Genomic DNA, 144,179 nt, shown 5'->3' on the forward strand with positions numbered 1-144,179 from the left:
GTCTCTGCCTACCCGATTTTGACCTCAATTCTCTGGCTGTGAATGCTACTGTCCCCTCAAAACCACAAAATATTTTGGCGGAAGAGTTCTATGGTAGTATTGTTGCTGGTCTCGAAAGGGAGTTTGATTTATCTGCTCACCGAAAGGCAATCATGGGATGCTTGCAGTTGGAACACACAAAATATTTTTTACTTTCAATTCCGATGGAGGGACACTCTCATCATACAACAATGGGGTTTTGAGCTTCCTGACGACACAGTGGAAGTCGAGTACGCTGCAGCTGGTCCCATCTATGCCCACTGTGTCCAGTTATACTGGCGTCCTCCTGCAGGTAGAGAAGCCGAGCAAGTTCACGCTAGTCCAAAACCTAAAGACTACTTTGCTCCAGGCACTACTCGCCAGTTCTCTCAACCGATGGATGGAATTCATTTCCTCCATGAGGGCCAGAGACTTCTCCACGAGAAAGTTCTCGAGCTCAAGCAAACTCAAGAAACCATTCTAGCTGATCAACAAGCCTTCCAACAGGAGCAGAGATTCTTTCAAAACAATGTCACATGGACATTGCATAGGATACATAATGTTGTGACTGGTAGAGATACATAACACAGAAACCGTCGGCAACCAGGAGAAGGATCTTCTCAACATAATGACGAGTCACGTACGGATTATGACTAGGCACATCCTTAGTGTCCGTATAAATAGTTTTATGTTAACTATTTGCACTTTTTATTTGTAATAACTGTTAGCTTTATTATCTTAGTAGTATAAAAGCATGTTTAGAATTTTCTTATGCTGAATTTGGTATATGAGTAGAAGGTAATACAAATACATGTTAGAATATTTGTTACTATATTTAGTATTAGGAAGTATCTTGTGTATTTAGTAAGAGTATTATCTTCTCCTAGATATGTGGATCTAGGAGATCTCTATATTCATGTATATATACTACTAGAAACATCAATAAACATTAATCAGAAATATCCATTAAACATCTTTGACATGGTATCAAGAGCCAACTCCGATTTCCTTTCCACTACCACATTACTATAGGAATTGGAGCCTTTTTTTTTTTTTGGTGTTTGGTTTCTTTTTCTGGTCATATCATACTTTTTATTACCCTCTCTTACTTATTGTTCTTGTCTTTTTTGATCTAGTTCATTATTTGTGTTCTATATCATAATAACAGACTTAACTACCAATAATGATTCCGTTGTTGTGCATTCCAATAACGATTCTATGGTCATGTCTAATCTTTATATGAAAGAGATGTCCTCACTAATTACTCCAGAATGACTTGATGGTACTAATTACATCGAGTGGTCATTAAATGCGCAAAACATGATCAGGGGCAGAAAACGTTGGGGCTTTATTTCTGGTACTAAGGCTACTCCAACAAACATAAATTCTGAGGAATATAAAGCTTGGGAGGACAAGAACTGTCTGGTCAAGTCTTGGCTTCTTGATGCAATGACCAAGGACATCAGGTCAATTTTCCTTCGCTTATCTATGACCAAGGAAATCTGGGATACTGCAAAATAAACTTACTCTATTAGCCAAGATGCATCGAAGGGTTATCAGCTATATTGTGAGGGAATTTCTGTCCACCAAAATAGAGGTTCTGTTATTCTTTATTTTGGAAAACTGAAAAAAATAAAAATATGGCAGGAATTTGACGTTATTGAAGACTGCACTATGAAATATGCCAATGACATTAAGAAATATACCACAAAGATTAATTCTCAGCGTGTATATGTTTTCTTGGCCGATCTTGATTCTCATTTGGATGGGGTTCGTGGTCGTGTTCTTGCTATTAAGCCACTTCCAGACATACAGTCGGTTTATGCCATGGTTTGTGCTGAGGCGAATCGTCAGGATGTCATGCTTGGTGGGACATCTAATGAAGGGACTGCTATGGCGGCTCGAAAATCATTTGCTCGTCCTGATTTAAAGAAATGAGTTCGTAAGTGTACCTATTGTAATGGTGATAACCATGTAGTTGACACCTGCTTTAAGCTACATGGTTATCCAGATTGGCATCCAAAGGGTAAGGCATCTCCCATGTCTTCTAACTCTAAGGCAGAGAGTTCAAGTTCGAAGAGTCACTTAGTCACTGATGCCAGATTTGTTGCCCAGTCAGGTATATCTAACTCTGCTCTTATTGCTTTTACTAGAAATAGTGATTGGATAATTGACACGGGTGTTTCTGATCATATGACTTGCGATCGATATAAATTTAACGATTTCTCCTCTAGTTGTCGCAAATCGGTCATTACTAATGCTAATGGTGTGTATTTCAAAAAGGAATTGACTGGCTTTCTGCATTCAGCTGGTATTCTACATCAAACCTCTTGCCCTTATTCCCCTCAGCAAAATGGGGTTGCAAAACGAAAAAACAGACATCTTTTAGAGATTACTCGGTCTTTATTAATTGGTGGTCATATTGCATCTCACTTATGGGGCAAGGCTTTGAACTCTGCTATTTACTTAATGAATCGTACACCTTCTAGTGTTGTCTAATTTTGTAGACCCTTAGATGTGCTTTCTGATCACTGTACGCTTCCGCCCATTGTTCATTTAGCACCTTATATCTTCGGGTGTGTTGGTGTATATTCACTTACATACACAACAACACACCAAACTTGATCCACGTGCATTGAAGTGTGTCTTTGTTGGGTATGGCTCAACTTAGAAGGGTTATAAGTGTTATCATCCATCGTCTAAAATTTTTTTTGTCTCAATGGATGTCATTTTCCATGAACACGACTTTTTTTATACAAAGATCACTGATTCTTCACTTCAGGGGGAGAATAGAAATGAAATGCGGAATCATGATGATATAATGGTTTTTGATTTATCGGGACCACAATCACCTAGTGATAAAAACTCAATAGAAGAAGTCGATGCAACCTCCACTGAGTGCTCAAATGAAGAATGTGAAGATCAAATCCATGATAGTACATTACCTCCTACAACAGATCCACTAATCCAATCTTCTCCAGAGCAATCTTCTCCAGAAGACCCATTAGAGGTATTGCCTAACTCTATTATTGTTGATTCTAATATTCATGATGTTAACCTACCTAGTCTTAATGTTAACCTACCTAGTCTTATTATTGATTCTAATATTCATGATGTTAACTTACCTAGTCTTAATTCTGAACGAGTTCAATATCATCTTCCACCTCGATCTAACCGTGGCCAACCACCAATTAAATATGGACCTGATCCTAAAGCTAAAGTGAAATATCCCATAAGTTGTCCAAGTCATATGCATCTTATGTACTCCAGTTATCATCTGTCTCTATTCCTAGTAAAATGCAGGAAGCTTTAGCAGATTCTAGATGGACCAAAGCTATGGCAGAAGAAATGGCAACACTGAAAAAGAATGCCACTTGGGAACTTGTAATCTTACCAAAGGGAAAGAAGACAGTAGGGTGCAGATAGGTATTTACAATCAAGATCAAAGCAGATGGGGCTATTGAGAGATACAAAACTCGGCTGGTTGTGAAAGGGTATACACAATCTAATGGTGTAGATTATCAAGAAACTTTTGCACCGGTTGCTAAACTCAATACTGTGAGAGTACTTTTGTCATTAGCAGCTAACAAAGATTGGCCTCTTCTTTAGTTTGATGTAAAAAATGCTTTCCCGCATGGAGATCTTACTGAAGAAGTATATATGGATCCTCCCCCAAGTATACTAGAATACTCAGATATAACAATGGTCTGTAAACTAAAGAAGGCATTGTATTGGTTAAAATAGTCTCCAAGAGCTTGGTTCGGCAGGTTCACCAAATCTATGAAGAAGTTCGGCTACAAACAAAGCAACTCGGATCACACTTTGTTTTTAAAACACAGAAAAGGTAAAATTACTACTTTGATTATCTATGTTGATGATATGGTGGTGACTGGTGATAATCATGAGGAGATTTCTAGTTTACAACAGTATCTGGCTTCTGAGTTTTAAATGAAACAGCTCGGAGACCTTAAATATTTCCTTGGGATTGAGGTAGCCCGATCAAAAAATGGTATTTTCTTATCCCAGCGGAAATATATTCTTGATTTATTATCTGAGACTGGAATGCTCGGATGTAAGCCAGTTGATACTCCCATTGAGCAGAACCACAAGTTGTTTATGTGTTTGAATGCAACTCCTACCGATAAGGGTAGATATCAGAAGCTTGTAGGGAAACTGATCTATTTATCACATACCAGGCCAGATATTGCGTATGCGGTTAGTGTCGTTAGTCAATTCATGTATGACCCACGTAAACCTCATATGGATGATGTAGAGCGCATATTGAGATATTTGAAACCTGCTTCGGGTAAAGGCTTATTGTTCTCGAAACATGATCACCTAAAAGTAGAAGGCTACACTGATGCAGATTGGGCAGGCTGAGCCGACAATAGAAGGTCTACCTCAGGATACTTCACTTTTGTAGGTGGAAACCTTGTGACTTGGAGGAGTAAAAAATAGCCAGTAGTATCGAGATCAAGTGCTGAAGCTGAATATAGAGGTATGGCATATGGGGTATGTGAGTTGTTGTGGTTAAAAAACTTGTTGACGGACTTAGGTGTTAAACCAAAAGTGGAAATGAACATGTATTATGATAATACGTCAGCTATAGAGATAGCTCATAATCCTGTTCAACATGATCGGACGAAGCATGTGGAGATTGATAGACATTTTATCAAAGAGAAACTTGAAGCTGGAATTATTACTTTTCCATTTGTCAAGTTTGAAGACCAACTAGCAGATGTCCGTACTAAAGCAGTAGCTAGCAAGGAGCTTAATGATTCTCTTGTCAAGTTCGGTATGTGCGATATCTTCGCACAAACTTGACAAGATGCTGAAATAAGGTAGAGCGCGGGGTGTTCCCTTGTACAGGCATATCCAAGCGTGGGGCGCGCTTACTTTACTGGAGGTTCGTCAAGACAAGAGCGCGGGGTGCGCCCTTGTCTAGGCATATCCAAGCGTGGGGCGCGCTTACTCTAATGGAGGTTCGTCAAGACAAGAGCGCGGGGCGCTCCCTTGTCCAGGCATATCCAAACTCGTGGCGCGCTTACTCTTTTCAAGTTGGGCATGTGTATATCCACGCACCAACTTGAGAGGGGGGGGGGGGTGTTAGAATATTTGTTACTATATTTAGTATTATGAAGTATCTTGTGTATTTAGTAAGAGTATTATCTTCTCCTAGATATGTGGATCTAGGAGATCTCTGTATTCATGTATATATACTACTAGAAACATCAATAAACATTAATCAGAAATATCCATTAAACATCTTTGACAATACATAATGCCAAAAAAAATTCATATTTCTGCATTATATATGTTTTTCAAAAATAAATACAAAAACCCAAAAATTTCATGGTAGAATAATTACGTAGCTTACTGTTTAGATACACCATGTATTTCTTGTTCTATATCCAGCAACCCACGCTCCAAACTTGTTTGGGGCTGGTATATTTTCATCACAAAGAACAAAGTACTGCTGTACTATTATTTTTGTTCATGTTCCTATTGTAATCTGTTTCCTTATCTCTTCATACTTTGAGGACAAAACATATTTCTGTTTGGAGGAGGTATAGTAACATTTTGCAAAAACTATGCATTTCTTGTATTAGTATATTTCTTTCTTTCTTAAAATATTTTTGAAAAAACCAAAAATATTTTTTAGGGTTAGTTAGACTTACACCCCTCCCATTAATAGTTACAATTATTGTTACCCCCCAATTTTCAAAAATATTAGTGATACCCCCCCTCCCCCCCATTGCAAGATCCAACGGCTACGAGATGATTTTTTTTTTTTCAGATGAAGAAATCTGACCGTTGGACCTTACAAATGGTGGGGTATCACTAATATTTTTGAGAATGGGGGGGGTAAGTCTAACTAACCCTATTTTTTATATTTAGTACTAAAAGTCTTGATTCCTTTTTCTATGATGAATATATGGTCTAGAAGTCTCATTATAGCAATAGCGTAAGGATTCGTTCTTCGGACTTAGACTAATATACATATAATAGTTTCTGCATCTTTTCATGATTGGCATGCATCATCATTTGATTGTATATAGCAGTAAGTTTTTGAGACCAAGGTTAAAGCAGTTAAGTTCCATATCCTGTAAGAATCTAGCCAAAAGCCTCATCTGTATATTTATTGAGTGATGACACAAAGGATGTCCAGATAAAAAGACCACACGCCCACTTGCTTGATCACCACGCCATATCCTAGAAGAGAATTTAGGCCCCTTTTGGATCGATATAGCCAAATAAATGTTAAAAACCCAAAAAGATATTTTCCCTATAATTACCCCTTTTTTAGCCTTCAAAAACTTCTAAAAGCCTTTTTATTCTTCGCCATCAATCCCTAACCCTTTACTACACACGATAAAAAGCTTACCCAGCTGATGAGTTGAGAAATGGATGAACGGTAAAAAGAAAAGAGAAGACCTTGTACAAAAACAAAACAGTTAGTTGCTTCGACAAAAAAAGAAATGAAAGAAAAGAAAATAAAAGATTCAAAAATCGAAATCTGCCAAAAGTTCAAAATCGAATGGAGTCAATTTCAAAAGAAACAAAAGCAAAGTTAGAACTCCCAAAAATCAAAATCATATGGAATCACAAAGCCAAAGGGCTAAAGAATGACAAAGTCAGAAGCAAAGAACAGAACGAGGTTCTTCTATAGTTACAAATATCCTGAAGGCCTGATTTCTCAACTTATCAGAGTTTGTTTTCCCTTCCTTTTTATTCCTAAACCACTACCTTAGCCCCGTAACTCCTAATAAAATACATCTAGCTCAACTAGGAATAGGATGGTGTGATAGTAAGTGGATATTGTGATCAATTGACCCCAGCATTTTTGGACGTCATTCATGTATGTGAGGAATATAAGTGCCCTCTGCACTTCAGAAAACGAAACTTGAGTGAATCTATCAGAGAGTTGTGATTGCAACACACCCCTATGAGAACCCACCTTAAGGACGCTCTCCAAAAGTTTCAGAAACGACTCTACTTTTGCATTTCACTACTCATGTTTTGCACGTTTATCTTTAGATGATTAAATTATTGTGTAATTGTTATTCTGAGTTCCAAGGAGCTTTTCCTTATTCCCCCGCTAATGAGATGTATAGACCTCTGAGAATAATCAAGGAAACAAGACCCTTTGTACTAAATAGAAGAAGTTTGTGAGTACCTTCTATGGAAAACTCTTATGAGGCTTAAGCTCATCCACTAGAGAATTCCTAATTGTTTAAGGCCTTGTTGTATATAGTCAATGTAATCGCACTCCGCGAAACTAGACTAGTATAATAAATCACATATTTGTGATCTTAGTTTTTTCTCTCTCATCTTTGCTTGAGGACAAGCAAAATGCTGTTTGGGGGTAGTTGATCAGTCCCCAAATGTGCATTTAATTACCTTTACAATACTTCTATTATGCCCTTCTTATGCTTAATGAACAGAAACCTTATAGCTTATGATACCTTTTGCAAGATACACGCCATTTAGGACGTATATTCATAATACGTGCATTTTAGCACAAAAAAAATTGCTATAGACGCTGACTTCCAGCTTACGCTTCTTGTTACTGCTAGAGACCTGCAATGATGAAATTGTCCTCTCTAATTTTGCTTCCCTCCTTTTCATCAGCATATCAGTTTCCGTAATAAAATTATCCATCTTCCCATAGAGAATGTCCAACTCCTTCCTTCCTGACGGATTCACATCTTTCTTTAGTCTTTTGATCTTAGTTAGTATGTCTTTCAGTAAGTCAACCAACGAATTTGGGGAAGGAGACGACAGTGATGAATTTGACATTGAGAACGGCTAGAGTCAATAATTTTGGGGTTACAGTATCTTAAAAGCAAACATTTTCAAGGGGCTCATCTGAGCCGTCCAATCTCAAGTTCTTAATGTCCACCGTTCATCGAGTTACATAAAGGATGTCATTAAAACTACACTTCCCGACACTGTACATGAACTTTGTCTTGACTTTCTACCCCAACCTTCGTCTGCACGCCGCAAACATCAGCATTGAAAATCCAATTTGGGCCCATACGACATTGAAGCCACATCACTCAATGCGTATCTCTTTATCATCCAACGGTCCACTACTAAGATTTTCTTTTTTAATTTCCCATGCAGCATGAGCTATCTACACCCTATACCCTATGAAAGAGAAATGGAGATTTTTTGGGAAGAAGAGAAAATCGGAAGTGAAGAGTCAGGTATTCAAGAGAGCAATTATAAACCAAAATGTTGTAGGAACTGAGAGAAAGTATCAAGCGAGATAAAAAAAAAATGGTGAAGGGGAAGAAATCTTTGTTGTCAAGTCCAAAAAAACAGGCGAAAAAAGTGGAAGTGGTAGAGGCGCTGGGAAGAGGGAAGAGGGATTGGATAAAAAGGAGGAATCAAAGATTAACACGGTGGTGTAGAGAGAGAGGATGAAAATTAAAGGCTATGAAGAGAGAGAGGAGGCGAGAAATGGGAAGAGGATGAGGGTCTCATACCAAGATGCAAATGAATCAAAGGCAAACAAAAAGGGTCGAACAGTAGAGGCTGATAGTGATTTGAGTAGTGATATGAGTAGTGGATATGGCTCCGGATCTGATACAAGTGGAAGTGGTGGTGGAAATCTACAGGCTGGAGAGTCTATTGAAGCCTACTCAACTAGTAACCCAAGTGTCTTCTCCTATGGGAATCCTAGCACTAAATCTGAAGAAACTACAAGTGATGCTGGGAACAGCTCTGATGGATCTTCTGAGGAGGTGTCTGATGAAAGTTTCTCAAGCATCACCAAGTTCTTGTTTTAGGAGATAGCAAGTATTTGGTGAATATGGTAACAGGAGATGAATATGGTACTCAGGTAAAGATTCAATTGTTAATAGCTGTGTTTTGTTTAAATCTACTTTTGTTAAATCTGCAAACTCTAAGTTTATTTTTTGCTGAATTATGTAATAGGACCTCTACCTGAGTGCTCCTATGGACTCTGTAATTCCCTTAATGGTTTTATTCTAGTAGGAGGAAGGCAGAATCCACCTTAATTGTACAAAATGTTATTGTTACCTTGAAGCAACAACTCGAGATTAATCATTCATGATTCAAGTGAAAGAATATAGCCTATTCAGGACACTATTTAAGCTGCCCAACAAACATGTTCGTTAAGAGAAAGCATGATATAATAACCAAAATTACAAAATAAATTAAATATCATATTACTACCACTCAGAGTCAGCGTCGTTTGTCGACAACTTCGGGGTTCACAGGACGGTGCTCAGCTCCTTTATCATCAACAAAATTTTTGCATGTATGCCTGTTGTGCCCTTCCATGTTGCACAAAGTGCAACTTCTTCTCTACTTTGGTCCCTTATGCTCTGGTTTTATCCGTATTGTCTCGGTTGGTGGCTTGCCCGGTATGCGCCTCACTTCCGGGGGAATAACACGCTCATCCGTTTCATCAATGTCCCACTGCTCCTTACTAGGAATTCCAACCCACACCTCACAGTATGTCCGTTGCCAGTTAGCAGTAAGGTAGTACGGATTAACATATGTCATATGACTACCTTGCTGGGTGACATTGATTGCCTTACAGGCATGTGCACATGGGATTCCCATGTGTTGGAAATACCCACACGAGCATTGCCTCACAACTAGATTTACACGGTATGCTTGTAAACGGTCAGTCTTAACTATATATTCCCATTTCCCAGCCCGTGACTCTGTAAATTTCATCGACCCCACTCATTCGCCATGTTTCTGTACTTGAAGTAGTGGTCACTAATGTTCTGCCTGATTGCTTCCACCAAAGCAGCAACCGGAAGATACCTGTCGTCCTTAATCATGTTGTTCCAACACTCAACATGGTTGGTGTAAGCAATGTCGTATATCTTAACTACCGATGTGTGGCATGCCCATTGATGGAAAGGAATACCAGTAAGCAAATCATGGGCTGCTGAGCTCATTTTCTCTATATCTCTCATAACATAACGGAAATACCATTCTTTAGTAGTCTTAGCTATGGTCTTAATCTTTGCCATAAGTCTGACTGATGGATTGTGCAGGTTCTTACATATATGGTTCATGCAGAAAACATATTTCGCCCGTGGAAACACCTTGGCCACTTTGATAATCAGACTATACTACACCATAACATGCTATTTGCAACTGCAAAAAAGCGTTGCTAATAATTTTCACAACGCTTTTTAAGCGTTGCAAATATGGCATAGGTAAAGTGTTGAAAATTTTTACAACGGTTAATAAGCGTTGCAAACAGAAATTTCCAACGCTTATTAACCGTTGCAATAATGATTTGTAACATTTTTTAAGCGTTAGTAATTGGTTAAAAATATTATCAATGGTTCTTAACCGTTGCAAAGTTGTTAGTTAATTAAAAATAATAATAATTTAAGTCGTTTGTAACGGTTATAAACAGTTGCTAATTAGTTGCTGATAAAAAAAAATTCTCATATATTTTTAGCGAGACCAGCTAAACCTACGAAAAATGAATGGCATCCACAATTTTGTTTTGTGTCACTGAATACCCATAAAAATAAAAAATTAAATAACCACATGTTAAGAATAGATATGCAAATTCATACAGACAAATTAAGATGTCATATTTAGCAAATAATAAAACCTCTTAACCAATTATCAAACCCTCCAAAGGTTCTCCCATTTATTTCTTCAAAAAGAACTGACCATCAGTACAGAATACCCTTGAATCCCAGAATGGTTCCCCACCCAATCAAGCACTTCCTATTCTCCAAGGATACCCCAAAGAACTGAAATCCACTTCTATTCCCATCTGATGTATGTATTTGTTTTTGTCAACTGGAAAAAAAAACGAAAGGGAGAAAAGAAAAATAATTGGAATCAACTCATAATGTATTTCCACCCACACAAAGTGCTTATAAGAATAAAAGGTATGTTTTAGCCCTTAACCAAAGATTTGCATCTTCTAGATTATCATATCTAAAATGATTCTTAACCTAGGAGCCCTACATATACTATTACATGGCAAATAAAGAGTTCCAACCCATTCATATCCCAAAATTGATTCTTACATGACTGTTCACTGTTGTGTGTAAATTGGAAATAGGCGGCACCACCAAACTACTACAGCAGATACACACTATTTGGTCACAATGGCAAATGATTGGTATACTGACTATGGCTAAATATAGACAACAAATAACAGCCAAAAGAGCCCATTTAAAGTTTGTTAAATAGCAAGGCCTGAATTTTATATATTGAAAAGAAAATCTTATGAACATTTCGGGCTTTGAGCCACCACAAGTCCACGACTTTGTACAAGCAAACGAAAGAAAGGCATACCTTGCCTTAGAAGGACTTTGATTAAATAGTAAGTCCTTCAATAATGACTTGTTGAGATCAATAGCAGTGGGAGGACGATCATTTCCATTTGCATAATCAAATATCTGAGCCTGTCTCATCAGATCATTTGAATCTGCATGTTAAACAAATAGAATACAAAAGTCACTAATAACAATGATATTGTGGTTCCACATCCATAAATACCTTAACATAAAACTATGTTCGGCATATCATAGTAAGTCAAAAACCTCAGAGTTATAAGACATTACCCTTGTAGTCCTGAAAAACATAACTAAATGAATGACCCAAAGACCAAAATTACTGATAACCTCGACATATTAGTATACTACTACAAGCAAATACAAAAAGTGAACAAACATTTAACTATAATCATCCCCTTGGACTTTTAAATAGGATATCAATGCTGTCAATGTGAGTTTTTTCCAAATGGGAACGTAACAAACCAGCATAAATTCAGTGATTAATAGATTCACAAGCATTAGTAAATAAAGCAATGTAACTAAATTTCCAAGGTCTAATATGAAAGTCAAATGAAAAGAAGCATACATATCATCCGAGCTGAGTTGCATCCCACCATCACTAAAGCAATTGGAAAGCCATTCCTCAGAGGACTGATCCAACCCACCATTACTAAAAGAAGATCTATCTCCTAACATAGACCAAATAATTAGGACAAAGCTTAGCAAGTGTTTACATCCCTGCATTTCTTTCTTGCACTATAATGGAAAAGATTTAGGAGAAAAAACAAACCATAACATCCCGAGTCCCATTGTGTATTTTCAGGTGAAACCTCTTCCATGTAGTCCTCTTTGTCTTGCATAAGTAAAACCGGATACATATGAAAATAGTAAGTGAAGATGTTCCATTACAGAGAATGGTACTCTTTTGGGGCTACTAACAACAAGCAATCATTACAAAGTACCGACTGATATATCGAGTAATGGCAATTCATCCCCTGCTCCCCAGAATGACATTCAAATGAACCCTAAACAAAAAAAATTGAAAATTTGTACACATGAATATGCCAAGTCAACTATCCACAACCATTATAGGTGTATATAAGAGAACTGCATATGTTGCACAAACTGCATTATAAGCATTTTATAAATACATACTCATATACATGACAATCAATACACGACAAGAAAACTATCCTCATAATAATGGTGGAATATACAAACCTTTGATTTTTCAAACGCAAATTGGGTGTTTTCATCACAAAGTAGAGAATCTGGTAGATGAGGGTCGAATCAGAGCATTAAGCCTCCGCTTTACTTGAGATGAATATTCTTTATACTCTACCACTTCTTTGTTTGAGTTTTGACGAATAACTAACCTTGAAGTATATGGTATCAGCAGCTGCAAAATAGACAAACAAGAAAAAATAGCACGTCAATCGATATGAGAAAACAAAAGAAGATGGTCGCTAGTCACTGTAAAAAAATGTTTTACAAAATTAATGACTAATATTATTTTACCAAAGAAGTTTAGAATGATCAATTGAGCGTGCTACTTGGATCAGTTTATCCTTCACATTCTGTACAAAAAAAAGAAAACTAAAGATAAATAAGTTTGGAACTTCAAGTCTCTAGAGTTCAACACATGATTGCAGTCAAATACATCTTGATATATTTGAAAGGCTCTACTGCTGAAGGCATTGTGTGCAATAAGAGATAGAATATCAACAAATGAATTTTACTTGTAAGCAGACTGAAGACACATGAGCAAGCCAACTCGTAATGCAAGTCAGCTAAACAAGATTCAGTTATCCGCATCAGCAACTTAGGATCCACTCAAAGTTATCTGTACAACTTAGGATCCACTCAAAGTTATCTGTACAACTTAGGATCCACTCAAAGTTAATTTTGAAAGATTCTGGTGAAGACACTTACAGCTGCTTTAAACTTAATAGATTGCCAAGTTGCCCACCAAGGTATCCACCAATGTCAAGTCCACTAAGTTGACTGGTTTCGGAAGAGATGAGGAGGTATGAGTTCAAATTATCGGCAAAAAGAGATGAAAGGCATACTCGAAAACACAGAGAGGACTTATAAATTACATGTATATAATAGAAGACCCAGAACATGATATTCCTTTCCATGGCTCCTCACAAGGATTACCTCCATCTGATTTCCACCCTATTAGTTGTGAAGAGTAATTCAAAGTCTTGTGCAGATCTTGAACAGCTGCAACTGCAAGAAGTTCACGTGTAGAAATAAATTTTACGGAATTTCAAAAACAGCTCTTGTCATTCTAAGTGTATAACATAATAGTACAATAGTTCCGTAATAGCTAACATTTTAACCGAAACTAAAAAAAAATGCACATTTTCGTCATTTTCATTTAGAAGATAAAATGGTTAATTCCCAATTACATTCCCAGTTCCAGAAATTCAATCCACAAGTCTAACTGTAAATATCAACCTAAAGCTTTGATAGAACTGGTCACATGTTTCTATATGGCTAACAGTTTTCAATACAATGCATAATAAACATATTGACACCTTACCTAGCCAATGCAGCTCTTTGTTCATGAAAATCAAAAGTATAAACATGACCAGTCGGGGAAACAGCTCTAACCAAAGAAGTAGTAAGTGAACCACTACCAGTCCCAGATTCAAGAACTACATAACTAGGAATAATTTCCAAGAAGGAAACCACAAAACTAATATCAGCAATGTACAAAATCTGTGTCCTACGACTTAAAACCAATGTCCACAACTCTAGTGTTGGAGCTAATATATAAATCCACCTGTGTTACTTAACACTTTGGACCCATATGATTTCCTTATCCAGTCACCATGTTTAAATACCCCAAACCTGTTTTGTAACTCTGAACCATCACTTACTTTAATTGCTTTTATTGTATCGTGCAGTTCATATACTATAATTAGATCCCCATTCGCTATCTTCCGTTGGGATGATATCTTTCTCGTGTCGTCTATAGATAACATTATTTACCACGCAAAACAAAAACCCAATCAACTTAAAAATACTAACTTTAATCTAACAATAGGAAGTAAAAAAGATGGGTTACCTGATAAAGATGACAGAGATTGAGGAGAAGTGATGAGTTAGTTAGGTGCTGATCCAAATCGAAGTTGTATCAACCCAACTAAACAATGAAAACGAAAAACAAGTAATTGAGAGAGATGAAAAACAATTAATTTAGAGAAATAAAAAAAAACCGACTTACTCCTAGTTTTTATTGAGCGGCAGCGGCAGTGAGAGGGAGTGGAAGAGAGAAGAGAAGGGAGTGGAAGAGAGAGGGTAGCGGCAGTGAGAGGGATTGGAGAGAAAGAGAGATTATGTTTTATGTTTCTACGAAATAATAAGCGTGATTTTATTTCGTTTCCTATTTCGCCGAAAATTTCAAGTTTCTAACACTTACCCTACGGTTTGCTCTAATTTGAAAGCGTTAGCAATTAATTCTTGAAATTCCTCATAATTAAGGCAACACTTATCAACATTCGCAACGCTTATATAGCGTAGGCAATTTACCAACGCTAAAAAAGTGTTACAAAGCAAAAAATGTGCGTGTTGCAAATAGCCTGTTATGGTGTAGCTAGGATGCCTATCATATATGATAACCAAGGGCGTCTCGTACCCTACTACTTGGTCTCCAAGGCAACGCAGAAACCAATCATAGTTTTCATTGTCCTCACCGCTAACGATACCAAATGCAACTGGGAAAACGTGATTGTCGCCGTCAATGGCAATAGTTGAAAGAAAACATTCGCTTGATCTACCCTTCAAATGTGTTCCATCAATTTCTATGTGCGGCCTACATGTGTTATGGAAACTCCTGACTGTAATCTCATAGCTCCAAAAGTAACACTTGAAGCGATCACTATTTTGCACTCTTCTCAACTTAGTAAACTGAAGGGATCGACCTTCCTCAGTTGTTGACTGTAACTGCTCAATAGCTGGTACGACTGCCCGAAACTTCCTTGAATCTATAGACACGTGTAAAATTAGACTACGTCATAACGTGTCAACTTCAATTACACTATGGGGTAGGTCTATATTAGTTCAAATATTAATCGTTAGTGCAGTCTTTGTACAAAAGTATGGAAAATGCAGGCTTTCTCTTAAACTGACTATCATTTACGGTCATGTAATATCGTGTCGGCCTAAGCTTACATAGTAACTTGCACGGCTTATATTGTTACGTATTATCCGGCTTATATTGCACAGTAATTCTCTTAAACGGATTATCCGTTTACGGACATGTTGTATGGTGTCTTGAACAGCTTATGCAGTGTCTTTCTGACGACCATGTAATAAGCATAAATGAAAAAGTTATTCAAGATACTATATAAGTTGTTAAAGAGACTACAGAAGTTGTCTAAGACACCATCTCCGTTAACGGATAATCCGTTTAAGAGAAGGCCTATTGTGTGTGTGATATATGGTTGGATATATAATCCTAAATTAAATAGTTGTTCACCACACTATATAAGCTGTCCTGTGAAAGCCAGAAATTAACGAACCTCTTCCAGAGCCTTTTCCCTTCCCCGCCACGCAGTTTTGTACTTGATATCTACTGAAGTCCACTCTTTCACCATCGCCAACAGATGACTTGCCTTCAAGGTTTTGTCGTCCTGCAGAATTCGTTTGTAGCACAAGGCGATATAACCACTTGACACCTCACGGTTAAACTCTCCAGCTATTTGGCAGCGACATGTGTGAACATTGTAAACAGTTTTCACAATCCACATATACGAACCATTAATGCTGCAATACACGTGAAATGGACAATTGGACCCCTGACTCCTCAATTCAGACCCCTTGCATCCATACTGTACCCTTTCATGGTCCGTCCTTAATTTTTATAGTTCAAAGTTGTTTTTAATGGCGTAAGTCTTCATGTGAAATGTGAACAACCACCTTTCAGGAAGCACCATCCCCAAAGTGAGTGTATTTATTTCGGGAGCCTCCAATTCTGTTGGAATCGCATCTTCAAGACGCCCATCCTCTACCACAGACTTTTTGTAGTGTTGGGATTTCTCTCTTCTTTCCTTTAAAAGGGAAAGTCGTTCAGTACTACTCCCGTTATCTTGCGTGAATTGGGATCCTACCTTGTCAGCAGCTGCACTTCCGGATGTTGGTGCATCAGGGGCGCAATTTTCAGTATTACGGTCGGTATTATAATGTTGCGCACCACGGAGTGGAGGAAATACTGGAAGAAACGGGCACATTCCAGGACTGGTGTGCGAAGTTCCGAGATCGTGTTTGTATAATATTGTACCGTAATTCGTTGAACATCTTGCCGCCCGATGACCACTATTGTCTGCCCGTCGAGTCATCAGTTACACCGCTGCCATCTCCACCTGCCATTTGAACATTATTATCAATAGACCTATTATTATTAAGGTCAAAACCACCTGCCATTTGAAAATTATTATCAACAGACCTATTATTAAGGGCAAAACCACCTAACTCATCAATTGGGTCATCACTATTACTAAACTCATCATCACTATCTCTTAACTCATCATCACTTGGACCATCATCGCCAACACGCCCGTTCTCGACCGCAGGCTTTTTGCACCGTTGGGAGCTTGCTGACTATGTCCCTTGTTGTCTTCCCTGTCACCACCACCACCACCACTTTCAGATGTTGGTAAAACACCACTTGATTTGTCAGATATGCCATTGTAAGTATTACCTCCACTATTATAATTTTGTCTTGACACTGGACGAATTATTGGACCAAATGGGCACATTCCAGGACCGGTGTGTGGAGTTCTGAGGTCGTGTTGGTATAATATTCCACCGTAATTGTACGAACATCTCGTAGCACCATGACTACTATTTTGTGCACCCACCGTGCCACCAGTAACTCCACTTCTATCTCCACCTGTCATTTGAACATAATTTTCAAGGTCATCCCCACCAGACTCATCAATTGGGTCATACTATCACCCCCAAACAAAGGAGCATTGTCTTCACACATACTAGATGTGTCAATAATATCATCCCAATTTGTATCGTTCCAATTCGATGTACTTCCACACAGATCTCTATCCCTACAACTCTCCACTTCCTCCAAAAGGGAAGTAAAGCTGACACGAGTCGTTCTCCTTTCTCCTAGACCTCCCGACACATGACCTTCCTCTTCAGACTCACTGTCCAGTTCTAAGGGACCACACTAGCTACCGAAAACCAGTTATAGTAACTCTGTTTGTTGGGATATCGGGGATAATTAGCCTCAAACTACTCGGAACTTGGTCAGGTGTGAAGGTCGTTGTATGGCATCGTCTGGGAAGTTCAGATAAGTTTGTTTCAAGCACGTGTTGAGAAGGTTCAACATCTACTCCAGTATAATTGTCAGGCCCGTACTGGGTGGACTCTGCAAGGAACGTTTCGGGCACTCTTGAAACTTTAGTACCATCTGGAAGCATCACAATCAGTGAGTTTAGTGTCGTTTTACACACCTCTTTTACAGTTAAAACAATGTCGCCGTCCTCAATAACTCACTTACCCCCATAAGTATATGCTACACAGGATGCTTCTCCAAACTGAGTTTGAAGCTTCTCATCTCCAACAATGCTAATTGCACAACAATTTATTCATTGCACAAGTTAGTTCCTAAACGTGTTAATAGTGTACTGGAAACTAGTGTTTAATAACTCTTACATAGTGTTGTGTAACGCTTATATTGAACTTCTGACAGAACATGTATACTGATTCAGGAAACCTAAGATACTGTCCTACCATGCTTTAAAGTGCCTCTCTAGTCTCCTCTTCTACAAGTAAAAAAAACTGCCATAAACCAGAATAATGCACTTACCACCATAGCCATAACTTCTCGACGTCGTTGTATGACACCTTCTGGGAAGTTCAGATTTGTTGATTTTGGCCACGTGCGAAGAAGGTTCAACGTCTACTCCAGTACAATTGTCAGCCACGTACTGGGTGGCTTCTGCAAAGAAGGTTTCGGGCACTCTAGAAACTTCGGTAACATCTGGGAGCATCATAGTCAGCGAGTTTATTGCCATTTTACATACTTTTTTACAGTCACAATAACGCACTTACCCCCATATGTATCTGGTACACGGGACGCTTCTCTAAACTGAGTTTGAAGCCTATCATCTCCCTGTAGGAACCGCTATGGTTGCAACGAATGATCTACGAACCGCGAAAACCCACGCGCAGCGAAATAAGGGGTTCTCACGGTTTTGGATAGAAATCATACATTTTAGATCGGCTAAGATAACTCTGAGAATCCAAGCTCTATGAAATTAGCAACCTCTTGATCTTCTGTTGTATTCATATCCTTAGAATGGACGTTGTGTGGGCAACGATCTACCAACCCTTTCTTTCTCTCTTTCCTTGCCTCTCTTTTCTAATCAAATGAATAGTAAATTCGGCTAGGAGAGAAGGGTTTCTATTTATAGGCTACAACAGGGACCATGAGGAGAAATTAGGGTTGGGCCTCCTGATGGGCTTGAGCTTCCCATGTTCGCCCAGAACACACGGCCCAAGTCCATCAACAAATGGCTTATTCCACTAAAGGCCATTGTTGCACTACCGCCCTAATCCCAAATTACGTGTTACGTTTATGGGCTCCATATTATATGTTTGTTGATCTCCCCGTGTTTAAGACATCGAATGGCTGTTAATTAAGTCAAGTTACTGACAACTACATTAATCAACTTCTTATGTCCTTAAGTAGTACCACTCAACCTCATTGTCATGTTGGATTAAATCCATCTACAGGGTCTACATGACAATCCTTATGAGCTCCTTAATGGGACATCATCAGCCCGACTTCCTATGGGTCACGCATTCCTTTTATAATCAACAGCACACCTTACATACAATGTCATTACCCAATCCATCGAGTTTGTTGATTCATAAATGAATCTCACTCATTGATGATTTAAAGCAATGTACAATGTACAGAAGTGCCCATTATTATATCTAAATTAAGAGGACAAGCATCCATAATAACAGAGGTGTTTGTTCTCTTATATAGTCAGTATAAAGAGAAACAACCTCACTTGGTCCTGCTCAATACACACAAAGTATACTAGTGTAATCATGTAGTCAAGATAGACTAACACCAGATTATACTACAACCGTACCAATGGTTTGTCCAAATCCATCTAGATTGTGAACGTTTACTTATACTTTATAAGGTACTGATGATATGATATTCTGTGTGTCACCACACACCATATCATCTACAACATAAAGTATTAGATGCATGCATATAACTAATAACATATATAATATGCATAACATTTGCCCATATGATTCTCATTCAAAATATAAAAAATTAGAGTTAATACAAAAGTAATGCTTTTAGTATATAACTCTATCACTCCCACAATGCTAACTACACAACAACTTAGTCATTGCACAAGTTAGTTTCCTAAACGTGTCAATAGTATATTGTAAACTATTTAGTGTCTTGACGGACTTGTTAATTCTCTTAAACGGATTATCCGTTTACGGACTTGTTATATAGTGTCATGATGCAGCTATATACTGTTGTGTATAACGTATTTAGTGTCTTTCCCATGACCATGTACTAAGCGTAAATAAACAAATTGTTCAAAACACTATATAAGCTGTTACCGACACTAAATAAGTTGTCAACGACACCATGTTTGTTAACGGATAATCCGTTTAAGAGAAGGCCTGGGAGCTCATTAAGATATGCTTCAGTGTCAATAACAACCAAAGCTCACTTACCATCAACTTCTTTCATAACGGGTAAGCGGGATGATTCACTTAAATCAGTGTCTGACACTTAAGATGGTTCGCCTAATTGGGCTTCAGGCAGTTCAGATGGTTCGAGAATATTTGCAAAGTGATTTACTCAATCGACATATTAGTTTGGTAATTATCCGTTCAATAAGGTGCAATGAAATTGCAAGCTTACATTCTTTTAACCGATTATCGTAAACAGGTGAATAAGCATGATAGTGGGACATCCTCCTCCATCAAATCTTCATTTTCCTTTCTGAAAATCAAGACATTACCTTCTCCACAGGTTTTCATTCTATGTGCATCTATCATCTTCTTGTAAACTTCCTCCTCATCAATTGTGCAAACGTGTCCAGAGAGTAGGTAGCTAAATCGTAGTGGCTTTATCTTTGTTACTTTTTCCAGAAAGCCAATGAATTCTCCAAAACTTGACTTCATACAACAACTCCTAAGTTTCATTGGTCCACCTACGTAAGTCAAGACCCCACTTTCAAGAGTTTTGACTTTAGCCCCAAACTTACATATGAAAATCCCTTTCTCGTCTGCTCCCATTTTAGTCACTACTAAAGCCAATCAAACATGATTTATCTTATTGTTCAACACAGAGATAATGTTTCTCGAAGTCTAGTATAGTGGTGTCTAACTGTTATATAGAGACGAGTCCCAATAGTAGGTCCGAGTAGAACTGCAAAAATCAACGGAGATGTGTGGAATGGCATGGACATAAACCATCTACTTAGGTATACATTAAGATGGTTGTATCCAAACTGAATGTGCCTTCCTACCTAATCTCAATCCCTAGTAGCAGATGCTACTGTTTGTTACAACGTCAGAACTAAAATAGATATTTAGAAAATCCACAATATTAGTTCACTACCATTGCTGATTGAGTGCAATACTCATGACGAGCACAACATTAGGAGAAATGCTGAGCCCTAGAGCATCATTTGTACAGAACTAGAGCATCAGTGTCTTCGGAGGGTTATATAGAGTTGATGTAAACTTTTAAAGTTAAAACAACTCCAACGTGGAAACTTGAGTTAAAGTTTGGATCTTTACTTCTAAAACACTCAAAAAATTAAATAAGCAATATGTTACTCTCTGAAGAGGAACCACTCAAGTGTCTTCAGAGTATAAGTTCGTGCCATGAATGACTAACATAGTTTGTGCCATGAATGACTAACACAAGCTTATAATGCTAGAGAGAGAATGAGTAAAGTGGAGGACAGGTAGTTATAACTTGAGATTAATGAGCCACATTAATGACCCAATACCTCATTAATGGGGTATGAATCACAAAGAATATAAAGAATAATAGAATTAGAATTTCGGAATTTAAAGCACACCTTGTGAACAAGCTTCAAATCCAAAAGATCTGGTTGGAGGAAAACTTTGTGAACTTTTGAGGAAGAAGATAAGTTGCCCTTGGGACGCGTGCAAATAGTAATTGAGAAGAACTAGAGAAGAACAAACCAGATACTATGTTAAGTCAGAATTAGATAATCTCTCCCATGCATTTAATGCATAGAAGTGAGGTGTCATGTAGGGGTACAATGGGAATTTTAATTCCTATAGGTTAAATGGGTGATTTCACTTTAATTTTGAATATTATTTAGTTTTTAATTTAAGGGACTACCTAGACAATTTACATAATCACTAAAGGTTAAATATGAGAATCTATGTAAGCCGTAGGCCCTAAAAGTGGGTCTGACGTCTGATTGTGGAATAACTGTGGTTCCAATTTTTTAAGTTGCCCAAGAAAAAAAGGTGACGTCTACCAGCTAAGAAACGTGTTCCACGGAAAAACAAAACAAAGTCTCAAATGATCATGCACAGCACTACCTTCTTCATCTTCTCTTCCTTCAATCTTCTAAATCTATCTCCCCCTTCAGACAAACCCATGGCCCCACCACCTCTCACTTTCTTAATCCTCATCCTCACACTCCTCTCCCACTTCTCCATTCCGTCCAGTAGCCTCACACAAAACGACAACGCCTTCATCTCTCTCCTCATTTCTCAAACCGGTCTCGACTTCACCAAGGACATTTTAGTCAACCAAGCTATATCTTCCTTAACTCCACTTCAAATCCCGACAGTAAAAAAATCAGTTAAAATACCAATCATTGGAACTGTTAGTGTTGTACTATCTAATATCACTATAAATGATATAAATGTTTCTTCCTCTTTAATTAAGCCTGGTGGTACTGGTATTACTATTGTTGCTTCGGGTGGTACTGGTAATTTGACTATGGATTGGGCTTATTCTTATTCTACTTGGGTTTTTTTTGTTCCTGTTAAGATTTCGGATCATGGGTCTGCTTCTATTCAGGTCAGTTATGATGCTTAAATTTTTTTTGTTTAATATGTATTGTGATTTATTGTTAGTGTTGACTTGACTTTTATTTGTAATTAAGTTTTTGGAAATAATTGATTGCAATAGAATAAAGAAAAATTAGAAAATTGGATTTGTATATATGTTGTTTTGAGGTTGTTCATGGGTTGAGGGTTAATATGGAAAAGTTTGATTGTAAGACAGGGAATTTCCCTTCTAGATTAGTAGATAACTAGGCTTTTGTTTAGGTGAAGCCATTTGGGAGCCGAGAGATTTAGGAGGATGCTTGGTAGGTGGAAAGAGTGTCTGAGATTCTCCTTTCCAAAAGTTTCTGAGCATCGTTTCTAGTCTTCATGTGTTCTTCTTTCATATGCTCATATGTGTTTGTCTTAGATTAGAGGCATTCCCTGGAATGATAAATAGGAGAGGTATAGGTACCACTTTGCTGGTTGGGATAGCGTGAGAGTGTCTACATAGGCAAGTGGTTTGGGACACAAGTGATCGCAGGAGAGTTTAATCAAGCTTTACTAGGTGTGGAGCCACGGTAATCAGTTCCCAGTATTTGATTTAAAAAGAGGGAAGCTTTCTGGAGCTATGTTTGTTTCGAGTTGGTATTGGTGAGGGGGTTCGTTTTTGGGAGGATGTTTAGGTTGATTATGAAGTATGAACCTCTTTCTCAAAGATTCCTTAGGTTACATGTTTTTTTGAGTTTAAAAATCGCTTTGATTGTTTGTTCATGCGTGAACATAATTGTATTTTCACTTGGGACCTTGAGTTTCAGTACTCTCTAAGACATTGATATTGTGAGCGTGGCACACAAAAAGCTGGGTTCTACTATTAGGTGAGATAGGACAGTGATAATTGTCTTGATAAGAATTTTGCACTTTCTTACTAAGAACTCCACTTATTACTCCATACCTAAGCCTAATTTTCCTTGTACCTCAGTTGGGCCTCCAAGGTTCCAGCTAAGTTCAATTTTTAGTGTGGTATGCATTGTTAAGCTGGGCGTTAACCATTGATGACCTTAAGAAAAGAATTTCATGGATTTTATTACTAATTACGGCCCTTTGTTGGAACTGGCAGTGAGTATGTGAATCATACTATCATATCATCCTTTGTTATCCTTTCTCTTCGCGGGTTTGGAGTTTTCTACTTTGTTTCTCTGAGATATATCTTGTTTGTCCTGGTTTGATGAAGAGTTTACTAGCCTCATGGAGCTTTAGGTGCATTCGAACAGAGGATTACGTATGTATGATGGTTTGGTGTATAATTCCTTTTGCTCTTGTGTGTGGTGTGATGGAGAGAAAAGGAAAACATTTTATAGGTGAGGTGGTGTCTTTGGAGGTGGTCATTATGTCTGTTAAAGGGCTTTTATTCTTTTGGTCTATGGTGCACAACAAGATGTGGACTACCTATTTTGGGCATTTCGAGTGGAGTTGGGAAACCTTTTTGTATGGACCACTTGTGTTTTCGTTGTGTTATTATGGTGCGCTCTTTGTCTTTATCTTTTAAGTTTTATTTTATTTACTTTTTGTTATCCTTCCAGTGTTTTGATAGTCCTTGTATTGTTAGAATGTCACCTCATTTCTTCTTTTGAGTGGATATCAATATGCTGTATTTATCTCAGTAAGTATTTTCTTTAACTTAAGGTGGAAATTACACTTTAAATCCTATGCTCATTGAACTTATGTTTATGAGAGTAGATATCATAGGGTTTCATTCAGAGGGACTCCAAATTTGGTCTCACCTTGACACAACGGCACCATCATTTTGTGCCTAGGCTTACTCATCATTAGATGCAACTAGAAGAATACTTGCAATCATCAGAGCTTTTTTTGTTCACAATTTTATATTGATTAGATGTGCTCTCCTGTTATGCATTCTATGCCAGCCTTTTAAGACATTTCACATGCTGTCAAATATAGTTAGACCTTGCTAGTGGAAGAGCGTGATAGGTTGTGGAGGCGAGGGGTCAAATTTAGATCTGGTGAGACTAACGTAGGATGCTACGTTGGTCATAGTTCAGGTTCTTACGGGGGTTGGATGTTAGGGTATCCAGAGCGGTCTTGAGGGGTTTTAGAGAGAGATCAGGTATGGTCTAGGAGACCAAGTTGGAATCAGATTTTGGGACAATAACTCGATAGCAGAGAGACCGTTGTTCTTGGACTTTCCAAGATCTATGCCATCTCAAATTTTGAAAAAGTGCCATATTTGTGAATTCATGCGGTTAAATAATGGTAATCTTAGTTGGGACTTGGGCATTTAGGTTGCCATGACAAATAGTGACACTATGAGCTCTATCGTCCTCATATTGGGGTTGGAGGCAATTTCAACTGTACAGACCGGGAAGAGATTTTCGGATTTGGGCTATAGGCAAGAATAGGAGATTCCCGGCCAAATCCTTTTATATCTCCTTAGCTTCTCTGATAGATCTTGTTGGCGGACACTTCAACAATGACAAACACTAATAATGGTTAACAAAAACAAATACCTAAACAAACACCTTTTGGTCATTTTCACTCAAGTGGTAGTAGACTATGAAGCATAGACACCGACACACGACATGGATGCGACACTAACATGCCGACACGGCATTTCTCAAAAATATAGGACACAGATGTGTCATGGACACATTAAATATATATAATTTGATATTGAGCATTCTCCACCAAATTCAAATTAAAATGCCAACTCTAGTTCATAACATATAACATGGCCAATTCTAACACATTAAATAGCAACTTACTTTTCTAACAACCCAATAATTTTTGGAAGTTAAGTACACAATAAGAGGTGGAATAAGCAATGGAAAATTCATAAGAAGTTCAAAAGAAATAGAAGAAAAAGTAATTAGGGCTTAGTGATGAGACAAAAGTTCAAGAGAGAGGGTAATGAGAGACTACGGAGAAAGGAGAGAGATGAGCAAAGACCAACCTGATGCAGACAAAGAACTAGGAGAGGTGATGGTGATGGAGATGAACCAGATGAAGGAGAATAACAAGGAGAGGTGTTGGTGCAATCATGCCTCCTTTCTCTTAATCACGCGAGTGAAGTAAAACCCCTACTAAGTCATGTTTCTTTTTAAAGTTCTTATTCCCAAAAAAAAAACCTTCATAAGTGTCCCCAACGTGTCGGAAATTCCAAAAATTAATTATTAAATCCGACACTCCAAATCGCGTGTCGCTGTCGGATACATGTCGGACACCAATACTCTGTCTCTAGAGGGAGTGTCAGTGCATCACTAGTAGATCTATCTGCATGTGGGGCTGATATATTATTTTACGCCCATATCTACTTGGTTCTTGGATAGATCTACTTGTTTCTGGGAATAAATTACCAGTTCCTGTTTTTGTGGTTGTCGGTTTGTGCCAATATAATATTTGTGGGGTAACCATGAAGATCAACTGTAACAGGTAAGAGTTTGAGCTACGTTGGTGTGGGATTGCAGGTTAGAGTGCAATTTCAGTAACAGAGCAGGGAAACAGTGTTTAGAAAGGGTTTCTTATCCATTGAAGGGTAGAAATGGATGGTTAGAAGGATTGAGGAGAGTGCAGAGAAGTGTGGGTGTCCATAGTGAAGAAAAGCAATGGTGGAGAGATTCTTTGTCCTTGGTAGATTTATCTCTTGTATAGAATCATCAAGGCAGGTATCTTAGACTAAATATTACTCCAGGATAGTAGAGGATAATAGGGCTGAGACTATTTGTTTATTGTAAGAAGAAGGGAGGAAGATCTTTTCCCTAAGTCTTAGAGATTTTACTGACTTGAGTTGTAGGGGTGGCAGGGTTAGAGGTAGGAGCAAGTGTAGGGACGAAAGTGAAGGCAGAAGCACAAATTGTAGTTAGCTGATCAATGAAAGACCCTTCAGTGGGATGGGAGAGTCTCTTTAGCTCACCCACCAGGCCTGACCCAATACCTGACTGACAATAGCTCAGTGACCCAGTACCACAAGAAGGTGGTGGTCCTTCCAACATTAGAACTTCTTCTGTACCCTTATTTGCCATGTCATTGCCTTTTAGGTTCTCCCCTCTCACCACTGAAGCAGTGCTGACTGGTTCAGAATTCCCTATGTCCAATGGCTTAATCTCCGCCAGCATATTAAACTTGAATTCTTTCCCTTCCGCTTTAACTGTTATTGGCTCAAAATGTGTGACAGGTCTATCGAAGTCGATTAACACTTTCACAGTTTCCAAGCTCTCAAATAACCAAGTGGAGGGGTGGATTTTTATCACCGTTCCAAGCTTTTCCTCCATATCTGAAATGGCTTGTACCCCAAAAGATAAATGGCATCCCCAAAACATACACCCATCTTTTTTTACACTCGTACCACTCTTCTGGAATGATGTTACATCCAATCATCCGTGGAAGAAACTGAACTGAGAAACCTTCAAAGACTAGCTCCTTGATCTCCAGCAAAGTTGTCCCTCACTTGGAGCTCATTTACAAACAAGATTGCTTGGTTCAGAGCGCAAGGTCTCATTTTTGGTTCCACAAGGAACACAAAGATCTTACTCAAGACTTCATTCACCCATGGCGGCTTGTGTTTCTGATGAAACCCTTATCACCACCCCTGTTGCCCAAAGGGTTGCTGACACTGGAACCGACACCGTGACCCGCACTTCTTTCCTCCCCCCTTGCTCCTTCCGTAGTTCAATCTATATACATTACACCCATTTCCCTTTGTTTTCTCCAAGTCGTGCTCGCAAGTCTGATTTATAAGTTTGGATGTGGGTAAAAAATCCATGGATGAAAGTGTGGCCAGATCCGCAGTGAGTGGGAACATGCTCAATGATGGTGGTGAAATGGGTCAGGGGTTTATATCTGATGGGCCGAGCAAGAATGTTCAAGATGCAGGCCTTGGTGGGCCTGAAAACAGAATCGAATGGACCGATGAAGAGGAGGACAGGGGTAGGGAGACCCAAGGACTAGGCATTGAAAAACTTGTTGGTCAGATTGCTAGACCAAGCCCATCAAAAGGTGAGGTCAGCCTGGCAGCCAACTTAAGCCCAAATTCATTGAAGTACAGTAAAGAGAAAAGCAGGTAGAAAAGTTTATCAAAAGCAAGACTATGTTCTTGATTGTAGCAAACTTTGAGAGGCTACTGGAGGAACCTAAGGAAGAGGAGCACAAGGAAAATGGGAAGTCACTCGAGCTTTAACAGCAGAAGAAGGGATGCTGAGTTTAATAGATTCCAGAGGAACTTATGGATGCTGTTACAAAGGATAGCAACTTTCATGATAAAGTTAAAAGGGGATGTGGAGTCTTTAAAGAAGCTGATAGTGGCAGCACATGAAGGGGGACGCGGTAGGACGGAGACGCTGGTACAGAACAAGGGCAGGAGCAGCATGATAGAGGAGGGTACAAAGGCAGTAAAGAAGCCAATGAACATGAAAGAGAACCTGATTCAGTTTGGGTAGCAGTGGGGTGCTAAGGTGAACACGAGCAAGAAAAAACTTCTCAAGCTTATTGAGGAGAAGAGATGTATTGAAGAGAACAGGGCGGTTGAGCCGATAGAGGAAAGTGGCAGCGAATACTTCGACAACATCAGTGATAGAAGATGAGCATATCGACGTAAGTTGCTCAGAGGAGGCGGGGGTGGAATTGGAAGAGGAATAGGGAGGTGGTCTGTCCTGTGGGTAGCCTGGTCAGTTGGAAAAGGTTCAGGTTTAGGTCTTTGGGTTTTTTAGGTGTTTCTCTTTTGTATTTTATTTTGGATAAGCTGATATGTTGATTTTATTTTGTTCTTTTGTTACTGGTATGACCCAACTACAAGTAACCCTGGTTACTTGGGTTGGGTATTGATGTAATAGAGGTGCTGTTTATCAATATAATGTTAATTGATTTTTACTTGTCAAAAAAAAACACACACCTAAATCTAGCTTTTAATCTCCAAGAAGAACAATTCTCAGATAATAATGTTCAATAAACAACCCCAAAACAGTAAAGGCTAACATGCCTTTAAATGAAAAAACTCAACTACTAAATCTAACTGGAATCCAATTAGGAAACCACCTGAATAGTCTATTACTTATACTAAAAATAGAATAGAATAGTAATTACTAATCATGATACTATAACTAAAGAACACGATTAGAAGGGCCATGGTTCATTGATGTTGCATTAAGGATGACATCAGCATAATGTCATAATGCTACTGCATCGTTCTCATCTTTGTATAACTGTCGAGGTAGCACTATTCCTGATTTTAAGTCTTTATATTCAGTCAGAAAAAATACTTCGCTACTTTTTTATGTGGTGCACAACTCGTAATTGTTAAGTTCTACCCTTTGTGTATTGTTGATGGCGAGTCAGTTAGTCACACTCTCATCCATTGTCCCTTCTCATCATAAAGAGATTTGGAGTCACTTTGTGAGTCAATCTGGTGTATATTGGGTTTTCCTCGGTTAGTGAAAAATTTGTTGGTCTATTCGGTACTAAGGTCAATTCTCCTTTTTGTGTTGTCTGTGGAGCATTCTACCCTTTGCTAATAGTACAAATATTAATGGTTGTGTGGCTTCTATGGCTAAGGTTATTATAATGACCAAAGGGTTCAATTTCCTTTGGTTAAAAGTTTGGGAGTGTAAAGACACTCTGTTTGGGGACTTTTATTCATATGGGATCCCTTGCGCGGCCAAATATGATCAAAGTTTCTAATTCTTTGTTTTTATTTGTATTCTCCTTGTACTTCTCATCTTCATACTTCTTCTTGTTGTATTATTGTGGGGTACCTCATCCTACAGTATTGGTATTTGGACTATGTATATATGTAGGCACATTTTACCCAGTAGGAAAAAAAAAGGTTTGAAAAAGTCTGGTTTATGATGACAATGGTGGAATCAGTTTTGTAGAGTGACAATCACTTTGTACTATGAGAAACATATGGGATTGATGCTTCCGCCTGAGCAGAATTCTTCATTGCTGATATTTGTACTTTATTAGATGAACTTTGCATTTCAAGATATACTTGCTGATACCACCTCCAGCATTGCAGACTGTCTATAATTCTTTTTTGTTACACATGTTTATGCGTTCTTCATCTTTGTCTCTCTTTCAACAAAAGAAATTGATGACTGCTGCTTCTAGGTAAGGTTGATGGCATGGAAGTGGGGCTTACGCTAGGCTTGGAGAATCAAGAAGGAACTCTGAAGTTGTCACTCATGGAATGCGGTTGCATTGTGAAAAGTATATCTATCAATTTAGACGGTGGAGCATCTTGGTTTTATCAAGGGTACAATATTCTTTTTTTAAATCTTGATTTGGTTTTAAGATGCATTGTCCAATCTTATGTGCTTTTGTCATGTTTGTATGCATATGATGTAATTCTCTTCCTACATGGCTTTGTCACATGATATCAGACGCATACATCCATATTTCATCAATGTACTAAACAGTGCATGAGCTGGCACGGGAAGGGGAACTGAAAAAACTTGTGCAGGATTTTCTGCCCGCCAAGAAAGTCTTAAACCCCAAACCGTTTTCGCATTAAACAATACGAATGTGCCCCAAACAAAACCATATTTGAACCTCGAACCACTTTGACCAATAGTTTGCACAGGTACTTCAAAATTGAAGCTGTACCCGTGTCAGGTATTTTAACTGAAAATGCCGTATCTCCAGAGTGTCCCTGCCGTGTCTAAGCCATACCCGTGCAACACAGTTGAATTAATGGAAGTCACACAAACCAAAATTTTTTTGCAAAATAATACTCTCAAGAAATTTTCTCTTTACTGTTAGAGGGGCATCTCTAAAGGAATTCATTGTTGGTCCATTTTAAACCAACACCTACAAAGCTTTTCAATGCCTGTAGGTGAATTTCACTTTTCCCTAGCAAAGAGATTGATGACAGAGTTGGGAGACAACTAAAGTCTTGCGAGTTGAGTCTCAGTGGAAGCGTGCCTATCTTTTTGTTCTTCTCTTAGAGTTGTTATAGAAATTGTGATTTGTGAATACTCATTGATTACTGTACTAAAATAGTAGCCGCCACAAGTTCAATAATTATCTTGATCTTCTCTTTTGTTATTTTTCTTTGGAACTTTTGTTTTTGGGGTTGTAGATGGTCAGATTGTTTGTAGATACTCAAATGAATGACTAATTGCATGACAACCGTTAATGTACTTATCATTGGTAGGAACATTGGAGAATTTTAATGTTATGCATTCTTTCTTTTGCTCCTTTTTTCTTGTTACCTTTTGTGTTTTTTTCCTCTATGTCGCTGTTGTGTTGAAAAATAGGACAACCTTTTGTGTTCTTTATGTAACTAGTCCTTTATCTTATCTCTAGGTTGGTGGATGCATTTGAAGGAAAAATAATATCTGCAGTGGAGAGTTCAATTAACAAGAAAATTAAAGAAGGCATCTTAAAGCTTGATTCCTTGTTACAAAACCTTCCAGAAGAAGTGCCTGTGGATGACATTGCTTCTTTGAATGTTACATTTGTGAGCAATCCTTTTCTCGGTGATTCTTCAATTGGGTTCGCAATTAATGGGCTGTTTACAGCCACAGATCAACCTCCGGTTCTAAACTATGGTCTGAAGAATTCGCCACCTGTAGTTACCTGCAAGGACCCATCAAAGATGCTTGGGATATCATTAGATGAAGCTGTGTTTCACTCCGGATCAGTCGTATATTACAATGTAGGTTTATATCTCTAAACCTTGTATGTTTGCTTTGCTACCAAAAAAATAGGGATGGGGACAGTTGGGAATTTCTCTCAGGAATTTCTAATTTAAGTTTGGAATCCTATTACGCATATAAATTGTCAGATTAGCCAAAAGTATGAACACAAATTTTGTTGCTCTTGGCAACTGTATCACAAATTTGCGAGGAGCAGGATCTGATTCAATCAGAACCCAGTTCCATATAAATAAGTGAAAATGTGTGTAAGTACACATGGTAGACAATGAAAAATCAGTAAAATGTCATACCCTCAGATGTTATGGGATCAAGAAAGTTGACCAAAGTAGGATCCAACAAGGCTTGCAGTTCTGCCGGCACCGTAGTCTTGAAGCTGCAGGTACCACTACCATCTCCAACCCTAGTGCGGCCTACTTGGCCATCTACCAAGCCAGCTTTCACTTCAGGCCTCTTTTCTTTGCTATGTTAGTTGTTTGTCTCCTCTATATTTAATTCTTTTTCGTAGCATCACTTTTCTTTTATTACCCATCACAACGTCTGTTTCGCGTTTTCCTTTATTTTTCTTCGTGATCTCCCTTCCCAATCTCTGTCTGCGAAGTTTTTTTTCTCACTTTGTTTAGATTTTGTTAGTGTATCTTTCACTTCAGAGAAACAAATAGAGCTGCTGATTACTTGGTGTCTCTATCTCGTAATAACTTATGTATGTACTTTGTACTTCCTCAGAGACAAAAGTTAGATGCAGGACAACAAGCGAGGAGAATTTTATTAGAAGTTAATATCAGTAGGGTCCGACTAACCCTAAGACTGATTAAGGAAAAATTAAGGTTCTGAGATTCTTGTGTGAGAATTGTCTTCTACATCAAAGAACAAGGTAGTTTTTGGATAAGTAGAAGAAAAAGGTCGTGAGACCCGAACTTCAACATGAATGAGCACAGGACGACATGAATTGTCGTATTAATAAAGTTTGTCTGTATGTTCCCACGGCGACAAGCTTAGAACTTAATTGAGCACTGTGATTTTCATTCAAGGCAACAGAAAACTCGAGGACTTTTTGTACATTTCACGTGTGGGACGGTCCTATTTTAAAAGCCAAGATTGAAGGTCTTAACCCTCAAATATAGTTTCCTTGAATGTAAATACAAATCAAAATTGAAAAGCTTGTAGACACAATGGTCAGTACATTCAAGTCTAGGGTAAGATACATGCAAGGGGACTTCCATTTCGAGTTAATGTATTGATAACTTATTCTTTTTGTGGTCAGTCAGGACTTATGCAATGGACTGTGGAGAAGGTGCCAGAGCAGTCTCTTCTAAACACTGCTGGGTGGAAATACGTTGTGCCCCAACTGTACCGGAAGTACCCAAATGATGATATGAAGCTTAATATTTCTGTATCTTCTCCTCCAGTCATTAGGATTTCTTCGGATAAGATTGATGCTACTGTTTACTCAGACATGACAATCAATGTTTTGGATGCCAATGAAATAATACCAGTTGCATGCATCTCAGTGGTATGCTTCTTTTGCAATATGCACTGTCTCTTCGTCTATATCCAGTATTTTTGTGTTTCACCTTCAGTGTCTTTGTTATATATTGCTCCTTAATTTTTTTTACTATTGTCCTCTTATAAGTACGCTTATATACTATCAGGTTCATATTTTAAATTCCAAGAATTATTTTCACATTTCTACACATATGGTTTTTTCCTTGTTTTGTTTCATTTATCTTCTACATATATTTTCACATTTCTGCATCATCTCCCCCATAAAGTTGATATTGTAGTAATGCCCTTATTTTTCACTTTTTGGTCTTACCTTCTTGACCATATAGAATTACCTAAACACACCTTTACAGAGCAAGTATGATATTTCCCAAATTCCCATAAACCAATGTTTGATTTTAGAAACTTAAGTGCAACATGTCAATATCCTGTGACACTTATCCACAGGAATAGCCACAACTCTACTGAGATGTATGTTAGAGATATGATTTTTCTGTTATATTTATTTACATGTTCTTTATGTGTATGGTGAAACTATCATTGATGTGGGTGTATTTAACATTATTGTTTCTATAATATAAAAGGGCCCACGGTCTGGAAAGAAACATAGATGTGAGATTTTTCTCTCTTTTCTTCACAAACCCTATGACTAAAACTTTACATGGTATCAGAGCCTTAGGGTTGATCCTCTCTCTCTCATCTACTCAGCCACATCTATGTTTACGAATTTTTTTTAGGTTATGAAAAATACCTATATGGTGTTTGATGTTTTATCTGGTTGCTATTCGATGTGTGTGCTGCTGATATTTGGTGTTGGTTGTTGTCTCGTCTGCTCGTGAATCAGTTCTGGTGGTAATTTTGTTTTATCAGACTTTCTTTGTGATTGGCTGTTTGTGATTATTATTCATGACGGAGGAAAAACAACCACCACAAGCGGTAAAGGATGATGATTTTTTGCCCAAATCCATTACTGCTAAAAAACTAATGACATCAATTATCTAGCATGGGCTCATGCAGTATGGGTTTATTTACGGGGGAAGAAGAAACTAAAATACTTAACTGATAATCTTCCTGCAAGTACTGACATGAAGCATGAAGATTGGATGTGTGAAGACTATTGTGATGGGTTGGTTATGGCATAGTATGGAGCCCCACATTGCCACCACAGTTGCGTTCTACGATTCTTCAAAGAAAATTTGGAACTCCTTAAGTGAGTCGTTTTCTCATCAAAGCAATGTGTCTCGGGTGTATGACCTGTATGAGCAAATTTTTGCTACAAAAAAGTCTGGAAGAACCTTTTCAGAGTACTATGGTACTCTTAAAAATTTATGGGAGCAACTACTACAACATAGACCCTTTACAGCTGATTTGGAACAACAAAAGCGTCACTGGGAGGAGTTCACAATTGCTACTCTATTACGTGGGCTAGATCAAGAGTTGAAGGGTTTTAAAGATAAGATTCTCGCCATTGAATCTTTACCTACCACTGCTAATGCGTATTCACGACTTTTAAGATCTTCACTAGGCCAAAGTTCCAATCCTAGTCTTAATCTTACAGAGTCATCAGCCTTTGTCTCTAGCAATGCAGGTCGAGGTGGTTTTCGTGGAGGTCGTAGTGTACGTGGTGGACTATTGGTGGAGGAGGTGACCGAAAGTGTGATCATTGTGGTGGAACCAATCATATAGAACCCTACTGTTGGATTAAGTGGGGTAAGCCAGAATATGTGCATCAAGTTTCTGACGCCCAGCAGCCAACACAACGACCCATTTCATCTAGGCATGTGCCTTCTAATTCTGCTACTTGTGATGCACTTACCACTCAATTGAGCGAGCTAGTTCAAACATTGAAAAACGTGGCTCCCCATTCATCGACCTCTACTACTATCTTGGTTAATTCAGGTAATGTTGCATGTGTGACCCATTCTTCTCCCTCATGGGTCATTGATTCAGGAGCTAGCTCTCACTTATCTGGTACTGCATCCTTCTTTTCTGATTTGACTCCTATAAACCACCAGATTGTATTAGCTGATGGGTATTCCCGTCCGGTACAAGGGATAGGTGATTTGCACCCTAGTTCTTCTTTGTCTTTACCATCTAGTCTCTATGTACCCAAGTTTCCATTTAATCTGCTTTCTGTAAGCCAGCTGACCAAAACTTTGAATTGCTCGGTAACCTTTTCTCTATCTTCTTGTGTATTTCAGGACCTCTTGACAAAGAAGACAATTGGTTCGGGGCATGAGAAAGATGGACTATATTTTCTAAATTTTGGTGAAATCCCTACTTCTTCATCTGCATTGAGTGCTGTTGTTTCACCTCTTCAATGGCATTTCCACTTAGGTCACCCATCGTTAGCAAAGTTGCGGCTAGCTATCCCTCAATTGGGTCATGTGTCGAGTCTAGAGTGTGAGGCTTGCCAGTTAGGCAAACATCATCGTAGTTCCTTTCCTAGTACTAGTCATAGTCTTCAGTCAGAGTCTTTTAATGTAGTTCACACGGACATATGGGGTCCTTCTCGAACCAAAAGTATGAATGGATATTTTTATTTTGTTATATTTGTTGATGATTTTTCTCGAATGACTCGATTATTTATGATGAAAGAGCGGTCTGAGTTGCCTCGCATTTTTTCTGCATACTATAACAAGATTTTTACTCAATTTGGTAAGCGAATTAAAGTTATCCGATCTGACAATACCTTGGAATACACTCAATCTATTATGGACTCCTTTTGTGTTGATCGAGGTATCATTCACCAGACTAGTTGTGCTCATACCTCCCAACAAAATGGGATTGCAGAACGAAAGCTTCGCCATTTGTTAGATGTTGCGCGTACCTTGAGGTTTAATATGCACGTACCCAAATATTTTTGGGCTGATGCCGTCCTTACTACTTGTCACCTTATTAATTGTATGCCACCTCTAGTTTTGGGTAATCAAACTCCTTTCTCTCTTTTATATTCCGATAGTTCTCCCTGTCAGCTAACCCCACGTGTTTTTTGTGGTTGTGTTGCCTTTGTACATATCTTGGATCCTGGTCATGACAAGTTATCTCCCTGTGCTCACAAGTGTGTGTTTCTTGGGTACTCTCGCACTCAGAAAGGGTACTGTTGTTACAGTCCTGATGCACGACGTTATTTTGTGAGTGATGACGTTACTTTTTTTGAGTCCACTCCTTTTTTTTCATCACCTGGTCGAAGTTTATTTATGGATCTTATATCATCTCGTGCTGGGTAGCATTCCTTGCCTTCACCTACTCTTCCAATGCCGATAGCATTGCCCAGTGATCCTCCTCCACCTACTCTTCCAATGCCGATAGCACTGCCCAGTGATCCTCCTCCCTTATAGGTTTACCAACACTGCAAATATCGACGAGGTGTTTCTAATGCTCCGAAACCCGCTACTTCTCAGTCAAAGGCTCCTATTGCTTCCTCCTTTGATTCAGCTAATGAACCTATTGCAAAAAGGAAAGGTACATGTTCTTGCACTCTACATCCCATTAGCAATTTTGTGTCCTATCATCGTCTTTCCTCTTCATTGCAGTCATTTGCTTTCACTCTTTCTTTTGTTTCTATTCCTTCCTCTTATGAACAGGCATTGTCTTCACCTGGTTGGAAACGTGCTATGGATGAAGAAATGAGTGCTCTTTACAAAAATCTTACATGGGAGCTTACTCCTCTCCCTGGTGGGAACATACAGTAGGATGTCGTTGGGTCTTCACTATTAAATACCTTCCCGATGGTTCTATTGAGTGCCATAAGGCGAGGTTGGTGGCTAAAGGATACACACAGAGATATGGAGTTGATTACTTAGAGACTTTCTCTCCTGTGCTAATCGTTCTTGGTCGTTATATCAGCTTGATATAAAAAATGCTTTCCTTCACGGTGACTTACAAGAAGTCTACATGGAGCAACCTCCTGGTTATGTGGTTTTGGGCAGCGAGCACCTTGTTTGTAAACTGCATAAGGCTCTTTATGGCCTTAAGCAGTCTTCTCGTGCATGGTTTGATCATTTTAGTGCTGTTGTAATTGGCTTGGGCTTCTAGCGTTCCAACTCTGATCACTCTGTCTTTGTGCGCCATTCCTCAGGTGGTACCATTGTTCTTATTGTATATGTTGACGATATTATTATTTCTGGAGATGATTCTGAAGGAATTACATCGCTGAAAATGTATTTTGGCCAAAAATTCCATACAAAAGATTTGGGTGCTCTTCGGTATTTTCTTGGGATTGAAGTTGCTCGCTCTCGTCAGGGTATCTCTTTATCTCAAAGGAAGTATATTCTAGATTTGCTTTCTGAGACGGGTTTTTTGGGTGCTCGTCCTATTGATACTCCTATGGATTCTACTGTCAAATTGGATGGCGAGCAGGGGGAGTTGTTTGATGATGTGGGCAGATACATATGCCTAGTTGGGAAGCTCATTTATCTTACAGTTACTCGTCCAGATATTACTTATGCGGGTGTGTCGTGAGTCGCTTTATGCATGCTCCACATCAACCACATTTTGATGATATTTGTCTCATTTTGTGATATTTGAAAGGTAACCCAGGGAAGGGTTTGTTGTACCAGCCAATGTCTTCTTTGTGCGTGACGGGATATAGTGATGCTGATTGGGCTGGTAGCCATTCTGATAGACGGTCTACATCTGGCTATTGCACCTTCGTTGGGGGTAACCTTGTGACTTGGCGTAGTAAAAAGCAAAATGTAGTTACTCGTTCTAGTGCAGAAGCAGAGTATCATGTGATGGCTCACACTGCTTCTGAAATGTTGTGGGTTCATTCTCCCTTGAGGGACATGGGTATTGATGTTCCTACTCCAATGCAAATGCATTGTGACAATCAGGCAGCTATCTATATTGCTAGCAATCCTGTCTTTCATGAACGCACAAAGCATATAGAAGTCGATTGCCACTTCATTCGTGACCTACTATTGAAGAAACAGATTACTACTCCCTATATTCGATCCAATGACCAGCTAGGTGATATATTCACGAAGCCATTAGTTCGCCATGTGTTTCAAACTCTTTGTTTCAAGCTGGGCATGTTTGATGTGTATGCTCCAGCTTGAGGGGGAGTGTTTGAGATATGATTTTTCTGTTTTATTTATTTACTTGTTCTTTATGTGTATGGTGAAATTATCATTGATGTGGGTGTATTTAACATTATTGTTTCTATAATATAAAAGGGTCCATGGTCTGGAAAGAAACACAGACATGAGATTTTTTTCTCTTTTCTTCACAAACCCTATGACTAAAACTTTACAATGTATTTACTGATATGTCACTCAAAATCAATATCACAAAAGCTGTTAATTGAAAGGCCACTCTCATTTCTAGAGTTTCTTAACAGAATTTTTGCAGTTTTGAGATGGAGGATTGATTCTAATTTAATGTTCTCTGTTTATCTTAAAGCATTTAACCCAAGGAACAAATGCATCGAAAACAAATTTCACCTATAGTTTTCTATCAACTTCAACTTTGGGTTTTAGCACATGGGTTCTTTTAGTGATCTGTGTGGATTTAGAATGAGATTTAAAAGGAAAGGAGAAGGAAGATATGTAGCTTATTGTGGCAATGGTGGCATTGAGGCACCGGTGGGATGGCAGGAAAATGAAGTTTTTAGTGGAGTGTGGGTATGAAGAAGATGAATCTTATTCCTTGGATTGACCTAGACAAGAGTGGGGGTGATTTCACAAGAGAGAATCCTAGCCTCTGGAGGAGTGTGTTACGATTTTGACTTGTGGCACTTGAGATTTACACATAAACTTGGGCAAAGGGGGGTTTATTGGTAATTTCAAACATGTATGGGTAACTTTATCAATTCCTTACTCTTGATCAATTGGTTAATAGTCGGCCAGTGTTGACTGGAAGGACTCATAGTCTCTACTTTCGATAGATATTTGGGGGCATATCTAATTCCACCATTCTTGTGGGGAGCATGTCTAAAAAGCTCTTTCCCTTTTAAGTGAAACTAAACCAAGGTTGTTTATGCTTTTCTTTGGAGATGTATATCTTGTCAATGGTGGCCCATGGCTCCACCCTAGCCAAGATATGTCGTTTTAATTTCCAAGTAACATGGACACTTAGGGTGTGTTTGTTAAATTTTAGCTCATGGAAAGGAAAGGAAATAAAATTGGTAGTCCACTATGGAATGGAATGGAAATGAAATAATTCTAAATGGTATGTGTTTGGTAAACTGGAGAAAGGAAAGTAAAAACTGGGAAAATGAATAATCGTATTTGTTTGCAAAAGCTATGGAAAGGAATAATTGTATTGTTGGGTGTGCTAGTAGTAAGTCCCTAGCTATCTATTTCTTTTCATTTCCACAAAATTTTCAGGGGTTCCATTTCCATGATTTTGTTTCCCTATGGAAAAACTCATTTCCTTTCCATGGGTAAATAAACACCTTAAAAACTATGGAAAAGGTGGACCACTCTTATTTTCCTTTCCTTTCCATAGTGTTTCCATCATAACAAACACACTCTTCTTAATATTCTTCAAAAAATCTGTGTCGGGCACACAGACTCGTGTCAGCACACGGGACAACACATGCATAAAATTTAAAACTACAGTTTCTTCAATATCCTAAAAGACTAGGAAAATAATATACTAATATAGTTAAAAGTCTATGATATGCCACTTTCATAGTTATTTATTTGTAAAGAGGCGCTTTGTACGGTCTTCAGCCCGAGAATTAGTTGTGGTAGTTTTCTTTTTAATCAGATGTGTCTCATGTCCTACTTCATTCATATAGGTCTCCGTATTGGACACTTGTATCCATGTCGGACACCGACACTCGTGGCTATGTTACCTAGTAATTGATTTTAGTTTCCTGAGAAGAGTTTTAGGGTCTAAGGGAGCTGTTTAGTAGAGATTAGGCCTGGTAATCGGGACAGTTTAAGTGTTAATTGGTTGCTAAACGGTTAAGGAGTGCATAGCAATTAGGCCTAGTAATCGGAATAGATCAGGAATTAATCGGGAACTAATCGGGTGTAATCCCGAGTAAGTTTTTCTCTCCCCCTAGGTAACAGATAACACATGCCACAAATAACTAATAGCTTAAAAAGAATGCATGTTGAAATTAAATGGAAACGAGAAACGTATCAAACAATCACCAAAGTGCAAGCATAGCCTTGTTGCAATATAGTCTTCTGTCTACATAAGTCATATCAAAAACAAAAAGAATATCAAAAACACAAAGGCGTCCATGACTCTACCAAAATGCTATCATGGGGGGAGTTAGTTAAGTTGGGTTTTCTCTATCACGGGGTTTTGGTCTATAGCTTTATTTATACATATCAAGTTTTGAGAAGAACAAAAATCCCCAGACCTGTTAAGCTCCGCTTTTTCGACAGCTATTTGTGCTAAATCACCCGATTAATCAATCGGCACAAATCGGGCTATTTATTGGTCCTGCTTAGACCTGGGTAGTGCATTGTGCCTATGGCAAAAGAAGGTTTCTTTGCGCGTTTAAACTTGCATGGTAAAAGAAGGTGTCTTTGCTAGCTAGGATCCCATTCTATTATTTACTTGAAGAATCAACATTTTGACAAAACTCATGATCATCTCAAGGATAGAAAAGAATCTCGTTGCTCATCCATCTCTTGTTGGAAGTTAAAACAACTGAAAACTTCATCTGCTCATCCATCTCTTGTTGGAAGTTAAAACAACTGAAAACTTCATCCCCAAGGCTCTTCTGTATTTTACACAAATCTATCAAAACAAATTTTATAGTGTGAAGGTATCCATACTTTGGATTTTTGCGCAGCTCAAGGTTTACAATGCTCACACATTCACATTTACATATCTACAAAGCTCACTAGTCACACACACAACATTTATGTAAATTTATGACGGTTACCAATGCCCAAACGGAAAATATGGCTCGGGTTTGGGCCTATAAGTTTCTTGTCTGGCCAGACCAATTTGTACATACATAGTTTTTTTATTTTTTTGGGTCTGAACATCTGTAGATCCTGCAGGCCAGACGGTACAGGCAAACACTAGTCAGAATCCAATCTGTGAAGAGGGGCTCAGGAGAGTAATTTGGGATAAGGTGTGCTAAGGATGTTTATATTAAAGATAACTATTTGAGGCAATAGTCTATGGTGTAACTTACATCTCTTAATACTCCTACTCTTCTACATATTAAACAACCCGCTTGATTTGTAGGAAATAAATTAAAAGTTTAACATAGTTGGTAGAAGTTTCATCTTAGTGTTGACTCTTACTGTTTTGCATCTGCTAAGGTTCTGAGTGCTAATTTGTTCCATTTTGAATAGTTGTGGGCTTTTCTTGCTGCAGGTGATTAGTGCCTCGGGTTCAGTAGAAATCTCAAGAAACATGCTAGTTGGAAGTGTTGGATTGGATGATTTCACCCTGTCATTAAAATGGAGCAACATTGGTAAATTTCACATGTCTCTCATACAGGTATGTTCAAGAAGCGTGTGGATCTGACTTACTGGTACATGTTTTATTCATCAAAATTTGCATTTACTCTAGGTGTTGAATTTCCTGTGTCATTCCCTTCTTAGTTACTAAAGACTAGATTATTCAAAATAAGATTAATCTATATCTCTGTTGGGCTACACTTTTGTGGAGTCCTGAAGGATGACGGCTCATTGAAATCAGTTCATGCTTAATCTGATAACCAATACCATTGGCCATACCTATATAATGTAGCTTTCTTGGCTAGGGACCTTTCACCGCGGTTCACCAAATTATTGTTGTACTTAGGGGTTCATAACTCATAAGGGCTCGTTGTTATGGAGAAATAATGCAGGTGATTGGTTAAACAATTTATAATTTAATATACCAATAGCCATTGACCTAAGAAATTTAGCAGCCATCTTTTCTAGTTCAGTGAATTTTCACCTGAGGGCAGTAGCGTTTGACGTCGGTCTTTTCCTGCTTTCACTGTATTCAGTTTATTGTTTTTTCCATTTTTGCAGTCGGTGGTGTGGACATTCCTCAAAACTGTAGCCACTCCTTATGTAAACTCTCGCCTAAAAAAAGGATTTCCTCTGCCCATTGTTCGTGGTTTCACCCTGCAAGGTGCAGACATAGCATACGACAATTCATTGATTACAATTTGTAGTGATGTGGTGTTTAAAGACTCGTACAGTTTACTTGAGCAGATTTAAATGTACAATATTAGATGTCACTATATTAGATATGTTAGCGACTTCTCTGTCTGTATTGCATTTTTAGTGCCGAAAAGAGGAGTCAAGTTTACCTTTCCTCATGTACAGTTCCCCAATGAATCTCATTTGTATTCCAAATGAAGTGCTGTGATGCAGTTCTACTGCTAGTTCAATGTTTTATAGAATATTAAACTCGAGACTAATTACTTTGGCTGCATGGAAAGTCTGTTGGACATATGATTTGTTCACTGACATGATTCTAACCACCACGTGACTCGAAATCTTTAACTATTTAGTTGGCTTAGTCCTTCGATTTGTAGTAATTCCTAAATAATAGGACGAGTCCAGCTCTATTTATTTTGATGGTCATGTATGATCTTAACCATAATATTTTATTAAATTGCCTGGACCATTTGTGCTTTACCCTCGGCATTTTCTTTTCAGAATCAGCTTCATTGGTTAGTAAACTTAGTATATTCTATCTCAGGATTTCTTGAACATCATTCGGATCCGTAGAATGTCCAAATATAGATGATATAATGACCGCTGCGCTGTCGAAGATACCTGTTAGGCCAAAGATACAGGATGGTAATTGAGATATTTTAGATAGATGAAATTGTGATTTCTTCCTTGTTAACTTGATATTAATTGTATGAAGTGGAGAAGGATAGTTGCAGAGTAAGCTTGGGTAGATCATTTTAATGGAAAGTTGGGGCTGCGCCAATGCTGATTTCAGTGGCTGCCTACATATTGGTCGCATGGATCACCTCGGTTGCAACCCTTTGTCAAACTGCTTATCTAGGACCCAAGTGCCGTCCTAGCGAAGTAACGAGACGATGGAACGTGGTCAACAAGCGTAGAATCAATTTAAGTGGCTCTGGGCAAACCTGGGTCGATGAAGGTTGTGTGACTCACAGATTCCAGTCACTTTATCCGGCAGATGTCTTGGGCCTCCAGGCACTTGTCAGATTATTGCTCTAGCCTGTGTTTGGTCACGTGCCCATAAGAGTACCACGAGAAGGATTTTAAGCTGGTGGAACACACACACTGATATTTCAGAAAATTGTCAGTCTCAGACGATTCTCCTAACTGTTATTCAAAAGTATCTACTCTATAGAATGTGTAGTTTTTGCGAAATAACAGTTTGGAAGTAGTTAACTAGTAATTAGCTTCCTGTTTGAGAGATTCTGTCCAGACTCACACCTAGGTGGCTTCTAGGTACAATTCATCTTGCACTGGAGCTGGTAGTAATTAGGAACAAGGTACTGTAGTTACTCGCCTAATGTCACCTTAAATTGGGAATACCCTAATAGTCCCGACAATAACAACAATTTGTCCCACATGTTCTAAACTATTTCTTGCTTCATAATTTTTACTTATTTCTTCGGTTACTAGAGCGAATAGAGTTAGTTCCTCTACAAGGGAAGAAAAGTCCCTGGGTGGTAACAATATTAGTTTTACGTGTATGGATGTTTACTTTTCTTAGACAATTATACATCAATACTAGCTTGTAGGCCCGTGCATATGCACCGGTTCTTTTGAAAACATTTAGATTGTTTTTAGAAAATTGAGACTACCGTTTTAGTCGCTAATCCGTTTTAATTTTCTAACAAATTGTTTTAAATAAAGTTTTAATTAAGTTTTTTCAATTTGGAGAGAGATCAATAAGATAATAATTTCCATTTTAATTAGATATGTTAGATTTTTCCTTTTCAATAGGGGAGAAATTTTCATTTTAATAGGAGAATGATTCCTGTTTTAATTAGAAGTGCTAAAATTTGTTTTAATAAGAAAGGAATTCCCATTGTAAAAAAAGATTCTCGTTTTTCAAATAGAAAAGAAATTCCTATTTTAATAGGAGATAACGTGAAATTTTAATAGAATTCGAAAAATACCCTTTGTAGGAGCTTTAATATTAAGATATATATGTATGAATCCTTTGTTCACATCTAAAATAAGCATCGGAATAGCTAGAACGCTGAAAAGATGGAACGGAAAATAGAATTTTCTCCGCCAATGTTTTTTTTTTCGATATTCTTTTCTCCGCCAATATCGGGGAGAATGTCATTTTGTCTTTCTGATCATGTCTTATTTTGAAAGCCAAATCTTAGGGCTTATCCAATTTTGTCTAGGAAAATTCTTTATATAAAAAAAGCGACCAAAATCTAAACCGAGAACGCTCACGGTGAGGTGTAAAACGGGCCTTCCCCTGTTTTAGTTTCTTCTTATTTTTGCAACGTCCTCCTGAGTAGTATTTTTTCTTTGTTGCTAGTGTTGTAGTGTAGAGCAGCATATATGTACTGTTGGCTCTTGTTTGACTTGTCTTTATATCTCTTTGTCTATAATATGATCCTATCTTACCGACAAAAAAAATAAAGAGCAACCAAAGGGCGAGCGGTGGGATCTTAAGCCAAAAATACCCACAGAGCTGAACAGCTAGTTCAGAATGTTCTTTTTTCTCTTCACAGAGATTTTTCAGTCTGTCTAAAGTCTAAACCAATTGTCAGGATGGTTGGTTGGTTGTTACAACCAGTGACTTGGGTATGAGGGGTCTCTCTATTTGCCAATAAGCAAGCTTAAGTACATACCAAGAGACCATAGGCTATTACCAAAAAAAAGAGAGACCATAGGCTAGAATTCCACAGCCTAAAAAGCAGGTATTCATCCTCTGCCATGTTACTTGCAGAAAACACATGAGCTTTTGTTAGCAGGGTCCCATATGTATCACTTAAAGTAATCTTATCTTTTAAGCTACTTTTAGAACTTTTGCATGATTAGCACCAATAGAGAGAAAAAACAAAAAAAAAACTCTAGGCAACGGTTAGCAGTTAGAGACTAGCACAGGATGATTAAGTTGAATTTTAAAAGAAACTCTCTATCCAATTTCTTGACTAATGCAGGTTATCTTGACAAAAAGAAATTTGTATTATAAGTTGAAATACTTTATCCGACATAGAATACAAATCATCTCATTGATGTTCTCAATAAATTTGATTTCAATAGTGCAAAACCCTAAAATCCATGCAAATGTTGTTGCATTCCCAATACCTTCAGCTTTATATTCTTTTAGGATTGATTCTTTATTCTGCTTCATTAATTAGGTTTTATATATACTGTTTTTCGAGTATTACGTCGAATGTAGGATTGTAGGAATATCATGTTGCCCTTCATTTTCAATTTCTTTTTCTCATTTTTTTTTTCTTTTTATATTTATTTATTTTGTCTTACACATACTCAAAGTGAACGATCAATGAACTTGCCAAAAATATCCCACAGCATTTTAATTTATTAATTAACTCAACCTGCCGAAGAGACAAAATTTTATAATAGGCTGAAGGGTCAATGAACTTGAAATGTCATACAACGTAAGAGTCTACATCAAATTCGACAATTTGTTGCTAAATAATCAACCATGGTTGAATTTAGAATACATAATAGGTATTCGCAACTGTTAATAATCGATCAAACCATATTAAAGCTCGCTCTAGTGACTATACTTCTATGTAGACTTCTTCTTGCCGTGCAATTCTATAATCACTTATCCTTTTTGTCTGATAAATACAAGACCTAACCTTTTCATTGTCTGCTTATAAGTACAAAAAATCTAACCATAACAATGTTTGATTAAGAAAAAGCTAACTGTCCCTTTTGATTGTTACAAAACATATGATGTATTGGTAAGTATCCAATAGAAATGCGTGATTAAAATTCCGTTTAGCTTTACCAACCCCGGGGAAACTCCAAACACAAAAATTATGAACTATATCATCCAATATTATGATTTATTTTTGAGTCACGGACTCACGGGTCATGAGAGTATATCCATCCACATCCAGTAAACGAGAAACAACTTTGAGATGCAGTGGCAGAAATCAGTAAAATATAGCAATATTGTTTGGTTTTACCATTACCAACTGTCTCGATTTGCTGATATACACGAGTTCTAAATCAATCATGTGATCCGTGATGTAAACTGTGCAGAAGTTTAAGACAAAAAAAAATTTGATCGACCAGAAATTACTAATATGAGGCATCCAAATCAGTAAGAGCTAGAAGCCACCAATTCATTTGGTATCCTAGATTTTCTGAACCATGCCAGTTTAATCATAAAATAAATTGGCCCGAAGGCCTAATTTCGGGGAAAAGGAAGTCTATATAACACCAATTTTAGTAAGAGCATCTTTAGGAGAGCTACTAAAAAAACACTAAAATTTTAAACCAAAAAAACACCAAACAACTTCAGGAGTAACATCAAATTTTCGACATCAAACTATTATCCAAGCCCACGCGGCTTTCTCAAAACCGAGCCAATAAAGCCCATCTTAAAAGTCCAAGCCCACGCGGTTTTTCAAAAACCGTGCAATGTATTGTACATCAACTTTCTTTTTTATTTTCTTTCCCAATCTCTCGCGCGGTTTTCACAAAATCGCGTGATTGAAGCCCACTTAGAAGCCCAAGCCCATGCGGTGTTAGAAACACTGCGGGTTTTCAAAACCGTTTGATACAGCACCAAACCTGGAACCAAATATTGGCCAATTTGGTGTTTAGTTTGGTGTTTTTGATGTTTTCATCAACATGTGACTCCTGAAGTTAAAAAAACACCAAATTGTTGTTTGATGTTAGGTTTGTATGAACATTTGGTGTTTGATGCTAGGTTTGTATCACTCCTAAAGATGCTCTAACTCACAACACCAAATTCTAGCAATTAGTAACCCACAAACCCATGATTTCAAATTTAGTAACCCTCAAGGACAAAATAAGTTGGCATGGTCCTTTTACTTTTTTTAAATGCCAGTTATATCCTTCCGTGAAATTGAACATTTTTAAAAAATACCAGTTTAACCCCTCCATGTTATATTTAAAACAGAGAAATTTTCAAACTCAGAAACTATTTTACACTGCGCGCTGCGTTTTTAGTGGAGAGCGAAGATCGAGTTATTTCTTCAAATCTATCGCGACACCAGGTTTCAATCAATTTCATCTAATTTTTTTTTTCAATTGGTATGTATGAACTATGTTCATAGTCCTTGGGTATGAACATTGATTGGTCAATGTTCATACCCTAATGACCAATCAATGTTCATACCCAAGGACTATGACATTCATATCTAGTGTACTATAATCATTCAATGTTCATACCCAAGGACTATGAACATCGAATGTTCATACCCAATCAATGTTCATACTCAAGGACTATGAACATCAAATGTTCATACCCAATCAATGTTCATACTCAAGGACTATGAACATCAAATGTTCATACCCAATCAATGTTCATACTCAAGGACTATGAACATCAAATGTTCATACCCAAGGACTATGAACATTCAATGTTCATACCTACCAATTGAAAAAAAATTGATGTAATTATGTATTTTCACATGTATGTGCAAGTATGAACAATCAATGTTCATAGCTCATGAACAATGTTGAGGTATGAACAATGATTGTTCATACTATATTTGAAATCAAAGTATTCATGAACAATGATTGTTCATGTTTGATGTATGAACACTGTTGATGTATGAACAGTGATTTTTCATACTTTCAAATAGGTATGAACAATCCATGTTCATAACTGGATCAATGTTCATACCTATTGGATTATTGTTCATAGCTCCAATAGGTATGAACATTAATTGTTCATAGCTAATGTTCGTAATTGGGGGTTCATACCTGCTTAAAGGTATGAACAATGATTGTTCATACTAAATACACCGGGTCATTTCGTCTGGGCCGGGCTGTTAATTATTTCACGTCAGGAGTATACTTGACATTTCATCTACCCGATCCGTTTTTTATTTCGCGTCAAAGTATTCATGAACAATGATTGTTCATGTTTGATGTATGAACACTGTTGATGTATGAACAATCCATGTTCATAACTGGATCAATGTTCATACATATTGGATTATTGTTCATAGCTCCAATAGGTATGAACACTCATTGTTCATAGCTAATGTTCGTAATTGGGGGTTCATACCTGCTTAAAGGTATGAACAATGATTGTTCATACTAAATACACCGGGTTGTTTCGTCTGGGCCGGGCTGTTAATTATTTCACGTCAGGAGTATACTTGACATTTCATCTACCCGATCCGTTTTTTATTTCGCGTCAAGAGTATACTTGACTTTTCATCTATCCAGTCCTTGTGAGTTACAAACAAACTTTCAAGGATATATATATATATATATATATCAAACAAAATTTCAAGGATATATATATATATATATATATATATATATATATATATATATATATATATATATATATATATATAGGGAGGGGATCTAGGGACATATAAAAATGACACACAAAGTCACTCAAGATCTGGGCCACTGGATCATTATAGATCTAACGGTTAGGAAAGAAACTGAGAGAGCAAGTTTTTAAACCGGTTTTTTGAGTTAAACCCGGTTCAACAATGAATTAAACCCGGGTTGGAATTCTTTTATTTTCTTCTGAAAAACATAATACAAACAAAATACGAGAGTTGGGGAGAAAGAGAGAGAAGAAGCCTAAATACTTTTCTTTCCCCAAAAACATTTCCATCAATTATAAACCGGCCTCCTACTCATCTCTCTCTCTCCATCAAAATATCTTTTCTCTCTTCTTCCTTTTCCAATTTTTGTTGCTACATCAGCTCTTCATGGAGAAATCAACTCTTCATGGAGAAGAGATCTTCCCTCTCCTTTTCCATTTTGTTGAGATGAACCGAACACGAGGAAAAACGTACTTCTGCCAAATTGATTTTTTTTTTCCAGAAATTGAATTTAAAAGCAATTTCTACTGATCAATATGTTTGGGATTTTTACTAATCAATCAGTAAAATTAATATGTTTGGGATTTGCCACAACAAGTAAAATTAATATGTTTGGGATTTGTACTAATCAATCAGTTGTTTGGGTAGTCTTTAGCTTGTCTGAATGGTGCAGAAGTATTGATGGACAACACCTTGCAAAAAATTGATGCGTCAAGTGGCAAACAATATGTGGAAGTGTAGAAGCAAAAGAGCAACTACTATTAACAAATGAACGAACTTGTCTAAGTAATTCTATTTCACACTGACCAGTTGTTTATGTTGTGCATGTCCCAAGTGTGTATTTTACGAACTGAAACTCTTGAAGATGCTTGCTAATGCTTAAGAATCAGACATGCACTAAAACCGTCGAACTCAAAGTTGATCCAATATCGTAAGGGGGCATGTTCAACTTCAAACTAGAAATTCCCATTCTGAGAGTGCATCCTTTTTTTTTCGATAAACCTGAGAGTGCATCCTCTTGAGTCTTGTCTAGCAATTAAAAATGGCAAAGAGTCAGATTTCAAATGTATACACCGTTGATTTATCACACCATAGGTCATTCATTCAGATGCATTCAGAGTCCACTGGATTTGTCTTTCTTTCTGGATTAGTAGTCCATTGGATTTGTCACCATTGGTCACTCATTCAGAGTCAATTTTGAACTATTGAGCATTGGCAACATCCATTAAGAAAGTTCCACAACTAACTTCATAAAATATAAGAAACAGAGTATAGGTTTGATGTTATATTTATATGCTATGCGTTTCTAGATCCAACTGCTGCAACACCTACTATATATATCAAGGCACTGAAACAAATCAACAACATTAGAAAAACTTAACTATCAGAAGAAAAGAAAGATTCTTGACCTGAACCAAATCCACGAAGATCACGATACCATGAAGATCACGATACCAGTGAACAAAATCTTCAAAACACAAAGATGCCATCACTTACTATTCATATACAAAAGAATGTATACCCCTACATATTTAATCCACCAAAAAGAATATGATTCCTACATATTTTGTCCATCAAAAAGAATCGGAATTCTAGATATTTAATCCACCAAAAAAAATGGCAGTATTTTTTTGTCTTCGATCGTTCCTTTTCAACCTCAAAAGTGCGTTTTTCCTCCTTGATCATTCCCTTTTCAACCTCAAAAGTGTTTTTATCTGTTGCAAACATGAACATGTAACATAGTTTTAGTACACAATAAATTGAGTTAGAAACTTACCTGTAACAGTCAAGAGAAAATAATTACCTTAAAATCACATCTTCTCATTGTTGTTTAGAATGTCAGTATGGTCATGTCCCAAGTTTTCAGTAGTCTCGTCAGTAGGGGCTGCATACAAAAACGGTTAAAATTAGTACAAATCTATGAAAAAAATAGTGTGGAATGCCCACAAAGTACTTACAAGGCATAGATAAGTTTGCTTGTAGCTTTGGATTTTTTGGACATCTTCGTCTATCATGCTCTGTGCTTTTACATAAGACACACTTCCTTTTCTTTTTATTCGAAGCTATCTCAATAGCGGGCTTCCACCTCTCATTGCTATTAGCTTTCTCCTTCCTTGTGCCACCCTTCGGTCTTCCTTTCGTTTCGGAGATAACTGGATCTAATATTGGCATTTGTTGTGATCCCTTAAACACAAGTCCTTCTTGATGGTTCTGGGCACTTGAAGTCTCGACATTTTTTGCAATCTTAGCAATTTCATCACGCTCATTTAAAATATTGAGAAAGAGTCCTTCAATTCCCACTAATGCCATCTTATACAATTTTTCATCTTCGGAAGCAACACACCACATTTGGGTAGATCTACGACATAGATGACTTAGCCTAAATGCTTTAGAACAACCATGAACACCATGTAATGCTTGTTCATCTATTCCTCTAAATAAGTTAGCTCCTTTGGTCCATCTCTTCAAAATGTACGGCGATGGAATTTTATCCACATCATGATGAACAAATATTTTCAAAACATGTCTACATAGTATGCCTGTAAACTCGAAGTGACCGCATTTACAAGACACCGTTTCTTTCTCTTTGTTCCACTTCACGACATATTGATGACCAGAAATAGCAAGCACAGAAGTAACCATGTAAGTGTCACAAACTCCATCCCATATTGGTTCACTAGCTTTAAGTTTATCCACCAATTCCAATTGGATACGAAACTTGTCAAACATATTTCGAGTATAGACACTTGCTGCATGTTTTAATAGCAAGTTGTGTTCACTGACGATTCGATCCTTATGTTCTGAAACAAAATCCTCGTCACATTCATTCCGAACTATTCTTTTTAAAGCTTCAACATATCTATTAACGAAATCACCCATACTAGTTCTATAGTTTAGAAACTCATTGAAGAAGGCATTGACCCCCTCACTACGACCTGTCGTATTCATACCAGCAAAAAATGTACGACGATGATATACAAGTGCCCAACATTCTCTTATATCAAACAAACCCTCAAGCCAAGGGTTCTTAGTCAACTTAAATTCTTCCATCAAGCTTTTCCATATCCTTTCAAAGTCTTCAACCTTGTATGTAAAGTGAATGCATTTCTCCAATCCATTCTTGAACTTTGAGTTTTCGAAATAAACATGTCCCAACTTTTCACCAAATTTCTTTTTATTATGCCAAATGCATAGGCGATGTTTCGTATTAGGGAAAACCTTTTTCACAGCACCACACATGGCAGCATCTTGATCAGTGATGATGGAGGTTGGATGTCGACCACCCATTGCTTCAACCCATATCTTGAACAACCAATAAAAAGTAGCCTCTGTTTCATCGTGAAGAAGTGCACATCCAAATTGTATAGATTGGTAATGATGATTGACACCAGTAAAAGGAGCAAATGACATTTTGAATTTGTTTGTCCTGTATGTGGTATCAAATGTTACAAAATCACCAAATTGTTCATACGCCATACGAGATCTTGGATCAACCCAAAAAAAGTTTGTTGCTCTTCCTTTTTTATTAACTTGCACGTCATAAAAATATTGATGATTTTCTCGATACTTCTTTTGAAAATAGTTAATAACTGATTGAGCATCACCTTCCCCTAGTCTTTTTCTAATTTCCCTTGTTGTCCGCAAGTGATTCCAGCAATCTCTGTCGCCATACCCAAATTGGTCACCTCCAAAAATCCAAGGAACCTTAGACACTCGCATATTCTCCCTATCAAATCTCTCAGTCAAATCCTTAGCAGCAGTAGGCATATTCCTATTAGACGCCAAATGGTGTCTTTTAATCGGTGTAACAAAATTATGGTTATGTCCCTTTTCATAGACAGAAACTTTCCACTTCTTAATTTCCTTCATGTACAATATTCGCATGCTTGCCAAACAAGCTTTTTTGATAGTGGAACAACTACGAGCTTTTCCCTTGTGATTGACGTTGTGTTCTTTCTTATGAGTTCCCTCACGTGAACATACAAACAAGACATTTGTCACTTCATCCACGCGAGATTGAGTTTTCTGTGATGATCTTATTCTAATGGTAAATCCCTCTTGTCGACCATATTCTTGATAATATTCCTTCGCTTCATCAATGGAATAAAAAAACATGCCCACTTGTGGCTCTTTTTGGTTTTCAACCACTGTAGGACTCGAAATATTTCTGTCACCATTTTGTGGCAAGTCATTTCTCTGACTTTGATTTTCATGTCTGTCAACTTCTACCAAATTCAAACCTTCGCACCTTATTCCATTTGAAACTTCAGAACTAACATGCTCCACCATTTGACCACTTCTGATAGAATCTGAAACAATTTTAGTTGGTAAAGTCAATGAAATGCGTTTAAAGTCTACAAAAAAGCTGAAATTTCAAAACTTTGGGTTGAGAAATTTCTATACTAAAAATGTAGAACAACATGCTGGAAAAAGAAAAATAGAAGAAGCAAGTAGCATAGGAAGAAACAAAATATTTCATAATATAATTAAGAGAATGAGAAAAACTTGTAAAAATTACCTTATCCCTCTTAAAACTCTGTGTCTGATTCCTCTTTGAGCAAATAGAGAAGAAATGGGGGACAAACTTGTCTTCGTTGAAGTGTTGCTATAGGGTGAATTATGAAAACCAAAACATAGAAGGGATTTTTTGACGGAAATGTTTTTGGCGAAAGAAAAGTATTTAGACGGGTGAAGAAGAGGATTAGAGCTTTTTCTCTCTCTTTCTCCCCAACTCTCGTATTCTGTTTTTCATAAGAAAATAAAAGAATTTCAACTCGGGTTTAATTCATTGTTGAACCGGGTTTAACTCAAAAAACCGGTTTAAAAACTTGCTCTCTCAGTTCTTTCCTAACCATTAGATCTGTAATGATCCAGTGGCCCAGATCTTGAGTGACTTTGTATGTCATTTTTATATGTCCCTAGATCCCCTCCCATATATATAATATATATATATATATATAGTAAGAAGGGCCTGTTAATACGAAAAACAGAATACTGGAATAACTTAATAAAGTAGTGCTAAACAAAAAAGTGGAAAATGGTCCGGCCTTGTATCATGTGCACCTGCGACTATCACGCCATGTAGAGAAACTATTTAGACTTGTAAAGGGCGTCACCGAGAGCAAGAAAGAACAATATCCCGGGTCTCTAGATTCAAGGAAAAAAAGAAGTCTCGCTAATGATTCTTGACTACCAACACTTCCTAGTTCCTACTTTTATTCGATTCAAATTGCGACCTTGATTTTGGGTTGATGTTTTTCAAAGAATAACTCAATCATCATTTGGCTTTTAAGTTCACCTTACTAGTCTATTCCAAATCCTGATTACCAGCTTTACCGACGAATTTTATGTGCAAATGAATTATCAAAACATGATTAACACAATACGTAATTTTTGGCTCAAAAGTGGATTGAAATCATACAAACAAATTAATTTGGAAAACTCTAGTCGGATAATGATTACTGTAAGATATAGAGGATTCAGGATTGTCTTCGTTATCTGACTAGTTTGTTAATCATCAGTTCGTTGCACTTTCAGAATATATTAAAACAAATTCGTCCAAACCAAGCTTAGTCATCAGTTCATCACCCAGGCCATCACAATTAAGGATATATATATTGTTCATCGAGAAAAAATTCGCTCCGAAGTGCTTATAGCAAAATGTTTTCTAAGCGCATCTCGGCCATCTCCACCACACATTAGAGCCAGTACATTTTGAAAAAGAACTAATGATCACAGCCATCAAATAGAACATTTTGACATCATCATCATCATTATATTAAGAGTTTTCAAACTTATATGACGCATTAGCAATAGTTAGTGGTTGGTAAATCCCGATATTTTACTTGTTTTGATATTGATTGTTGATTGGACGTAATATCAGATGAAAATTGTGTAATTAAAGAAAAAAATAATGAGAAGAGTCGTAAATAATCCGGCACGGAAGTTGCATGAAATTGTCAACTTACCAATTTTCAGTTTTGAGTAAAAAGCCGGCAAGATAATTTAGCTCCTTACTGGGCAATGTAAAGGTTGAGAAGAGATGGAAACATATAATCCGGCGTCAATCGTGGGCCTACTTTGCCAGTCCATGTGAAGCCCATTTTGGATATTTAAAGATTCACCTCAGACAATTTTTCTCCGATTTTCTCAACGGCAGTTCTTTTAAGGGACTGGATCTTTTCCGCCCGGGTGTAAATCCCAACCCAACCCCCCACAAGAAAGTTGTATGAACCCATTTCATACTTTTTATTTTTATAGGTCTCGACTCTTCGGTTTGATTTTGAAGACGAGAAATACTCATGATTTGAATTCATCAACTGAACCCATTTGGGTTGCCTACGTACTCTCTTACCGGGGGATCATGCTGCGCCGTAGTTCTCCCCTCTCTCATCTCTTTTGTCTCTCTCCTGGAGTCGCCTCCTCTCTCTCTCCTCTCTGAACGTCGTCTCCTCACTCTCTTCTGGTCGTCTCCTCATTCCTACTCCTCTTCTCTAGATCTCTTCTCCTCTTATTTTCCTCTATGGACGTCGTCTCCCTACTTCTCTTATCTAGATCTCTCTCCTCTTCCTTCTCCTTTCTGAATGTCGTCTCTTTACTCATCTACTCTAGATCTCTCCTCATCTTCATCCTCCTCTCTAGACGTCGTCTCCATACTCTTCTACTCTAGATCTCTCCTCATCTTCTTCCTCCTCTCTGGACGCCATCTCCTCCCTCCTACTCTGGTTGTCTCCTCACTCCTCCTCTCTCTCTCTCTCTTGTGCCTCCATTCTCTCTTTTTCTCTCTCCCCCCTTTTCCACTCCTTTTTCTCCCCCTCACTCTTTAGGTTTACTACCCACTTATATCCTATGGTCTTGGGCCTATCTCTTGGCCCAATACATACCCATATATGAAAATGGTTACTACAAATGCCCCCTCTCGAGTGTGCGAATTTCAATAAATCCGCAGAGCCGAGAAGTCCTCGACCTTCTTTATCTGCCAAATCCTCATGCTATCAAATGTCTGTATCTCGTATTCCACGGCCTCTGCTCTTATTCAACTTATAATCGGCGCTTTGCATCTCATATCCGAATTCCACAGACTCAATGCTCCTTCTACATAGTTAATTTGCCACTATATTATTCTCGAGTGTGCTAATCTCCTTCATGATTTGGAATATGCTTTCTATGGCTGCCCCTTGTACTTTTGTGGACGAATCTCGATCGGCGTATCCTTATTCGCCTCAATCCTTTTGCTCACATATCCGCAAATAGTTTCTTCTCTTCACTCTCACTATTCAAACTCCATCATCATGCCCACGAAGTGTCTCAACCCAGCCAGCAGCTCTCTTTCACAGAACTCATTACCATGTCTGCGGAGTGTCTCACCTCAGCCACCATCTCTCGTTCATAGAACTCATTACCATGTCCGCGATGTGTCTCCACTCAGTCGCCAACTCTCCTTCACGTAACTCACTACCATGTCCGCAGAGTATCTCACCTCAGCCACTATCTCTCCTTCATAGACCTCACTACTATGTCAGCAGAGTGTCTCACCCCAGCCACCATCTCTCTTTCATAGAACTCACTTCTGTGTCCGCGGAGTATCTCACCTCAACCACCATCTCTCTTTCATAGACCTCACTACCATGTCCGCAAAGTGTCTCACCCCAGCAACCATCTCTCTTTCATAGAACTCACTACCATGTCTGCGGAGTGTCTCACCCCAGCCACTATCTCTCTTTCATAGAACTCATTACTATATTCGTGGAGTGTCTCACCGCAGCCACCATCTCTCCGTCATATAACTCACTACCATGTCCATGGAGTGTCTCACCCCAGCCACCATCTTTCTTTCATAGAACTCACTTTTATATCCGCAGAGTGTCTCACCCCAGCCACCATCTCTCTTTCATAGAACTCACTTCCATGTCCACAGAGTGTCTCACCTCAGCCACCATCTCTATTTTATAGACCTCACTACTATGTCCACAGAGTGTCTCACCCCAGACACCATCTCTCTTTCATAGAACTCACTTTCGTGTCCGCGGAGGGTCTCACCCCAGTCACTATCTCTCTTTCATATACCTCACTACCATGTCCGCGGAGTGTCTCACCACCAGTCACCATCTCTCCTTCATAGAACTCACTACCATGTCCGCAGAGTGTCTCACCCCTTCGTTTCTCTTTCGTAGAACTCAGCATTGTATCCGCGAAGGGTCTCATCCCCCCAGCACTCATTCGAATATCGTGAAGCATATCCAAGGATAGCTCATCCTGCCCCCAAGTTTGATTCGGACACGAGGGTCCGTGGAGGGATCATGCCCCCCACATTCATTCGAATAGTGCGAAGCATATCCAGGGACAGCTCCGCCTGCCCCCAAGTTCTATTCGGACACGAGGGTCCACGGAGGGCTCATCCTCCCGCACTCATTTGGATAGCGCGAGGCATATCTAGGGACAGCTCGTCTTGTCCCCACAAACGGCGCCAAATGTATGAACCCATTTCATACTTTTTATTCTTATAGATCTCGACTCCTCGGTTTGATGCTGAAGACGATAAATACTCATGATTTGAATTCATCAGCTGAACCCATTTGGGTTGCCTACGTACCCCCTTACCGTAGGATCAAGCTGCGCCGTAGTTCTCCCCTGGACTTGCCTCATCTCTCTCTCCTCTTTGGACGTCGTCTCCTCTGGTCGTCTCCTCATTCATACTCCTCTTCTCTAGATCTCTCCTCCTCTCTGGACGTCGTCTCCCTACTCCTCTTCTCTAGATCTTTCCTCCTCTTCCTCCTCCTCTCTGGACGTCGTCTCTCTACTCCTTTTCTCTAGATCTCTCCCTCCTCTTTCTCCTCCTCTCTAGACGTCGTCTCCTCCCTACTCCTCTTCTCTAGATCTCTCCTCCTCCTCTCTGGACGTTGTCTCCCTACTCCTCTACTCTAGATCTCTCCTCCTCTTTCTCTTCCTCTCTAGACGTCGTCTCCCTACTCCTCTACGTACTCTAGATCTCTCCTCCTCTTCCTCCTCCTCTCTGGACGTCGTCTCCTTACTCCTCTACTCTAGATCTATCCTCTTATTCTTCTTTTTCTCTGAATGTCGTCTCCTCCCCCCTCCTCTGGTTGTCTCCTCACTCCTCCTCTCTCTAGACCTCTCTTTTTCCTCTCTCTCTTGTGCCTCCATTCTGCCTTTTTCTCTCCCCCCCTTTTTCCCTTCCTTTTTCTCCCCCTCACTCTTTAGGTTTACTGCCCACTTATATCTTATGGTCTTGGTCCTATCTCTTGGCCCAATACATACCCATCTATGAATATGGCTACTACAAAATTAAAGTAATGAAAGTTTCTCTTCGTTCTCTCCCCTAATAATCCGACTTTCTCTCTCTAAAATCTCCTCTTCGTTTTCTAGTTTATACTGAAATAATAGATTTCAATCTTGAACAAGGCATTGTAAAAAACTCATTTAATGGGCAGCAGTATGCCCTACCTCCCATTGAAGTTAAACACAAAAATCATATAGCTAATTTACTTAATCGTAGTCCAAAAAAACTACAAGTTGTCTCATTCAAGGTAATTAGTCTACTACATACGATCTTGGTTTGTCGCACAAGTTTGCTGTAAAGTCTAAAAAGACTTCATGATTATTTCAATTAAAAGGGAAATCCCAATCAAATTTCGATGAGAGAAAATAAAGCATGAATGAAGATAAAACCCTACATGAACTCTGAGATTCCTTCTTCTTCGACGCCATTAGAAGAGAGATAGTGGGATTGGTCGCTGGAGAAAAAACTGAGAGCATTCCCAATGCAAGCAACTTTTTTTCACCTCCACGTAGGACTATTTCCCCTCTTTGCTACTTTGTGGTGAAAAACAAGAAAATGTTGCCCAATGCAGAGATGAGTTTAAACCTCGGACGGAATATTTGATTCTGTCTGAATATAAAAATTGAAAAAACGACCCAGACAGAATGAAACATCCCGTCCGATGTTAAAAAAAAATAAAAAAAAACACGCGAAACGGAATGAAATATTTTGTCCGAAAAAAAAATCAAAAAAATAAAAAACATACGAGACGGAATAAAACATTCCATCTGAAACTCACAACTCAATTGAAAATCTCGATAGCAAGTGCTATTCTCATTGTGACTTAGTTAGAAGTCACCGACTTTGTCACCCTTGCATTGGGCAAGGGTTTTTGCTCCAAAGGGGTGAACACTCTCAATTTCCCATCATACTCACTTGCATTGGGAATGCTCTGATAGATTAAAAGCACGGACATTATTCTTGGGTTTCCTTTTCTATTTGGTTTTCTTTCCCTTTCTGTCTTGTTTTTGCCCGAAGGAAAACTTACTACTTTTTCCCTTTTTTCCGTTGAGTTCCTACTTTTAGGGCTGTTAATTATGTGTCCACATGTCATGTTTTCTTTGTGAGGTGTAGGGGGAGGGATTTACACCCGGGTGCAGAAGATATGGCCTCTTTTTTTTAATGAAATATAGTGAAATTGCTTAACTGAACTTCTACTCATTTACTAGGTCTATTATCGAAAAAAAAAAATAGTGGGTCAATTTATTGATTCCGAAATTACTGTTAACTTAATTAAACTTGAAAAAATCAATGTTCTTCCTCTTCTCTGATTAGGAGCAATATTTTATAGAAAATTGATCTATGGAACGAATTTCATGATTCTACAAACTTTGGACAAACCAAGCTAGGCTCATGATTATTCTATTAAAAATTTTAAATTCTGGAAATTTTCCCATACACGTAAAACATCTATAAATTTTTTGCATGAGTACTAATTTTGTATTACCAATTTTATTTTATTTTGGAAAACCTGTAAACAAAGATATATAGATTTCGACTTTATTATTCGTAGATTTAGTAAAAAAAATGTTTCTATTAGAAAGCCATGGATTAAGTAAGAATGCGTCAACGAAAAAAAACTTCGAAACTCTATATATATGGCAAGTCTCTTGGTCTCCTCTCCACCTAAAACCACTCCCAAAACCATCACCATTCACCACTCCCACTCCCAACATCATCACCACTGCACCTGGCCAACACAATATTCAAATATGTCTGTCCAAGGTGATAATGTTGTAGTTTCTGTAATTAAACTTGAGAGAATGCTTAGCATGAAAGGAGGCAAAGGAGAAGCTAGCTATGCTAATAACTCACAAGCTCAGGTGCTTATATGGTTACCCTAATAACCTATTTTAATTAATAACTTTCATTATGTGTTCCTTTGGTCTATAATTAAGTTCTAAATTATTTTTGGCCATTATTTTTAGCTTGCATGATTTTTCGATTTAAGTCGGTATAAGTGCCGTATTAGTCAACAAATGTTAACTTAATTGTTATAAGTTTTTGATCGTTTTATCTGCTACTATATATAAGCACGTACGTAAACTTCCTTGACCTGACATTAACTAATGTAGTTGTTGTTCTTGTTGTATGAATGGAATTATAGGCTCGACATGCGCGGTCCATGCTTCATCTTCTTGAAGCAACGCTAGATAGGGTGCAACTTGAACCTCCAGAGGTTCCGTTTGCGGTTGCAGACTTGGGATGTTCATGTGGAGGAAACACCATCTACATAGTTGACGTTATTATTAAACATATCACCAAGAGGTATGAGGAATTAGGATATGAAACACCGGAGTTCTCCGCCTTTTTCTCTGATCTACCATCAAACGACTTCAACACACTCTTTCAGCTACTCCCACCATTGTCAACTAATATTAATGGTGGTAGCATGGAGGAGTGCCTTGCGTCCAATGGAGACCGCTCTTACTTCGCTGCAGGTGTCCCTGGCTCATTTTATAGGCGACTTTTTCCCACAAGATCAATCAATGTTTTTCATTCCGCATTCTCCTTGCACTGGCTCTCTCAGGTGGTTGCTCTGTGCTCTCTTTTTGTTTGCAATAGATGCACATGCATTCTGCACATTATTGTTTACATACCAAATAGAGTTTTAGACATATCCTAATAGTCTAACAAATCTGATTTACATGGTCTAATCATAGTTCGGAATTTTGGAATTTTGGAAATCTAGAACCAAAATTCACAGTATTTCAACCCAGGGTCATATTTTGATTTCTACTAATTTAAGAATCATCAATATTTCGACCATATGTTTTTCCATTTTTTTTGAAAATCAAAATATCAAATGGAATTCCGACATTCCGTTTGGAGTCGTGAACACTAGGTCTAATAACTATATTTATTCATGCACATATATTTCTTCGTAATTATTATTACCTATATGATTAATTGTCAGGCTAAGTAGCGCCCAAAGTGCATTATATCTGTTGCTAATGATCAAGGAAATATATCTAGACAAAGCTACATGAATTAATTAAGCCTATGTTTCGGTTCAACCTCTGTAACTACTGAAACTTTAGTTACTCAGTATTAGTACACTAATACTCTTTTAACGTTAATGTAAATATAATAAGCTAATAGGTCACCTGATGACCTAGATCTCAATTGGATTTTTATGCCACATTTGGTATTTTCTTCTTTTGCTTTGCTTTTGGACTGTTGTATATTGGTCAAAAGCGAGCAAGCAGAGAAAGTCTTAAAATGATGAATACTGTTCACATCAAAACGTCAAATGAAGAAAGAAGTCCGAATAGTTGAAAATTTTAATTTGTTGACCCCATTCATGGATACTCAGGTGCCAGAGAGCGTGATGGATAAGAGATCAACGGCTTATAATAGGGGAAGGGTTTTCATCCACGGTGCAAATGAGAGTACTACTATGGCCTACAAAAAGCAATTTCAAACGGACTTAGCGGGATTCCTCAGGAGTAGGTCACGTGAGTTGAAGAAAGGTGGGTCCATGTTCTTAGTCTGCTTGGGTAGAACCTCAGTGGACCCTACAGACCAAGGTGGGGCCGGTCTTCTTTTTGGGACCCACTTTCAGGACGCCTGGAACGATCTTGTCGAAGAGGTAACTTTGACGCGAACCTCTTTCTATTTGTTTACTTTGATCCATATTTGTGTGACTTACTTGGTGGTGAGAAGATGTATGTAATTGGGCAATGGTGCCATGGTGGCTTGGTTTTTCTTTTTTAGTACATGAGGAATATATGTAGTCAGTCTCACGGCCAAAAATGACCAGCTAGATTGGAAGAAAAAACCACAGCAGTTGTACTTAGTTCATTAGTGTGTAGTGCGCATTGATGATATTTGACTGCTTTCCTACTACCAAAAAGAATGCCGACTTTGAAAAATGAGTCGACAAAAGTGAGAATGATAAGATGTCGGTTCCAGAACTAAATATCTAGTTATCATTTTCTTTCATTCGTGTAGCCGCTCTCATTTAAATTAAGCGAATGCATAACCCCAAATCAGGCCGAACAGAGGCTGGTACCAGTGTACCATGCATATTTCCCTGCCTCGGAATTGGACGTTTTTATATGGTAATTGAAAATTTTGGTGCATTAATTTGTTTACATTTTCTGTGACACTACTATGCTTTCGTATGGTATCAGGGACTAGTGGAAAGTGAGAAGCGCGACAGTTTCAACATCCCAGTGTATGCACCAAGCTTACAAGACTTCAAAGAAATTGTCGAAGCAGATGCCTCATTTGCGATCAACAACCTCGAAGTGTTTCGAGGAGGGAGCCCACTTGTGGTTAACCAACCAGATGATGCAGCTGAGGTGGGTCGAGCCCTAGCCAATAGTTGTAGGAGTGTATGTGGGGTCTTAGTTGATGCCTACATAGGAGACCGGCTAAGTGACGTCCTCTTCAATCGGCTTGAGCGTCGTGCTACAAACCATGCTAAAGAATTGCTTGAGCAGCTACAATTCTTTCACATAGTTGCCTCACTTTCCTCTGCATGAAATGTGGAGAAGCAGAGATAATAAAGGGAGAAAAAGGCGAAGAAAAAGTTTGTACAGTGAATGATCTTTATCGATTTTTCATTGAAGCGTGATTTCTATTTTCTCTTTTTTGCTTCACTTTTGTGTATGTTTTTTTTTTCATTACTGACTTAGTTACCTTTACACTTGATGGGTGGTGTGTCTCCTTGTTTCCTTGTCTCCAAACTAGTGAAAATAAAAGCTAACTTTTCTTTCCTTTTCAATGTTGTTACTTTGAAATGTGATTATATTGTGCATATGGTTTATAGTTATTTCAGTTATTAACTTTTTAGGGGCTTTATTTTAGGGTTATTTAGTTTTTGGCCCCACTTTATATATGGATATTAGTGTTTGGCTCTCCTAAGTTGCTAAATTTGTTTTTGGCTCCAGTTCTGTTAGTTGAATCAGTCAATTTTAACTCCACTGTGAGTTGATTTTCTCATATTTTCGTAATGACTCAAATACCCCTTAACAATATTTACCAATATACCATTATGAAAATGGTCCACTAACTAAAGTGTAACCGACACGTGTCTTAATCAAAACGGTCCAGATCATAACAATCGAACGAATACAATTTAATCTAAGGAAATACACTTGATTTCATCTGGACCGTCCTTCTAACCCAATCTAACCACTCCTTCTCTCCCTTAATTGATCACTATTCATCTTCATCCTCCAAGTAATACAGGCTATACATTTCTCAACAGTTTAGAATTACAACCTCACCAAAATGAATACTTGACACAAAATGATCAACACTCTTGAACTATGCACATAGTAGTTGATGTTACAAAATAAGTGTCGATTGCATTGCAATACATGGAATCCCAAATCCGAGACCCCATTCAAGTTATCCCGGATGTATTTCAAGACAAAGATTGTAACGGCCGTATTCACCACATAAACCAAAATACCATCGGTTGAAAAATGAGCACTTGGACTTGCTCTCAACTAAGTGTCGTCTCAAAATTGATCACTCCAAAAGCCTCAGACACATGGTTTATGCCCCGACCGCAATTGCTACAAGATACAAAGATGAAAAGAAAAAGAAGACTTGGAAAGAATAAGGGGGATGCACGAGGAGGTGTTGTCGCCGCCACCGCCCAAGCAAATGTGAGCTTTGTTTGGGAAGAATAGGCGATAGTGTTAACAATGCAAGACCACATCACTCATGCAAGGTTTAAAACAATTGAGTAAAATTATACGGTTACCTACTTACTTTAAGCCTTTAGTAGATATAGATGCAACCTACAATGCAAGTTAACTCTACAAGTAAGAAAACCAACTAAATTTTACATATTATTCTTTTTTCATTGCCTATTATTTGCTTAGCATGTTGCTATAACCCAAAATCTTAAGTGATAAAATTGAACCCAACACACAAAACCACCCACTTATAGGTGTTGCCTATTACTAGTAATCAACCCAGGCGGTGGTGGACTTCACAGTAGTAGACTAGTAATCAACCAAGTTGATGTTATCCATTTCGGATGGGTAGTAGACTTGACACAGTAGTAGACAAGAAGAAGATGAATAGTAACCATAGAAATAATAGAATTTCGAAATCGAAATGTAATGGAATTTCAAATCAAAATGAAACAATAGAATATTTTGTTACAATTTCACGTGCAAGTCACAAGAAGGGTAAAGTTGTCATTTTGAAAAATACATACGGTGGAGTTAAAGTTGACTGATTTAACTAACAGAACTGGGGCCAAAAACGAATTTAGGAACTTAGGAGAGCCAAACGCTAATATCCATATATAAAGTGGGGCCAAAAGCTAAATAACCCTGTAACGCCCGTATTTTTAAATACGTTTTTATCTATTTAATTAATTAATTTAATTATTTATTTTAAAAATTAAATTCGGATTGATTTGGGATCACGCTGGCCCCATTTGGGCCCGAAGTTCGTGTTGGGCTTGGGTTTCAGACCCAAGTATATAAACACATTTTTCTAGAGAATAGGGTTTTTAAGATAATAAAAATATTAAAAATGGAGGCAGAGCTAGAAACTCGTTTGTTGGAGGGTGGAGCGCGATGATTCGGACTAGGAAGATTCGTCAAGCTGTTCATAAAGGTGAGTAGTTACGTTTTTATTTTTATATCGAAACTAGAGTTTTACGCGTGAACAAAAACCTTTACTGCCGATTTCGATAAGTTTTCTACTTATGTGTTTTCTGTCGATACCTTTTAGTTTTATTGAAAACTGTGGGAATCCGTTATTTAACTGTGGAGGCTTATCGGGTTGTTACTGGCGGCTAAAGCCCCACAGTAATGAGTCCTCCTCTGTCCGGTATGCATTACTGTGATACTGTGGGTATGGATATATTGTTATGAACTGTTTGGTTGGTTGTCGGGGTAGAATCGCGGGCTATTGATGGTGGGTGGAAGGTGGCTGCCGATTAGGTTGTGTGTTGTGGTTGGACGAAAATACGGTGGTCGGGCTATCGGTTTGAGTAATCGATTGACGAGGGCCAGAAGAGCTTGGAGGCGCGAATGGCCGTGGTTGGAAGCTGCTGTTTTGGTTTAATTGGGTGTGTTGTTTTGCTTTGTTGGGTTGAGGTTAAGTTGTTATGTCGGATTTAAATGTTGGAGAGTTGGGTGGGCTGTCGAGTGGAGCTTGAAGCACTATTAATGGTGGCCGAAATTTGTAGATCTAGTTTTGGGGGAAGTTTGGATTGTAGGATTTGAGGCTTTAGCTTTTGTTAAAGTGGTGGGGGTTTGTACCCTCTCCATTTTCGGTTTGTTGAAATTGGGGGTTGTGTGGAAGTTTGTGGTGGTCGATTTTGGGTGGTGTTGGAGGACAGAGTTTGGAGAAGATGAACAGTGATTCGATTTGGGCTTTGGGCCTAATTAGTTGGGCCCGATTATGTTCTAAAGTGTTGGGCCAGTTCATTTCTATTTTGTTTAGGCCCTTTTCCTATTTGTTGTTAACTTGTTATGGGCCAGTTCTAATTTTTGTAATTGTGGGCTAGTTTTCTCTTATTTTGTGGACCTGTTTAGTTTAAAGTTTTGGGCCGAATCCAAATTATGTTTTAGGCCAGTTCAGTATAAGTTTTTGGGCCAGTTTCTAATATTGCTTGGGCCCAGTCCATATAACTTAAAATAGATCTAATTGGGTCTGTTAAATGTTTAAACTTTCGGGTTCTAAGGTTTGGGCTTGGCCAGTTGGGTCCGAACCATTACCTTAGTCATGAGCCCACGAGCCATGCACTTTGACTTTAGCCATGAACCATGGCTATGACCCTGAACCTGTCGAACATGGAAACGACAGTTTGACTTTGACAATGACAGTTTGACTTCGACCATGATGTGTTGATTTTGACTTGGACCATGATGTGTTGACTTTGACCATGATGGGTTGACTTTGACTTTGACCATGATGTGTTGACTTTGACTTTGACCGTTGACCATTGACTTTGACCGTTGACCATTGACTGGTGACTTTTTCCAGTTTTTCTCATATTTGATTTTATGGACTATTATAATAATAAAATGTTGTCGAACAGTATATAACGTGGTTTGTCATTATCTAATTATGATTTGACGTGAGTAGTATGTAAAAACATATATATATATATATATATATATATATATATATATATATATATATATATATATATATATATATATATATATAGGGCTTTGATTGGACCGGAATCTGCCTAATTGTGCTATGTTTTATGTTGTATATTGTATGAACAAATTCAATGCTAAAATCTTTGTGGAAGCTTGTATAAATTGGTTAGTCCTTATCTAAGAAAGATTTGACATTGATGTTGTGTATTTTTTTTTTACGTCTTTGAGATAGAAACTGTAGGAGATATATTATTCCTAAAAACGCTATAAAATATATGTGATAATGTTTGAAGCAATTGTGATATCATATGATATATTGGGAGGTATATATTAAAATGCAATAGTTTTGGAGAAATAAATGTATCAATCGCTCCATTATTATATATGTGAGATGCTACTATGAAGTAGTATAGTATTGATGAATATTTGCCCCTGAGTGTGGTGTATCGCAATAATATATTGGCTCGTGAAAGAATGAAATTGGTTATGAGATAGAATTAAGATATTTCTAAATATTGTGGCTTAGTGCAATAAGGTAATTGACCCGCATTATATAGTGGAATGATTGTGAGTCATTAATATATGACACCCAATAAATTACGTAACGAAAATCCTAGAACCCGACTACCACAACTCATGTGATCCGCCCTGTATTGGGCGATTTGATATATAAGATGTTGTATATATATGAGATGTTGATTGACCCATGTGTTGGGCAATGCGTGAGCGAATAGTGGCTTGATATATAAGATGTTGATATATAAGATGTTGTATATATATGAGATGTTGATTGCCCCATGTGTTGGGCAATCATAGCCGAATAGTGGCTTGATATATAAGATGTTGATATATAAGATGTTGTATATATATGAGATGTTGATTGACCCCATGTGTTGGGCAATCGTAGCCGAATAGTGGCTTGATATATAAGATGTTGTATATATATGAGATGTTGATTGACCCATGTGTTGGGCAATTGTAGCCGAATAGTGGCTTGATTATTCCGTTCGCAAAATAGAACAAGATGCGCAATATTTTATGCCGAATAGTGGCATTACTTACATAATTGCTTCCGTGTGAGGATTTACCTGGTGTGCGGCATCCCGCTCAGGGTGGTTACGCACGGAGTGGTTCATTATGTAAGGGGAGGCATGTGGATGTACATGTTCGGCGTTGGGTAGCGATTGTGGTAGCCAGGGAAACTAGGTAAGACATAGATACGACGTGAATTTTAGGGACACGCAAGGAAAGCCTTAAATAATCTAATTATGGTAATATGTTTGGTTGGTTATTTGTTTAGTTAGAACCTAAGGCGCCTCGATGGAGGAACTACATGCCACTACACCAAAACAGGATATTAGTAACGCTCCAGTTTTTTGCTTAGTAACGGTTTTAAAGTGTAACTAGGTTCCTAACGTTTTATAAGTGTTACAATTATATATAAAGTGTTACTTTAATTTTGCCAAATATGAGAATTAATTTGTTACGTTTTAAAATTGTTTGTTTGGACCAAAAAGCGTAAATAAATCGTGAATATTAAATATAACATTAAAAATAATAACTAAATTAGAATTTAAAATTTCTAAATTAAAATTTTCGGTGAGGAAAGAAATTTCGGTGAGAGGGAAAGGCCAAAATTCTCGCGCTCTTTCCCCCTATTTAAGATTACTAATGAACAGCCCTATTTTCATCCTTCTCTCGTTCAACTTTCATCCTTCTCTCGTTCAACTTTCATCCTTCTCTCGTTCAACAAGTTCATCCTTCAACAAGTTTTGGGAGTCAGCACCGGACGCCGCTGCTGCCGCTATTAGGTAACGTACTTTACGCGCTTTCTTCTTCTCTGATTTTGTATGTTTCATCATCTCATATCTCTTTTTCAATTTTTCACACTACTACTAGGTGATATCACAACTGAAATTAACTTGGGTGTTGGTTGGCTCTGATTATAACCAAAGGTGCGATTTTTATTACTTGTTTTATTCATTAAAAATTCGATTTTTGTGGTTTGATTTTGCTCTTCTATATGTAATTAGTAATTACTTATTTTAGTTATGTTATGATTTATATTTTTCCTGGTTTGTGGATTGTTAGATTAATATTCATGCTAGCAAACACACACACGGTCTCAGATAATGAATACACAAATCCCGTTGATGACAAACCCAAACCCAAACTCAACTTCATACGGTTTAAATATCGGACCCAAGAAAGATATAATGGTGTGGACAAAAAGGCAACTAATAATAATGTTGCTCTTGAGTTGAAATTGTTGGAGAAATTTTGTGAAGATATAAAAAGTTTCCGGATGATAAAGGGTTGGAAGAGTTTATAGGTGTTCGGTTAATGGGTATGGGAAAGCGGTACTTGCCGGGTATGGGTGGTATAGGGAGAGGGATTGGGAAGAATGCGAACGAGATGTTAAGGTTGTTCAAGATAGAGGAGTGTTTGAAGGTAAAAGCTGGTATAGGTTTTGTTCTTCAAACTAACTAATTAAGGTACAAGTTTACCAAAGAGTTTTATTATAACGCTTATGAGTGCCAAAGAATGAACCCGAAAGTAACTCCTCTCGACTTAAACCCTAGTTTTGGTTTCTTCCCTCGCCTCAAACAACGCCGCGACAAATGAAGCTCGTCCGGTTTTTGATGAAGTTGAACAACGAGACGTGTCGATCGAGCTTAAGAACGGCACTATTGTTCATGGCACCATCAATCGGGTAGATATCGTATTCATACTCATTTGAAGACGGTTAAACCGACGCTAAAAAGGAAAGAATCCAAAGTGACTCTTGATCATCCGACCGCGAGGGCAGCAGTATTTCGCTATTACATTCTCCCCGACAAAGATAAACCTTGAGACTTTATCTTGGTTGAGGAGACACCTAGGGTCAAGCCAAAGAAACCAACAACAAATTGGGAGGCCTATGGGGCGGGTCGCGTCGTGGCCATGGGCGAGGACGCGGGACGGGCGGTGGTCGCTAGAAATGTTGGACTTCTCGCAAATTTTTGCAGGATTTGCTTATGTACAAGAGTGGGCATATGGAGAGATTTGGTGGATGTTAAGGATAGCCAGATTTTTTCGTTTACCATTCTTACTTTGTTGAAATGTTTTTAGCTTAAGCCTACTTGGATGGATGCTTAGTAGAATTGTAGAATTGTTTGAACTCATTTCATGTGAATGCATAGTACAATTTGGTTCAAGATCTTGTTTATCTTTTGGCATTTGAGGATTATAACAATTAGAATTGATAGATTGGTGATAACCCACATTTCTCTTTTGGAGGGAAGGTTCATAGAATGGCCACCTTCTTTGTTTAATGACATTAAAATTCAGATTTGAAGAAAATAGGTGGCCATGGAGTTTCATTTTTCAAAAAAAAAATGAACCTGAGTAAGTTGTTATACTTTACTATATTGACCAAATGTCATCTGTTAGTGTCCTCCCCTTCACCGGTTGAATGATTCTAACACTGGGTTAATATCTCAGCTCTGTCTTGAGTGATTAACAAGGTATGCTCGAACCGAAATGATGCACTCCCATCTGATGTAACAACCGGCCCAGCTTATCGCCTCACATAACAGATTAAAGCTACCCATTGTCGAAATTGGTTTGTGGATTGTTAGATTGTTAGCAAAGGTGGAGCTAGGGGGCGAGTGCATACGCTCACCCTGGATTTTAGCAGAAAAATTAGTGTTATTTTTAGAGAGTACTAACTTTACTTATTTACTTTGTTTGGAGTACTACTTTCCATATATTCAGCCCCGAAAAAGCAGTGATTTGAAAAACAAACCCAGTTTCACCCCTCCATAACTTCCCTCACTTATAGATAAGATAATTTTCATTTTCAGCAAATAATTTAATGGCGTATATTGTGTTTGAGGGAGTAATTTGGTAGTGAATTAAAAATGAACTCAAATGCTTCTCTAATCTAATCTAATTCCATTTCTTTAATTCAAACTCCCTAAACTCAATCAAACCTTACATTGAAATCCGGAAAAACCAAGAGGGCATGTTTTAGAAATATTTTTTTCAATCAATCTCTCTTTTTCTATGGAGTGACAACCTAATAAAAGAAAGAAAAAGATTGGACTTGTGGAAATATTAATGAGAGGGGAGAATCAACAAACAAAGTGGTGGGTTATATAAGTATTTTCGTTTTATTTTGGTGGAACTCTCATTAACATCTCTCAGATTTATTATTTCAATCTTATTCATCTCTCTTAAATTTTTGAAATAATGGCGATAACTTGATTAAAAAGAGGTTGCCTTCAAATTGAGAAATGTGACCTTTGGATCTTTGGAAATTGAGAAATTTAACTAATGGTTGGATCTTTTGTGGTCATAGACACACCTTTAATTTCGGGTTAATTGAGTTTATCATAAGAAGAGATCAAAATGCAAAATTAGAAAGAACTTTAAAAAAAAAAATAATTTCTTTGAAAAACAGAAAACAAAGATAATGACGGAGAGACAAGAGAACGACGAGCTCTCTAATTTTTGGCATTTTTTCATATTATTTTTGTATTCTTGTTCGCCTAATAGATGTGGTCTCTAATGAGATCGAACTAGCTAATCGTGATGCACACCATCCGACTCTAAACCGAGATAACTAGTAGCTGTGTGTCTATGAATTGTGTTTCTACTTTCCTACAAGTTATCCTGTCTCACGAAGTTGTAGCATTCATTGGCTCACCCCGAACAAAATCCTGGCTCCGCCAATCCGATTGTTAGTAGTATCTAACTCCTTTTTTTTTTTTTAAGTTTGATAGCGTGGATAGGGTTTTCTAGAGTTCATCTTTGGAATGGGTTGAATATTTAAACAAAGAATAACCCATGTCTTTTTTTCGTAACTGTGGGTTTTAAAAGATAAAATCTAAACTAGTACACAAAGTATCTCTTTTTGAAATTCAGACTCATATTTGAAGCAAGTTCAAAATTTTCAAACTTGTATCGAAGTGATTTGACAATCCATCCTATTGGTGAGCCTTTGGAATAAAATCTACAATGAACTACATGAGTTTGTATATATGTGCAAACCGATAGCATATATTTATATTTTTTTAAGACTGAATTTCGTGCAATTATCTTGAGTAGAGTGTAATGCATGTTGGGGAATGAGAAGTCTTTTATTTTGTCTTGCATTTTGTGCTTATATGTTATAATGCCTTCAATGTTAAAATGTAGGCACCGTTTAGCTTGTTTTTACCGAGATAGTTCAATATTTATAGAACGTTATGCATCAAATTTTCATAAAACGATAGTGCTAAAAGCCGGGCTAGTAGGAAATGACATTGACCCTATCACTTGTTCCTTGTGTTTACTTGATGTGCTACTTGCGTAATGTCTCAACCGATTCTAAAAAGATTGGATGAATGAAAATGACAGACTTGGGAGTGTGTATATAGGCAGGGGGTTTCGATTTTATTCTATTAAGCTAGTGGCAAAGACGAAACGTCGACCACGTGTCCTTGCCCATGTAACAAATGTCGAAATAGGAAAAGGTTTGCATATGATATAGTTAGAAAACATTTGATTCATAACGGTATAGAATCAACATATCGTGGTATGGGTTTTACATGGTGAAAACCCATATAAGGATCGAATGGTAAACCGAGTTGAAGAAGAAAATAGTGAGAAAGGACTAGGGATAGGGAATTTTGTTGATGTTGCTTATGGCATGCATGAAGAATTAGTGGGTGATTTGAGTGGAGGCGATGGAAGTCAAGTGAAGATGTTGAACCACCTATTGTTCTAGAACCTGATTTGGGTAAGAGGTACAATGAATATAAGAAAAAGCGAAGAAAAAAAATTATACCCCTCATGTGAGGCTCTGTCACAACCCTTTCAAAGAAATTGTGGACCTCCATAACTTGAAGAAGCAAAGATAATTGGTCGGAAATAGTGTGACCGCCGCTTTTGTCTTTGTTGAAAACGTGGTTGCCGGATGGAAACACTTTGCCTTCTAAGTATCCCGCAATGAAGGCAATGTTGAAAGATCCGGGAATGAAAGCCGAAGTGCATAGATGCATGTGAAAATAATTGTATGCTATATTATAAGACCAAAGCCGATTTGACAATTAAGTGTCCTCAATGTGAAACGCCCTAGGTACAAAGTAAAGGAGGGGAAATCTGGAAAGAAAAAACAAAACAAAAGGCAAAAAGTATTGAGACATTTCCCTTTGATTCCTAGACTTAAAAGGTTGTACACTATATCATGGATAGCACGTGAAATGACGTGCAATGATGAAGCGACACCTTCTTGAATTATATGAGGCATCCAATCGACTTCGCCCGATGGAAGACATGTAAAGATGATTGGCCAGATTTTTGCTAAGGAAGGCGTAATGTTTGGCTTGGAATTGCAACCGATGGATTCAATCCACGTGGTGTTCAATCCATCGGTTATAGTTGTTGGCCTTGTTTTGTGGTGCCTTATAATCTGCCACCGCCTTTGTGCATGAAATCTGAGTTCCATATGATGTCGTTGTTAATACGGGCGAAGGCACCGAAGTCAAAACATCGATGTATTCCTTAGACCACTAGTTGATGAGTTACAACAGTTATGGAAAGAAGGGGTGGCGACTTATGACATGCACAAACAGGAGCATTTTACTTTGAGGGCTATGTTGATGTGGGGCATTCATGATTTACCAACAGATATGGCAATTTATCGGTACATGTAACACATGGTTACAAAGCCTGTCCTATTTGTGGTGATGAAACTCCGTCTATGCATCTTCGAAACGCAAGGAAGATCGTTTATACAAATTACCGGATGTTTCTTAAATCTGATCACCCATTTAGGCAAGGCAAGTACTTAGGAGTTAAGACAAAAGAGTTAAACCCTCCTCCGCCAAGGTTAAAGGGAGAAGTAATTGAGAAAATGTTAAGTCGTGGTCCATTATGTACACGGAAAGTATTAAAAGGTACCAAACGGAGTATAGATGATGTGGATGTGGTTGCTATTGGAGATGATGAAGATGATGAAGATTATGAAGTTACTGAAGCATGGTATAAGAGGTCTATTCTCTTTGAACTGGAATATTGGCCGAAGCATAAAATTCGACATGTTATTGACGTGATGCACGATGAGAAGAACGTGGGCGTAACACATAATAAATGCGATTCTTGACAAGAAAGACAAAACAAAGGATACTGATTCGTGCACGAGAGGATTTGAAGAAAATGGGGATTCATAGTGGTCAATGGATGCAAACAGACCCAATCACAGGGAGATCTGTTAAACCAAAAGCCCCATTTGTTTTGAATAAAGATGAGAAGCTTGAGTTCTGCACAATTTTGAAGAATTTGAAGCTTCCTACAGGTTTTTCATCGAACTTAAAAAACATTGTCACTTTGAGTCCTCCTGGTTTGCTTATAATGAAATCACATGACTATCACGTGATTATGTGTTACTTGCTTCCAGTTTTGCTTCAGCACGCTTTTCCAAAACACCGCGATTTGCGTAGAGCTATTCATCAGATTAGCTTATTTTTTAATCTTCTATGTTCGAAAAGTCTTAATCCGAAAGGAAATCCAAGATGCCAAATACATGGTTGCAGGCATTGTTGTGTGTATTGGAAAAGTATTTTCCAACCGCTTTTTTGATATCGGCATCCACCTCTTGGTGCATTTGGTGATGAAGGGCTGATTTGTGGACCTCGTATCCTAGGTGGATGTATCCATTTGAACGGTATGTAAAATGCCTTTACTTTTATTTTTATTTAGTGGCAATTATTATCGTTTAAACTACAAAGTACAATTTTGGTTTTGTTTATTTTAATAGGGCAATGAAGGAGTGTAAAAATATTCCGAGCAATAAACGTTATGTTGAAGGCTCCATTCTGAGTCCTATATTGTTTCGAAGTCATTAGGTATGCTATGGAGTACATGCCAAATTCTCGGGATGGAAATCACAAAGCTACTCGTGAGGCATTTCTAGATGAAGATGGAGAGTATAGTGATGAGGGGCCTATACTTGAGGGTAAAACTGTGATCCTAGGCAAGGAACAATGGATATAAATCCGTAGGTGGGTTATTTTTCGACTCGACATCGAAAAGCTTGATGAACATTACAGGTTTGATTGTTTTTGATAGATTTGACTCAAACATTTACTAGTCTAAAAAGTCGTAATAAATAGTCGTGTCAAACTGTATAAACAAATTGTAGTGAATATCGTGCCTTGCAAGCAACTGCACGTGCCAGAAGAAAAGGGGTAGCAAAGACAGAAGTGGAGATACAGACTGAGTTTATTGTGTGGTTATATGACAAGGTATTGTTTTATATATAATTTAGTTTAGTAGGATATTACAATTAGTATTTTAATTTTATCTTTCTAATTGTCATTTTTTTTACTTCACAGTTGTTGGTTGCAAAAGACACAGATTGTGACTTATGGCGATTTGTCCAAGGACCATTGTTCAAAGCTAAAACATATAAAAAGTACCGTGTTAATGGTTTTGTGTTCTCTACTAGGTCGCATGACGAAACAGTTTCCACACAAGATAGTGGTGTTTGCATGAAAGCAATCACTACGTTTACGCCGTCAGTAGGAAAGACAAAAATCCTATTGATTCATCGACTAAGTGGTATGGGGTTATCGAACGATAATAGAGTTGGACTATCGACTTTCCAAAGATTGTCTTTTACAGAATTGGGTGAGGGTGGAGGACAAGACCAATGGTTGTAAACTTTGTCCGCATTCTAATTTAGTGATGGTTAATCTCAATAGGCTAAAGAGTGTTGATCAATACTTTGATGAGCGGTGATTCTTGCTTCCGAGGCTAGTCAAGTGTTTTTTACTCGGAGGATTTGAGAAATCCTAACTGGTGGGTAGTCATAAATTAAGCTAGGCGATTGACAAGTCGAGTTGATGAACTAGATGCACCAACCGACTTCCAATCTATTCTTGAGGACCAACCTAATTTGCAGTACCGTTGATGGAAAGTCTAACCTGATTGTAATAGTTGCACTCTCATATTGTGAGATTTTTAGTTGCATCACGAACTTCTCATTTTCTAGTTTTAAATATATAAACTCTTTCTATTTTGAAGTTTGTCCGCGCAGTTGGGTGAAAGGTGTGTTTGAGTTGTTTTTTTTTTTTTTAATCAAGAATAGTCTCTATAAATGTATACTTTTGAACTTTGTCATTTTTTGTGGTATCCTAATTTTACCTATTTGTTCTAACATTTTTTGTCATATAGTAGGCTATTTAATAATGGCACTAGGTCAATCTCAATCTATTGCTTCCCAGCCATCGAAGTTTAGTCCCACTTCCATCTCATAATTCAACTTCGGACTCTCACACATCTCAAATTTCTTCGAAACTCACCAACGATTACCAAGTTACCTATAGAGTTCGATGAGGATGGCGTCGCTGTGGGTCCTAACCATGCCAAATGGAATACCCAGGTTGGTATTTATGTTCGATCTCAGATTCCAATTCATTACAAGGATTGGAGGAAAATAGATGGAAGCTTCAAGGATAATGTCTGGAATAAATTAATGGTAAGATTTACATGTACTTTAATTTCGATGATAGCATCCATTATTCTTGAATATTAGTATGTTTTTCAAGTTCTATATCTACATGTTGTCCAGCCCTATGTATGGAAATTTACTTAATATGAAATAAACAAAAGTCACTTTGTTCATGTAGGAAGAATTTGAGCCTAATGTTCCCCAAGCAATGGCACGAGAAAGTTGAAAAGGACTTTCCCCAAAAGTTCGATCAACAAAGTATGCCCCGCGGAAAGAAATTTTTAGCGTAAGTCTTGGAGCGGGAAGAAGCTATTGCAGCATGCCCAGATGGTAAGGACCCAAATCATTGGGCTGTGTTTGTTAGAAATGAGAGTACCGCTGAAGTGAGAGCTAGAAACGCAAAGAATGCAGAGAATGCCAAAAAGAATATATATCGACATACTAATGGGCGGGACACATATGCCCATAAACTGGATAAAATGGTAGGTGTCTATTCTTGCACTAACGATTTCTTATCACGTTATGCTAACAACTATTAAGGATTTTTTTTGTAGGATAAAGAAGATCCTAGCAGAAAACATGGACGGGTAGATAGTTGGAAAAAAGGACATGAGCGTCGTGATGGAACTATATTAGCGAGTGCTCGGACCCATTATGTAAGTTTTAATAACATTGAAGCTTGAACTTACCTGTGTGTTGGTATTGTATATAGACTATGTTGCATATTGTATTACTCATATCGGTGGTTAATATTGTAGGAACAAGTGGAGGCTTCTCATAAAAGAAGAAAAAAGCAGCAAGCCGGTGGTGAGGGCGAGTAATGGAAGTAGACTTCGATAATGATGAGTTGTCCAAGTCTTTGGGCCCGACAAAGGGAGTAGAACTCGTGGAATCAGCTCCAACAAGTCTAAGAAGCAATTGCAACGCATGTATTGCCAAGGCATTATTGCAAAAAGCAAACTCTTCATCTAATTCGAGTTGAAGGGGGAAATGAATGAGATGAAGTCTTCCTTAGTTAATGTCATGGGCGTGTTAAAGGTGAGTTTGCAGTTTGCACTTGTGCTTTATTGCATACAATATCATTATGTATAACTAATTGTTACTATAAATTGTGTCGATGTACTTAAGGTCATCCAAAAGCAATGGAACACCGATTGCTCAACCACCGTCGCGACCAAAACAACACCGTAAACTGAAGTCGGTTCCAGTTCTATTCGCCACTTTCGACTCAACAAAACTTGATGAATATGTTTGCAAATTTGAATCCTCCTTCTGGGACGCTTGGTTCTTCACCAAATGTATCTTTATTAGATAGGGATGGTGTAGTGGTTGCTAAGGGGTATGTCATGACAGAGACAGCTGGAGATTGCAATGGCAGAAAAGTTCTCGCAGGTGAAAAAAAAGTCTACATAGAGGAAGTCTTGGTTGGTGATGCTCTTGTTTACGATGGGCCCCAAGATGGAGTTAGATTTTTGGATGGCTTTAGTGCAGGAGGTCCTTTAATTTGGCTCTAGTCAAGGATGCAAACTTTCTGAACTTGGAATTTTTCAGTATGGTTTGGTTACTTTATGTTTTGAATGTCGTTTGTTTTTTATTTAATATGGATGTCATAGTGACTTGACAAACTTATGGTCTTTTTTTGGTATGGATGAGTATTGACTTTAATATGTTAAATACTATATCTATTTATTAAATTTGATTGCAGTATATGTATGCTTGTTTGCTTAGCGTTGTTGAAGAAAGTACTAACCCATTTTAACTCCTCCACCAAAATCAATATAATTGGTTTGCACTGCCGGTCCCAAGCCCGGATAAAGGAGGAGGGAGGATGGTGGAGCCTTGGACTGTTTCCTGCAAACGCTATAAAGAGAAGAAGGAAGAAGTGGAGCCAGAGGGCAGAGGCTGATCCAGAACGAGATCAAAGGATCAGATTTATGTGATCGCACCGGGTTTAGCCACATTTTAGCATTTTGTCAGGTTTGGGGTGCAAATGACAAGTATAAAGCGGTTACCGAAGGCTCTTTACAGCTCCCTTCGTTCGAATGTTGTTATGTTTGACTTGACAAGGGTCGTTGAAGAATTGGTATATAATAGCATAGATGCAGCTTCAACCAAGGTATAAAATAAACCCAAGAATTGGTACATAATAGCATATTATCGTAATCATAGTTCATTATACTTATTATGTTACGACTTTATTATTATTATTATTTATACAACACATTATTTTTATAATATTTATTGTTATACTTGATTATTTGCTAGTAAGCTTTATCGAGTCCAGATCTTTAATCTCAATGCATTAAAACATTCCAAGGTACTTCTAAAGAAAGTTTAGTGGTAGTATTAGGGCTTCATTTTTTGTGTTTTGAGTTCTAATTTGCGAGAGGTTTCTATTATTTTCCTCCTATAAGATCAAGTGGCATATGTTGTTTCGTAAATGTCGCTATTAGTGTTCTGGCAGGTTATGTTAAAGTAGAGGATGATGGTGAGCATTCATTTTTTCTTTCTTGTTTAGATCACTCATGCATATGTTAAACTATAATAATGTTGCATTCATTGTGCATTCGATGCGGGATGTGGAATTACTCGTGATGGGTGGGTGTCTGTTAGGAGAAAGATACTGGTAACTATGTTTAGATATTTATTTCAATACATTCTTCACTTATTACTGGCACTCTTTAGGCCAAGTATCAATGAGAATAGGGATAATCCCGTATATAGCTCATTTGGGTTTGTCTTTCGATAGTGTCTAAAACTTTAAATATCCGCGAATAGTCGGCTTGAATTGGCTTGATCTATACTCCACATGAAGCAAACTGGCTTAAATTTAAACTTTATCATGCTTAGTGATATGTTGGAATGTCTTGATAGTTACCGAATTCAGCTTAGGAAGGAATGATCGGGTTCTCTAATCCTTGTCAAACAACAACCTCGCGAAAGCAACGCGATAGGAATCTGTGATTTTGATAATGCGGGGCATGCCAATAGGATTTATGATGCCTATTCCGGGTGATACCTGAATTTCATGTCAAAACTTGTTGAGTCACCCTCTAGATTGGAGATGCTACTTTAGTTTTTGCAAGTCTTCTTGGAAAAGTAATCAAGTTATTCAATGCAACATGAGTTACACAAATACGTGGTTTTAAAAGGAAATGCCTTGGGCCGGGTGATGATACTCCAAGGAATAGTGAAGAGATCTACAATTCAAAATAAAAAAATATACAAAAATCTCTGACTTAATCCAATATCCCCTCATATAATCCAATTACAAGTGTAGTTCTTCTCGCTAAGACGGGAAGCAATCGAGCTTGGGTCTCAAAGGTTCTAATATGAGAAGAAAAGGGTTTCTTTGAGAATGAAAGGAAGTGTGGTGGTAATGTACCAAATTCCTCCTCTTCCCCCTTCTAACTGATCCTCTACTCCGTGTTTAAGACCTGCTCCACCCCCAAACACACACACACACACCGACACCCACCCACAAGTTGGAGCCGTTTTTACATTTCAATTTCTCTTTTTGAATGGTACTGCAATGATTAGTCCAATGTGGTTAGTTTTTCGTTTGCTATTCCTTGTTGTAATGAGTTTTGTGTTGGATGTGAACAAGAACATCAAAATTTCACTACTTGGCTGAACCGATGTGCCTTCCAAAAACTTTGGTTTTCGAGGTGAAGCAATAAGTTCTCTTTCTGACATCTCCTTGTTAGAGGTCACAACAAAAGCTCATGGGAGACCTAATGGATATCGCAAGATCATAAAGGCATGCATTCTTCTCCTCTGTAGAGTTGATCTATGATCATTTTCTTGACCACTTTGGTTGGCCTCCTTTCTCGATGTAAATTTGTGGTGTCATCTCTATCCTACAGTTGTAAGTGTTTTTATATCTCGAATTGATGACAATAGGCAAGAGATGGGTACCACAGGTAACATCTTATGAATCATCTGTATAACGGTTAATATGTATAGGATAGGAGTGATAGGCACTCTCAAAATTTCGCTTGATTTGCTCTCGTTTACTTTATTTGAAAGTATCTGAAGAGTTTATTTTCCGGAGATAAAGGGATTCATATTGCAGCCATATTTTTAGATTTGATTGTTTTTGTTAATTGAACTGTTATTAATAAGAAATCACCATTAGCGATGAAGAATGTAAACAAGGAATACAATGCTTAATATGATAAAAGAGGGCTTTATCTGCTTATATTAAGGCTAGGATATCTTCATTTTGTGTTAGTCACAAATACTTTGAACCTAGGAACTTGGGCCAGTGTGATATTCCTTTAGCATGTGTCGTGGGTATACCCAACTTTTTGCCAAACTCACGAGTCAATCCGTGTGGAAACGTATTCACCATTCAGAAAGAGTGTTGATGTTTTGATCTAATTGAAGATGGACAAGAGAGATAGCGCAAGAGAGGAGAGCAAGATATATGGAGAGAGAGAGAGAGAGAGAGGGGGAGTTACAGTGTAAAATGGTACAAGGGTATAGCCATGTCCCATTTTACACCCACAACAGTAAAATGGTGGAAGGGTAGAGCCATGTCCCAGTTTACACCGTAACAGACGGATAGAGATAGTGAAAATAGAGAGGCATTACTTATATTCTAATATGGATTTAGGGTTTGAAGGTAGAAGAAAATCAGATCTATCAGGTTTTACTCTTTTGTAGAAAAATTATGATGCAATGTGACTTGAGTGTACATAATTATTATTAGGGCATAATTTATAAATTTCTAATCGGAATTTTAAATATGGCTCCATCATTGGGTTCTTTGGAAATTGTTCTAATCTGAATTTATAGATGCTCTATCATTGGCCTTGTTCAGAAATTGTTGCAAACATAAAGTGTACTTGTATAAAGAGTGTTAAACTGGGAATTGTTACAAAAAAGGAGAAATCTTTAGGGTAACAGGCTTTGTTCGATGCATGAGCCTTAAGGTCAAACTAGAATTATCAATATAGTTAAATTACGCATAAATATTTTATTTTTAACTTTTAGTTGTGACCCTGCTTGCTATAATACATAACATTTGCAAAGAGAAACTTTGATAATGCATGTGATATTCAGTGTATGATTTCTTTGGCAGATTTCTTTGAAGGCAGATGAAAAAGACGTGTATGTTTATCCACTAGAATTCTTAGCAAGAACAGATTGACTGGTTACATTCCGGCAGAGTTTGGAAATCTGAGAAGTGTTATGGAGATGTAAGGAACCTCCAGTTTTTCCTATTTTATTACATTAACATACATGTGTAATGTTTCTGAACCAATCTAACCATGCTATTATATTGTAGAGACCTGTCAGAAAATCAACTCTATGGTCAAATTCCTCAGGGAACTCGGTCGATTCTCTGAGAATTTGTTTTCACTGTGAGTTATACTTCTGATGTTTAATATTAGAGAATGAATCCCGAATTCAACAGGGCACTATTTGTGTTTTTTTGTTCGTTTTTTGAATTTTTTTCACTGAGAATAGGGGTTCACTCGTTTAAAACAAAAAGTAGGCCGAATTGGACCCAACCGAAGTTATCTTTGCTTATTGCTTAATCTGTTAAAATTGGACATGCTTTGAACTAGACGATTAGATTGAATCTGATGGAGAATGTTAATTTTCAATTGTGTAAATATATTCTTTAACTGTTTACGTGTCCTTCATGTGTCCGTATCCTACCGTTTGAAAAGTGTCATATTCGCACTGCGGTCGGGGCTTATCCATGTCCCGTTTTGATTAATGCGTGTTTCATAGTGTCTCATCGTCAATTTTATTCGCATACATGTTAGGTACTTAAACCAAAGTTCTTATACATGGGCCTTTGATACTTCAACAATCAAAGAGAGTCGAACACGGAGACAACCAAATTTTATCTCATCTAAGTAATCACCTATATTTTGGGGAACGAAAAAGGCGAGATGGATCTCGATCCTCTTTGATACCATGTCTAGAAAAATAGGAGACAGTTCTTGAGATTATCGACATTATACATTTAGTGAGATGACTTAATTGTCTAGAGACTAAGAAATTCACTTCAAGAGTGTCTACAAGGCACCGTGCGCTTTGCAAGACAAGGTGATATAGATTAGTTTGGAAAAATTGGTTATCCCTAGATACTCTTTTACATGTTGGCAGGTCTTCTTAAATAGTCTATCATTTCCCAATTTAGATTGTTGCAAAAGAAATACTAGTTCAGGTCTCTTTGTCAGTCCAAAGAAGAGAGAACTCCGAAGACCTTTTTTCTTAGCTCACTTGAGAGAAGTCTTTTTATGGAAGGAAGCACTTTATAGTTATAACCACCGACACAAGGAATGCCAATAGGAGATGTCCTCTGCACTAAGGCTTTATAGAAAAACCGAAAGTGCTTTAAAATCGGCAAGCCCTTCAGATGTGCAATCTGTAGATTTTCTATGTACGGAGAGGATTGCGAGAACCTTCGTGTGATGTTTTAAGCCACTTATGCCCCGGAAAACAAACCGCTCGTGTGTTATGGACTTGTGGTGGCCTATACTTAAAAGCCAAATAACTGAAGTCACTGACGTGTATGGTGACTAGAAGATCTATTTAGAAATCGTGGTTGCAATTACAGATCAAGAACAAGGAACCAAACTACTGCAAGTCCACCTGAATTGGAGCATATTAAACTTAATACGATGGAGTAACGAATCCAGTCTTTGGACATGGTGCAATAATTAGAGATGAATTTGAGAGGGTCCTAGTGGTGGGGCTACAGCACTTTTCAAATATTTGAAAGTGATTTAGGTAAGACGAGAACAAATGTGTGGACCTACAACTGCACATACTCGATTTCTCTAAGGGAAGTTCAAGTTTTGAACAAGACTGAGGAGTCCCGGTCATACTGTTTAAACCTGTTTAAGTTCTTCCTTAGTGTTTGTGTTTTTCTTACATGTATACGGAGAGACGAATGGAGTGGCTGAATTCGTGGATCTCACTTTCCAACTAACTAATGTTAGGCAATAAACATAAGCAATTTGCCAATCCAACTAAGGATCAGAAGTGTTGGATGTAACATCTAAAGGACGGCTTCTATCGTCCGTGTATAGATCGGAAAATTGTGTCATTTGTTTACTACAATATGCACAAAAACAGTCAATAGGAAGGAGTCATAGTCAATTCCACCAACATGCCTAACTAATAGTTGAGAGTCTGCAGGTGCCAACTAGCAAAGTTGGTAAAACCTTAGTGATGATACAAGAGGTTTGGGATCGAACCCACCCCACCAACATCATTTTACTGGTTTCATTTAAAACAGGCTTGCCAATCAAAATAAAAAATAAAATAAAATAGTAGAGTCCTCAACAGTTTCAACCAATATGTCGGTGTCTTTAATTGATTCAAGATTGAAGTTGGATCTTTTGGTCCTAAAATGAAGTATCGCGACAATATACATTTGAAGATTGAGTTTTAGAGGTTTTTGTCCCGAAATTAAGATTAGCAATTAAGTTTTGGGTTTTCATTCTAAAAATCTAAAAATTAAGACTACACAATCAAGTTATTATGCGTTTTCTTTTTCCTGAATTTAGGATTATGCAATTGAGTTATGGACTGTTTGGCCTAAAATTAAGTTTATACAAGATACTACAAGTAATGTATTTTAAGTTAAGGATGACACAATTTCTGCCTTCCAATATACTCGAGAAAATCTGCAATGTGTTTCTTTCTAGTGTACATAGCACAACTATAACCGTGTACATAGCAGTATAGCACAAGTTTTTTTTGCATGGGGGATAGCGTGTGCATTGGGTCGTGATTTTGTGGTTTAGAATTTTGCACCCCATATAGCATATGCATTCGTAGTACTCTTACTTCAGCCCCACATTCAACTATCCTCAACCTCTTTAAAAGATACTTCATCAAGTTGATGAGTCAACCCAGGCTAAAGTTGAAGTTTCCAATCATTAAATAGAAGGTGCAAGCCAAGTCCCAAGAGAGTTCTCCATTCTTTGTAACTTCGGCATTTCTTAGTGGCATCTTGTAGATGACTTTGAACTCAATGTTGACTCTTGACAAGTTGCCCACCAAATGTGTCCATCCAAAATGGTACTTCATTTCTTTATCTCCAAGCTGGAAGTGGATGTTCTTGGCAAAAGAGTTTCCTTTGTGATCGATGATGCCTAGTGCATCCATAGAAGGAACCGACGGGTTTTGGTGTACCAAAGACAAATTTTCCACTCTATATAAGCTTTTGATAACTTCCCTTCATAGTTTAACCATCTTTGAAACCTTGATTATGTCCAAGCCACTTATGTTTTCTTTATCATACCATTTCCACTTCATTAATTTTTGTGAACTTTATCAACTCTTTTTTAATATTTTGAAACAAACTATCTCTTACGCTTTTTAGATTTTAAAGACACGCATCCGGTTTTGTTTTTGATTACATAACATTGTATTATAACAACTTGCACTTTAATTTACTTCCTCGGTTCTTTTCTCGCTTCATTCTTGTGACCTAACCTTGTACTCTATGTTTGAAACGCCTCATGTTAGCCTTGCACCTTGTTTTGTGCTTGGTTGTTGTAAAAGATTCCTAGCACTTCAAGATCGATAATATCCCTTTTTACATCTTAGTTAGGGTAGTTAGAGCAGCATTACTACTAGATTCTTTAGGCTTAATATTTTTCCCCGAGGCATCAATAATATTTTACATAATGCTATCTCCAAGATTTTTTGTTTAACTGTTTCAAACATCTTGGTTAGCTACATAGCTTCAGTAGCTTTAACTGCTTAGTAGTTTTGCTAAATAAGATTTCTTGAGCAGTTTATGTGTTAGACATCGTCCGTCACCACGACCACCTCGCTACTCATAGGTTTGTTGGTTAGGATTTTTGCCCATTTCTAGAGTGTTTTCGGGAGCATCAATTTCAACTTTTACACCCCAAAATTGTCCAATCACACACCATGAAGTTTGATGTAGAATAAAATCATAGTTGTTCCATTGTTGCTTTCTAAAATTTTCACAGATATACATGTTTATTTCTTGTACATTGCCATATTTGGCTTGTAGTGTTTTATGAACAATAAAGAGTAAAGTAATTTAATTCTCTCACGAAACTTAGTCTCCTTCTACATACTTGGTAACAAGTAATATAACATAACAGATATTTTGGGTAGTTTAGGTGTATATAAATTCATCATAATTGTTGTTATTAATATTATTCTAATTGACATTGACACGCATTATCTGAGTGTCCGAAATGACAACTTGTGTGAACTAAGACACGTAAAAACTAATGGAAAAAAAACCATTGCAATTCTTTGGTTACACAACTAATTCTTGGGCTCAAGACCTTATGAAGACACCTCCTTACAAATAAATAACTATGAAAGTGGCATATGTGGAGTTGTAACTATGTTAATAGATTATTGTCTTAGTCTTTTAGGGTACATAAGAAACCCTAATTTGAAATAGTAAGTACAAAGTGTCCATGTGGCGGACCACGAGTGTGGAGGTCCATGTGTGCGTGACTCGTGGTCCGACATGGATTTTGAATAATAGGGTCCTTGAGACGAGTTTGGCACAAGAAGCCAAGAACAATAGGATTCCTAATAATAATATTTACTATGGCTATTACTATTATTATTGTTGTTAATGGTATTGTTAATGTTATTATTCCTCTCGGGAAGAACCTCGGGTTTTAGACTTTTAGGACATTGGCTCTGTGACAAATGTGTGTTGATTGCACCTTTTGACAGATCCCTAGCTGATGCAATCGCGACCGGTCATCCTTCTCATGATCTTAGTGGCAAAGATGCGGACCGCACAATCCACCTCCATTTTCTCAAGGAGCTCGACAAACCAGGTCGTCCCCCACCCATATCTACTCGAATAGTTGTTGTGGCAGGAATTGTTGTTTGGCAGGTGCAATATTTGTTGTCCCCCATAGGAATTGTTGTTGTTGTGGCGGAATAGTTGTTGTGGCGGTGTGCAATATTTCAAATTTTGAAAGCGTGAAATTCTATCTTAAAGTCTTTTGATGAAAGATTCTTTCTGGGGTAGTAATTATTTGTTTCCTTTTGTCTAACATTTTATTTTTTGGTGGTTTGTTTGTGGAAGCTTTTGGTTGTTAGACCCACAATACTTCAAGTGGATTCTCTAGTTTTCACCAAATAATAGCGGCCATACAATTAGAATTCACAAAGACATTTTATTTTATTACTTTTCATTAGGGACTAGGTTATGTAAATTGGAACTTGAAATCTCAAGTATGCTTGTGCATGTTTGATGGGCATTTTAGCCAATTTTGGTAGAACCAACTTCATAGTTTCTGTAACACTTAAGGATTAAGAACAATTGCAGAATTTTTGTAAATTTGTTAAAAACTAGTGCATTAGTTCCATTGAAATTGATCAAAAGTGGTAGGAATTGTTATATTAGTTCCATAGTGCTATATAGCCTTTGAAAGGTTGCACTATAAAAAAAAACCTGTAATTTTTATACTTGCGAAGATCTTGTTGGTAATCATTCTATTTTTCTTATTTTCTAGTTTCCCATTCTTTTTATTTCGTGGGATATCTCATCCTACATTTTTGATATTATAGTTATATATAGATATACACCCTATATACGATAAAAAAAAAAAAAGATACTTGATCCGCTATTTTTTGCTATTGGTTTGTTGATTGGTGTGTCCGTGGGTCATCTCGCGTGGGGTACCGCCTTTTACTTGATTCGCTTTACCATATATAGAAGAAGATATGTTTGCATTACTTGGAAAATAATTGCACCGGGCGTTCTGATTTTTCGCTCTCTTATAGGGTGTGGGAAAAGGACAGGTTGTAAGATATGTTGCTTTCGCCCGCTTGGTCCTTGCGTAGTTGAGTATAGCTGTTATGATATAATGGGATCCTCCTCGAGAAAAAGGTTTACGTGGCTAGCTAGCACATGCTTTCAAAGCAAAATTGAGAGGTATTTGAAGCAAGTGAGCTTTGTTTATGACCGACATGGCTTGTTTTTCGGTTCCCGATGTTGTAACTAATACATGACATTTTTCAGCTACTCTCCAACAATACTTCTTCTCCGCCATTTTGAGGTTTTCGTGAAAGTTTCTTCTCATGAGGGATCATCCGATCAAGTTGGTCTTACCTTGCTATCGGGGAGTTGACTCGGCCGCTTTTGATGATCAAGTATCTTGCTCGAGGATAGGTGGTGGCTCTACTTCTCTACTTCCTATAGGCATCCGTTAAAAACTTGTATAACTTTGTTATTGTCCCGTCCACAAAATGTCCTATAGTGGTTAAGCATTTACACTTAAGTTACATTGACAAGGATTGTGTCCCTATCCAAAGACGGATACAAAGTGTCCGACATGGCTAAATACCAAAAATTGAGGTATATGAGTATATCACATAGAATATGTTTTGCATGTCGGTGTCCGACACATACGTGCACACACGTAGCCGACCACGGATTATTTTAGAATATGGCTTGTCCTTGTAACATAGGTTTATAATATCAAGAGAATTGGCCCGGCAAGAAATGGCCTTCTTGTATCTTTCATAAATACACAAGACTATCTCTTACACTTCTCTTGATGAATATTGTACTTTAAATGGATCTATTATGGTTCTTGACAAACTTCATAAAAATAAGATTACCGGGTGATCATGATTATTATTGTCAAGAATCGATGTTTTAATCTTATCTTGCCAAATCAGCATATGAAGGATGCTTTGAGGATACTTGGACATAGAGGTAATCGTTAGTTGCGATTCTTGCCGACGACAGTTCGGAAGGTCTTCCAAATCCTATTAGACGCTTTCTTGACCATGAGATAAACATCGTTAAGTTAAGTGAAGACCGAGAGCGATATGCTTTCACGATTCTTTGACCGCACCGAGTCTCAAGTGATGTGAGTGAATTTTGTTGAGTTTTTTATAGTGGTATGGTATGAAAAGCCCATTAATGCAGTCCTTTGCCGGATATTGATAATAATCTAGCTAGCTAGCTTGGCTTATTTTTAAGCCATTTTGTAGGTGCAAATGGTAGGTGATATTGATCCGATTTAGTTAGGTTTGATGGGAATTATAAGATTTAGGACGTGCTTTGTGCTTTATTAAGTTCACATACATTTTATTTCCTTGTACATTGTGCTCTGAGGAGATTGAATGGTTTTATTCATTTCCATGTTAATAAATGGATTTTATAAAATTGAAATGAAAATAAATTCCTGTGTTACTTGGATCCGTCTATAAACTTTTAAAGCGAGCGACATCATAGGCTGCCTATGGACCCATTATCTGCAATTACATTAATCACTTTCCTTCTAACACTCAAACAAAAATCTAATTCAATTGTTGGCTTACAGATCATGAGAAAGAAAGAGGAGAGTAATTTGCTTTCATCCTTAGAAATGATATAAATATATTCATCATTTGTTTTTGTGCTCTTTCCTGTTTGACCGATTTCATCATTATATATATATACTCAGAAACTAAATTGTACATGAACTTTTGACATCCATAGTGTTCGTGTTTTTGTCCTTTGTCACCGATTAGTACAGTGGAACTCAATATTCTCAAGAGACTTTGCCAATGCTTTGCTCTTAGTTTAATAATCGAAATGGCCATTCCTTGTGAAGAATGGGCATTGAAGAGTCAAACTAGCAGCTCTTATTCTTGAGGTAATTTTGCTTATAGTTTATATATTTTAATCATTACAGGACTCATTTCTATAGTCCGCGATATAGTCGAAAGGAAGGGGGTAAATCTCGGCAAGAACTCCTACCATCTCAAGTTTCCTTATCTAATAATCGGGTCCTATTCGGTACTCTTCATCCGTTATTGTCTTTATTACTCAATATTCGGTATTGATGATTCTCGATTTCTTTTAGGGTTTGCTGGTTTCCATGTTACCGAGATGGCTTCCCTCAAGACATTCTGAGTTCATAATGAAGACCTTGAAGGTTTATTATAGCAAATAAATGAGTATAGTTTAACCTTTAAATTATCACCTTTTTTAATTGTTCACCTTCTTTTTATTATATTATTTATTTATTTATTTATTCTTTGAGAATATCCTTATGGACAAGGGTAGAATTCTTGAGTTAAATAACAATCATAACCTTGGCTCCACCAAATATTATTCCTTAATTATCTGCATTAGGGCATTATGAGTGTGAGACCATCGTCCCCATTTGGAGATAAGCTCTAGTGCCCAAGTTGATGAATAATCTGCTAATGTTCAAGGCACCTTCCAGCTTTGGTAGCCTTATTTTCGGTGTTGTTAAAATTGGATCTCAAACTTGAAGAATCAGTTTTATATGTAAATTAGTTTCACTTTGTTCGCCTAGTCATTTGTGACGTCAGAAATTCAAGTGTCCATTCATCCTGTCTTTTCATTTATATCTTGAAGAACACTTGCGGAAAAGTTGAATATGACTTATGACGAGGCTGAAAGATGGATAGTGAATCTTGTGCGAAATTCAAAGCTTGACGCAAAGATTGATTCCAAGTCGGGAATTGTTGTCATGGAACCCAATCATGTGAATGTGTAAGTGTTCAACTAGTGTTCAATTTCTCCTGTATGTCTCCATTGACCTTGTTCTTTTACTTTTTTTAAGTAGAATAATTTATATGGAAATTTATGTACGCCTATGCTTGACTTAATTAAATGTTCTGTGATAGCTTTTTTTGGACTCTATGAGCTTCTTTAGTAATAATCAATAGAACTGTTCTCTTACTCTTCCCATGGAATTAATAGAGTCTGTAGGGTTGTATATGAGACGAGAGAACACCTCCTTGCGTCAAATATTTTTCTGGAAGGCACAAAACAGTGTCAAAAGTAGGATCTTTGAAGACTGCTCAAGTGGAACAGTTTATTAGAGTTTGAATTGCTCATATTGTTAGGAGTATGAGACCCTGTTGCCACATTTTTGTGAGTTTGGTTGTTGGACCAAAGAAAATAAATACTTGAACTTTCCGATGTCTTGGAAGGGACAAAACATACTGCTACTTAAGAATTATGCTATCATACTCTGTTTTATGAATTCCATAGTTTGAGTATAAGGAGCTACTACTTAAGAATAGGATATAAGTATATATCTATATATACATATTTGTTTTCTACTTGCTTTCGACTCTTTTTTTATTTATTTCTATTGGTGTATAGGATGAAAGGGACTTTTCGATGATACCATCCCAAAGTCATCCCCGATGCTTACAACTCTTGAAGGTGCTAGTTTTGTACAAATGATGTGAGAGCTTGAGTTTAAGGACAAGTCCCATTGATTTGGAAAACAGTGTGTATTTCATTCGTGGCAAGTCTTATTTATGAAAGACGTTTTGGTGATGTTATTTTAATAAAAGATTATGTGATTGGATGTACTTGTGAGATTTCTTGTTTATATTATGGACGATTGTAAAATACCCAATAAGTGGGGGCATCTTTATGCGGGTTAAGTAGTCTCCCAAAAAGGGAGGGGGGGGGGTTTTGGGAGATTTTTGTTTTTTTTACATATGAAATAGTTTTGTAACGGTTCTTCACCGTTACTAAGCTTTGCAATAAGTAACACAAAAGAGCGTTACTAACTTTATAAAAGCATTACTAATGTTAGAAAAGAGTAACACAAAAAAGCGTTACTAACTTTATAAAAGCGTTACTAATGTTAGAAAAGAGTAACACAAAAAAGCGTTATTAACTTTATAAAACCGTTACTAATGTTAGAAAAGAGTAACACAAAAAAACGTTACTATTTTTATAAAACCGTTACTGATGTTAAAAAAGAGTAACACAAAAAAAACGTTACTAATGTTATAAAACCGTTACTGATGTTAAAAAAGAGTAACATCAAAAAGCGTTACTAATTTTATAAAATCGTTGCTAAAGAGTAATACAGTTGAGCAAAGAAAACCGTTAGTAAATATTTTAGTAACGGTTAGAAACCGTTACAATAAATAATTACGTAACCGTTACGAATATTAATAACGAATTAGCAACGCCCAAACTGTGACGCATAAAAACCGTTACAAATATTTTCAGTAACGGTTTCTGACTATTAGGGATGTCCTGTTTTGGTATAGTGTGCCTTATTTATTATGAGTATAGTTTTGTTTTGTGGTTAGTGGGTAGTTAAGGCGCCTCAGTGGAGGAACTACCTGCCTTGATTATTATACTTAAGGATGTTATATTAGTCGTTGAAAGTTAAGGCGCCTCGGTGGAGGAACTAACTGCCGTAAAGATTGTGTATATATTTGGTATAATTATATATTGCATTTTAGAGCTACTCACACCAGCATTTTTATAATGCTGACCCGATTTGCATGTTTGCTTATCGGGTGTGTTCATTAAATGAACACAGTTGATAAGTCTTGACAGGTTTAGTGTTGAAGAAGATTGGTTGCTGTTTGAGATTTGGGTTAGCGTTGCATCTCAGGATATGTTTTGTTTTCCCTCGAGGTGATATAGAGTTTCAGTCGAGACAAAGTTATTTGTATTTTCATTTGTAAATTTTTGTAATGAAGAGGACTTTTGTTTAAGTTAAAATTTTTATTGGTTTTATTTATCCATATTTAAACTGTTTATGGGTTTTTGAGAGTTGAGAGTGCGTCACACCTCGGAGATCGAAGAGTCGGGAACAAATAATGTTTTTCCGAATTCTGTCGAAATTCGGGGTGTGACAAACCCTTTATTTTACTTGATATTAATTTAAGATGGTTCACATTGTTTGTTGGCCAATTGACTAGATTTTGAATCATAATTGCTTTAAAAGAACAAAAAGAAGAATACTAAAAGGAAATTGCAACATAAAGGATACAATCTTCTGCAACATAGTTCACATATATATATATATATATATATATATATATATATATATATATAGTTATAGTCCTTCTCTAAAAAATAGTTACTTAAGTTAACTTTAAAATAAGTACGTACATAAAATTTTACCTACAAAATGAATTCAAACCTAATTTTTTGTGGTTATGAAGTACTCACCATAATGATTATCCTCCCAAAATTTCAGCTAATTTGGAAATCTCTAACATAGATAAAAATTGTTATCATCTTTAAAAAGAAATCTAACGGTCTAGAAATGTTGAATTTTTGTAATCGTTTTTTGCCAATGTTAAAGGTTTCCAAATAAGCTAAAATTTTGTAGAGATGCTCTTAATATTGAGTATATCATATCCACAAAAAAAATAGATTTAAATTCATTTTGTAGGTGAAGTTTTACTTATATACTTATTTTAAAGTTAACTTAAGTAGCTACTTTTTAGAGAATGACTATATATATATATATATATATATATATATATATATATATATTTTAAAGAAATATTTAGAGGGTTAAGACATATTCACACCGGTTACATTGAAGGATCTGTCTCCCACCTTGTCTATGAAGACTTGTTTTCGCTTCTCGGTCCACCCATCATGTTTCTTGCCCGAAGGCTCACTTGGCCCAAAGTCTCATCACATAATTACACAATAAAGAAATCCAACCAATACTTGGTAGGATTCGAACTTACAGCCTCTCCTATAAAGAAGAGGGATACATAACCATTTGAGCTAGAAGCTCTTGTTAGCAGTTCACATTCTTGCTAAAGCGCTTAATGAGTTAAGTGGAACTTCTGTAGTCACATTCTTGCTAAGAAATCACCACATGCTTAAAGAATTTGCAGTAATATTTTCATATCTATGTACTCCTTTAAAATGGTATGCGCGAGCTAGCCGAAGAAGCTGTATGTCGGTTCTAACCATAGCTAATTTCCTGACACGTGTACACAGTGTTTTTTGTGTGTCTGTGTTTTATTTTTTTTGTTTTTTGTTTTTAATTAAAATCAAAGAACAGAGAGAGACCGTACCTACGTGGGAGCCACGTGCCCAAGACTAGTGATATATATACTAGATAGGGCGACAGGGCAGCCCAAGTGCCCAACAATGGGGTATCGGACAAATAGTTCCAGTGCATGTGTTGTAGAAGGACCTAAATAATTCACATACACTCCACTCCCTCTTGGAGCCATACCATGCTTCAACCTACGAATTGATAATAAAATTAAGGGTAACTTCCTAAATCGGACATTGACTTAAAGATTAGTACAGAGCAACCCGTTGAATGGTAGAGAAGATTTATTCCACTTCCAGACGTGGCCCCCACTTGATGATAGTATGGAATACCCCTAATATCCTTCCACAACATTTATATATGAAGATATAATATCTCACTTGTACGACATTATGTGGTGCTGTTAAATTCGTATTTGGATAACATGAAAATACACGCTTAATACGGTTTTCATCCCTATTGTTACTACTGCTTCAGGTCTCTTTCTAATAATTCAGTACTCATCAAATGTTCCCATATCTACATGACTTTTCCACTAAAAGTTGGCTTTCATTTTCGAATAATTCCTCTCTTTAGTCTCTTCAGAATCACCATCCTGATATAATTTAGACGGATTTTGATATGTTTTATTGACCATGGCTGAAACAATAATCCAAAAGAAATTTATATAAGTTCACTTTATAAATCAACATTTTAACTTAACTGAATATATATGATCATAGTAAGACATTATATCTCACATGTACGAGACATTATGTGGTGCTGTTAAATGACCCCTCATATGTACGACATTATGTAGTGTTGTAACATTCATATTTGGATAACCTAAAAATACACGTTTAACTAAACTAAATATGATCATAATAAGACATTGTATCTCATGTACGACATTATGTGGTACTGTTAAATGACCCCTCATATATACGACATTATGTACTGTTGTAACATTTGTATTTGGATAACCTAAAAATACACGTTTAACTTAACTAAATATGATCATAATAAGACATTGTATCTTACATGTATGACATTATGTGGTGCTGTTAAATGGGGTGGAAATCAAGGTAGATTCCCACCATAATTTCATATTAAGACAATGTATAATGATATTATGACATTTTACTGATGTTATTATTTTTTTTTGAAAAAAATCAAGGTGAAATGGGGTGGAAATTAAGGTAATGGTAGATGTCGTTTAATATAGATCCATATCCACCCCTCCTATAGTTACGATTTTTTAATTGGCATAATACATCTTGCCTGAAATAACTAAAAAATGAGAAGCTGATATCTTGAATTCTACTCTGCAGGCTACAATCTCCTATTAGTTCAAACTATTAATTGTATAGTGGTCACCACCATCACCTTAGTGATGGAAATAAGTAGTTTATTTTTGGAAGAGGATACCAATGTTTTCCTATGACAACATTGTAGTAGGCAAATATTGTGCCTTTAGATATTTTATATGATATTTCAAAACTCGAGATATTGACATAAGGGTCAATATCTCAGTATATTTCATGGATTATTTCAAACATTTGCAGGTATTGAGCGGGAAAAGAAGGAGGAAGAAAATGGACACTTGTCAGGAGTTGATTGGGTCAAAGCTAATTGAAGACACTATATAAAGACTGGATGAGTAGAAAAAAAATTCATTCGAACATTCCCACAAAAATTGTTAGAAAACAGGAGAGAGAAACAGAGAAACAGAGTGATTATAAAACAGCTTTTGTTGCTTAAATAAAAAGCTTTAGCTTACTTCGTATTGATTCTTCAACTCAATTCAACCTCATTCAAACTATATTTCCATCACTCATCTTCAATTACGAACAATAATTCATGTGATCTTAGATCAATCATCCAAAGATTGTTCTTAGACATCACATTGGCGCCGTCTATACATCGAGAACAAGAAAATTTGAAGTTTTCTTCTTCTTCGATTTCAAATCCATAGTTGTTCTGAGTTTGAGTGAAAGAAGAGTGAGTAGTGAATTGAGAATTGAATCATAATGGCTCCAAAGAAAAGAGCAAATAGCAAGCGAGTGGATAATGATAATCAATCATAAACAAGGAATACAAGAGCTTCAGTAAGTAAGCGATATCAGGAGGAAAACAATGAAGTAGAAGTTTCACTTCAAGAAGTCTTGAAGCGGTTAAGGGAAGTGGGAAAACAGGACGCTATATTACTTAAAGAGAATCAAGAGATGAAGAATGCAAGTCCAAGTCAGGTTTTAAAAGATCTCCATATGGAAGAGGAGGATGCTTGTAGTTCAAAGTCAGTTAGTCACTATACAGAAAAGGCATCGACAATTTTTCTGTGAAGGTTGATTTTCTGATTTCAGATAAGATTTAGTCGATTTCCTCTAATCGGATTTGCTATAGTTTTTTTCCTTGGTAGACTTACTTGATTCCGACACCTGCAACACTGGTTGAACCGATGATGCTAGAATACCTTCTTCAACTTGCACATATTTCTCAGTTTTGTCATACAACTCTATCAAAGTTTTAATATATATCCTTACGAAGCATATACTTGTGCATATCGAAACCTGGAATAAGCCTTATTTGAAATGCCATCACCGCTGTCATTTATGATTCATCTAAATGCTCTATGAGCTGCGCCTCTGCCTTGAAATGCGACAATAAGGTTTTAAGAGATTCCTTCTTTCCTTGCTTGCGTTGGAACAAAATTGACACTTGCTTTGGTTTTACTTGCTGATGACCATAATTGGTCAAAAACTTTTCCTCTATTCTCCCTAAAGAATGATATTTGTAGGGGAGTTTCCGAGTATCCCCTGATCTTCCTCTGTGCCTTGTGATCTAGAAGTTGTTACTTGTTAGAGAAGGGATGAGATGATTTTGAGTTTAGGGTTGAACCGCCTGGCGGGGCAGCCTATGTATCTCCTTGTTTATTTAGGAGAATTAAACCCTATTTTGTGTAGTTCCTAAGAGCGAATTCATATGGTTTATATAGGAAGAGCTTTGAGAGTCCTAGGGTTAGGGCTAACCTCACCGCTTGTGAGTTCCCTACCATATACCATATTTGGACTCTGCCTTCCTATTAGGAATCCTCTTCTTATGGAAGTCTGAATCTAGACCATATCTTGTTAGAGGCATATTTCCTTGTTTGATCATAATGTCCCATCGTATATGAGAAGATTATATCTAATAGGTAACTCTTAAGATATGTCATTATGATTCCTTTCTTATCATCAAAGATCGCCCTCTTCAGTTTTCTTTAGTTCAGGAACTGTCCATATCAGTTCCTAACGACTTGGAGGATTGTTATGCTTAGAGGCAGTCAGTCACGTGCTTGGCACATGCCTACTAAACACTCGTGCTAAACACGAGATCACTTATTCCCAGAACTGATCTAATGGTCCTCATCTCATTTTGGACATCTATAGTCCTGGGTTATTTCCCTTACACGTGCCATCTATCTAATGACGGGAAATCCCCCTTACAGATGCCCCCTTTCATGTCATCTAGCACGTGGGCGCTTAAAGTGACACTGCTTTTGGCACGAGAATCTTTTTGCTAAATAGTTATTGGGACTAATTACGTACTCAACTAATTAAGGCTCTGAAAAGATAGCTCGAACAGACACGTCGTTTCCCAAAAAAGGTAATGATGGCAGTTCCATCCCGAAAAAACGCAATGCTTGGGCTAATCGTAACCGTCCATCCTATCTGTATATAAAGGATCTGGTGAGAGAACCCTCATTATCTATTCCGCTACCTTTTCCCAGTATACTGAACCCCTTGATATCCCGTTTAGGGTTTAACCAAAACTTGAAACTTTCTCTCTTTTCTGATCATGAATCCCAACTGGTCACTTATAAACTTCAGAGATCTTTCCTCCCTGGAACTGATCCGAGAGAAATTCCACATCCTTGATGATATTGGCCTGGAGTAGGGAAGATTGTCTGATGAGTTGGCATACAAGGAAGTAGCGCTCATCACTATTGGTCAACTTAGGGTCGGACTCACCCTTCCTCTCCACCCACTGTTAAGAGAATGTCTGATTCATTTCAATCTTGCTCTTGGTCAAGCAACACCCCTATTCTACAAAACTGTCATGTTCTCTGCCATACTGGCCAAGAGGCATGAATTCGTTCTGAATCGTTGGGTGTTTGGGTACTTTTGCGAGGTCTGGCGTATTTGATACCTATCTTACTACTACCTCATGACCAGAGACAAGAACTCTCCAATTGTCTTTTTTGAGGGGAAGCAGAGTGACGAGGGTTAGGCTGATCACCACCTTCGTGTGTTGGGTGATGCGTGGGACGTTTGTCCTTCTGATGCTGATGGTAAGCTTGTGGGAATTCCTATTCCCAGAAAACACACTCATGTTCCAACCAGTAAGTCTTTCTTCTCTTGAATTTTCTAATCATTATGAGATTCTTTCGACTGAGTTTCTTTGCTATTATTCCTTAGATGACTCTTCCCCCTGGAATCAACTAACTGCAACTGATGCTTCTACGGTGGACTTCATCAAGAAGATCCCCAAGGAACAAAGGATGCCTTGGGTAATAGTTCCTGATCCCACCCATCTTTTTGAATATTTCAACATGCCTGTTGAAGAATTGCTGCAACTTGCCCCTGACTTTTCCCCTTTTGGGATAAACACTGTAAACTCTGGGGTAATAGTATTCCCTCATCCTGTGGATCAGGATGTTGGACTTTTTTCCTCTAGTTCAGGATGAATCCTCTTTGAACATTAGAAGAAGAGGAAACCGCAAGGAGAAGAGTTATGCGGCAACCTCCGGTGATGCTGTGCGATGTCGGGCTCATTTCAGGAGCCTGCTGTCAGTGATGATTGTGTGATCACTGGCGGGAGAGGCCATGAACTGCCTTATGAACTGCTGGCGGCTAGTAATTTTAAAAGGGAAGTATGTGTGTCCAACCGTTCAAGACTGAAGAGAGCTGATCCTGCTTCTGATGTTGCCCCATTTGGTAAGAAAATGAAATTTTGCCCTCTGACTGTAAATGAAGAAACACTTTTCAAGGTTCCTGTGAGTATCCCCCCCCTCTAGAAAGTCTTTTGAGAAAGTAGTTGTACCCCCCCACCAGTTCAAGATCCTCTTATAGGTTCTGAACAGGGTGGTGACTATGGCCCTTCTCTCCCTGATAATAGAAAGGGGAAGGGCATTGCCAAGACAAATGCTGTAACTGTTGCTCTCCCTCCTCCTTGATTTGGTGATAGGAGGAGGGTGAGTGATGACATTCCCTTCTCGCCACAATCTCCAGATTCTCCCGAATGGGAGATGATTGTGGAGATGAGGTGTTGGGGACGAACTGATGAACTTCCTGTTACCAACAAACACTCTGTTAATGATGTTAATATCGCGCTTGGAGTTCTGGAAGCTGCGCGACTTCCTGTTGACAAAGCTGAAGCCAATATGGCTGGGAGCCTGGATCTGTCCTTTCACCGATTTGCTGTTCATCTTGCCAATGTAAGACTTTCTTCTCTGTTCAATGTTTTGTTTCTCTCATTGTGTTACTTACACATTCTATATTCTTTTCCAGTTAGTGAATAACGTTTTGGCCATGAAAGAACCCATCTTTGCGGCCTCAACAGATATAGCATTGATGACATGGCTACTGGTGATCTGATCTGGGCGAATGAGGCTGCTAAGAAAAGAGCTGAGGAGCTGCAGATCCAGGTGCACCAGCTTTTGGCAAAAGAGAAGAAATCCGATACTGGCTTCAAGAACATGAGAGATACTATCTCTAACCTCCGCAACTCTCTGGACAAAGGCCAAAAAGGAGCTGCTGATGCCGCCTCCTGGAAAGTGAAGTTCTTGGAATTGCGCTCCCACTTCACCACCTTGCAAGCAAAGCATGACCAAGTTCAAGGAGAACTTCACCGTAGGAATACCGAGATGAGGACCCTTGGCCAAGCCATTATCCATGCAAATGAAGTCAAGTCAGGTTATGAGAGGGCTCTCAAAGAGAAGCGCCTACGTTATGAGAAGAAGGCTGGTGATCTCTTGGCGGAGACCTCTGAGTTCTACTCTAAAGTGGTGGAGGAGGTGAAGAAGAGGTCAGCTGAAAATGCCATTCGTTTTGCTTTTAGAGTACTTGATGTTTATGAAGAGTCCTTCAATGCAGCTAAACAAGTTAAGTTTGAGGAGGCTATTGAGGCTACTGGGTATGTTTCTCAGTTGGATGATCAGGGGCGGTGACTAACCCTTTCATCTTATTTCCTTATCTAAACACCAGTGTCTTTGTGATTCAGAATGAACTTATGCCTGATGCCTCCTCCTCTTCTGAAGAAGACACCGATGATGACATTCCTCCCGTTCAGCTTTCTTTTTTGCTAGTGCTAGTTTCAGGTGAGTGTTCTGTTCAGCCCTCAACCATTCTAGCCAGTCCTACCACACAGTCAGTTCTTGAGAGTGGTCCAGGAATTGTTGATGATGGTGCAGCAGCAAGTACTGATGCTGAATCGAAGTTTGATTCTACCCATGCTCATCAGGCTAAGTAAAGACTTAGCTATTCAGTTTATGATTTAGAAAACAATTATTTTGAAACAATTATTCTATGGGTCTATAATATTGAGCTATGTAGGTCACATACTATTTACTTACTGAGCTCTACAACTCTTCTATTTTATGCATGCACTTAAAGCATTTTATGTTATATAGCATATAATGACATGTACCACTATGCATATTCTACCCCTGATGCCCCCAAAGTTCATTTGGAACAATAATAGGTGACCTTAACAGGCTAAACAGGTTCATATGAGGTATAACCAAAATCAAATCAGGATATCATGGTAGCCGTTCAAGTTAACTATAACTGAAAGTTCGATCGTAATAGAGACATAGTGCCTAGAGGAGCCATATGTCTTTGCGAAAGTAACTTGGTGCCTTGAGCACATCACTATGTTTAGTAATGATAGCTCCTATTTATTTAAAAAATAAATAGGTTATCACCATAACAACAGTGGGGGAGTCTTCCTTAGCGCTATCATGGCGATATAATTTCAGGCCAATGATTGCGTGCTAGGATCTGGATCCAACCCACATCTTCCCAGCAACCTCCATGTTTGATGTTATGAGAGCTCCAGGAACTAGCATACAATTCAGGCTTTCAAGAACACTATCTCTTGTTCCATGTCAAACTAGCATACAATTTACTGAACAATTAGTATGGTTAGATTCCCTAAAGGCTTAACCCATCAAGGATAATCGCAGTCTGAAAGAACTGGCATACAATTTAGGTTGTATAGGGATGAGAAAGGAACGGACATATAATTCAAATTCCCCAAACTCAATATCACTGGTTCTAAAGCAAATTGGCATACAATATTCTTGAACAGATAGTGAGAAGATAATTCCCTAAAGGCTTAGTTAGTTGTGGATAATAAATAAAGAACTAGCACAAGGAATAAATTTGATTGCAAGGTGAGGAACTTTACTGATGACTGGAGAGAGTAAACAATGTATAAAGAGGCATGAAATAACAATTTACTAATAGTACTTGCGAAGGTGCTGCGTGATAAAAACGTTCAATGTTCACGTTTATTGGTTTTCTTGATTAATTAAGTCCGAGGTCCACAGTCCGAAGTCCGAAGTCCAAAGACCAAAGTCCGAAGTCCAAGAGTCCATATAGTCATACGTTTTAGTCAAGTTACCTTACTCACGTGGGTTTGGTAGGATAGGTCGAGTAAGGGATCGTCCAAACCTTAGGGCTCGGAAAAGGTTCACAACTGGAATGACCACTTTTGGTGAGTAGGATTTTAGGTTTTTTAATTGATTTTAATTAAATTAACGGTAATGCAATTAATGTAAATTACTACGGTGATTTTGATGTAGATAACCAAAGATAAAGAACAGGGAGAGAGTTAATCCTACTCATACAAGAATCATTTTTTCAACAGTTTATATTACCACATCACTACATCTCTAATTCGTCTCGTGTTTGGAGACGACGTCGAGTATTGATCCCCAGCGCATGCCCACATCTCTGAGTCGCATCGCACTAGCATAAGGAGTTGAACTAATATTTCATCTTTGGAATATCATTTCAGCTCCTGGCTCGATTCCACATCAGCTGGACAAATTGGAGAGTCATCGACACCATAAATTCGCTAGAACATTTTTAGGTTCGCGCCGAGGCTGATTCACGAGCATCGGCACTCCAAATTTGTGCAGTCTCGATCATTTTGGGACCGGATGTCTAATCTATGCCTAATTCCTAAGTAGTGATTCTAGAATATTAAAGAGTCAATCCGATTCTCACACGAAGCGACATAACCCTCCCCGGGATTAGCTCATGGTCATTGAAGGAATAATAAAACTTGCTGTATATATTAAGTAAATAAATGCAGGACAGGAATTACACTAGAAAAGAAATGACTGTTATTAAGGATAAAATGACTTACGATTTAAGCCTTTGGAATGAAAATAACAGAGTTTAAGTCTTTGCAATGAAACTACTGAGGCGTTAAAGTAAAACTAATGTATCGCTAAAGCATGAAAATGCTGAAGGAAAAATAATGAAGGCTACCCCCTCATATATATAGGCGGGAGACTGGAGACGGATTAATTGGGTTTTGGCCTTATGCTAATTGAAACGTTCAAAACTTTGAGAATCAAAGTTTTGTTTTTATCCGCTTTTTAAATTTTGTCTTTTACCTTATTAAGGTTTAGATCCTTTAGCTAATTTCAATTCAAACCACCTGGTTTGAATTGGTATGTAATCTTCTATATTGCGAGGTGGCACCAAATTAAAACCATCACTTGCCACCTTTATGCCGACTTCGTCATGCCTTTTTTGGCCCTTGAGTGGAGTGGGCCCACTTAGTATGTCCATGCGGCGGCCGATTTTGACATTTTACAACTTTCTGTCTTTTTGCGTAGAGTTTGTCGCCTGCAATTAAGCTCTGGCAGTTCACTAGCCAACGCGTCGGCACCCGATTTATCAGATTTGAGCTTCGAAGTTTCTTTGCTTCTTTATATGTGGACCCGCTTACGCGATTTTGTTCTTTTGGAAACTTTGGCTCTAGTCGGGGCTCTGTTGGCTTCACCGGGGTTGAGTGGAAAACTTCAAATATTCCAAGTATTCCCGTGCTTCGATGCATGTTTTATCATTATATTCATTTTAAATGCGAAACCTGCAAAAGTAATGAAAAATATAATTATTACATGATTATTAAACACATAATCGACCAAAATGCTATCTCTCTCGGGGTTTAATATTACAGTTTTGGGTGCTTATCACACCACCCTTAAACAGCATATTGCTTGTCCTCAAGCAAAGAAGAGACATTAAAATGATAAGTGGTCAAAAAATGTGTTGTCCTAAGCTAAATCTCATTTCGCAGAGTGCGATTGCATTGACCGTATGCAACAAGGCCTTGAACCACTAGGAATTCCCTAGTGGATGAGTTATAGCCTCGTGAGAGTTTTCCAGAGAAGATACTCACAAACTTCGTTTATACTACAATGACTTAGTAACAAAGGCTTGTTTCCTTAATTAATCTCAGGTATCTATACATCTCACTAGCGGGGGAAACAAGGATTTAATTCTTTCGAATTTCAAGTTAATATACATACAATAATCAAAATATCTATGTATGAGCATGCATGCAGTGATCTTATAATGAAATGTACGAGCAGGGCCGTTTCTAGATCCTTTGGATAGCGTTCTTAAATAGGTTCTCACAGGTATGTGTCGAAGCACAATTTCTCCCTTATTTTTCCACTCAAGTTCTGCTATCTCCAGTGTTCAGTGGGCACACGTTTCCTCACATACTCAATGACAGTCAGAGGAGCCGAGGTCGAGAAGTCACAACTACTACTTATTATCACACTATCCTACTCCTAATTGAGTTAGAGGTCTTTATTAGGTGTTATGGGGCTTAGGAGGTAGTGTAGAAGAAACTGGAATGGAAAATTCAAAAATGATAAGTATGAGAGAATAAGGTCTTCGAGATATTTATACTAGAGAATCCTTATTTTTTTTCCTACTTCTAACATGGGTTTCCATTCTTGGATTTTTCAAGCTTTTGTATTCCCTTTTGATTTGATTTTTTGGGGGGGAATTCTAACCTTGATATTTCTTTTGATTTTTGGAAACATATTTATATTTTTTTCTTTTTCTTTTCTTCTGAAACAGGTAACTGATTTTGATTTGTGACAAGGTTTTTCTCTTCATTTTTCTGCACTTCATCCTATTTCTCATACTCATCATCTAGGTAAGCTTATTTATTTGTGGTTAATAGATGGGTAATGATTTTTTGGTGAAGTAGAAAGGATTAATGAAAGGTTCAGTGGGGCAACTAGTGGTAATTTTTTTTTTTTTTTTTTTTTTTTTTTTTTTTTGTGAATTTTTTGGCTATATCGCTCCAAAGAAAGACCAAATTTTCGCCTAGGATTTGGGTAGTGATCAAGTAAGTAGATGTGTGAAATTCTCTATTCGGAAGAACTACTCCTCTGTGTCATTACTCATATATCACACATTTTGAGGCTTTTGGTTAGATTCTTACAGGATATGGAAACTAAGTTGTCTAACCGTGGGTCCTAGAAACTTACTGTTGTGTACATTTAATGATAGTCAGTGCATGAATGCTCATGAAAAGATGTAAAAACTATTGCATACGTATTAAATTAAGTTTCTAAGAACTAGTCCTAATTATGATGCTAGGGTGAGATTTCTAAATATTTTTCATCATAGAAAGGGAAACGAGAATTTGTCACTAAATACATTTATTTAGACATCAAGTAAAATATATACAACTATGCATGCCTAATTTTTGCAAAAGGTTCTCACCACCTGCAAACAGTCAGACACTGTGTCCTCAAAGTGTTAAGAGGAAGAAAGAGTATACCTGAGAGGCTTTGAGCAAAAATATAGCTGACATCTTCCAGAGAAATTTATTGTAACACACTATATATTATACATCATAAAAGTAGAAGCACACTATTAGAGTAGCACAATGTTAGGTTATTTATTTATTTCACATCAAAACGTAAAATAAATATGTACATGCATCAACTCACATTGCTCCAACCTTGAACTGGGGGATAGTCCATCCTTGCCTCGTCCCTGTAGAAATGCCATTCCTTTGCATCCCGCCAATCTATCATAGCTTTCCAGACTTCACTCCACTTCCTCTTTTTTGCATTGTCTAGATGAGCTATCATTTTATCATCATTAGGGAAATAACGAACTTTCTTTAGATACCTTGCAGGGCGTCGCCATGTCCGAAATCGCAAAGAACGAATTATCTTGTTTGTTGGACACATAGAGTTAGACATTTACCCAAATCCGAAAAGGTGGTCGCAAACTATATAGAAGTATGCGTACTCACTATCCTGCATGCTATAACTGGCAGGGTGATATAGTGCTGCCGAAAAGACCGAGCCTTCTTAAGATTCTCAATTACTAGGTCTGTAATGTCAAAGGCGGTATGTTGCTGGGCCAATGCATGGAATGTCTTACATGCTGACTTTGATGCAGTGGAAAAATGCCAATCCCCCATGATGTTTAGAAGAATAAATAACATGGCAGTTCCAACATTCATGGTCATATTGGCTAGTGGAATAGTGAAGTCTGGCCATCGGCCATCTTCAGCACGTTCACTGACATGGGCAATGCCATCGTCATACCGGGCAGCAAAATCTTCCCTAGAATAGTCATTAAAGTCATTCTCTATCATGTATTGAATGGGGAGGTCTGGCTGAAGAGGAGGAAGGTCTAGGGCCATAGCAACAGTTGGCTCTTAAAAAGAGTGTCGGGTGTTACCAATACGGAGTGTAAATCCATTCAAAGGGAAACCCTGGATAGCTGGTAGATCTTCCATGTGATCATAAAAATAAGTTGCCAAACCTGGGGAGTATGTCTGCTCCGGGTGTAGAATAAGAGAGTTATAACCAACTTGAGTGATGTAGTCTTTGAAAAGATGTCCATATGCAGGAGAATTCAGCAACGAATGGAAATATTGTTCTGGAATCATCTTTGGAGCTTCCATTGTAGAAGAAGTGTGAAAAAAATGTGACCTATTTAGACAAGGATAAACAAATATTATAGTATGATGAGAATAATTAAGTAAAAACAAATTACCATAGGAAAATTTCACTATAATTAAAAACTAAAAAGAAAATGACAAATAATATAAAATTTCAAAATTTAAATGGTTTCATGGGCCCAAGTAACGGCGAGGATCCTTTTGTGGGAGGGATCCATTTATAAGATTTTCTATGCTATCAATCCGTGCAACAGCCTGTTGCAACATTTTGCTTTATGTCTGGTAAATCTCGGCGTGGTTCTCCATTATGAGAGTGTGATTTTCCAAGAACTGGTTGTGGCTGTGCAAGAATTGTGCTTGTTCCTCTTCGTTTATTGTCCGTAGGTCCTGGAATTCAAGAAGACTGGTGATGATAATGTTCTGACGTTTGAATTATGTCATCAGTCCTTGTTGAATTAAACAAAGACCTTCCATGGGATTAAATACGTTGCATAATGCATTTTCAGTGAAGATGTTGTCGGTGAACAATTTTTAAATTCGGTTTTCGACCGACATGGTTCTTTTTGCAACGTCGGGTTCCGAATCCGTTCCTACATATTGAGTGAATGGTAAGAATGTTAGCTGTTCAAGAGGTGTATGAGGAGAAGTACTAGAAAAACCCCAACGTATCATGATAAGTGTCACAATGGTTGGTAAAGGAGTCGCCTTTTTCCCGCACGTCTTTCGCTGCGTTCTAGAGAAATTTAATAATGCAAAAATCATTGCAGTTACTCTGTAAGACCCAGAGTAGATGGAGGAGGGGTTTGGTTATTTCAGAAGTCTTAGACGTGCCGAGCACCTTATGAGCTACCCTTTGGATCACAGATAATTTGTTATTTTGCAAAGATCGCTGATAAGCAATACAGTTTTTCCGGTTGTATTCGCTGTGAAGGATAGTTGCAAACATCAGATGCCTGATATTGTCGAAAGGTGAATCCTGAAGGTGTACTCCTTGGTTTGTAATAGGAATTTGAAGTACCTCAGAGATGATTTCCATAGTCAATTCACGCTCGCTTCCGTTTGCACGGACAAAGAATTGCCCATTTTGGAAATAACCGCTTTTATAGAACAACAAGACCAATTCTCTGGAATAAAATGCCTGCTTATGATGTAAAAGAGGGTACCATCCTCGACGTAATATTTCTGTGTCAAAAAAAGGATGAAAAAGACCATTTTGGAAATTTTCCATAAAATTTTGCTCGGGCACGAAACTTCGAGTGAGGGCCATTAGAGATGGAGTGGTGAAGAAAAATATTTTTGGAAAAAGGGAAGTTAGATTTTTGAGGTGTCTATCCTTGTTATAAATAGGCACCAATCCGAAAATGTAAAAGATACGGATCAAGGTGTCACAAAGTAGTTAGACCACATGTATCTTCTAAGATATGTGCAAAAGTGGATGTAGTGTGGATGAGAAGAATGGGGAATGTGACAAGGAGTGCCCCCTCCTTTTTTTTATTTTTATTTTTTTTATTTATAGCGTAAGTAGAAGGACAAGGAAAATGTAGATATACTATCACAATAAGATGTAAGAACGTACAACGGTATGGAAACACAACATAATAATACGGGGAATGAAATACAAACCTAAATATTAGATAGAACTATATGCCACATTAACAACATTACTATAATGAAACAAACAAGCATGAAGACTTGATTAGCATATTCAATTTGCCGCTGCTCAAACTTTTCTAATGCATCCATGAAGCTTGAAATTTGGAGCGGACTAAAAACAACTTTTTTGAATAAGAAGTGTAGAGGGAAGAATATGAAATGAGTGAATGTGGAGGAAGTGTTGAACTTATTTATAGAAAGAAAATTGCCATTTTCTGACCGTTTTTTTTTTTTTTTTTTTTTTCATTTAAGTGGAAATTTTATTGATAATGAATGATAATGAATTTTACAATTAATTATGACAAGCGTGCAACAAGCTGCGCCGCAAGTCCTTTCTGAATAGCAAATCCTATCCTTCTAAAAACAAACTCGTTAGAACCAGCTGTCATAACGTTACAGTCCATAACTTTCTGAAGTCTCTTGAGTAGCTCAACAGACTGTTGTTCCAAGAACCCAAAAGTGTCGAAACTGAACGGAATAAAACAATGCTGATTAGCCCTACAAGCTTCCTCATGCTTCTCCATCTTTCCCGTTCTTTGCCTCTTTAGCGACTTCTCCTACCTCAAAGTCACCATTCCCTAACCCTACCAACGGAGAGACTCCAGTTACATCAACACATGCATGCTTTCCCTCGGACCAACTGTAAATCAAGACATCCGCAGGCCGAAGTGTCGATCTGCCCTCATTCGGATCAGTGAGAAAGTTAACAGGAGCCTCTTTCTTCACTTGTACCCCAGCCCTCCAAAATGCATCACACAAAATGTCTCTAACATGATCATGTCGGTATTTAAAACCAGGGAAATGTCTACAATGTACTGCATGGTCCCCAAAAGCATCTAATCTACTTTTTTTGCATACAGGGCAAAGACCCCCGTCAGAGTACAGAGGAATCATAAGACGGTACCTGAGAATGGCACGATACTCCACCTGTGACATACGTTGTCCAAGTCCCTCCATCGGAATAGCAAGTAGAAAATCTTTTGCATGTTCCGACTGCAAGCATCCCATGACTGCTTTCTGACGAGTAGAGAACTCAAACTCCCTCTCAAGACTAGCAACAATCTTACCGTAGAAAGCTTCCGCCAAAACTTTTTGTGGTTTTGAGGGGACGGTAGCATTCACAGCTAGAGAATCAAGGTCAAAATCAGAAAGACAGAGACGCAATGCACTAGTAGCATCAGTAAGGATCTCACCCATAGGCACTGGACCACAACTCCTAAGAATGTGGTTCTGAAGCTCTAAAGTCTGAAAACGGGAGGCCACAAAAGCAAAAGCAGAGACATCAGAGGCACAATAGATACCTAACCCACCAAGGCGCAATGGAAGCGTCGCTAAACGCCACTGCAAATCACCGAAGCCAGGACCATCAGAAACTATAATGCCCTGCAGAACCATGCGAATGTGCTGATCAAAGGTCTTAGCTGCCTCTCTAAAAAAAAGTGGTGGACAAGTACGAACTGCAAAAACCAACTTGGAGAGCCCAGCACAAGCTCGTAAAAGTGCTAACTCACACTGTGGATCCTCCAATGCAGCTAAACGGTCCATCGAAGTCATAGCCTTTTCAACACGCTTACGAGCAAGACTCATGACAAAAGAAGAATCAGTGCTAACTGCCCCTCCAAGTAACCTGACCCCCTGCTGAGGACAAGATAAATCCGGGGAAACAGACCAGAGTGGAACGACGGATCCAATGATGGCCAAAATATCTCGGTCTTTGGCCACATTAAGAACCAACCCATAAGAAGGCCCTTCTTCCTGAATGATACGCAGAGCTGCCGCCACTTGTTCTGTATCCCCAACTAGAGCTGCCCCGCCACTTGGAGCAATAATTGACAACTTGATCGATCTCAGAATCGAGGGGGTGCAACACTAGTGCAAAGAGAAGGGGACCCAAAAGGATCACCTTGTTGAACCCCGTATGCACCATATGTAATCATTCCCCAAGTATAATCTTGCGGTGACAATACAAATACTTTCGACCCAAGGGGAAATAAGCGGGCAGCGAATCGCGAACCTCTCTCACATAGTAGTCCGATCAACCATATTAAAGGCATTCTGAAAATCTACTAGCAACATAGAAAGAGATGTACTGTCACCGTTAGCATATACCATGCGATTAACAGCATGCAAAATCGCCTCTGCTCCTCCAGGGACACCGACCCCATACTGGAAATACTGCAAGTACCCTACCACCTCTTTGGAAACCCCTTTCATTGCAATTTTGGAAACAAGACGTCGCTAAACCATACCTACAGCTATCGGACGAATGCTATTATCCGGCTTAAGAAGTGGAGTGAGCGGAGCACTCGCTATGAATTCTGCTAACGGTCCGGACACATTGTCCCCTGTAACCACAAAATTCACCACCGGGCCAAGGCATCTAAAAAGTCGACGATATAGTCTGCTGCAAAGACCACTCATAGCATCTAACAAGTGCTGAGCATGGAGACCATCACGACCACAAGAAGTACCTTTCGGAAATGACTTAATACATGACAATAAGGTGTCTCTCTCTACTAATAAAGGGGGCACAACAAAAGGAACAGTTGGTCTCACCGGAGGTTGTCGCATCGGGTGTTTCTCCTTTAATGCATGTACAGTCTCTACATTATTGGAGGCAACCCCTGATGATGATAACACTTGTACCGCTGCAGCAAAATGTCCATCAGCAACTTTCTGTAAGCATCGACGCACATTCTGAGTAGGGACGGATTTCCTGGTTGACTGGATTGAAGGAGGCTCTATTACAGACTCTAAGAGGCGAAACATCCCACCAGGCTCATTCCATGTCGTCAAAGCATGGAGAATCTGTTTCTGCTGAAGATTTTTTCGAGTACCAGAACGACGTTCGACGATTACTCGTGGTTGAAAAACTTGCGAGTACTGGCGCGGGCGCGAAGGAGACGAACCCAAGACATAACCGAACCGGGATCAACCGTAATATCCCGGAGAGCGATTTAAGTGCACCGAAAAAGCCAAACGACAAGTCGTGGTATACTTTTCACGCATCTGAAAAGGTATACGAATGCACTATCAAGTAATGTCTCATCAAGATCGCGAAAAAACACCAAGCAGATTAGGAGTATCACCGTCACCCCTGTGTGCCGTGGGTGTAAGATTCGTAGTGTTGGGCTTAAAGGGTGGCTGCGGTATGCCCACAATAACACATGTGAGTTCTCCACTCTCCATCAAAACAGGTGGTTCTATGGTATCATCTGGGTGACGACACGGTATACCAAGTGCGTGAATGCAAAGACAAATGCCACAAACCCATTTGTCAACTGACTTTAAGAAGTTCTCTAATGACAAATACAAGTCACGATCATCCTTAATATCATCTCGTACCCTTTCGATACTCAACTGGCAATCCAAGTGTTGCTTATATATATATATATATATATATATATTTTTTTTTTGCGTTTTCATGACCGTTTTCTGACCGTTTTTTGTGCGTTTTCATGACCGTTTTTTGTGCGTTTTCAAGACCGTTTTCTGACCGTTGAATAAAACGTTAGTTTATGGTAAAATTTGCTGTTAAGTGTGACATCTAATATATATATATATAAATTATTATTACTAATATTATTATATATGTTCCTACCTATATAATATAATATTAGACATAACTAATATATCCAGGCAGAAATTTTTAGGACATATCCTACTATTAAGCTGGAAATGCAAACACGTAAATCAAATATTTGACATAAATATTATACAAGACTGGAAAAATAAACTAGCTACTAATGATCCTCGAGGCGCAGGAAGAATCCTCGGGGACTCTCTGAAGAAGAACCGGGGAGTCCCGCGACGTCATTACATTCTGAGCTCCGTGGAGGCTAACTGCTCCTGGATATCACCCAGAGTATCCATCACCTGAGCCTAAAACTGATGATGGCTCACCATGAACATTCGCTGGAACTGGTTCTGGCGAGTAAGCATATGGTCCTGAAATGCAGTCATGGAAGCTCTCATTTCCTGGGAATTAAAAATCTTTATCATCATCGACTCGTGGCAAGTGGTCATATCTGTCCTTAACTCGCCCAAGGTACGTCTCATCGATACCTGGCGAGTGTACATGTCTCTCAAACCACTGTTCATAGCACGTAAGGCGTCTATGGGGTGGGTGATCTTACTCATGGCAGTCTCATCAAAGTAGGGTGGGTGAGATGAGCCTACGCTAGCGTGCTCAGCAGCCCTTGGTGCTGTGGGTTCCCAAGGGTCTAGTATGCATTTCTTGAAGACAAGCATATTCTCATATTGTGGTATAGGGAGTAACGGGGTGGCGGACAGAAAACCCAAGGTAATCATAACTTGTGTTACCAGAACAGCAAGAGGGGCTGATCTAAGAGTGGCATGTGTAATAATATCAAAAAGAAAGGTAACGATGCAGAAGTTACCCTTTCACTCTTGGAGGATCCAGAGAAGGTGGAGGAAGGTCTTGTTGATGTCTAAGGGCTTCGAGGTGCCAATGACGTTCAGTCCTAGCCATTGAGTCACAGCCAGCTGGTTCTGTCGCACCGAGCGCTGATATGCACATTTTCCGTCTATGTTGTACTCTCCCTCGATTAGCATGTCGACCATTAGGTCGTAAGTCCGTGGGTACACGGACTACTGCTGAGTCAGTACGTGGTCGACCACAGGAATGCCCGTGATCCCGGAGAGCAAAACAGGTGTGACTTCGTGGCGCACACCCTCGACGGTAACCCAAAAATGGTCGCCATTAAAGCTCCCATTGTCGTAGAATTTCGTCACCAAATCCTTTGAATAAAGTCCTCCATTAGCATATAACAAGTACTCCCATCCTCTAGAGTGGATTTCATTATCAAAGAATGGAGCAAACATCCCGTTTCCAAATAAATTTCCAAAATTTTTCTCCACACAAATACGCCTGTTATCGGCCATCACTGGTCTTAGGGATAGGTTGGATATTGATTAATGATGAAGGGAAGCAATGGAACTTGCTGACGGAAGGGAATTGTGGTCGGAATTGTAATAGTCTCGCGCGAGACCTGGATTTAGTGTGGGCCTATCTCGTGCGAGACTTAAAGGAGAGGGGGCAAGATCCTGTTTTTTGGGAAGAAGAAAGATGTAAGGATGACGCGTGTTTTCGGGTTTTTCGTGTTTAAATGGACCGAGAATTCGATATTTTGGTTGGGCCAAAAAATTTTCCCAAGCCCAAATCAAGCCTAAAGCCCGATTTAAGCCTAAAAAATCCAAATGCTTACCCACAACTTGTTTGGACTCCGAATTGGACGAATGAGATATTGAAATGATCGGCACGAAAAATGCTATCCAATTTTATGAGTCATCCTCAAAGGTCATAAGAGTTTTTGAAAAGAAGGAGAGTGTTTTATTTATAAACAAAGGTTTTATTTATATACAAGGGAGATATACGTGAAAAACACTAGATGTCCAGAAGAGTCACCATCTTAAATCATAGACAACTGTCATGTCGGCTTTGGAGCGAACCCAATCCAGCCAGACTGTGGCTTTACCTCTATGTATTATGGGGTTAGGGGCAGGACGGTACCATCCTGGACCATGCGCGTTACGGTCTAATAAAATTTCCCTTATTACATACGGCTATCCTCAAACCGCCCCAAAGGAACTCAAAGTAACCAATTCTAGGGTTGGTCTGGTGGAATCCATTACCCGTTTGTGTTCCAAGTATGCGACATCCGAGGTTGACATGAATCTCATGTGCAAAACTTAATGCAAAGGGAAAAGACAACAATATAAACATATCTACAAGGTGAGTCTTTTAACGTCAGATCCTCAAGACGAGTCGAGTCTTTTAACGTCAGATTCTCAAGACGAATCCCAACCTGTGGGAGAAATGGCGCAGCGACGAAGATTATCCCTTGGTGGTGGTGTCGACAAAAGTATACCTTAAACCGGCTAGTATCGATAGGAAGTCGGGCCTGGAAGATGTAAGGGTGTTTGATAATGCATACACCAGCCCATCCTTCGTGCACGTCATTTACGAGCAAAAGTATTACGACCATTCCCTATTCGTGATGAGTGAGACTTACACCAAATGATTAGCTGAAGTTCGCGAGGTAGAGAGTAGAAAAGGGAAGAGAAGGAAGGAGGTGAAATTTTAGGTACCCATCGTTTATCGAAAAACACGTTTGCTCGTGTTGCAGAAGACATTTATACTCAGTTATGAAATAGAGTTTTTGTGGACTAAGGTTCCGGCGCTTGCAACCACACACTTCAAAGAACTATGGAGATCATAAGATAGAAGATAGCCCGGCTACCAAAATGGCGTACCCTCTATAGAAACAAGATTGAGTATGCCAAACGAAACATCTAGTCTGTGTAGACCGGATCCTGAAGAAGAGTCTGTTCAACATCTGGTGAGCGTAATTCGTGGTAATGTTTTAGGCGTTGTCCATTGACTTGAAATTCGCTGTTATCTTGTGGATTAAGCAAAGAGATTGCCCCATAATGTTTCATAGCTGACACAATGAAAGGACCAGACCATCGTGTTTTCAATTTACAAGGAAAAATGTGTAATCTGGAGTTATATAGTAAAACTTTTTGGCCAATTTTAAAATCTTTACGCAAAATGTGCTTGTCGTGCACTCTTTTCATGTTAGCTTTGTAGGATTTCGAGAGATCATAAGCATCTCTCCGAATCTCCTCAAGCTCATTTAATTGCAGATTTCGCTTCTCGCCTGCCTCGATGATATTGTAATTGAGGCTTTTGATGGCCTAAAGGGCACGATGCTCAAGTTCAACTGGCAGATGATAAGGTTTTCCAAAAACAATGCGGTAAGGAGACATCCCTACAGGTGTCTTAAATGCTGTTTGGTATGCCCACAAGGCATCCGATAAGCGGAGAGACCAGTCCTTTCTTGATGGGTTGACAGTTTTCTCCAGAATAGACTTTATCTCTCTGTTGGAGACTTCCACTTGGGCACTCGTTTGTGGGTGATATGGAGTAGCAACCTTGTGAGTAACTCCATATTTCTTCATTAAAAACCCAAAAATTTTATTACAAAAATATGTACCCCCATCACTGTTGATAGCTTTGGGGACACCAAAACGAGAGAAGATGTTTTCTTTAACAAATTTCAGGACAGTCTTATGGTCATTTGAGCTACATTCGAGTGCCTTAATCCATTTGGACACATAGTCTACAATGACTAAAATGTATAGAAAATCTTGAGAAATAGGGAAAGCTCCCATAAAATCAATGCCCCAAACATAAAAAATTTCCACAATCAAGATAGGATTTAGGGGTATCATATTTCGTTTGGTAATTCGACCTAGGTGCTGACAACGAATGCAAGCTATGCAATGTTCGTGGTGCATCGCTAAAAAAGGGTAGGCCAAGAAAACCACATTGTAATACCTTGGCCGCAGTTTTCTTTCCACTAAAATGACCTCCGCAAGATTGTTCATGGCAAAAGGATAATACGTCGGTGTGCTCCCATTCGGGAATGCAACGACGAATGAGTTGGTCGAAACAATACTCAAAGAGGTAGGGGTCATCCCAAAAATAATATTTTACAGTGGATAAGAACTTTTTATGATCAGGACGTGACCAAGAGGAAGGAACTTCCTCAGTAACTAGGTAGTTAACGATATCTGCGTACCATGGAGATGAGAAAATAGAGTACAAATATTCGTCTGGGAAGGAATCACAGATGGCTTCAGAATCACTATCAATGTCACCAACTAGCCTTGATAAATGGTCGGCCACGACATTTTCGGTTCCTTTCTTGTCTTTGATTTCCAGAGTGAATTCTTGCAAGAGAAGGATCCAGCGGAACAATCGTTGTTTTACGTCCTTTTTCATGAGTAAATACCGAAGTGCGGCATGGTCAGTATATACAATAGTGGATGTTCCAACTAGGTAAGGGCGAAACTTATCCAAGGCATAGACAATAGCTAGGAACTCTTTCTTAGTTGTTGTGTAATTACGTTGAGCGTCATTAAGAGTTTTACTAGCGTAGTAAATGACAATGGGTTTGTTATCACGTCGTTGGCCCAGTACGGCGCCAATAGCAAAGTCGCTAGCGTCACACATTAGTTCGAATGGTTGAGACCAATCAGGGGGTTGAATGATAGGAGTGGTAGTCAGAGTGGTTTTTAGAGTATCAAAAGCTTGTTTGCAATTGAAATTGAAGTCGAATACTGCATCCTTAAGCAGGAGATTGGTTAAAGGTTGAGCAACTTTAGAAAAATCCTGAATGAATCTCCTGTAAAACCCAGCGTGGCCTAAAAAGGCACGGATATCACGAACTGTACGTGGGAAAGGTAGCGAAGGAATTTTAACAATTTTAGCTTTATCAACCTCTATGTTGTCTTTCGAAACAATATGACCTAGAACAAGTCCTTTGGTAACCATGAAATGACACTTTTCCCAATTGAGTACCAGATTTTTCTCTTCGCAACGCGTTAATACTTTAGAAAGGTTAGATAGGCAGTTGTCAAAGGAATTTCCGTAAATGGAAAAATCGTCTATGAAGACTTCCATATAACGTTCCACCATATCACTGAAAATGTGAAGCATGCAGCGTTGGAAGGTGCCTGGGGCATTACAAAGACCAAAAGGCATTTGTCTGTATGCAAAGGTTCCAAAGGGACACGTGAAAGCTGCCTTTTCTTGATCGGCGGGATCGATGACAATTTGGAAGTATCCGGAATAGCCATCAAGAAAACAGTAGTAAGCATGACCGCCTAAACTTTCTAGCATCTGGTCAATGAATGGGAGAGGGAAGTGATCTTTACGTGTTCTGGCATTAAGTTTGCGATAGTCAATGCAAATTCTCTATTTTAATGGAATGCGAGTGGAGATGCACTCACCATTTTCATTTTGTACAACTTGAATGCCGGACTTTTTGGGAACAACGTTGACAGGACTAACCCAATCACTATCAGAGATAGGGTATATGATACCCGCATCAAGTAAACGTAAAACTTCTCTCTCACCACTTCCTTCATGGCGGGATTAAAGCGGCGTTGTGGTTCTTGCAATGTCTTTGTGCCGTCATCGAGATGTATGCGATGCGTGCATATGTTAGGGTCTATTCCCTTGATATCATCTAAGGACCATCCGATAGCGGAGCAGTGTTCACGAATGTGATGAATCAAACGTTCCTCTTCATCGGTAGTCAAATGAGCAGAAATTATTATAGGGTGACTACCATCAAGATCGAGATGCACGTACTTCAAATCAGAGGGTAGAGGTTTTAAATCCGGAGTTCGAGGATTGGGGATCAAGGATTCGTGAGGGATCATCTCTTCAATGGAAAAGAGCGAATCCCGTTCTTCTGAATCAGTTTGCAATGCAGTAGTAGGATCAAATAGTGGTACCGACTCTAATAATGTGTGGACATCCTTTATGTACGAGTCATCATCAAACTCAGGATTATCAAAAGAAAGAAATTGGTGTATCTCGCCTAGGGGAAAAGAGTTTGTAAAATAATCATGTTCCATCTATCAACCAAACTAATCTAATCCCTCCCATTATAGGATCGGAAATTGTTTCATTAATTTGAATACGTTGAGTTCGACAGAAAGGTTCCCGAAAGACAATGTTATTGAACCGTCTCGACAATTGATGAGAGCGTTAGCAGTTGCAAGAAAAGGACGTCCCAAGATGATAGGAATGGAGTCACAGGCCACTTCAATATCTAAAATGACAAAATCAACTGGGTAGTAAAAATCTTGGACCTTGACTATGACGTTCTCTACTATGCCCTTTAGGTACTTGATGGAGCGATCCGCGAGTTGCAGAGTCATATTGGTAGGTTTTAATTCATGAAGACCTAACCGCTTAAATAAGTAGTAGGAAGTAGGTTAACACCGGCTCCTAGGTCTAAAAAGTCGCGGTAGCGGTATATACTTGTCGCTAACGTGCATGGTATGCAGTTAATCGACACAGGTCCTTGTACTTTACCACACCATTGGTAGTGGTAATCGAGGGAAATTGCTCAGTGAGGAACGCTTGTTGAGGAACATTCGTACGTCGTTTGGTGGTGCACATGTCCTTCAAAAACTTGGCATGCTTGGGTAAATGCTTAAGCGCATCTAGGAAAGATAAGTTTATGGTCAAATTTTTGAAGGGTTCACGGATCTCATCGAAATTTTCATCATGTTTGTTCTTTACCAAACGGGCAGGGAATGGAGCTTTTGGGCGGAATCGCGCATAAGGATCAGTGGCGTCTTTCCCTAGGGACTTGGGTGTAGAATTGGAAGGCACAACTTCGTCCGTTATAGGTTGCGAGGTAGGAGTTGGAAGGACGTCAGCCGTGGTTTCCGTCGATTCCTCGTCTGGCATACGTATTTTATTGTCGATGGTTCGGCCAGAACGAAGAGTGGTAATGGCATTTACCTCACCCTGGCTTGGATTACTAGATCCTGGTGCATTGTTGAGTTCAAAGGCAGTGTTTGTAGGCTTAGGGTTTGGAACTGCTTGGCTAGGGAACACGCCCTTTTGACTTTTATCCTGAGCTAACAGCTGAAGAGACTATTGGATAGAAGCTAGGATTTGATTCTATTGATTCATGTATGTCAGAAAAGTTTCAGCTGTTTTATCGGCTGTGGATTGTACCAGCGGAGCAGCAGGAACTAGTTCACGGTTATTATTTACGGGTTGATTTTGGTAGCCATATCCTTGATTAGCGGGAACAAGGTTGCGTTGTTTTGGTACCCTATATTTGCATTGTTAGGAAAATTACTTTGCCCTTGCTGGAATTGCGGAGGATTTCCTTGACGATAGGAATTGTAGTTCGCGGGTGGTCGTAGAGGAACGCTGTTAACACCCGGAGGAGCTTGTTGTTTGGCAGGGGGTGTCTAAGCTAAATTCGGATGTTGTCGCCAAGGTGCATTAGGGATGTTGAAAGCACAAGCCTCTTCAGAAGGTTGGGAAGGGCACCCGTATACCAAAGGACAATAAGAATCGGCGTGCTCAGGACTTAAGCAAAGAGGACATGGGGAAGCGTTGGCAGCCATGACCTGTTTGGGTTTTTGATCATTTACTTGTACTAAAAGAGCATCGACCTTTTTATTTAGGGACTCGATTAGATTTTTTAATTCCGAATTGGCTTTGACCTCGAACATAGATGTAACTTTGGTAGGAGTGTCTTTAGAAGATCTGGAAGAATCAGTGTTTCCCCAATGGGTGTTTCGTGAAGCTTGTTTCTCAAGAAAAGTGTATGCTTCAGTAGCGCCCTTGTCCATAAAACAACCGCCGTTCATGATATCTAAGGTTTCCTTTTGATGGTCAGAGAGACCATTAAAGAATGAACGGACTAATATAGCGGTGTCGAGTTGATGATGGGGACATTCGAGAAGCAGATCAGTAAATCTGCTCTATGCTTCCAAAAAGGATTCCTGGGGGTGCTTGCGAAAAAATTGAATCTTTTGAAGTATTTCTGTAGTTTTCTTCTGAGTATAGAACTTTATCATGAATGCTTGTATGAGTTTGGCCCATGTGTCAATGGATTGCGGCGCTTTGCCTGTGAGCCAAACTGAAGCTTTATCAGCTAAGGTGAAGGGAAACAACCTAAGCAAGACTTGTTCGTTGATAACAGTTAGATGGCGGAAAGTGGTGACTACTTGTTGCATCCGACGAAGGTGATTGTACGGTTTTTCATGGTCTAGACCATGGTAAACAGGTAACAAACCTAAAATGTTTGGCGGAATTCGAAAATCACCTACAATAGCATCGAGTTTAATGCAGGAGGCAGGTCCTTCTTGTAAGGTAGTATAGAAATCCGAAAGGGGTTTCTCAACTGTGGGATTTTCCTGGGCCATAATTACGGGAGATGACGGCAACGAAGATGTTTGACGAGGTTGGTTTACGGAGGAGGAACTATATCTAGGAGATAGCATAAGCAGATGTTTATTGTATTTTCGACGACGATATGTAAGTTCTAATTCCTTATGTTTACCAGACCGTAGTCTCATACAAATATAAATTTTAATTTAAAGCTCATAAGGAACGAATTATGACTGGAGGTTTTAGAATTAAGGAAAGAGGGAGGTGAAGCACGTCTTCCTGAGCTGTTGCTAACTTGAGTAGGTAAGCTAGGATAACGTGTGAATATTCCAGCAGCCAGGTCACCTGAGAGAATTGAGGGAGGTTGTTAGCGCACATTCCTTAATTAGGCAACCTCAATTTTTTTTCAAGTTTCCTAGGCACTGATGGAATAGGATGATGATTTATGATGGTGTATTATGCGGGGTGTTATTAAGATGATTAAGATGAAATTTTAATTATTAGGATTTTTTTTTATTTTTTTTTTATTATTTTGTTTACGTAATTAATGTATTATGGAGACGTGATTACGAAATATGCAATTAAAAACGATAGATGTCAAAATAAAAACTAATTAACATATACTAGTTTACGCAGAAAGTCTACACATGCAAATCTATTTTACTTATATGTGCAACTATATGTACGTTATATGTGAGCTAGGGGAATGTTGAGAACGAACTCATACAAATGAATACCGCGTACGTGAATTGATGTAACATACACATACAAAAATATTCTGAGCAGGTGGTTTGAAACTACACATACATCCAAATATATTCGAATCATATTGATCGTGTTAACGTGAATATGTAATGACGAACCACATTTATATGCAAAGAGTTCTTATGCCACACACAAACATGCAAGGTAAAATAGGTTATAGTAACAACCAAATAATATCCTCGACAAAGTTTGAGGAGTTTAAGGATTTGAAACCTGGTGTCCCGCGATTCCTCGTACACGATCGAACTAACTCCCGAGCTCGTGAACTTACTGGAAAAACTAGACAAGAGAGTCCAAAAGAGTACTGAAAAGGAAAGTGACCTGTACCTGAAAACCGGAGTGTTGATACTCCAGGTTAGTCTCGCGCGTTACTAATTTAGTCTCGTCCGAGACTCTTTTGTCAGTTCAGTACTTCAAGTTCCTACAGAATACTTAAATTGTGCTAATAAAAATAAATAAGATCTGGTTCACAGATATCTGTTAGTAGAAAAAATTGGGGCAAACAGATACGTAATACGTTAGTATTGCAAAAGAATTGGAAATTAAAAAATGAATAGGTAGGGGAGGGGGTTTATGTTTATGTATTCTAGTTATTACGTTAAGTCCAGAGTCCTTCGGCGTGCAGCGGCGCCATTTGATAAAAACGTTCAATGTTCACGTTTATTGGTTTTCTTGATTAATTAAGTCCGAGGTCCACAGTCCGAAGTCCGAAGTCCAAAGTCCGTATAGTCGTACGTTTTAGTCAAGTTACCTTACTCACGTGGGTTTGGTAGGATAGGCCGAGTAAGGGATCGTCCAAACCTTAGGGCTCGGAAAAGGTTCACAACTGGAATTACCACTTTTGGTGAGTAGGATTTTAGGTTTTTTAATTGGTTTTAATTAAATTAACGGTAATGCAATTAATGTAAATTACTATGGTGATTTTGATGTAGATAACCAAAGATAAAGAACAGGGAGAGAGTTAATCCTACTCATGCAAGAATTATTTTTTCAACAGTTTATATTACCACATCACTACATCTCTAATTCGTCTCGTGTTTGGAGACAACGTCGAGTATTGATCCCCAGCGCATGCCCACATCTCTGAGTTGCATCGCAGAAGCATAAGGAGTTGAACTAATATTTCATCTCTGGAATATCATTTCAGCTCCGCTCGATTCCACATCAGCCGGACAAATTGGAGAGTCATGCGACACCATAAAGTCGCGTCATGAGACATTTTAGGTCGCTACCGACTGCTCGAGCATCAGCACTCCAAATTTGTACAGTCTCAGTCATTTTGGGACCGGATGTCTAATCTATGCCTAATTCCTAAGTTGTGATTCTAGAATATTAAAGAGTCAATCCGGATTCTCACACGAGCAGCATAACCCTCTCCTTGAGGGGGGGGGGATTAGCTCATGGTCATTGAAGGAATAATAAAACTTGCTGTATACATTAAGTAAATAAATGCAGGACATGAATTACACTAGAAAAAAAATGAGTGTTATTAAGGGTAAAATAACTTATAGTATTTAAGATGCTGGAATGAAAATAACAGAGTTTAAGTGCTGGAATGAAACTACAGACGTTAAAGTAAAACTAATGTATCGCTAAAGCATGAAAATGCTGAAAGAAAAATAATGAAGGCTACCCCCTCATATATATAGGCGGGAGACTGGAGACGGATTAATTGGGTTTTGGCCTTATGCTAATTGAAACGTTCAAAACTTTTGTTTTTATCTGTTTTAAATTTTGTCTTTTACCTTATTAAGGTTTAGATCCTTTTAGCTAATTTCAATTCAAACCACCGGTTTGAATTGGTGCGGTCTTCTATATTGCGAGGTGGCACCAAATTAAAACCATCACTTGCCACCTGCCTATGCTGACTCGTCATGCCTTTTGGGCCCGCAGAGTGGGCCCACTTAGTAGGTCCAGTGGCGGCGCCGATTTTGGCATTTTTACAATTTTCTGTCTTTGCGTAGAGTTTGTCTCCCTGGTCACTCTGGCAGTTCATTAGGCAACGTTGGCACCCCAATTTATCAGATTTGAGCTTCAGAAGTTTGCTGCTTCTTTATATGTGGACCCATTTTGCACTGGTTTTGTTCTTTTGGAAAATTTGGCTCTAGTCAGGCTCAGTTGGGCTTCACTGGGGTTGAGTGAGAAACTTCAAATATTCCAATATTCCCGTACTTCGATGTATGTTTTATCATTATATTCATTTTAAATGCGGAAACCTGCAAAAGTACGAAAATATAATTATTACATGATTATTAAACACATAATCGACCAAAATGCTATGTCTCTCGGGTTTAATATTACAGTTTTGGGTGCTTATCACTGCGCGTTCCAGGGTTTGACAAGAATGTTCCCTTTAACAGTACGTAGGTAGTAAAAACCAATTCGACCAACCTTGTTGATGATGTACGGTCCTTCCTAGTTGGGTCCAAGCTTGCCGTTGGGCTCTGGGATCTTGCACAAAACCAGATTGCCGGATTTGAAAGATCGAATTCATACTTTCTTGTAGTATGATCTTTTCAGAATCTGCTAGTTGGCAGCAAAGCGCAGTGCGACACCTTCTCGCTTTTCATCTAGGAGATCCATTTCTCTGCATAATAATTCCTTATTGTCCAGGGTATGCACAACGTCGGACTTCTGAGTGGGAGCTACTAGTTCGGGAGGTATGACAGCTTCAGTTTCGTAGGTTAGTGAAAATGGGGACTCACCAGTTAATCGTCTGGGTGTAGTTCGGTATGCCTATAGGACCTTAGGTAGTTTCTCAACCCACAAACCTTTTGCGTCATCTAATTTGCGCTTCATGTTATCCAAAATAACCCTATTGGAGGCTTCAAGCTGGCCATTTCCTTGTGGATACCTTAGAGTTGAGAACAGATGGGTAATGTGGAACTTCTCACAGAGTTCAGCGACCAATCCACCAGTGAACTGTTGCCCATTATCTGAGATGATAACTTTGGGTATGCCAAACCTGTAGACAATGTTATTCCAGATGAAATTTTTGACATCCTATTCCTGAATGAAGACAAGGGGAACTGCTTCTATCCACTTGGTGAAGTAATCTGTCGGGACCAGTAAGAATCTAACATTGCTGGGAGCGGGTGGCAAGGGTCCTACAATGTCAGTTCCCCACTGTGCATATGCCCATGGGCTGGCCAACAGGTATAACTCTGTTGCTGGAGCATGGATAAGTGGAGCATATCGTTCACACATTTCACATTTGGGGGCAAAAACTTGTGCATCCTTTTGCATAAGGCCAAAATTATCCTTGCCTTAGGATCTTGAGAGCTAGTGTTCTGCCCCCAACTTGGTTGCCACAAATTCCTTCGTAAACCTCTCACATGACCTATTCAGCGAGGTCTGGGGAGAGACATCAGAAATGAGGTCCCAAAACGGACTTCTTGGAGAGATCCTCTTCAATGAAGGTGAATCTTGGTACCTTTGCAAGCAGACACCTTGCTGTGTTCTTATCCTCTGGGAGTGTTCCGTCTTTGAGGTAAGACTTGTATGGGTCCATCCAGTTTGGTGTGGTGGTTGGAATAACACAAACTGTTATCTTGGAACTCTATGGGGATGGAGCGAGACTCGCTGTTGCCCAACATTGAGGCAACATATGCCAAAGCATCTGCGTGTCGATTTTCTGATCGAGGTAGCTGATAAAACTGAATATTCTCAAACTTGCTCTAAAGATCCCTTACCAGTTAAAGGTATTTGGCCATCATCATTGGCCTCATATCCTCCATCAACTTGAAACACAACCAGCTGTGAGTCACTAAAAACTGTGAGGTGTGTTAGGCCCAGGTCGAGAGCCATTGTGAGGCTAGCAAGTGTCGCCTCATACTCTGCCTCATTGTTAGAGGCATTCCAACCTAAATGGAAGGATTTCTCCAGTCGCATGTTGTCAGGAGTAACTAACATAGCTCTAACTCGTGCGCCTCTGTCATTTGAAGACCCATCCACAAACAATCGCCATCCGGAGCTCGGCTCCCAAGGGTCTGGACGTGTGTTTGGAGATTCAGGTAGGATGTTATCATCTAAACTGGGGGTTGTTGAGTCGTACCCAGTGTAGTTCATCGGGAAATCTCCCAAGAATTCTGCTAGTGCCTGACCCTTCTCTGAGATTCTTGGGACATAGGTAATATCATACTCTGACAGTTGCACGGACCATTTAGCTAACCTTCCTTACCTGTTTGGCCTTTCTAGAACTGATTGTAACTGGTACTCTGTGATTACTTTGATAGTGTGGGACTGGAAGTATGGTTGTAATTTCTCTGCAGCAAAAACAAGAGCTAAAGTGACTCTTTCGAGTTTAGGGTACCTTGTTTCTGCTGGAAGGAGCGTTCGACTCAAGAAATAGACAGGTTTTTCAACCTTCTTTTCATCCACGCATATCAATATAGAACTGATACCGTAGTCTGATGAACAGAGATAAAGACCCAAAACTTTTCCCTCAACTGGTTTGGAAAGAATTGGTGGTGCCCTTAGGTATGTTTTGAGTTGATCGAACGCCTTTTGACATTCTTTCGCCCATGCAAATGAGGTATTCTTTCATAGTAACTGAAATAGAGGTTTGTACTTATCTAAACTCTTGGAGATTAACCTGTTCAGAGCTGCTAACTTGCCTGTAACTTTTTGAACCTCTTTCAAGTTTTTAGGTGAAGGCATTTCTATGAGCGCCCGGATCTGATTTGGGTTTGCCTCGATTCCTCTCTTAGTAACTAGATACCCTAAAAACTTCCCTGATTAGATAGTGAAAGCACATTTCGCAGGGTTGAGTTTCATGCGATACTCTCAAAGAATGTCAAATGCATGTTTCAAGTGGGAGAGTTGATTTCCCCGTCTCAGGCTCTTGATCAAGAGATTGTCTACATACACCTCCAAAATGTCGCCTATCAATCCTTCAAACATTTTGTTTACCAAACGTTAGTACATGGCTCCCGCATTTTTTAGTCCGAACGACATGACCTGATAATAGTACAGGCCATCCTCGGTTGTGAAACTTGGATGCTTGTGGTCTTCCTCATGCAATGGGATATGGTTGTAGGCAGATGACCCATCTGTGAAAGATAACAGTTCATGTCTAGCCGACGTATCTACCAATTTGTCAATTCGTGGTAGAGGGTAACTGTCTTTTGGATACGCGCGGTTCAAATCCGTGAAGTCAATACAGATTTTCCATGACCCATTTTTCTTACGTTCTGGGACAATATTAGAAATCCAAGTGGGGAAATTGATTTCCCTGACAAAATTAGCTGCCTTTAGCTTTTCAACTTTGGCTTTTACCGTTTTGGATCTGTCAGCACCTATCTTTCTTGGTTTTTGCTTGACTACTACTGCATCACTACGGACATTGAGCCGGTGGCATGCCATATGGGGGTCAATTCCTGGCATTTCTTCGAATGACCAAGCAAACACATCTTTGTGTTCTCGGAGGAAGTGTATTAGAGCCTGACGCTCTTCAGAACTCAACAAGGTTCCAATAAAAGTGGTTTTTGGCGAGCTGCCTCCCACAATTTCCACTTCCTCTAACGGCTCTAGTGAGGGGGGGATCCTTCCTCTCTCTTGGGACCAGGTTTGGGAGAGGGGGATCCAACTGTAATTGCTATTTGGCGGGTTGCCCCACCTCCATTAGTTCAAAAGGGACTGGGGACTGCTTTGTCGCCAGAGCGTAGCATGTTTTGGCAGCCACCTGATCTCCTCTTATTATCTCAATTTTCCCTTTATGCGAGAACTTTAGACATTGGTGATAGGTATTGGGAACAACACGGAGTCTATATAGCCAGGTCTTGCCCAAGATCATGTGATAAGGTGTGTTAGCTTTCACCACAACAAAATTTATGATGAGAGTTACCAGACCCGTAGCTAAGGGCAGCTAGTTCTCCCCAACTGTTAGAGCTTTGTCCCCACTGAATCCATACAGGTTGGAGTTGGTGGCGACCATCTTCGAATCAGGAATCTGTAGTTTTTTGAATGTTTCATAGTATAACATATCTTCTGAACTTCCTGGGTCAACCAATATGCAATGCAAATCATAATCTCCAAAAGGGAGTGTAAGAACCAGTGCATCCTCATGTGGACTCTGGATGCTGAGACAGTCAGCCTCAGTGGAAAAAATGAGTGGATCTTTATGGGGTGACGCATCGACTTGAGCATTCGTGGTCAGTTCACTATTCATGATCCTCATTTGCTTGGCGACACGTATTTGGTATCACGCCCCCTTTTCTGTAACCTGGCCACTCCGTTTGCTTGCCTTTCCTGAAATCATGTTTATCTGGAGCCGGCCATTAAGTGGTCCAGTACATGGGAGATCCTGAACTGACGTGCTGATCTCCTTAAGTTGTAAAGCGTTCGCCTGTTCATGTGCTATGAACTGCTTCAAATACCTTTTTTCAATCAGATCCTGTAGTTCATTTTTCAGGGTCCTACAGGCTCTGGTACTGTGACCCTTACTCTTATGGAACTTGCAGTAGGTCCTCTGGTCTCTGGTACCCCAGGAGCCTGGCTTGAGCGGAGCTGGCCATTTGAGGTAACTCCGGTTCTTGATTGAGTCTAGGACCTTGATAAGAGCCCAAAACTGTAGTTTTAACCCCTTAATAATCATACTATTAGACCAATTATGTGAATAATAAGTAAGAGTTAATACTGATTATGTGTTTTTATGCATTTCAGGCTTCAAAGTCCATTATGTGCAGAAATGTGCCACTTTAGCGAGATAAAGGAGCAAAAGTCAGCAGAACTTCCGAATGCCATATCTTTGGACTCAGACCTCGGATTGAGGCCTACCTTATGTCAAAACGACCGGATCGGAAAGAGCTTTGTAATGGTCCAAGCCTTGACCCAATCAGAGGAGCAGAAGTGGACGAAAAGTCTGTGGAAGCCAACTGCAGCTGAAGAGGCCTTTTTGGACTGAAAGAATTGGGTTTTGGGCCTGATTCTCTGGCCCAAAACATGGCTCCAAGCCCATGCACGATTTTTGGATCTGGATGTATAAAAACAAAAGCTTGCCTCATTGTTAATGGCAGTTAGGTTAGGTAGATAGTTAGACCTAGATTAGTTAGCCTCCATTAATTAGTTTTAGAACTTAGTTTAATTAGTTTCAATTCATTGTATTAGATTAAACCTTTGAATCTTGTTCTTCATTTGATTAGATCAATAAAGTAGTATTTTTTATCAATTTCGATTTTGTCATTTCCATTTCTAGATCTAATTTCAATTCTTGTTCTTATTTCAATTTAGTCATTAATTTAGATTTCATTATTGTTTAATTAAGTAAATTTCAATGCTTTATATTATGTTTAGATTTAATTTAAATGGAAATGATTATGAATGATTCAAGGCTAAACCTCCATTAGAGGGGTTGAGAAACCTTGATGAAAGCTTGATTCCAATTATCGAGATTGTCGTAATTTCCTTTCCACTCTAGAAACGTTTAGTTCACCATGAGAATGGGTTTAATCGTTCACATGCTAATTATTAATTGGTAGAAATGCCATGTGTAATTAGGGATTAGGAAAAACCGATTGTTCTGCGTAGCGATTCAATTCGGATTCTGACGACTTCGTCCGCTAGTGGATTAAGTTGAGTTAAGGTGGAATCAATCCCCTAACTCCTTAACATCGAATCAACGTAGCATTCCCTTAGTTGTCCGATAGTCGACTAGTTGCATTTTAGGTGGGTAGTTGCATCGTAGTCTAATTCCCCTTCGTAAAAAGCTCTTGACTTAAGACTGATTTCTTAGACTTAGAAAACAATCCATGCTAGGGAACTAGGAGTGGAACGAACTTCCTACTCCACTTAGTGCAATTCGCATCGAGAGTAGAAGCTTTGATAATTGAGATAGTAAAAGATTAGTTTTAGTTTACTTACGTTGTGAATTCATCGTTCATTTCGTAGGTAAACTATTCATTTTATAGTTATCAAATGGCGCCGCTGCCATCTTAGTTACACTTTAGCATTGTTTTCCTTGTAGAAGTAGTCATATTTAAGTCCCATTAAACCCACCCACCCTTGTTTGTTTCATACTGTGGTTGCCCATTTCAAGCGTGACAAATTCGAGAAAATACCGGAGCGCAGCGCCCGCTTCAAGGAGAGCGACCAGCTAAATTACTGGAATTTCGTTTACTAAAAAGAGGCATGCCATACATACCAAGCACGACCAGCTCAAACATCGTAATTCGAATTTACACCGAAATGACCCGCCCCATTTTGGTAGCGACCAATTCGCTTAAAAACACTGTAATTTGACAATTACTCGAGCGAAAATTTCTTCTTGCGCTATGGCGAACCACGCACCACAATTAAATTTTTCGGATTTCGACAGTTTTGATTCGAACTTTGATCTTTCATATTTTTCAGTGTTCTAACCTGCTCTATACACTGAACAAGCGTAAACAAGACGCTATTCATAAGCGAAGCAAGGACATAATCAGGTATTCCTTTCTTCCATACCTCGCATTTCCAGTTAGAGGTTTTCTACTAGTATATCAGAATTGTTTGGAGTGTTGCATGTTTAGTTAAGCTCAACTTAGTCTTTCATGAGATTAAGGTCTGGTCGAACAAAAACAACAAACGTAATTACACGACAACAAACAAGTCTATCTAGTATACCACCCACTACACCTCTAACTACTATTTCACACACACCACCTGATATAATGGGGGAAGAAAGAGAGACTCCTCTCTCGGACTTCTACAAAGCCTTGAGCGATAGCCCCAAATCTTGCATCGTTCTAGCAGACCCAGCGGGGGATTTCAGAATCCCTCCAAATATTTTTAATTTGTTACCCGTTTTTCATGGTTTAGACCATGAAAAACCTTATCAGCACATGCGTAGGATTGAACAAGTCTTAACAACATTCCACCATCCTACGGTTGGTACGGAACAAATTAAATTAAGGGTATTCCCTTTCACCTTAGCCGATAAAGGCGCGTCTTGGTTAACTGCCCAAGCCTAATTACGTGGACTTGTGGGCTAAACTTGTTCAAATTGTTTATGGAACATTTTACCCACCCCTAAAGACGGATGAGATGCTTTCCAAGATTCATTTCTTTTCGACAAAATCCTCATGAATCATTTTCGAGGCTTGGAATCGTTTCACCGATCCGCTTATAGAGTGTCCACACCATAACTTAGCGAAAGACACGTTAGTTCGTGCCTTTTTTTCAAAGGACTTCTACACCACCATAAAGAAGTCCTTGACATAATGAATGGGGTAGTTTCAAAGGAGCCTCTGAGGCTTATAAATTTTTAGAGGACCAAACTAAGCGAAAATAATAATTGGGGGTAGTGACGATTACTCCCCGCTCGCTAGTTCTTCTTCTTCAACAAGGCGCGCCGGTATGTTTGAAATTAAACACGATTCCGAGCTTAAAACTCTAATCGAATCATCACTCACTAAAAGGTAGAGGCCATTTCTGTACAACAAAAGCCTATCCCCGTCATGAATGTAAATTCAAACCCATGTAGTTTCGTTGGAGTCCCGAAAGCATCCCGACTCCCATCGTCTATAGCCTATGAACAAAGGCTTGTTCCATTAATAGTGAACCTAACGCCCTGGAGACAAAATCCCAACTCGGTTGGAGAAATAACCAACAAGTCACACCTCAAGGGTACAATAATCAATATGTTAGGCCAACGAACGGCTTTAACCAAGCTCCACTACGACAAGGATGGTGGTCGGGTAATTTTAATAATTATAACAACCAAGTGCAACCTCGACAAGGTCAAGCACAAGGTCAAGGTAATTATAATAATTATAATGCTAATAGAGGTATCGTTCCGGTCAATAATAATTATCAAAATCCACCCATAAATAATTCACGTGAAATAGTTCCAGTCACACCACCCGTGACTACTACACCCACACAACCGGATCGCCTTGACACCTTCATACAAGTGAGCCAAAAACTTTTCCAAACCATGGCTCAATCTAACCAACAGCTTCTACAATCCGTTAATAATTTAACCCAATAGTTGGCTCAAGATAAAGCCCAAACCAAAGGTGTGTTGCCGGTCACGCAATACCTAATCCTAAAACAACAAACACAGCCTTTGAGGTAACCGATAATACTAGTAATGAATATGAAAATGTAGGTGAGATAAATGCCATCACCACTCTCCGCTTAAGCAGAGTGGTTGATAACAAGGTAACTATGCCTATAGTTACCCCACCAAAGAACCCCTACACCTACTATTTTACTAGATACCAAATAGAAACTGAAGAGCCTACCAATCGTAGAGGTACCGGTTACAACACAACCTAAGAAACAGAAAGCCACGGTTAAACATCCGGTGATACCATTGCTAAATATAGACGAAACCACCGCTTCCACAAAAATTAACCATGTTAACTAGGGATACAAATTACGAGGAGATTAGGGACGTTTTTAAGAATCTAACTATAAACCTTCCCTTCCTCGAAGCTATTAAAAAGCTACCACATCATGCTAAGTTTCTTAAGGAATTGTGTACTACTAGGCGTAAAGACAAATATACCAAAAGACGCTTTTTAACGTAACAATTCCCAACCTTATCCGAAAATAATGGAATTGTTAAGTACAAGGACCCCGGTCGCCCCATCGCATAATGCACCTTAGAGATTCCTATACGACGACCACGTTATTAGACACGGGGGGCTAGTGTTAACTTACTCCCATTTTATTTGTATAGACAAATAGGTCTAGACAAGATGCAACCAACTAAAATGACGCGTTGCAATTAGTCGATCGGTCTATTAAGTATCCTAAGGGTGTAGTCGAAAATGTCTTTGGTAAAAGTTCGGGATTTCTACTATCCGGCTGATTTTGTAGTCCTCGATCTGACGTCGCTAACGACTCGTCCCGATCATTTTAGGCCCTTTCCTCGCAACCGCCAATGCGCTCATTAATTGCCGTGATGGTTCAATGTCCATGTCTTTTGGCCATCTTGTCGTTGAAGTCAATGTTTTTAAAACAAGGACACGCTTACCCGATTAGATCTATGGATGGAGAGGTAAGCATGATCGAGAGCTTCGCCGAGATTATTTCAACAACACGTTCCCCGATAGTCATATGCCCAAAATTCTTTTCCTTTGGAAAGTCGGACTCAACATTTTCATCCCTACACTAGTCGATACACATATTATTGATGAGGACCGGGATAGATGACTTTCTCAAAGATGTAGAGGACTACCATAGTAATGTGGATATGACCAATCTAGATGAGGAATTCGATGAGTTTCTTCGAAGTAGGTGACGATTCACCCTATCAAGATCTACCTTGCACAACATCCACCTCGATTCCCTCCTTCCACCCTTTCAAAGGAATCTCGAGTTTGCACTCGATCCTTTTGTTTCTCCCCGTGGCTTCATAATTTTTTAAATCCTCCTAGCAAACAGATACTCGGAAGGACAAACTATTTGACACCTTCATTTTCAGAATTGAGATGACCCTACACACACACAATGAATGAGTTCGGTTGCTAAAACCACATCCTCATTGTTATACATGCTGCCTTTCTACAACTTATCCATATCCACCATATTCTCCACAATCATTCACTTTTCCACACTTATTTACTAAAACACCCACGATTCAAAAATTAAAAAGAAGGTGCATGATAGGTTACACAATAGGGTTATCCGACTTCGCTTTTCATTCCACTAGGGTCGTCGTAGGAAATCTTGGTGCTTGATTGTGTTTGGATATGTTTTCTGTGATATTTATTTATGGAATGATCCACAACTATTTCGGTTGTTGATATATGATCAACCGCATGTTCATACATATATTTTAGATAAAGTCTCCGGTATCCGACTATAAACGACTCAATTTCTGTGTTTGGTGCACTTCCTTTCACTTTAATATAATGGTGAGTGCACCATTAAGGTAACCGGGCCCTCCCTATGGAGTGTGTGGCTGTAAGTACCGGATCCTAAGTCCACGGTTCACATAGTTCACGTTTTCCACTCTTGCATGTTTTTCCCGGATTTTTGAGTCATGTTTTTCTATGGTGTGAATTATGTCTTTATTGCTTATTGTTTTTCCTTCTAAAAAAAAAATAATAAAAATAAATAAATAAATAAATAAATAAATAAAAAATAAAAAAAAATAAAAATAAACATAAAAATAAACATAGTAATCTAGAAAGTTTCGGGAATCTGACTGTAAAAGACCCACTGCTAAAAACAAATTTTCTAAGCTTCGTTGTAAAAAATTTGTTTGGGGGTGGGGTGTTCGTGTTTCCGTACTAAAATGTTTTATGTCCAATTAGAGTTGCTTAGGCTGTTTTATTGTATTACGATTCGGATTGACATAATCTATTAATTTAGAGTTCATTCGTTCGCATAACTTACGTCATGCACGCACTTCGAGGCATTTTCCACTATCTCCTATGTCACCTGAAGTCGGAATAGAGTGTTTTATGGATCATTGGATAGGAAATTCTCTCCTGATCATTTCCATATCTCATTCGCAAAAATCGGACCGGTAACGAAGCGGGAATTTTGAATTGAAGTTCGCGAAAAAATCGAAAAAAATCAAAAATTTCGATTTTGGGCTTGGGCCCAACCCGCGCCCACAACCAGCGCGCTCGCGCCCTTACCTTTTCACCATCAGTTCATCGTTTTCATCTTCCATTCCGCCATTAACAAAGCTCCAAAACCTAAAACAAAATAAAAATTAAAAAGAAAATACAATAAACCCACGCCCAAAATCAAATCCTAACCCCAAATCTTCTCTAAAACCAAACCACCACAACCCCCACCGATTTAAATCACTAAAAACCACCGAAATTTACAAATTTTGGTGCTGCGCCGCCACCACACCACCACCACCACTGCTCTTTCAGTCGGTCAATTTAAACCACCACCACCACATCATATTTAAACCCTCACTCCATTCCAAACACTAGATGGCTCAACAACGCCGAATTATACCGAGCAAGTTTTCATCGCCGACCACTTCGCCGCCGTTTTACGGTGACGAAATGGCTAGTAGAGATGGGGTAGTTTGTGGTACTTTCGACGAAGCCTTTTACCATGAAGACTTGGTCCGACGGTTCTACAACACCGTGGAGTTGGAGGGGAGTAGGATTTTGTGATGGTAAGGAAGAAGAGGAGGAGTTGACTCATCGATCGTTGGTTGAGATTCTAGGCATTCCGCCTAGAATCCATCTGAATGCCACTTTCTACAGAGCCCCAGCTTTGACGGGTAGGGCCTCCGATGGGCGGGATCATCAATGGGAGCTACAATACAAACTCCCATTGTGTTTGCCAGCATCCCTCGGGACCCAACCAAATTGCCGGCTACAGCCCGGATTGGTCGGAATGTCCTAGGGAAGGACAAGGTCAGCGACATCGGTCCGACCTGCCTCCATCGCCTTATGGGTACTCCAGAGCGTATAACGATTTCAGTATCTTGGAGTTTTTGCTGAGCATGATTAGGGGTCGGAAAGTCTTTGGCACCTCTTCCCCGTTAATCACCAAGATCATGCTGAAATGAAAACAAAACTCCGTTAATCCGATAGGATTTACATTACCCCGCGCACCGTAACACGCCAGATCTATAGGGAGTGTGTCCAACAAGTTTGGAGGAGGGCTGAGGATAGAGAAGAAGAAGAAGAGGATGGTGGAGCTGAGAATGAAGAGGAGGCTGGGGGACATTAGGATGCCTCCGAGGATGAGGAAGACTTGACCTGCTTTGATGACGGATGCCTTCCAGAGGTGTTGGTCGATGTAGAACGCATGGCTATGCTTCATAGGGGCATCGCGTCACTAAACACTATCTGTCTGAGACCTCCGGACTCGACGGCGACTATTCATCACAACTTCGATCCGCACCCCGAGAGATGATGAGAGATGGGAACAAAGCGAGGGTCGAGATGGAGGCCCAGCCAGCCAGAGTGGACATGCTTGCACGCGCTCCCACCTCATACGACTCGCTTCGAGGACACAAACTTACGAGGCATGAGCGTCGGCCGACGAAGACGATCGCTCTTTGGACCTTCGAAGCCCGAGCCACCACTAGAGAGTGTGCCCCGCCACCAATGGCGAGGTGTTTTGAGAGTCCGAGGATTGATAGTGGTTGTTGTTTTATTTATTTTGTTGTTTTTATTGTAATGTAACTTTTATTTTCAGATTTTGAATTTTGTAGGAAAGGTACTCAATGAAAATTTTAATATAAGGGTTATTTTCAGTATGTGTGGTTGTTTCATATTGATCCCACCTTCCCAACTTGTTTGGGGGTGGTTTTATCAATTCAAGCTTTATTTTTATATAACCCTAGTGTTAGAGTTTATTGCGGAGTAAGGTGAAAATATGGCCGTTTAGGCATATCTATGAGTGAGAATCATTGTAGGATGAAATCTAGATTAAATAGGTACATTCAATCATAAAATCAACCTAAAAGATACTGGGTTTGAATTAGAATCAAGAAAATGAGTTGTCTCCGTTTTCGGGTTTGGAAATTTTAGGATCTCCGGAAACTGCCGTAATTAGTTTTGGCAACTTTCCGACCCATTTTAGCAACTTAAAACCTATATAAACTTGATACAATCTATCCTCACAACTCACACTACAGCTAAATCCATCACGCACCTTTCACACCCGCGATTCCCACGTTTCGTCTCCATTTTTGCAAATCTGAACTTCGAGGCCCAAGCTTCGCAGGAGGCCGCCGCTACACTTCTTCGACAGAAAATTTTGCTTAGAGCCGCCCAAGCCAAGTCAAGCGACTTCGCCAAACACCGAATTCCAAAATACAAAAGAGCGACGCGCCTCTAGTTAGTTGGCCGCCGCCACCTCGACTTCCGTGGACCAGAAATTTTCCAGTTTTTGCGCGTAGTACCCGGTTGTTTTGCAGCTGTTCCAGAGCGTAGTTTTGAGATGACATCTCCTATAATAATACCGGAACAGTCTTTCGAAGATTTGTTCCAAAGCACTACTTACGGTGCTTGGTTTCGCGAGGTGATCACATACGTTGGTAGGGAACCTCTTATGGTAAGACCGGCCCAACTTTATTCTCCAAAGACTTGCATCTTATTTTTATAATAACTGCATTTTCTTTGAGAGACCGAACGGAGAACAAGTGTTCTCCATCAACATTGACGATGAACCAATGGAAATTACCAGGTTCTTGCTAGCATTTGTTCTTGGACTTGCTATGCCCGCCGAGATACAAGACCCATGGTGCTATTAGGTCGATAATATGCATGTCTACACTTATGAGTCTTTGCACGAGGCTTATGGGGCAGGCATTTTCGGTTTGAGGACCAAGGGGACTATAACGTTGTTCTTGGTAGCCCGGTCCATGAACATAGGAACTGTTATGTTTTGGATTATGCTAAACATTTTAGGGGAATGGCGTTTTCATCCGTGAATGACGCCACTTGCAGCGTTTTCCTTGCTTTAGCCACGGGGCGCCGGTTCTATGACCTTCCCGAACTTTGATGTCTAGTTTAGCACGAGCCCATACCATGAGGCATAAGTACCTTCTTATGCCTGCTCTAATTTCAATGTATTATGCTATGTTTCTTTCCTGTTTTTTGTACACGCTTCACGGATTGGATTAGGGTAGACACGGTCGCGACCCACCAATAGTATTATTCGATCTTTCCGCAAATGACTTGGCAAGGGTGGCGGATACAACCTCACCAGTTGCACCCTACACCCCATCGACCAAGTGGCACTTAATAGGTTAGCAACCATAGATGATAAATGGCGTGAAGCCCCGGCAAATTATCATAGCATGGCAGATCGCTTGAAGGAGCCTCACTTCTTTATAGAAGTAGAGGATGACCTAATATGACGAATAACAGCGGAGGAGGGAGGTAAGTTTTAGTTTCGTTGGTGTCCGCTATGTCCCAAGCAATTTAATTGTTAACCCCATAATGGGTGGAACTCTTATAGAGTTAAGGGGTTTTTATTCCTATATTAGTACGTTCTAACCTTGTTTTGCAGATGTTTCTGAATTTCACGCTTCAATGGTATTTTTCCTACCCTCTTTATTTAAATGCTTTGAGGACAGAGCATGCTTCTTGTTTGGGGGCATAGAAACACGGTAATTAAGACATCTGCTAGGATATAAATATATATAATATGCATTTGTTTTCTAGTTAAAATTTCAAAAATTTAAAAATATAAATAAATAAGTTATGCTATACACTTAGGAATATTGGTATTGTTTTTTTCTCCATGCTCTTAACAATCTAGAAGTCTCAATGAGTCACAAGTTTCGCGTCGTAATAATTGTTAGAAACTTAGGTTAATATATAGGTAATAATCTTTACATCTATCTATAAATATATTACATGAGTATCTATGATTGTTAGTAGTAAGTTTCTGAAATCTAGGCTAGAGTACTTATTCTACAAATCCTGTGAGAATATAGCCTAAAGCCTTATATGAGTGAAACATTTGAGAAATGACACAAGGGAGAAGTAAAATCCGGATAGAGAAATCACACGTCCACTTGCTTGATCACTAAACCATATCCTAAGCGAGAATTTAGGCCCTCTTTGGATCGATATAGCCAGAAATTCAAACATATGAATTATTTTCCGCTAGTCGCCCCACTGAGCCTTTCATTAGCCCTTCCATAAACCACAATTCCTTTACCCTGTTACAAAAACAAAACAAAAAAAAAAAAAAAAAAAACCAACCTACCCAATTTAGAATAAGTCCGAGAATAGAATGATGAAGAAAGAAGAAGAGAAAACCATTGTAAAACAAAAATTAGTTAGTGCTTCAGAAAATAAAGAAAATAAGTTTCCATCCAAAGAAAAGAAAAATAAAAATAGAAATAAAATAAAAACTCCAAAAATAGAATAAAAGGGAGTCAAAAGCCAAAGAAAAGAAAAAAAAAATATGGCTAAGGATGGAAACAAAGTGTAGAAGCAAAAGTAAATAACAAGGTTTTCTCTAGTTACATAATATGAAGACTCTATTATCTCAGACTTGTCCTTTTGAATATCCATTTCCTTCCTTCTTAAACCATCTCCTAATCCCCGTAACACCTAATAAAGACCTCTAGCTCAATTAGGAATAGGTTAGTGTGATAGTAAGTGGCAGATGTGTTTGATCGACTCCGGCTTCCTGTGTGTCATTGAGATTGTAAGGTAAAGTGTGCCCACTGTACACTGGAGTAGCGAAACTTGAGTGGAAAAATCAGAGTGTTGTTCTTGACTATTATTGTGAGAACCTACTTAAGGACGCTATTCCGAGTTCTCAGAAACAAACCTGCTAAACATTTTATAGTACTACTCATTGTGTATATGTTTATTGTAGATGATAGATTATTATGCATATATTAGCTTAGGTTTCTGACTTGGTTATTCTTATTCAATTGCTAGAGAGATGTATAGATAGTTGAGCATGAATAAGGAAACAATAGTTTTATTTTCTTAGTCGTTGTAGTATAGATGAAGTTTGTGAGTACCTTCACTGGAAAACTCTCACGAGGCTATAACTCGTCCACTAGGGAATTCCTAGTGGTTTAAGGCCTTGTTGCATATGGTCAATGCAATCGCACTCAGCGAAACGAGAGTAGTTAGAACTCCATTTTTGGTCACTTATTCTAATTTCTCATCTTTGCTTGAGGACAAGCAAAATGCTGTTTGGGGGTGGTTTGATAAGAGCCCAAAACTGTAGTTTTAACCCCTTAATAATCATACTGTTAGACCAATTATGTGAATAATAAGTAAGAGTTAATACTGATTACGTGTTTTTATGCATTTCAGGCTTCAAAGTCCATTATGTGCAGAAATGTGCCACTTTAGCGAGATAAAGGATCAAAAGTCAGCAGAACTTCCGAATGCCATATCTTTGGACTCAGACCTCGGATTGAGGTCTACCTTATGTCAAAACGACCGGCTCGGAAAGAGCTTTGCAATGGTCCAAGCCTTGACCCAATCAGAGGAGCAGAAGTGGACGAAAAGTCTGTGGAAGCCAACTGCAGCTGAAGAGGCCTTTTGGATCGAAAAGAATTGGGTTTTAGGCCTGATTCTCTGGCCCAAAACATGGCTCCAAGCCCATGCACGATTTTTGGATCTGGATGTATAAAAACAAAAGCTTGCCTCATTGTTAATGGCAGTTAGGTTAGGTAGATAGTTAGACCTAGATTAGTTAGCCTCCATTAATTAGTTTTAGAACTTAGTTTAATTAGTTTCAATTCATTGTATTAGATTAAACCTTTGAATCTTGTTCTTCATTTGATTAGATCAATAAAGTAGTATTTTTTATCAATTTCGATTTTGTCATTTCCATTTCTAGATCTAATTTCAATTCTTGTTCTTATTTCAATTTAGTAATTAATTTAGATTTCATTATTGTTTAATTAAGTAAATTTCAATGCTTTATATTATGTTTAGATTTAATTTAAATGGAAATGATTGCGGAATGATTCAAGGCTAAACCTCCATTAGAGGGGGTTGAGAAACCTTGATTCCAATTATCGGAGATTGTCGTAATTTCCTTTCCACTCTAGAAATGTTTAGTTCACCATGAGAATGGGTTTAATTGTTCACATGCTAATTATTAATTGGTAGAAATGCCATATGTAATTAGGGATTAGGAAAAACCGATTGTTCTGCGTAGCAGTTCAATTCGGATTACGACGACTCGTCGCTAGTGGATTAAGTTGAGTTAAGGTGGAATCAATCCCCCTCTAACTCCTTAACATCGAATCAACGTAGCATTCCCTTAGTTGTCAGATAGTCGACTAGTTGCATTTCGTGGGTAGTTGCATCGTAGTCTAATTCCCCTTCGTAAAGCTCTCATTGACTTAAGACTGATTTCTTAGACTTAGAAAACAATCCATGCTAGGGAACTAGGAGTGGAACGAACTTCCTACTCCACTTAGTGCAATTCGCATCGAGAGTAGAAGCTTTGATAATTGAGATAGTAAAAGATTAGTTTTAGTTTACTTACGGATTGAATTCGTTCATTTCGTAGGTAGACTACTCATTTTATAGTTATCAGACCTCATCTGGCATTTTGTTCATAGGGGCAAAGTTTCTGTCCATTAAGGGTAAAGCTTCTTCAGCTCCTTCCATATGTGGTTTCTTTTATGGTTTTCCATCTACACTACTGGCTACATTTTGGTACTACCTTCTAGGCATTCGTCCTTTTGATGGGGATTCAACCCTTTGGCGACCACGATGATGGTCTCTTTTTGGCTTTTGAGTGGAAGATTTCTCGTTCCTTTCTTGAGGGGCCACAGGAGCTGTCCGATTTGTCTTCTTTGCTTCCTAACGTCGGTTTAATACATCCTCCTCCCACCCCGCATGAGTTTTAACCCTGTCTAGGAGTTCCTCTAATTCATGGGGTGGTTTCCTGGAAAGAGATCCAAATAAGGCGTTGTTTTCATCCAACACTTGTTTGAAAGCTATTATAGCAGTCTGTTCGTCACAAGACTCTATATGGATGGAAATTTCCATGAACCATTGCTTGTATGACCTCAATGCTTCTCCATCTTTTTTTTTGATGTTGAACAGTGCGTCGATCCGCTTTGGTTGGTGCTTGTTGCACGAGTACCTATCTATAAAGGTCTTAAACATTTCTTCTGAGGACCTGATCTGCCGCTCAGGTAACCTGTGGTACCACTATAGTGTAGATCTAGACAGGGAAGCTTTGAACTAAGACACATGACGTGATCGTACCTTTCATATTGTCCCATAGTTGCTCGATATCAGAATACGTGATCCATTGGATCTGACTTGCCACTGAAGACACTGAACTTCAGTTGCCGATAACCGCGGGGATAAGGCTTTCTCATTATTTGAGATGCGAAAGGAGATCTGCCTACCCCTATTATGGCGTTTTGAACAAAGGAGTCTTGCATTTTTCTCCCCTTGCCTGTCATCCGATGCATCTGACGGATCAGGTCATTCTTCTTAATTTCCCATGCACTTTCTTTGGTAAAAAGCTTCTTGATCTGAGCTTTTTTCGGTGTCGAGGGTCGACATCACGATCCTGGTCAGTTGACTCTGGTTCAGATGCTGTATCTGAGTCGTCATCTGAGTTACTGTATTCCAACTCAGATGTCTCGCGTCGAACTGGACCCCCACACCTTGGGTTCTTTACACGACCGCCTTCTGGTAGGTCGTCATCATCGAGATCGATGAGTGGCTCCTTTCTTGTGTTAGATTGATACAAATGCTTCACCAGCTGTAATTCTCGTTCAAGATTGCTTATTTGCTGTTCTAGAGCCTGTACTGCCTGGCTCGCCTGAACAGACTCTGGGTTGGTGAGGACAACATTCTCACCATCTTGACGCTCCTCTTGAGTGTTATTCTTGGGCCCTGCACCATGATAAACTGGTCCGTTGGTGCTGGTCACCAGTCCTTGGAGCGGATTATTCACATCATGATGACCGACATTCTCCCCGCCTTCAGGTATCTTGTGCTTTTCTTCTCTAACAGTGACGCTGTGTGTGGTAGCGCCACCCTTTGTTTTCTTTGCTCCTGTCATCACAATGGTAAGAGTTTTTAAACTAAATCAGTCGTTAGGAACGAATGTTTACCTGCTTTCGTCCCCACAGACGGCGCCACAAGATGTAGGGGAGTTTTCGAGTATCCCCTGATCTTCCTCTGTGCTTTGTGATCTTGAAGCTGTTACTTAGTAGAGAAGGGATGAGATGATTTTGAGTTCAGGGTTGAACCAACTGGCGGCTGCCTACGTATCTCATTTTTTATTTAGGAGAATCAAACCCTATTTTGCGTAGTTCCTAAGAGCGAATTCCTATGGTTTATATTGGAAGATCTTTGTGTAAGGGGGATTTCACGTCATTAGATAGATGGCATGTGTATGGGAAATAACCCAGGATTATAGATGTCCAGAATGAGACGAGGACCATCGGATCAGTTCTGCGAATAAGTGATCTCATGTTTAGCACCAGTGTTTAGTAGGCATGTGCTTGGCACGTGACTGACCGCCTCTAAGCATAATAATCCTCCAAGTCGTTAGGAACTGATATGGACAGTTCCTGAACAGAAGGAAACTGAAGAGGGCGATCTTTGATGAGAAAGAAGGAATCATAATGACATATCTTAAGAGTTACCTATTAGATATAATCTTCCCATACGATGGGACATTATGATCAACAAGGAAACTTGCCTCTAACAAGATATGGTATAGATTCAGACTTCCATAAGAAGAGGATTCCTAATAGGAAGGCAGAGTCCAAAGATGGAAGGGAACTCACAAGCGGTGAGGTTAGCCTTAACCCTAGGACTCTCAAAGCTTTTCCTATATAAACCATAGGAATTTGCTCTTAGGAATTATGCAAAATAGGGTTTGATTCTCCTAAATAAACAAGGAGATACGTAGGCAGCCACCAGGTGGTTCAACCCTGAACTCAAAATCATCTCATCCCTTCTCTACCAAGTAACAACTTTCAGATCACAAGGCACAGAGGAAGATCAGGGGATACTCGAAAACTCCCCTACATCTTGTGGCTCATGCCATGACAAAAAGCGGGAGTAAACATTCGTTCAAAATGATCGATATCTATATATATATATATATATATATATATATATATATATATATATATATATATATATATATATATATATATATATATATATATATATATATATATATATATATAAAAAGCTCCCACCTTACCTCTCTCCTCATCTTATGTCTTTATTTTCTAAACCGTTCATTCTCATAGATTCCTAAAATAAAGGCAACTCTATATATTAGTTAGACCTCCCTAAATTTGTTACTTTCTCCTCTCTTTATTCTTTAATTACTATGGACTCCTTCTTTAATTAATATGGGCTACTTAAACTAAACAATTTCACTCGATTTACATACTAAAAAATAATAAAAAATAAAAAGGAATCATGGTGTTTGTTCTTTCCATCTCTTTTGTTTCTCCTTTTTCCCCGTAACCCATTTGTAAACAAAGGCACCAAGGATTTCGTCCTCAAGACTCAATCTTTCAAAATTCAAACAGAAAGAACTATTCGCCCTCAAATCCATTTGGTTCAGGTTGCAGTTGCTTGTAATAAAGCTGACTTGAGTATCTATCGTAATGCCGGTTCAGAAGTTAGAACCTTTGCAAGCATGGAATTGATGTTGTTATACAGTTTACATTCATTTGAACTGTTAGCATCTGATAAGAGCCCAAAACTGTAGTTTTAACCCCTTAACAATCATACTTTTAGACCAATTATGTGAGTAATAATTAAGAGTTAATAATGATTACGTGTTTTTATGCATTTCAGGCTTCAAAGTCTATTATGTGCAGAAATGTGCCACTTTAACGAGATAAAGGAGCAAAGGTCGGTTGCTAAGAAGTTCTGTGATAAAGGCCAAGATTCAAGGAGACAAAGCCTTTGTAAAGCCCGGTCAAAAGCTGAAAAGTCAAGGTCAACGCGGGCAGAAACAGCACACAAAGTCAGCAGAACTTCCGAAGGCCATATCTTTGGACTCAGATCTCGGAATTGGGAGTAGCTTATGTCAAAACGACCGACTCGAAAAGAGCTTTCCAATGGTCCAAGCCTTGGCCCAATCAGAGGAGCAGAAGTGGACGAAACATCTGTCGAAGCCAACTGTAGCTGAAGAGCCCATTTTGGACTAAAGAAATTGGGTTTTGGGCCCGATTTTCCGCCCAAAACATGGCTCCAAGCCCATGCACGATTTTGGATCTGGAAGTATAAAACAAAAGCTTGACTCTTTGTTAATGGCAATTAGGTTAGGTAGCAAAAGTAGTTAGGTTAGGAAGCTAATGTTAATGGAGTTTAGGGTTAGAATAATTTTTAGATCTAGAATTAAATCTCTATTTTAATTAGTTTTCATTTCCCTTGTTTTAATTTAAAGTATTAAAATATTGTTCTTGCTTCATTAGATAAATAAAGTAGTTTATTATTGATCAAATTCAATTTTGTCATTTATCTATTGCTTAGATCTAATTTCATTTCTTGGTTGTTAGTCATTTCAGAGTTATTGATGTTGGGTTGGATTATTGTTCATTAAATTCATAAATTAGGTTGTCTTCATTTTGATTCTTAGACTATTGTTAAATTTAGATTTATAAAGTTTTAATTTCAGTTTAATTTAATTATGTCTTATTGTTATTATTGTTCTTGTGTTGGGAATGGTAGTATAGAAATTTCACACCAAACACATCACTCTCACCATTGTTCCTTTTGGTTTGATTAGTTGAATTCTATTTAGTCTTGATAGATTGAGAGTGGAACGAATCCTGACTCTCTGATATTACTTCATTATTGAGAGTAGGAATATTGATATAAACACGTATTTACATATTATGATTATTTGTGTTTACGCATAGATAGTTAGAATACGTAAAATCACTTTTATCAGCATCCTTGCCTATAAAGAAAATGTAATTTTTTTTTTCTTTTGGCCTGCTTGATTTATGTTTCTCTTTCTTATTATGCATCTTCCATTTCAACCCCCACCACCATCGTGTCCATCATCACTTCATAACAAGTCACCACTTGATCCTAATTATAGGTATTAATCTTTTGCTCTAGAAGAATATGGCTAGGAAGCAACTTGGAGGAAAGCTTGGGAGTTCTGTACAAACTGACCTTGGTGTAAATAGTGTTGGAGATCTATTGCAATTTTCAGAAGACCATCTACTAGAGCGTTATGGCGTGAATACCTGGTGTGTTGACTATGTGTCCTTTATAATATTTAGAAATGACAATTAATGGGTTTTCCATGTGGTTTTGAGTTTATTACTGTATCATATCAAAAACCTCCTAATTCTCTAATTACCCTTAAGAACTAATACCATTTCGGATAAACCAGTGCAACTTTCCCCTTTAGTTTGTCAGTCGACATTAACTTCTACTCCAGCACATGGTTATGGAATATTGCAAGAGGCATTAATGGGGATGAAGTTTAAGGTCGTCTTCTTCCCAAAAGCCATGGTTAGTTATGGAAAGACATTCCCAGGTCCACAAGCTCTAGGGACAATCACTTCTATAAGAAAATTTCTCTCTAATTTTTTCTTGCAAAACTTTCCGAGTGCAAGTTCTTCTTGGCCACCCCCACCCCCAATACATGCAGACACATCAGTACATATGGTGACGTTTTATGTTAACTGTCACGACCATTTTCAGGGGGGCACATTGGGAGATGAGTTTAGAGCTGGCTTTTCATGAATTATGAGTTCTCATTGCAAAAACTAACTCAATCTGCAACAGCCCCAGAATCAACATTGTTGAGAGCTAAAGATTAGTTTTATCTTTTTTAAAATTCTAGAAATAAAGTATTTAAACTAAGTATCTTTTTTCTCCCATCTATTCCTCTCTGCTGCAGGTTGAATGCTGGCTTAATACTCTTTGTGAATAGTTGAGTGAACGAATTCAGTCTGACTTGGATCAAAACAACAGGGTCGCTCACACACTTACACTCAATGCTAGAGTGTACAAGGTGTATATGTTATTTCTTTCTTTTAGACCCTTTCTTCAAAGGAAAAGTTAAGTACACATCAGTTCATAACTATATTAATTAAATTGATGTTATTTGGTAGACCAATGATTCAGATTCATTCAAGAAATTTCCTTCCAAATATTTCCCGCTAAGGTATGGAATTGCAAAGATTAAAGAAGATGCACTGAAACTGTTTAATTCTGGGCTACGTGAGTTCTTAGGTTCATACAGAGTCGAGACCTCTGGAAATCAAAACAATAAGTGGGGAGTAACAAGTCTTTCTGTTACAGCGGGTAAAATATTAGCTACACCACCTGTAAGTTCCTTTTTTTTTTATAGAACATTTTATTATGTGGCATGTAAATGCTTAGAGTGGAATCAATAATTACTACTTCGAGATGCAGACTATATGGCTAACTATCGCACGGGAAGCTTAGGGAGAAAGAAGAACTACGATGGTTTGGTTGAAAGAATGCTTGCGACTAAGGGGACCGAACATGCTAAAGCAAAGCAAGGGAACATAGACTAAAGCCTTGGTTTTCAGAATCTATTTTTTATTAGTTGCCTAGCTGTAGTTGACAGATTATTAGGCTCAATCTCAGGTCTCCGTCCTTTTGGTATTGTGTATGGGTACGTCCCCTATAGCGTTGCAACTTTTCTAATTGTTTCATTGATTGATGCAATGAAGTTTTCAAGTCAGCTTCTTTGGCAATGTTGACTGCTGGATTGCATTTGAAAACAAGAACACTCCTTTTTTTTCATCCTTTCAGTATATTCAAAAAAGAATTATGTTACTACGATGAAAGTAACCAATTGACCATGTTTGCCTTTTTGTCTAAAATATTAAGTTAAGGAATTTCTCTTATTCATTTGTGGCCTAGAAAAATAGAAATCAACGACTTTTTGTTTCTGTACAAGTCATCTCTTATATTTCGATACTAGAACGATCTTGGAAATCAGAAATAATTAAAGCGTTATACAGCTAGAAAGGTAATTTCCTTGAGTCTTTCTACAGTGATTGATATATGAGCTTATTTTGTATTACTCATGGACTTCGAAAAATATGCAATTTGAGATTTGATTTAGTGTAAGATGTTCTGGCCCTTGATGGCTTTTTCTTGCAATTTAGTTAGTTCCAAGCTCTGAATTAATGTTTTCAAACCCAATATTATTAGGAAACTTATTGTTCTTAATTTTTTTTGTATATGACCCCAACATTTTGACTTATTACCTAATCTTTATATATATAATAGCAAGCCCCTTTGGAGCTCTCTGAGGGTGTCCACATCATAGGGGGATTGCGACAAATCAGGGCAGTCTCCAACTTAAGAATGGAAACCCACCAAAAACCCATGACTATTCACCGAAAAAAACAAAAACCCCTGGCCTAAAATTATAACACTAGAGATTCTCGGCTAATCTATTGTCTCTCTTCTCTATAGTCTTCTTCATATAAGGTTTTGTTCCTTTTATTTGTCCTTTTTACCATTGTCCATATAGTTTTCACTGTCTTTATTTCTTTGGTTGGTTAAAAATTTTGTAGTAATTTCTTTGTTTTTTTGGTTATATTTCTGCAATTTGTTAATGTGGATAATTTTTCCAGACACTCTCTATGCTAATTAAATAGCTCAACACTACCCTGCTTATTCAATTTGTTTTTTTTTCCCGCTTCGTTGTGTTTTTTAATTTCTTGCTCATCCAATATTATTCTGTTGATCGCTTCTTGCTTTCTTTCTAAGAGATGAAACAATTTCAATAAAGTTAACTGAATTCTTATCAAATCAAAATGGTATCTACCATTAGTCAAAGTTATTATCAGTATAATTGTTCAACACTTCAAATCATTTTGGTATATGAAGAGATTTATGTTTTTCAAACCTTTTGATATAATGTGATTTTCTTATATAATTCGGGTATCAATTACACTATTTTTGCTGACTTATATACTTTGGCTCTATGTTGTATAATATTCTTAGACAATAATAAGCATCCCATAGCCAGTGCAC

The 144,179-nt window shown here is 38.4% G+C and overlaps 3 protein-coding genes, 4 long non-coding RNA genes and 1 pseudogene across 10 annotated transcripts; 5 read left to right on the forward strand and 3 right to left on the reverse strand.

Annotated features, from left to right (window-relative positions):
* Window positions 1–10,572: 10,572 nt before the first annotated feature.
* Window positions 10,573–12,329, reverse strand: LOC147474722 (uncharacterized). The gene is made up of 4 exons (XR_015207169.1): window positions 12,106–12,329; window positions 11,902–12,004; window positions 11,335–11,467; window positions 10,573–10,830 (listed from the first exon to the last, which is right to left on the reverse strand). It is a non-coding gene; the product is annotated as an uncharacterized LOC147474722 (long non-coding RNA).
* An 858-nt stretch (window positions 12,330–13,187) lies between these two features.
* LOC147474723 (uncharacterized) lies at window positions 13,188–14,084 on the reverse strand. The gene is made up of 3 exons (XR_015209247.1): window positions 13,864–14,084; window positions 13,415–13,547; window positions 13,188–13,319 (listed from the first exon to the last, which is right to left on the reverse strand). It is a non-coding gene; the product is annotated as an uncharacterized LOC147474723 (long non-coding RNA).
* A 7,681-nt stretch (window positions 14,085–21,765) lies between these two features.
* On the forward strand, window positions 21,766–41,908 carry LOC147474724 (lipid-binding serum glycoprotein family protein). 4 transcript variants are annotated; one of them, XM_086581935.1, is made up of 8 exons: window positions 21,826–22,404; window positions 29,495–29,634; window positions 30,687–31,038; window positions 32,301–32,549; window positions 34,741–34,807; window positions 40,513–40,586; window positions 40,835–40,960; window positions 41,482–41,908. In XM_086581935.1, the coding sequence occupies exons 1-8, from the start codon at window positions 21,898–21,900 to the stop codon at window positions 41,671–41,673; spliced, it is 1,707 nt and encodes a 568-aa protein (XP_086438061.1). In that variant the 5' UTR covers window positions 21,826–21,897; the 3' UTR covers window positions 41,674–41,908. The 4 variants fall into 4 exon arrangements, with proteins under 4 accessions (XP_086438063.1, XP_086438061.1, XP_086438064.1 ...); XM_086581938.1 differs by having other exon boundaries at window positions 22,265–22,404; window positions 29,490–29,634; XM_086581936.1 differs by lacking the exon at window positions 21,826–22,404 and adding an exon at window positions 23,529–23,893 and having other exon boundaries at window positions 29,490–29,634.
* On the forward strand, window positions 34,814–39,712 carry LOC147474725 (uncharacterized). Its single transcript, XR_015207371.1, has 2 exons — window positions 34,814–36,004; window positions 36,127–39,712. It is a non-coding gene; the product is annotated as an uncharacterized LOC147474725 (long non-coding RNA).
* Window positions 41,909–49,747: 7,839 nt separating the features above from the next.
* On the reverse strand, window positions 49,748–52,226 carry LOC147474726 (protein FAR1-RELATED SEQUENCE 5-like). Its single transcript, XM_086585172.1, has 2 exons — window positions 49,895–52,226; window positions 49,748–49,821 (listed from the first exon to the last, which is right to left on the reverse strand). The coding sequence occupies exons 1-2, from the start codon at window positions 52,224–52,226 to the stop codon at window positions 49,748–49,750; spliced, it is 2,406 nt and encodes an 801-aa protein (XP_086441298.1).
* Window positions 52,227–58,886: 6,660 nt separating this feature from the next.
* IAMT1 (IAA carboxylmethyltransferase 1) lies at window positions 58,887–61,999 on the forward strand. The gene is made up of 4 exons (XM_086582418.1): window positions 58,887–59,096; window positions 59,381–59,803; window positions 60,590–60,865; window positions 61,410–61,999. Exons 1-4 carry the CDS (start codon window positions 58,986–58,988, stop codon window positions 61,761–61,763), a joined length of 1,164 nt encoding a protein of 387 aa, XP_086438544.1. The 5' UTR covers window positions 58,887–58,985; the 3' UTR covers window positions 61,764–61,999.
* Window positions 62,000–67,987: 5,988 nt separating this feature from the next.
* LOC147474728 (small nuclear ribonucleoprotein SmD1a pseudogene) lies at window positions 67,988–68,344 on the forward strand (annotated as a pseudogene).
* Window positions 68,345–75,151: 6,807 nt separating this feature from the next.
* On the forward strand, window positions 75,152–75,635 carry LOC147474729 (uncharacterized). The gene is made up of 3 exons (XR_015209613.1): window positions 75,152–75,326; window positions 75,399–75,500; window positions 75,603–75,635. It is a non-coding gene; the product is annotated as an uncharacterized LOC147474729 (long non-coding RNA).
* Window positions 75,636–144,179: the final 68,544 nt, after the last annotated feature.

The sequence above is a fragment of the Coptis chinensis genome, chromosome 9 (assembly GCF_015680905.1).
Source record: "Coptis chinensis isolate HL-2020 chromosome 9, ASM1568090v1, whole genome shotgun sequence".
Lineage (NCBI taxonomy): Eukaryota > Viridiplantae > Streptophyta > Magnoliopsida > Ranunculales > Ranunculaceae > Coptis > Coptis chinensis.

Coding starts and splice junctions, on each gene's coding strand:
- LOC147474724 (XM_086581935.1), top strand. CDS start 21,898: ATGATCATGCACAGCACTACCTTCTTCATCTTCTCTTCCTTCAATCTT. Junction 29,635..30,686: donor GCATCTTGGTTTTATCAAGG/GTACAATATTCT, acceptor TCTTATCTCTAG/GTTGGTGGATGCATTTGAAG. Junction 40,587..40,834: donor GGAGAGTAATTTGGGATAAG/GTGTGCTAAGGA, acceptor TTCTTGCTGCAG/GTGATTAGTGCCTCGGGTTC.
- LOC147474726 (XM_086585172.1), bottom strand. CDS start 52,226: ATGGTGGAGCATGTTAGTTCTGAAGTTTCAAATGGAATAAGGTGCGAA. Junction 49,822..49,894: donor AGCAAACTTATCTATGCCTT/GTAAGTACTTTG, acceptor TTTTGTATGCAG/CCCCTACTGACGAGACTACT.
- IAMT1 (XM_086582418.1), top strand. CDS start 58,986: ATGTCTGTCCAAGGTGATAATGTTGTAGTTTCTGTAATTAAACTTGAG. Junction 59,097..59,380: donor CTAATAACTCACAAGCTCAG/GTGCTTATATGG, acceptor ATGGAATTATAG/GCTCGACATGCGCGGTCCAT. Junction 59,804..60,589: donor CCTTGCACTGGCTCTCTCAG/GTGGTTGCTCTG, acceptor ATGGATACTCAG/GTGCCAGAGAGCGTGATGGA.